Genomic DNA, 144,179 nt, shown 5'->3' with positions numbered 1-144,179 from the left:
CTGTAAAACTGGCCCACAGCCTAATAGGAAGGTGTTGGAAATGATCATTCCTTACGGCCAGGTAGATCCTTCAACTCCTCATGACTTTATCTCATCCATAGGGATGGGGATTATGCCTGGATGGGACAGGGTTTATCCAAGTTTATACAAACAACCTTACTTTGTTGGAGGTATTGACCACTACGAAAGTCTTCTGTCAAGTTGATAAATGAAGTATTATCAATATTGCCATGAAACAAAGTGCTCTCACCTTGTAAATGTACTATGTGTTTCCTAATCTTTATACACAAAGTGATTTGCCATGCAAGATTATCTTAAGAATGTTTTTAAATTAATACTTATTCATTAACTGCATGATGTTTGTGGAAAGGCATGACTATATGGTCTCTCAGATAATATTATTCAACATAAAAATGAACTTTTAAAAAGACCCAATAAAATGTAAATGGAATGTAAATAAAACAGAAAAGCAAAATACTTGGACTTCTGAAATTCCTTTTGGATTGTTTTATGTATTTTATAATGGATTATATTTCTCCTGTGAAATTTTCCTTGCAAAGGAAAAAAGACTGAATTTGCAGGGATCTCAGGCTGCATCGACCCTTTCTTGTAGCTTTCCATTAAATGAAAACCTTCATGACTATAATACTTCGATACCACCTGTCAATGAAGTCCACCGTGAACTTAGACCATGGCAAAAGTGGACTCAAACAAATTTCTACCTGAGGCCTCTCAAAGTCCAAATTTACAACATGGTTGAAGAAAAGGCAGCACAGGATGCTTATGTAGTCAATGGAATTTTTTTGGCAGCGGAATCTAAAAAAGTTACTTGACTTTCATAGCAAAATGTCCAGGTGCAGAGAGAGGAGAGGCTTGAAGTATTTCTGCACGAGTTCTTTGACCCAGGAGAGATCTTTTGAGAAAAACACTATTGGAAATGAATTCTTTTCAAATTCATATCTATGTCTGTGTAAGCCCCAGTGATGGGAGAGAGAATGATGGCTCTTCCCTAGAGAACTCAAGAGCAGCACATCATGTTCAGCATTATGTTCCTCAAAGAAATGTAGAAAATTGGTACTGTAATCTAATGAATTTTAGAGGATGTCTCCAGAAGGGGTAGATTATCATATAGAATGTGTTCTTTTACTATAAACCTGTAATTTTATTTTACTGTTCTACTAATGATGTACAGTGAGCCATGACTGGGGGAGCCCCAAGAAACATAATGATGGTTGTTTATTACAACAGTGCTTAATATATTGCACTATGCAGAAATGTTTTCACTGAGGACAGTGGAAATTCTACTGTAGGGTAGGATAAAAGAGCTGTATATATGCCATGTGCTATGCTAAAATAGACACCATTAACTCCTTCTTGCTTTTTCAAATTCAGCCTCAGCTCAAATAGCTGCTTATCTCCTCAATAGACCAAATAATAATAATAATAAACATACTGTAATGTACTCCCAGGGATTTGACTAGAATACAACTTACTAAAGCACATGTGGAAGTGAGACATTCTTTTTAAGAAACTGCTGGCAAAAAGACTTTCAGTGAGGCTAGTAGTTGGTTGGAGAGGGTTTGATGCTGGAGAACAAGGATATCTCTCAGAGTTGCCTGGTGGCAATGACCCACAGTACCATACAGTCCTTTCAATCTTACAGAGTGAATTGCTCCCAGAGAAGCTCACTCTGTGCCATGATCTGCAGAAATGAGGACATTCTTGAATGATTTCTCTCTCCAGAGTTCTTTATATGGTTTGATGCTGCTCTGCTCAGTCTGAAATTCCCAAGGCCAATCCCACTTGCTGGCAACCGGGGGCGAGAAATGAAATCTGTGATGAAAAAGCTGAAGAGAGGGCCAGCTTGGCCAGGTCATCAACACTGCAGGTCTGCTCTTCCTTCCATCACCTCCAGCTAAGCTCCAGCAGCTGAGCCATAGCAGAGCTCCTGCTGTTACAGCTCTCCTGCGGATGAGGCACTGCCATTGTCAGCCCTTCCAGCCCTTTCCATCTGTCCACCTGCTCCTCCCCTTCCCTATGGACAGCAAAGATTTTGGAATAAGAATCGCTGAACTGAAAGAGTGTTCAGCTTGCAGGAAGGGGATCTGGGTGGGCTGGTGGCAGCCTTTTGAAGGAATGGAAGGACTGTGGGAGAAGGGGTGGTGTTAGAAAGAACAGCAATGGCATGTTGAAGGAAGTAGTGGAGCTGAAGCAGAGTTAGTTAGCAAGAGCTGTTAATAATGATAGCCACCTGTTTCATTAGCCATGGTTTCAAACAGAAAGGATGTGGTATGCAAATTACCATGCAAAGCAGGCTGGCAAAGACCAGATAGGAACAGGGATTTGCCAAAGGCTCTGATAGCAGCTGAAGCAACAGATGTGTTGCACCAAAGAGTGCCAGGGAGGGAACAGAGAAGTGGCCATGGCTGTACTTCCTCCAAGTGAAGAACAACTGGAATCTCTATTTGGCAAAATTTTGGTCAGGTCTTTATATGGGTAGTTGACCCTGATTTGCAAGGCTGATTCATTAGATGTCCTCCAGTTGGCACCTGCCGTATAAGCCAACACCAACATGTCAGCATGAAACCCGGACATAAAAAGTTATCTCAGACAAACTCATCAAAGCAACAGGAACTTGTGGAGCACTACTAACATGATACTTGCAAAAACTGTATCTCATTGCTTTTCATGGCTTACTTACACACAGTATGTTATTGAAGAAGAGAGAGAAAGGGAACTAAAGAAGACTGAATAAATACAGAGAAGCTCCTTTTCCTTCTAGCTGTACCAGAAGAGCAATTGCTTCCCTTTGTCTGGAGGTGTGAGAAGTAAGGATGAGCAGTGGATGAATTTCAAGAATTTCAAAGCCTTGGCTCGATTCAGATATGGCACCCCTCAGCTGTATTGGCCAAGAAAGCTTGTAGCAGCCAGCCTGGCTGAATATCGTATGCCCCTGGAGCTCAGCTCTTAGTGAATGTGAACTGACTGTTGAAGGAATTTAGGATGAGACTTGACTGAACCTCTGCCAAGATTTGTCAGAGGCTGAGATTTGAAGAAAGATAGCCTTTTGAGATTAAGAATAGCTAGGTTGTGTTTCTGGCTCTGCCTCATACTCCTGGGGTGACCCTGGGCAAAGCATTTCATCATGCAAAAAGGAGTACCAGCTGTATCCTTACTTTACAGGGCTGCAGGGGTGTTGAAAGGATAGATTAATTAAAGTTTAGGAGGAGAGACTTGAGCAGAACAATGACAAGCCTCACGTAAATAGCTTGTTGATGGAGCTAATGGGAAGTGCAAGTTGCACTGTGTGAAATTCTGACATTAGAACATTTGTTTACAAGCAGGTTGGTTCAAAACAGAAAATTCTGGCAAAATAAGACCTTTAATCATTTCTAACATGAAATATCAGCATGGTTCATTTTGGTTTATTTCAAGTACTTTCTGGCTTTTGAACTCGATTTCCCGAGATACTCTACTATTCAGTATCTCTTGGGATATATTTTGGCTCTGTAGTTAGAGGAAAAAATACTAGCACATCCTGACAGAGGTAATTTGGCCACATATCCCTGTGGCAATATGCAAAGCTCTGGAACATTACTTTATTCAAATCACCACAAAAGTTCAGGCAGAAATGTGCTGCTTGTGAGATTAATCTAAAATTCAGATTCAATTCAGGAAATCATAATATTTGATTTGAGGTCCACCAGCCTATCTATCTCCTCCAGATTGTTTCATTCCAACTTTCCCTTCTCAGTAAAATCAATGTATTTTTAAGGATGGGTTTTTTTGGAAACCATATGTTGCTGGTACAAGAACACGTTGATGTCATATTGCCTGCTGGCAATATGTGGCATATAGTGACTGCTTCCATTTTCCAATTCATGCTAAAGACTTCTGTACCGATTTATCAGTACATTATAGTAGAAACCCGGTGAGTTCCTTATGAACCTGAGATTATTTGTAATCTCACATAAAAGGTGAATTAGGAGGCTTTTGCTGCTTTCACTATAAACAAGATTAAAACTGTTAATTCAGACAACTCTTCCACCAACACTGCAAATATATACAAAAAATATATATACGAAAAGAAAACAAAACAAAACCCTACTAACAAAACCAAAACCAAATTTTTAAGGCTTTCTTGGGAAAAAAAGCCTTTTTTTTTAATGTACTGTCATCAAAATGCATAATTTCAGGGGAAATGCGAACAGGAAAACTGAAAGAACTGAATGTTTTGAGGGAAGTAAGAGAAAATGTATGAGAATTTTCCCAGATTTTCTCTGAATCCCCATGATCTCCCCCCTCGTTTCTCCATCCATCCTGAGCTTCACATAATAAAGCATCAGGTTTGGGAACAAACGTGTATTAAGCTAATTTCCATCATGGAGGAACAGTGCACTAAATTTTGTGCATAACAGCTGCATCACCACCGCTCCTGCTCTTGAAAAGGGCCAGAAGCTCCCAAAGCAAGAGCAAATCTTTCTTTATGAGATATCACATTGATTATTTTACTGTGCCCACATGCAGATCATTACCCACATGCACATTAAAGGTAGACTGCCATGGTCACTTGTTCTTGATTCTTCTCAAGATGTGCCAAGGCAGATTTTGGTCTTTTTTCTGGGGATGGACTGATGCCTCCTTCTCCTGCTGTACAAGGATGCATGGATCCCATGCACAATGCTGGCAGACAGAAACAAGGTGAGAGCTTGTCCTGCAGCAAGTGCCTGTGCAGAGAGTGCTTCTATTACTGCCAATTTCTCCTGCATTTGCATCTCCTGCAGCTGATGCCACAACATTTCCACTTCCACCTGGCTCCCCCCTTCCAACTCAGGCTTGTCAGGAGAGAAGAGGGAAGGTGCTTGGAAATTCCCTTTGAAATCTTGCCTGTGAGGCACAGATTTATCAAAGCAATGACTGTGCGTGCGTGCACGCATTTGTACCGACCCTGCCATCACATCAAAGGGAAGAACGAGAAGGAGTTTCAAAGGGGTGCCCTTATTCACCCCCTTCCTTATTTCTCTGTGCACACACACATGCATGCGCATGCACACACACATTTGCCTTCCTCAGAAATTAATGGGCTTCTGTTGAGGCCGCTCATTAGAAGCCGTGCTGCTGGGAAGACATGCAAGATCCCTCACTGCGCTCTGAGGTTAACCACAGAAAGTGCCGCACCAATTTCTGCCATCAGCCTGGAGAATAACGAGACAGCCACACAGGGGCTCTGAAACGGCCCCATAAAAGACCAGGATTCCCTGCCACAGCATGGAGCTTCTTGGCCGAAGGACAAGAGGTTGTTGTCTTTAATACGTGCGGCAGCTGATAAATCAGCCTTTCCCATGTGTTCAATAGCAGCAACAAGCTCAGAGCCCCTTTCAACACCTTTATCCTGGCTGTCAGTTATGAAGCCTCCTGACACCGATAAGACATCAGTGAGGACAAATGTTGCCCTGTTTGTTTGTTTGTGAGGGGTGACTTAGCAGCGTATGCAGCAAAGCGGCTCAAAACTAAAGTGACATGACGAACTCACCACACAACTCTGGCAGCTACAGGGAGAGGTAACCTGAGTTTCAGGCTGTAGGGAGGGACAGGGAGGCTCTCGCCTAACTTGGAAGCTTTAAGTTCATCTGAGATTGGGATGAGCTTTTCCTGACACCCAGCCCGACCCTCCCTAACCCTCCATGCCATTCCCTGTGCTCTGATTTTGAAGACTTCTCCCTGTACATAGCGACTTTTAGCACTTTCCTGGGCAAATGTGTAATGCCTACAGTGAATCAGATGTTCATATATTCCTTGTCCCAGTTTTGCTGCAACCCTGAAAGACCTAAATAAAGATGTTATAAGTTGAATTTCAGGGAGAAGTAAAATCAGGAGAGCCATAGAACAAGGCCTACCAGCACTGCAGTTGATGGTGGCTTTTTTCCTGCTAGGGTACCAAACTGTTTCATGACTGATGGCTGATGTGCCTGCAGATGTCTGGACATAGCAAGACTGAAAAGCAGCAGCAAATGGGGTCTCTCACTACTGAGTGACAGCAGGAAAAGCTTCCTCAACTCTGCCCTAGCACTGGTGTTTGAGGTCAAATCTGCTTGCAGATTGAGCTAATTAGGTTCCCAAACTGGGTTCAGTTCAGAGCGATCCCTTTGTACTAAGAAAAGATTTTTAACCAGGAATAAGTGAAAGAAGATCTGGCTCAGCATGAGTAGGGACTAAGGAAGTCTTCCCAGACTAGGAATAAGGAAAGGATCAGGATGAGAGTTTTGGGTAGCAATTCAGCAACAGTCTGCAGATGTTTCCCTTTAGGACCCAATGGTTTCAGACTCTCTGAGGTTCATTGTTGCATCTTACTCTCCTTCTGCCATGCCCATTATCTTCAAAAGACACATCTATATGAGAATGCTGCTCTTCTCCTCAGTCATCATTTGTCTTCCTGGGCGTGGGCATCTTCCCTTAAATTTCAGGTACCTCTACTCAGACTCCAGTTTCCTAACTAAGATGATTTATTGATAGTCTCTTCTTTTTCTTTTCTTTTTTTTCCCCTTTTGGCTCCATGGCCCATCAATTAACTGGAGAGGGTATTGATCGGTAATTGTGTCAGGTTTCCCAAAGCTTTCTGGGAAATGCAGCTGCTGCTGCTGCTGCTTCAGATGATTGCATATGCTCTGTCTTTGATTCACAGAGCACAGCTAGGGAGTATTCTCACTCAATGTGACTTAAACGAGCAATGAGCTCACAATTTACCCTTAGGAGGGTATTATTTGCAGCTCTCACCGGATGGGTGTTTGACATTAACAAGAAAACAGAAAAAGCCAGAACCTAACAATTAATTCCCACTGAGCCAAATGGAAACTTTAAATTGGGAGTCTATGGCAGTCTGACATGTTAGCTTATAGCAATAGGCTACCTGGCTGGAAGGATCTTTGTGTCTGGCAAACTAAACTTACAACAGTAACATGATTTGTACCACAGTCCGATTTCACCCTTTTCCTCTTAAAGGCTCAGTAAATCAAGCTCATGTTGGTGGCTCTCAGTGCTGAAAAACTGCTGCTGTAAGCCCTGCTGGGCCTCCCAGTGTTAGCACAGCTCCTAAATTTGGACATGATTTGCTTAAATGGATCAGCTATTGATTAAGAAGGGATTCTTTTCTGAATCTTCAGATGAATAACTAGCGAGCCATAATTCCAGTGCTACAGGCTTAGGAAGATGATGTTGGCCTGTTATAAGTGTACACGTGCCAGATGCTCATCTCCCTTTCCATGCTGAATACCTATTGATTTCAGCTAAGTATAAAACATTACATTGTCTTTGCTTTTAGGATGGCTTACGTGGCTTCACAACCTACACGACACTTCTGACCTTAGAGACACACTATCATTCTCACTGAGAAATGCCAGTGTGTGCTTCAAGTCAGTTAAGAGTGAATGGGAAAACAGGAAACAGAGACAGCACCATTGACCTATCAACAAATACTACTCCATCCACATTAGCCTGAGGAAGAGTTTCTTTAAGCACCTGAACAAGGCAGATATTTCATATGTGGCTCAGCTATATCATATGGTGATCATCTCCCTCTTGCTCATTGTGTTAGGAAGTCCAGATGCTGGATAGGGTGATACACGAAGCTCCTCCAAAGTGCTACAGGAAAAGATGAACATTGATGGGAGGTCTAGGAATTTGGTGGTCACAGTGGTCACTTGATACAGATGTTGGTTCTCCCAGCTGAGATAGAGATTGTGCTTGCTTTGGCTGGTACATGATGCTTCAGAATCAGGCTAAGGAGAAGATGCAATTTTTGAGGGTTCCAGGCAAGTGGAAGCATTTTCTCAATGCATTCCTATCCAGCCTGACTTCTTCCAGCTGTAGAGCTTCTTTGAGTGTCTCCTGACTCATTTTTCCTTCTAAACATAACCCAAGTTTCCCCAAAGTTGATCAGAAATGGGTGAGAGAGAAATTGTTCCTACTGAATTAGAATGAGACTGCCACATAGCTGCTCATTCTTGGATCATTAGCACCTCAAAAAACTCCAGAGTGGCTATCACCACTTCTGTGAAGTTTCTACCCTAAAGAGTAAGAAAGAGGAAAACAAAAGGAATGGAGGAGGCATTTTGAACATTCACTGTGAAAACAGAGAGGTAGATATGGGACTCAGATACTTTGCTTGCACTACCCCAAACCAGTTCTCCACTCCCACGTGTTTCTGATGTTGCCTCCTAGAGCTGCTGAAGGAAAGTTGATCTCTTTGCTCAGGTCCAAGCTTTATTTCTTACTCCAATGTGAGTAATAAAAAGATTGTCAGATGAAGCTTGTTTTCATAACACCCCCTGCAAGTGTTTGTCCAGCACACATGCAGACATGCACAAAAACACAAAGGCTTTCTCATTATCCGTTACTTTCTACTACCCAGCTTCCACAATTGTTATTTTTCTCTCTATTTGTACATTGAACTGTATTCAGTGCAGCACCCCTGAATGTGTTCTGTTTCTCACAGTAACTGTTGTACCCATGTACTCATGTGGATTAAGAATTCACTAGATCTTCACAATTCCCTTGTTGTGCCTGGCACAAATTCAAATGAGTTGAATTGGAAAGTGATGGCTTTTTCCTCTCTCATCACTGCATGTAAATCTTCATCAGGTTGGTGACTTTCCAGCATATCGCATCCGCTGTTGTGTTTTGTGCTTTGTTTTGTTAATCTATTAACTCAGCAGATGATAAATCAGTCTTAGAAAGAATTAGCGCTTTGAGATGCAGCTCTGGCTCTTAGAGTCTGTTTATTTTATTAAGATTACTAGTATTCCTTCCCATGAAAAGAATCAGCACACAATTTCTAGCCACCAGCAGAGCATCTTCTGTACTACCGCACACTGAGCATCTCCACCACATTAACAGCTTCTGCTTCTCTTGTGCTATGGACTTTCACACTGCTCTAGGAATGCTTCTCATTCCAAAGCTGCCACCTGCTTCCTTGTGAACTGCTCCAAAATCACTTTGGAGCCCACCCGATAGGATGAGTGGTTGTTGTGGGAGATGAACCAACATGCAGAGTTAGAGAAGTTGAGGGTGCCAGCTGAAGTGCATTTTCTTTGCACTTCTCTGTGAAGTTAACCCTTGGTTTTCACACCTGATACCAGATTCACCATTATTTCCAAAAGGCCAGAGCTGCTGTCTATGGGCTAAACAGCAGTTTGAAAAAGAGCATTAAGTTCCAGCAAATTATCTTCAGAAGGTTCATATTGAGCCCACTTAAAAATGTGGACCCTTATTTTAAGATGAAAGCAGAATCACATTAGGAAGCTAATCTGAAGAAGCAGCTTTATTTTCTCCTAGCATCCTTACATATGTGCATTCCTTCCCCATCAAGCATAGTAAAGAGCATATTTGCTTGAAGTAGTTGTGAATGAAAGAGACGCGATGAAATCACCCTCAATGGTCAGGCTGGGATTTCATCAAGATATCTACTGATCCTCTTAAAAACGTATCATTGCCTGTTGAATTGTAGAGCTTAATGGAAGGAAGATTAGTCAACTAAGTCAGTTTTATTTTCCCATAGCTATAGGCTCCATTGTATTTCCAATCCGCTGCTAAACAAAACTGTGTGCCTACCTTTTGCTCAATTCAAAGCACTTAATGACTGCATTTAAAATAAAAAAAAAAAAGGCTGTTGAAATTTATCTCCATAAGTTGCCATCTTTGCCTTATTTTCAATTTTCCTGTGAAGTTATTAAAACATTATGAGATCATAATATATTTACGGGGAAGGAGAAATGAGGTGTGACTCTGACTGAGGCACAGTGATTTGTTAAGAACTGTAAAGCACCAAGTGCCACTAAATTGGATGAGGGAAAATGTGTGATTCTGTGTATTGAGTGGCATTTTGAACGTACATATTTTGTACGTGTTGCGTGGAGTTTCTGCTTTCCAACCTAGATAACTATTAAAGACAATCAAAGGTATCAAACTCTGCTCAACAAGTTGAACTTAGGCTCCCTTCTGCTTTTGATTGCATTTTTCTTTTGGACATTGCACAACAGAGCAAACTTGGTAATGCTTGCTGCTAGCAATCACAGAGCACATTATCATTCCTTGTATCATTATTCATGATAGGGGGTGCAGAGGAGAGGAAAGAAGACTATGAACGGATGTAAGTAGCTTTCCAAGTAGCTTTCTGCTCTGTCATCTGCTTATACTGCACCTTACTGCGGTATCTGAACTGCTGACCTGGTTTGTCAGCTGGATGCAAAGCCAAACTTACTGCTGTAAGTAGGGTGCTGAGCACATAGCTTTGGGTGTGGATTTTTGTTCTGCTCTGTATCTATACAGGACTTCATGCAGGACTCCTTGCCTCAGTCTCAGGTAGATGTGTTAAAAGCCCCTCATATGCATCTTAGAGACCAGACCCTGGGTTTTCTCTCTATAGAAAGAAGCTGTTGCAGCGCCCGAGCTGAACACTGACAGCAGGCAGGTCTGAAAGATCGCCGCAATGAAAAGGGGATTTCTGATATTCTGACGAGAAATACAACCCTGTTTTTGCACCAATGTGGTGCCGTTTGGATGTATTAATCATTTTAAGAAAAAATCAACTCTGATAAAAATCAGAGTAGCCCGTTGTCTTGAGCAGTGATGCTCCAGACTCCAGCGGTCGAGAAAGGGTCCAATCAAACCGACAGCATGTCAATATGAGTGATAGGAGGCGTATGTTTCTGTGTGCTAAAAGCAGCACAACACATTGCAAGGGATAGGGAACTGGAGCGGTTCCGACAGAGTCACATATGGCTTCACATATATAATGTGCAAATTCATCAGTCAAAAATATTGAAACACTTCATAAAAGTAAGGCTCCGCTCCTACAAGGGCTGTGATCCCACAGACTTAAGAGGAGCAGAGTGGAGTCAGTGCCAAGTGTTTGCAAAATCCTCCCACTAAAGTGTTCTCCAGGGTGGTCATGTGAGCAACTTTCATCCTAGGAGACCAGAATTCATGGCTGGCTTCAGTCAGTCCTGAGTGATTTAACCCACTTTCATTTTCCTTATACATAATGTCTTCAGCAGTCCTGGGTGAGGAGAAACTGTCCATGCTCATGCAGATGTGTGACAGCAAAGGAGGTTACACGAGGAGTTCTTATCCTGTATCTGTCAAAAGATGAGGAACTGAGACTTCATTGGAGCTCAGTGGCTTGGTGGGTACAGAATCCTGCCAAGTAGAAGCAAGGACTTTTGACTGGGCACTCCTAAGCTGATGTAAAGGATGCCAAAGGCCGCTGAAAGCAAGCATGAAGTACAGGCAGAGTTACGCCTCGGTGCCAGGAAAGGGCCATTTCAGGTCAGGAATGAAGAGCCTTGGCAGAACTGTGTGGGGAATCCTGCTAGGCATCTGCCCTCAGGATTCCCATCTCCAATCTGTGCTAATATTTGGCTCATTCAGGGCTGCTACAACCACTCATTAAAAAGAAGATGCAAAGAAAGTACATACAGGAATTTTTCCCTGCTATATTCATCCCAGCACCATTAAGTTTTGGATCTGCACATCCAAACTGCTCCCCGGCACCAAGAAAAGCACACCTGAGCTCCCCACAGGTATATGTTTCTCTTTCTGTGATCAGCTTATACCCTGTGCTTTGCAAGGTTTGTTTCGATTACTAATTTTGGCTTGACAAGATGCATGGGGCTTCAGAGTGCAGCTTACTGCACTGAGCTGACAGGACAGATACACAGAGCCATTTGCTGGCACATGGAAGAAAGAACGAGAAACATTATCTACATTAGAACTATTTAGGATAACCCTGAGAGTTCTCCTTGCAGACAGCTCTGTTCCTGCTGGCTCTAACTGTATAATGTTAGAGCAGAAAGCCAGGCCCAGCATGGCTGGTGGAAGAGGGGTTTAATTATTTTCATTCTTGATTTCCATTTCAGGCTTCCCAGTAATTTGTGTTGCCTTTGTTACCAGAACAAGGGAGACAAAAGATATTTGCCTCGTAGATTCCTTCAGAAAGCAGCTCTTGTGCTTAATAATAGCAGCCTGCCTGACAAGCAGCTAAAAACAAATCCCACAGATCCACATAGGTCCAACATGGACAATAGACCCAGCGTGACTCCTCCAGACCACGATCTTCTAAGGGCAGGAAAGGAAAGCAGTCCTCTGTACCAGTCCTTGGGCTTTTAATGCGTTTGCTAACAGCAGGAGTCATCTGGACTACTGACCTCTCTCCTCACTAAGATGATTTTGATGGAGTTGGCTTATGGCCATACTGGTTGGCTTATGACCGTACCAGTATGGAGACAGAAATTGCAAAATGAATACCTCCACTCTGCTACCAAGCCTCAATGCTTGAAAAAACTGCATCAATGTGTCACAAAAGAAAGCAAATCACCACAACAAAGGAGGGAATGGGTTATTACATGACAGTTCCAGACCCCCAAGAGGCCATCATATTTCCCTGTTGTAGTTAAACTGATGGGTGTTGTTCCAGATTACGCACGTGGGAATGCTTTTTGTTCTCACTTCCAGCTCAGAAAACTTGCGCCCACCATTTTCTCACTGGGAAATCACACTGCTTTCTGTACCTGCTCATCATAAAATAAGAGCCTGATTGCACAGTATGCTTCTCATTCTAAACTGCTTACTAAGTTAGAGTAGCAACTGCACCACCACCTGCAAAACGCTATGGTATGTCTACATTCACAACCAGACAGCTTTGTGTCCTTTTTTGCTTGTCCTTTGAGCTGGCCATAAACAAGCAGGCTACTTTCCAGAAAGTCCTATTAACAAAGAACTGTTCCTTTGGAGATGAGTATTACAGCCACCGAGCCTTTCTTTCCACTTCAGTAAGGGCAGGAAAATCAATGGGTCTTTGCCATTAGGTGCCAAAATAGGGACAGAAGGAGAGAGAGGACATAAGAATACACATAGGTAAAATTACCAGTAGCAGAAAAACAAAAAAGAAGAGGCTCTCCATCACAACTATATAGAGATGAATCTGTTTTGTTAGCAAATACTAGGGTTTTAAGACAGAGATTACAGCATGAATCTGTTGCTGGAGACAAAATATGGCTGTATACATTAAATATATTGGATATGGCTGGCTACTGCGGGGATACACACAGCTGATGTAGTCAGAATATATTCATTATCCTGGAAACACAGGCAGATTTTGTGCTTTGCTGCAATTTGCTGATGCTCTGCTTTTCATTCCATTTGAACCTGTTTCCCTTCATGTTAAATATCTTTTGAGTAGAGTTGGCTCTGGTGCTTTTAATGCCCTTAGCAGAGTCTGGAGGTCATTGCAGCAGAGCAACTGGTGGAGACAGCAGAATTCCAGCAGCAATTGAACTGATTCCACGAACTGCTCTTCATTGTGTCCTCTGGACATCTGTTGTGCTTCCTTAATGGGGACTGTTGGCTTTACTCTTCAGGAACTGTGCAAAATATTCTCAAGAGTTCAGAAATACTCTGATGTGGTGAAGTCAGATCTAAACACAGATAACAAAACAAGCAGCAAAATCATTCGTAACGATTTGGAGCCCTCAACAATTAGTGCATACCTATAGCAGTGAAGAGGAAAACCTACTGATTGACTGAAATTCCTTTGCACTCCTTAAACAGACTGAGGTTCATATAATCTTAAATCTTGATACAAGGGAAACACGGAAAGAACACAGCATAGTAATTTTGCCCAGCTCCTTCTGTACATACCCTGAGCCAGGCAGAAGGTGGGTTCTGGGGAAAGGACATTATAGGCAGCGCTTTCTAGAAGTTTCCAGCAGCTCTGAGTGAATGAGTTGGTCTTTCACAGGAATTTTCTGCTTGAAAACGTTACAGCGTTTTTCCTACATGGTGCCGCAGGCTCCTGCATGTTATGTTGTCATACTTGGCAGGAGGACGAGGGGTAAGGAAGTGTTAAGTTATAATGTAAATTGAGTTTATTGCTGTCTGGCAGAATAGTTTGGCAGTCTTTTGTAAGGAAGCCTCTGCCACAAACACTTTCTTGTGTTTGGAACCAGGTCAAACCATTAATCCGAGTGTCTGCAGGGACATGCACAATACTACAGCAGCTCCTACTGACAGAAGATGGATGCATCCCTAGCTTCCCACTGAACGTGCTCACTTCCAACAATGTTATAGTCAATAGATTATGCTAGCAAGAAAGGTTACTGTAGCAGGAGGAAATGAGCAATTCAAAAGTGTCCTTGTTAAACAGCTGCTCAAACCATGATGTTTCCAAGTTCCTCAGGACAAGCACCACATCCTTCTTGAGGCTATCAAAACAGTAGCACAGTTAATTGCTGGTTTGCCAAAATGATAACTTCAGAGTTATGGAGGAAATCTATTCTGTCCAGAGATATGTCCAATAGAATACACATTTGGGATTCTTGTCCCATAAGTTGCTCCTGTGTCTCAGAACATCACAGAAAGCCCTAATAATGCAATAACTGCAGGCACAAAGGAAGGTTGGCCAGAAGGTCTGACAAGAGTAAGGACTCATCCCTTGTATCCTTCTAGAAGGCTTCCCAATTCAACGCATCTTTGTAGCATCACATGAAAGTGTCCATTAGGTTATAATGAGTGTTGCTATAGTGATCCATTCTCTGTCATCTCAGCTGAGGAGAAATGCGAGTGAACTTCACTTCTTTTCTTTCCTTGGTCCCATGATAGGACCAGTTAAAATTAATAGGGCTGTTTAGTTCATGCAAGTGTAGGAAAAGATTTCTTTTTCTCCTGACAGAACTGCAGATGGAAGGGTTAACTAAATCATTAAAGTGGCTTCACAACTCAAGTATTTTCTTGGAAAGCTTTGGAATGCAAAGCCTTTGTAGTTTTTTTTTTAATTAACATTGATCATTGGCTGTACCAATTAATTCAATTACTTGGTGCAAAATAAAGCATCCTATCTGATGTGTATCATACACGAGTCCTCTCAGAGAAACAATTTGGGCAGTGCAGGCTGAAGAAGTGGATTAGCCAAAGAAAATATTTCTGTTAAAATAAATTATCATTTGTTGCAGTTAGATTTGCTGTGTTTGTTTTGGGTTTTTTTTTTAAAAGAAGAAATGATACATTGCCTACATGCAGAGCCATAACCCATTTCCTTTTCAATAGGAACTAAATATGCTTAATCACTAGGCTGTCATATTAACTATCTCTGATTTTTATTTAAAAAAAAAAAAAAAAAAAAAAAAAAGAAAGAAAACACAAGGGAAATAAATGCTAAAATCTAGGAAATTGTCTCAAAACTGAGATCTTCTCACAGGATACAAGGAGGACTTAAAAGTTTCAGTGGTTTTGGATGACAGGGGTTCCATCATGCATTTATGTCTGATTTCTCCAGTTAATTTCAGTGATCAGAGAAGTTCACAGACATTAAGTTAGTCTTCCAGTTCTGCACCCAAAGGATACATTGGGAAAAAAGATGCGGTCTGACCACAACCTCCCTCTGACCTGTAAGCTACATTAATACAGCTGCAGGTGGTGGGATTGTAACCTTGTTTTGTAACCTCAAAAGTGTTAATCCTTTACTTGGAAACTGCCATGTGAAAGACTTGGATGTTCTGAACCAGATCATGCATCTTCCAAAGCTTGTGGGTACCTACATAGACTTGCTGGTGGGAATTTGTTACCATCAAACCCTAAATGAGAGCTTAGTTCTGGATTTGCCTCAGGGACAAACATTTTTCACAGTTCCAATCTGCATCTAAATACCACCACCTTCACCTTTGCCTCTTCATTTATTCTTCTCTTTTATCCTTAAAAGAAGTTCAGACAGATTTGCAGTAGAGATTACACCTCACTTCTTTGTACTTGCATGAGCATCTAAATCCAACATCTCCCACCTGTTCCTTCTTCATGAGGTGGGGAGGGCCATCCTAGAATTCTGCTCTTTCCCAGCCATGTCAGACATATCCTGAGCTTTGGCACAGGGCATAAATAGGTCTGAGGAGCGGTCCTTTTTTCAGGTCATTTCTCTGGGGAGCAAGGCACAGAGGAACTTCTTCCACACATTTGCTTCCAGGAGGAGAGATAGCAGAAGGAGCACAGAAAGGAGGTGGTCTTTGTACTTTGGGTCATTTGCAGGCAGATTAATGGTGCCAGACCTAGAGGACAGAAAATTAGGGCACATGCACAGCAAAGTGACTGCACTACAGCAAACAAATGGCATGGGTTCAGCTGGAAATCTCTGGTGCTGTGAGGAGACTGTGATTCCTACAGTAGCCACCACCTCCAGGACCAGAAAATATGGACTTAAAAAAGACTGGGAGGAATTCAACATGAATCAGACTCCTATGAGGCTTCTTGCAGAGTGCATGAGATCTAGATTAAATAGGTAAGAGCATCCCAGAGTGCCAACCAGGCTGTTACTATGTATGAAATCTGCTCTCCCATTGGTATAAGTTGCAGAAGTACAGGTCAGTGGAGGGGTATGAATGCCACACCCAATACCTGCATCGCCCCATAAGAGAGTTAAAGGGAGGTCTCAACTAACAATACTGTAAACTCTTTCTTCTCAGACACACCAAGGTTCTCTTTCAGCTTCTGCTTTCAGGTGAGGCGATTCCTGAGCATGCTGATCCGAGTTCTTCATCTTAACCCTTCATACCTGCAGCTGGTGGCTAATAAAAACCAGGAGCTTCCCTCTCCATCTTGAAACCTCAACCGCTTGCTTTGAGTGTTACCAGGGCCACTGCTCTTGATGGTTCACAAATTTCTGGCATAAGATTATAGAAATCTGATCATTAGCTACGTTTTTTTCTCCTGTACACGTGCAACCAAGGGCTGAAATAAGCAGGCTGTGAATGAGAGATGGAATAATGAATGCTACCCAGAAGAGGAGGATAATTTCCCCTTTCCCACATGATGGAAGAATAGAACCAATGTGAGCATCTTCCATTGAAACTGTCTTTCTGCAACAAATATTTAACACGTAAATCAGTCTATTCACAAGAAATATATGCTTCTCATGAGAAATGTCAGTTTTCCAGATAGAAAAACACATAAAAATGTCATATGTCAAAATACATCAAAGTTATTTTGGCTGAACTGAAACTGAGGTGGGGCTGTTCACAAAAATTTGAGCAGGGAGAAGTTAGATGTCTCTGACTTCATTAAAGAATAATACTCAGCACTCCTGAAACACACTTCATGCACAGCATGTTTGCAACTGCGTCCTTCCCTTCTTACAGGTAAAAAAGTGAGCTAAGTGAAATCAAGGTAGAAACAAGGATTTGAGGATCCTGGATAAAGTCATTATCATTCTGATTCTGAGGAGCCTTGGCCCCCTCCGAGGGAAGCTCAGAGATGGGCATCAGTGAGAAGAATGCTGAGTTTCTCCAGGAAAGCTGCCAGATTACACAAGAGAACTTACAGACTGCATTCATCCTGACTGTGACGCACTCTCACAGCCGGAAGGATGGAGCTGCTATTTCAGGTAGGCCTTCCTGATAATGTGAAGGGCATCTTGAAAACGCACTTCACATTTAGAAATCAAGGGCTCATTTTCAGCCACAGTGGATCATCTCTTAAGTGGTTTCAGTGTGCCACACACCAACTGGAACTTCAGCCTGTGCACATCGCTCCTGCCATTGCAGATGCAGTGTAGCCACACTGTGGTCAACAGGACTGCTTTCACATACATAGTTTATGACCTGATCCTCACCAATACCAAAACTGTCTACACATTACTGTGCATGAGATTCTCAGTTTAATGCAGGGTAAAGGATGATGCAGTCTGTTCATCAGAGCATGGAAATCCTCCACAAAGCAAGTTGGACTTGACTAGATGACCTTTTATGGCCCCTTCCAACTCAAACAATCCAAGAGTTCTGCCTTTCAAGCAAAAGAAATGAACGTACAGCGAAGCCCCAGTAGTTTGCCTAGAGTTCCCTTCCTACATCTCCACTATATAACACCTGAAAAGACCATCCCGAGTGGCTGCCTACCTAAAAAGAGAGGAAGCAGCAGTGAGTACACACCAACAGCCTCACGGATCGTACCTGGATGCAGCTCTATGGAGTCAAGTAATGGCATCATTTGTAGTTGATGAGAATTTTTTATTATTTTTTTTTTACAGGCAATAAATATTGGATTATGTATTTTGCATTATGAGTGCTTTCTCCTTTCCTCTCTTTTCCTTCCCCCCCTCTCTCCCTCTCTCTGTATGGTAAAGAAAGAACATATGATGAGTTGCTGTATATTATAACTGAATATTAATCTCCTCTATTCAGTCAGTGCATGCATTCATTTATACGCATGATTTGCTAGTTTTGTTTGAATACACAGACACATTTAACAGTGAGGTTTATTATGAAAAATTCCATCAAATTAACTCTTTTAAAAGATGCCAATATTATTGGCAAAAATTGGATTTCATTTTTTCCTTTGTATACGTGCTGCTTCCTTAGACATTCTTTTCTCTGGAAACCCAGTACTTTTCTGAATGCAAAGACATTGGTGATGAGCAACTGTCATTCCCACATTAAAAAGCAAAACCAAGCCTTGATCTTTCTACAGCAGATTAGGGAGCGAGATAAAAATGAGATGAAAGCCTCAAATGTCTGTTCCACTAGGTTCGAGGCATTCTTTTTGTTTTAGTTCCGCACTCTGCCTCTTTAATTCCCGCTGGCTCAAATGCCAATTTTCTGCTATGTTGGCATGACTGCCGAAGAATTGCTTCTGTTAATAAACTGCACAAAATAGCTGAGCAATTAGGCAATTAAACTGTTTTAAATTTAATTTAAAACCCTGGCATTTTGCTAGGAGTACTTTTTTCTCCCCCTTTTATCCCATCTTTTTCTTCTGGTGGGAGGCAAAGGGTGAGTCAGAAGGGAGGAAAGGCAGCGTGGTGAGGGGAAGGGTCTGGTGGGATCACAACACTTTCAAGTCCCACTGTAGACATGCATGAGGGCTGTCTGCTTTGGGGAACCCATTGCAGTCCTTGCCCCTTATTAGAACAAGTAATTTTTTCTCAAACATTTAACACACAAACAAGCTTAATCTGATTTCTGTCCTGATCCCAGATGGGCATCAGGGCTTGTAAACAAATGAATTCAAGAGCTGCCTACCTGCTCTTGGTTGCTAATTCAAAATAAAAAGGAGTGATGGAGAAAACACAGGAATTACTGTGCCTGGAGGTAAGCAATCTGTTCTGTTCATCACTGCGTGTTCCCACTGCATTCAAGGGCACTTCCCTAAGTTACATGGGCCATAGGAAGTCTGTCCTGTGAGCCTACTTGACCGGTACTTACAGAGATACCTTTATTTTTTTTGGTACAGAACATGTTTACCTTTTGATAAAGGCTCTCTCTGATGTGAAACTGGTGATGACATCAATTTACAGTTGCCATTGCCCCACAGGACATTCATCCACAGATCAGCCCACTGCCTCTGCACTGCCATTCATAGTCAACGCTATCTCTGCTCTGACCCACAGTCACCATCCATCCCACTCATAACCCCAAAGATCTCCCCAAAAACAGATCTTCAACTACACAGAAACATCCCATTCCTAAGTTCTGCAGGTGCTCTTTTAATCCCACTGCTTCCTGCCACTTGCCTCCGCTGAGTTACAGCTCAGCCCTGCCTATGTATTTCAGAGCAATCTGTCCTCCCTGGTTCTCAATGCTTTAAATCTCTTTTCTTACCATAATGACTGGAAGAAACTAAACGTTCTCCCCAATGCTCTGCTAAAACTTTCCCCTAATAAAAAACCCCTCAAGTCCTCCAAGCCTTTTTGAACTACCTACATCCACATGAATGATGCCACAGCTGAGCAAAATATAGCACAGCATCATATACCCTGCAGTGCTGACTGTCTTCTCAAGGAAAGCTCATATTTCCATGGTCACAAAGGGCTATTTTTAGTGAACCAGTCATTCCTGTTATTTTCCTAGTCTACAAAATTAAAAATAATAGAAAAAGAATTAAAAGAATTCTTCTAAAGGTTGTAGTAGTCACTTACCATTTGCAAAACCTGAACTGAAACTTCCCCCTCTGAGCTAATTTGGGGATATCAGCGTTAACAATATTGACGTCATCATCGCAATCAGACTCACATTATCATTTCCACTTAATACACCTCTGGGACCAATCCCATGGTGGCAGGGGAAATGTACTATAAGTTAATTCATTATTACTGGTATAACTCTGTGGTTAATCGAGATCTCCTGTTTTGCACAATGAACTCATCTCTTACCCCAAGAATAGCGAAGTCAGCCCCAGGAAGTTCCTCACTGCAGACCTGAATATCTGCACACCTCAGAACTGCAGAGGGGCACTATTTTAAGTTCTCTGTCTTTGTGTTAGCATAGATTGCATTATTACTTTCTGCTTTCCCTCCTGACATTGACTTTCCACCACTAGCCTTTGGCTGTCCAGTCCATTTTGATTGCAAGGTCTTCTAAAGAACATCTCTCTCTCTGTTTATACAGTTTCAAACTCTAAGAGAAACCGATTTATTTATTTATTTATTTGCTGGACCTTTAGCTGTTACTGTAATGCACATAATTATATTACATCCTTAAACTATCTGTCCTGTCTCAGTGCATCTGACAGTCATCTTAATGGGGAAAAAAAAAAGGTGCATATTACGCATATATGAACAAGCTCTAACAAAGCGAGCTGCACATAATTCCAGATCATCCTCTGTACATCACAAAAAACTGAGCTGTCACAGTACTAACATATGGAAGGATGACTAAGGTAATGGGTTAGTCAATGGTTGTACACTGCTTAGCAGCCACTGACAGGATTACTACCCCAGATGATCCTTCAAGCCTCCTTCCGAGTTATTTCTACCAATGTTCAGAATTACCCTGCAGGGACTTACTTTTGTTCAGGGGACCACACTCATGTGGTTCGAGGGCCATATGTTGGACACAAACCACACTTCAGCCATGAACCACACCTTGGTCACCCCGATGTATCACTATGCAGTGACTCAAGGCGGCCCCATGAGTTTAATAACTTTACTGTAGTTCCTCCCAATGCCAGCAGAGGTTGTATTGAAATGTGAGAAAAAACACATATGCAAATAATACATTGACTCCGATCCAGTCATGATGACTTTGCCAATAAATATACAATCTCTCTTTAATACATTACATTTGTATATTTTAAATAATCTAATTGATAGGAGCATGAAAGCATTAAATTGCCATATAGCAAGACAGCCATACCACACTAGATATCTATTAACATACTACATGTCAATCAGTGTTTTACCAATTAATGGCTATCTAATTATCTTGCGATAATGAGCTTGTTAAATGCCAATTAAATGGCAAGATGTTTGAATGCATTAATAAGAATGTAATTACACAGTTATTGGTGACATAATTTTCACATCATTAACTAGTAACTTATCCCTATTGAGTTTAATAAATATATTCTTTTAACTTCCCATTGATCCTGAATTAAGATACAATCACTGGACTGTTAATACCGAAGGAGATGGCTATAATTATCAGAATCATTATTGGAAAAGTTTCATATCTCAAATGCTATAAATAAGGAATTACTGAAGGATGCACTGGAGTAACAACCAACTGAATGTGCAACTACACTCTGCACACTAAATAACATGGAGTAGAGCATCACCTTGCAGACAAAAACGTTTTCTACATATAGGAGTCTAGCTGCCCAACCTAGAAACTGTATCCTGATCAGACAGCAGCTCAGACTTCCCTTATCAAACTTCATTACCTGAGTGTTCTGAGGAGATACCATATCCAGAGCTAACAGAGCTCTCTGGTCCCAGTCATCCTTTAATCTTCCTGCTCAGATTACTAACAGAAGAATACTGAGGAAGGGCACCTAAGGGGGGACAACCTGAGATACTCCAGGAGCTGTCAGGCTGGGATTGTGCTCACCCCTCCTCATCCTAAAGCTAGGAGAGATGGCCCAATCCACCTACCCTCCATTTTCTGAGAACTTTGAGGCTAAAAAGCACTAGTGGTACAGCAGGACCCAAATCCTGAAGCAAGTGGCTGCACAAGCACTGGCAATGACAGCAGCTCGCTGTAAAGCGGACATTAAAGCAAGTCAAAGCTGTCCCCAGGACACTGAGTGGAGACCTTCACTTCCACCATTAGGATGTAATAGCTTGTATAGAAGAAAATAGCTCTTCTTCCATCCCAAATCTTTCATTATGAAAAGGAAATAAATCACCCACTGCATTTCCACACCAGGAAAATCTATTTAACTAAGCGAGCATGCGTGAGCCATGGCAAATGCACAGATAGCTCAGAGTTAATCTCTTCCTTTTCCCTCTCACACCATTTTTCTAAGAGATTGGGCTTACACTATGTCTACTGTATTTACAGTGAAGCAAGAGATTGACTGTCAGTTTCTGAACCAGGCAGCATGCTGAGATACATGTACAACCAGCTCAGCCCCAGCTGCAGCACTGAACCCTGAACCCTAATCCTCCCCTCATTAACCTTTATGAGAGCTGCAAGTCACAGTGCAGCCTGGGACGTATCCTGCACCCCCAGCTGCACACATGCAGTGTGGCTCTGGTAGATTTCTGCCAGAATTTCACAGACATCAGGAGATGAGAAGATATTCTGTGGCCCATCACAGTTTGGCACAGCACTGCAGCCTGCCACAGTGTTTTTCTGAACTGGAATCAGCAGGACTACCTTATTTCTCCCAAGGATGTAACCTAGTCCTCCTAACATTTCTTCATTCTTCTTCCATCCATCTTTCTAACCCCTTCAGCATTTTATTAAGAGACCCAGTGAGGTCTGCTGAATGCCTCTGCCTCCTTGGATGTGTCTAACAGGAATGTGTTTTCCTGTCTTGGACAAGTAAAATGGGCAAAAGCATACACAGACATCACAGTAACATCATCTTCTATTGATCTCCACTGAATCTAGCTACCTTGCAGATGTATTTTGTTGGTTTAAAGTTATTTTTGAGTGGATACTTGTCAGGTGCCTTCTCTCTCTCATTTTCATCTCCTTGTAAGAGAGACAGTTCTGTGTGAAAACACAGACATTCTCCTTTTCCTCAAAAAGAAAAAAGAAACCAAATAAAGAAAAATTTTCCAACCTCTGCACAGCATTTTGGGGGGTTTTCCACTGAAAACAATATCAAATTGCTCTGAGCAGGTACAGACCTAATCAACTATGGGTGGAGTAATGATGCTCCTCCTGCATCAAAGCTCACAACAGCAAAACCATGACCTACACCCCAAAGTCACTAAATACCCACCATACACTTAGGACTGACGTTCATTAGAGGAACAGTCATCTTTCAAGTCTCCACACTTGTATCAAAGGGATGGCACGAGCAGCGTCACGTCGGCCCTCTGCCATTTTGCACCATGTTACATCTCACTGTTTGAATTGAGGAATGTATGGGATTCAAAGCTGGGGATGGGGCAAGCTCACCTGAAGGAGCAGAACTTAGAAGGGCTTTGTAAGCACTCAGCAACGAAGCTGAGACAGGCACGATTCTCAAACTCTGTAAAACCAAATGGTCTAAGGCTCCTCTCAGCATCAACCCATGTGCTGCCATCCACACCCAAGTGTTCCCTTTGCCTTTCAGATAAACAGACTGCCTAAAAAGAAAGCTGCTTTGTCAAGGCTGGGTTATATCAAGATAGTACTGCAATAATTGTATACATAAGCTAACATGGTAACAGCTAAGGTTCCAGTTACTAAATTCAAATCTAAAGGCCTTTGGTATCTACACTGACCATATTTGCCTGGAGCCCTGTTTCAGACCCATCTGTAACAGGATTTATACCTTCTGCCTTTCCTTATTAACAGCTTTTTCCTCATCTTTTTCTTTTTTCCCCCTTCTCTGCTGCTATTTGTTTTTATCATACGTCTTTCAAACTGAAAATGGTAGCTAACAATTAAGAATAATTATTTTTTTGGCATGCTGTCTCTGCAGTGGCACTCACCAAAAGAAAATAATGAGTCAGCAGTGGTAATGCTAAATGATTTATAGGTTACCTTGTTCAGAGAGACACCCGAGCCCTTCTTCACACTGAAACATCCAGCACTGATCACTATTACAGCCAGAGCACTTGCTTGGGTGAACCATTAGTCTATTGTAGCATAGAAATTCCTACAGTGGCTATAAAAAAATATTTATATATCTATAAAACTGGGATGCTTTAGTCTAGTGAAAGCACTTAGATCCTTTGATGAAGAACAACATATAGGAGTTGAATGTATGGTGAAAAGAAAGAAGACATCCTTGCATTTTGAGATCAGTAGTTATTTTCAGCCGTCTGCGAGGAAAGCCCGTCAGTCCGATGATTATCTGAACGTATGTGGAACGTTTGTAAAAAGCTGAGAGAATTCCATTATGTATAAGCTGCTTAGAAAAAGTGGCTCACTTAAGGTTATTACATTGCTGCTTTGGGTTATTTTTGTTTAATTCAAACTCTGCAGTGGGTGAGACTCAATTTCAGTTTAAACAATCACTTCAGTGCCTTATCTTCCTCATCATCTTCTGTACCTACAAAATTTGCAGTGTGGGATTCAGATAAATAAATACATGATTACACACACACTCCCTCGTCATTTTCTCCATGACATTCTGTTTTCTGTGAATAAAGAAAATGTCTTTCAGGGTATCTTTTTCCTCCTTCTTTTAAGTGAATGTTTTCCAATAGGCCTGTCTGTCCTGAACAGATTAACTATCTCACCTTACTCTAAGGTGAAAGCACAGTTTTTAGTGTCAGAGCCTCAATACTGAATCCATGGAAGTTTAAGTTTAGAAATCTAAGAAAACACTTCTAAAGAAGCTTCCTCAACCTGTTCCACCTGAAGTTAAAATAACTGCCCATCGACCCAGGAAGATGCTTTAGAGAAAAAGCCTTGCTTTATGAAATGAATACGATAAACTGTGATTTCGCTCCATAAAATATTTATATTTTATAGAATCATTAAGGCTGGAAAAGACCTCTAAAACCATTTAGTCCAGCCACAGCCCCATCACCAACACACCCACTGACCACATCCCTCACTGCCACACCTCCACAGCTCTTGAACACCTCCATGGATGGTGACTCCACCACCTCCCTGGGCAGCCTCTGCCAGTGCATCACCACCCTGAGAAGAAAAGTTTCCAAGTACCCAACTTGAACCTCCCCCAGCACAGCCCGAGGCCATCATCTCTCATCCTGTCTCCATCAGCCATCAGCAGAGGCTGAACCCCCACCTCACCACAGCCTTCTTTCAGGCAGTTGTAGAGAGCAATGAGGTCTCCCTTGAGCCTCCTCCTCTCCAGACTGAACCATCCCAGTTCTCTCAGCTGCTTCAGACCCCTCAACAGCTTCATTGGCTTTCTCAGGACACATTTCAGGGCTTCAATGTCTTTCTTCTAAGCAAGAGGCCAAGAATGAGCTGATAGTTGATAGCTTTTAAATTACTGTGCTTCACTCAAGTTCCTACTATAAAGTCTCCAAGCTGCTACCACATGTGCAGAATACAAACTCTGGACACCCAAAGGAAATATCATGACCACATCCTTTTAAGAAAAAAAACCTTCCCCTAAAAGATCTGGTCAAACCGTTTCACCTCCCAACCATATAACACCAAAGTAATAGCAATCAAACAGATAAACACAGCTGAAAGCATTCAGAATGAATACTCCTGTAAAAGTAGCAAAAACAGAGTATTAAGAAACATGGAGAAACAGCTGTCCAAGAAGGAAAACTTTTCACTGAGGAACTTACTTCTGGGAACACATTTTAACATCCTATTTTCATATTCTTAAGATTTCCCAAGTCATGTAAGAATAAAGTTACATTCTCTATAGATCTCCTTCAAACAGCAGCTGTCCCATTCATCCTGGGAGCTCTGTCTTTACACAGAAGTGAAACAGCAACCAGAACTCAGCCCAAGCCACTCAGACTCAGGTCCCCTCCAACATCATGGCAAAAGTTTCCAGCCCAAGCGGCATGTGGCTTTGCTCTCATCATGCAGTACCTTCCCATTAGGAGGTGGCAAAGGGCTGGGGTCTGTGAAACAACCCAAGATTGTTCTTTCAGGCATGCTCTTCATTTCCCTAAATTAAAGGGAAGGTGCAAAAATTTAATTGTGCTTCCCTCTGAGCCCCTCCTTGCAGAGCAGTGGATTGGGTTAAATCGTGAATGCACTTTAATTCTGCCTCTTATAAGCTTATCACAAGTCTAGTAGCTCATTACGCCCTCTGTTTTTTCTCCTGAGACTCCATAGAAATACAACAGTGTAACTAACACTTTTCCTCATTTAGAACTGCAGGTGGTGGGAGTACGTGTGATTTCATTGTCTTTACTTGGTAATTACAGGTCTGTGCCTATCCCCACTGTCTCAGCAGGGTGCCTGTGTGGTACAGGTAGTTAAGTCTTTTCAGGTGCTTGCTAGGTGGATTAACAGGAAGCACTGTATCACCACACTGCTGTACCATTCTGGTGTGACTGTGACCACTGTTTGTTGAGGGACGCTGGCACAGACTGCTTGTACTAATGCAGCAGTGCTGTAAAGGTGAGGATAGCTGGGATTTGGGTGGTTCATCTTGCAGAGAGAATCACCACATCCATTAATACAGTTCTTCTGCAAAGGGTGCGAAACACTCTGAGCTACAGCTATTGCCACCCCCTGAGCACACACAGCAATTCATTGCACCAACCTTCCTACTTTCCTCCTCCTTCCCCCAGCTGGAGGTGTCTGAGAATGGGACATGTGATGAGCAACAGCAATGGGATTGACACAGTCTGTGATTTAATGCATGTGACAGGCCCATTTAAAAATGTAAATATTTTAATTCTTTGATTCAGCTTCTGATTCCTCCAGACGTTTGCGGTTGATAAGCCAGGCTCCTTTCAGGTTCTGCCACCTTTTATCAGCATGCATTATGTTTATTAGACATAAATCAATGTACAGTAGGAAGGGACACTGCATATATATCCAACAAACTTGGCGGTATGTTAACTGTATGTTAATACACCACATTCATGAGGAACTTTGAGAAAGAAATATGGTAGCTTGAGCCAACACTGCTGACAGAGCAGATCCCTTCTGAACTTCTCTTTGAATTCTCTTTTTCTATGTGAATCAGGTTATTTGCATGAAGGCCAGAAGCTCTATCTTTCTCCTACTAAAGCACTGGTGATTTTCGCCTTTCCACCATGGGAATGGGCCTGTGAGTTCAAAGACTGAATTCATCTGAGTACATAAGCATACGCTTAAACTGATAGGATTAAATCTCGGGTAAGGCAATTAAGCTTGGAGCACATGTTTATCCTTAAGCACAGGCTCAGATGCTGTGCTGAGTAAGGAGTGCAGAATGTTTGAAGCATCCCAAAGCCTTCCTCCCCCAGAGGCCTCTGACTCCATGGCTGTCTCCTGGTTAATTAAAGACAGCCTCAGCCTGTGCAGCACACAGAGATGTGTCAGGCTGTTAAGATCATAGAATCATTAATGCTGGAAAAGACCTCTATGATAATCAAATCCAACCATTAGCCTATCACCATCATGCACACTAAACCACAAGTAGAAAAAGGCAATGGCAATAACCAGTTCTAAATTACCAACAAATGGGTGATAGTCATAAACCAGTTAAAAAGATTTGCTTACCTTTTTCAAGGATCAGAGCTTGCCAAATCCACCAGAAAGCAGGATCTCCAGATAAGGAACCTTCCCTTATGGCATCCAGACTTTAAATAAGGCTTAGGGAGCCTGGTTCCATCCCCTCTGGGATTCTCCTGTGCTCCCAGGGCAGCTATGTTCCTTCACCAGGTGCTCAGTCACTGATTCAAGCCCTGACTTAGCAATTCCCATTCACCATGTCACTCAATATGGTTTAGTAAATGCCCTGATGTCTTCAGAGAAATCCTGTAGATGCCCAAAGCTCTTCTGAAGCATCAGGAAATGATGAGGACTTCATCTCCGATCTACAGAAAGAGAATAAACCTGGTTGTATAAGTGAAAATGAGACCCAAAAAGGATATGGTTCAAAGATACTCACAGGAAGGACTAAGTATGCAGGATTAAAGGGTTGTCATCTTTCTATTAGCACATTACATATGGCAGATGGTCAAACGTCGGTATCCAAGGCACAGACATCTCATTTCTTTGGGAGTGCTTGAAATTTGAAACTCTGAATATGCTTCTGACACCACCCATGGGCAATTTAATGTTCAGGAGTCACATAGGAAAGAATCAATGGCTGAACTTTTTACCAGTCATTCCCTGCAATCAAAAATAGAGGTGATTTGTAGCTAACACAAAAGTGTCACCTCAACCATGGACAGTAAGAGTTTGTCACTTGTCTCTAGGAATAACTGGCTCTTCTTTCTCTAGAAATCTGAACGCCTTAACAAAAACCTTTAGCGTTGGTCTGAAAAAGTCACCGTTTCCAACCAGTGGCTTAAAATCCAGTGGCAGTACTCCTGCCTCTTCCCATATCTTTTGGTACGGAAAAGCTGGATATGGTATGGATAGCTAACCAGAAAGATGGCTGATAATATATGGTGCACCAGCATCTGCAGTACAAGTTGATAGCAAGCATAAAGCTGGTCATGTTACCACTGTAATGAGGAATTCATGTTCACAAAGCATTGGAAAAACATCTGTAACCATCCATAAGAGAGGAAATAAACCTCTCCTCTTTCTATTTGAGAAGGAGCTGATCTATGAGGATCTCAGTGAGGCACTGGCACAGGCTGCCCAGAGAGGTGGTGGGTGCTCCATCCCTGGAGACAGCCAAGGTCAGGCTGGATGGGCTCTGAGCACCTGATGGTGCTGTGGGTGTCTCTTTCTATTGCAAAGGGGTTGGATCAGATGGCCATTAAGGGTTCCATCCAATTCAAACAATTCTATGATTCTGTATTTGCAATTGCCTTCGTGGACAATCTCACCATAACTGCAGTGCACCATGAGGCTGAGCTCCTGGCCTATGGCAGGGCAAAAGCACATGCATGATCCTTGTAAGAGCTGCTGTCATCCAAACACTTTCATTTGCAGTATTCACCAGGTCCTGCTCCCACTGAAGTCAGGGGAGTATCTGAGAATACATTTTGGCCCTCCACTCACCCATGTTTGTAGTACAGGAGCAAAATGAATAGACCTATTTTTCTCCAAGGGAACACAGGAAATGCTGTACATAATAAAAATCATGTTCTATAGAACTCTCTCTATAAAGAAATAAGTCCAACGTGTCCCAGCCCATCTCATAGCCCCCTCCTTCCCATTTTGCTTCTTTTTTTTTTTTCTATATTTTTTTCTATTTTCTATATTTCTGCTTGTAAATGTTACTATTCAAAACGAGAACACCTGAACGATATTCACCTGATGTCTGAAATTATATTTTTTTATGTTATGAGTATTGGAGAAGGATGCACGAGACATCAGCAGAATGTTGCATGACGGGTTATATATTGCAGCACAGCAGTTGGTGGGTTGCCTATTTCTTTTAATTGCTGATACTGAACTTTCAGACACTGCTGATCTTACGACATTTTTTTTACCTTCTTTTCTGCAATTAAGCAATTAAGCTGACAGTTGTTTGTTTTTTTTTTTAAAGAACACTCAATTGTACAGATAAACACAGGCCTTTATATGTTTTAGTGTGAATACAGACATGCACAAACTCTGTATATCTTACAGGAGTTCTGAAAAGGAAGATTTGCTTCCTCATAAATGGTAAAGCTTTCCTTGTACTACCTGAACACACTAAAACCTCGCTTTCAAAATGAGATTTGGTTTGTGAGGATTTATTTCCCAGTAATTTCTTTTAGTTGAGATGCCCAAATATCCACGTATAAGCAGATTTGGTGACAATTTTTGCGTGTGCATGTACGTGTGCATGCATTGTATTTGCCATCAGTGTACATGTCCCCAATTTCTTCTGAACTCCGAATAAATTGGGCTCTCCTCCAACCATTACAGCTTTAAGGATTATAAGTAATTGCACCATTACCCTTCTCATATGTTTAATTTTTTTCCTACAGCCTCTTCTGTTGGTTTATCATACATGTGGTCTAATTAAAGTTTCCTACAGGACAGTTCATCCAGAATAAGTAATGACATTGCTCAGAAGAGCTCTAGTTGCATTTTTTTTCCTTCCAGCTGTGCTGAAAGGGTGGTTGCTGTCTAAAAAACTGCGTCTGGGCGGAAGAGACAGTTCTGTAATTGCATTTCCAGTCCTCTTTGTATTCTTTTGTGTTATATGCTTGTACAAGGAGAGACTGGACAGGCCGGCTGGATATCAGCCAGGCAGAATTGTCAGAGAGAGAGGCTGGGCTGAAAATGAAATAGGAAAGGGGGAGAGAAATAAAAAATATCAAGAGGGTCTCTCAGAACAACGACTTAAGAAAGTGAAAGTGGAGGAGAAAATAGCAATTTCTCTTTCTGTCTGCGTCCGAGGTTTTGAAAATTGTCTTTTGCTTTCTGCTCATTGTTGGTTGGTTTTCTTATTCTTTTTTTTTTCCTTCTTCTTCTTCTTCTTTCTTTTTATTTTGTTTTATTTTCCCTCAGTTGTGACAGAGAAAAGTCAAAGTATGGGGGATGTGTGTTTCAGAGATGGAACTGGGACAAATGTTTTCCAACTAAAGTCTAAGTGCTGAGAAACCAGGGTGTGTGCAAAGGGGACGGCCAGGGCTTGAGAGCTGAGGATGTGGCAGTCTGGAGGTTGTCTTGAGACTTGGGGTGGGACTGGGCACCCTCCAGATGTCCCACCTGCCCTCAACATTTCAGTGACTCTGCTGAAGGCTATCACAAAAACATCCATCTATGAGCACTAGCTATCTGTACTGTCTGTTCCAGAAAGCCCACAAGTCACAGCCAACCAGCTTTCACAACTGGTAAACAAAGAAATGAAAGAATAAAAGATAGGCAAAAAAAAAACAAAAACCCTTCGAGCTTTGGGATGCGGTTATTTGTACGGGGCAGACTGAGAACAACAGAAATGAGAGGAGAAAAGCAGATGAGAGTCGAAAAGTAGCTGAATGGAGAGCACGTCTCTTCCACACTTCCCTTGAAGGCACGGTGTGTAGATGTACTTTATTCATAATGACAATATGATGTGATTCATAACAATTGCTTCTCCCAGTAAATTATTCTAAGATGTGTTGTTGTGCCACGTTGCAATGGCACAAATGAATGATGTTAAAATACTGAGCAGACAAAATGATAACACCTGTTACAAAGCCACTTATAAACTAGAGTGCACAGAGGCATTTGTACCTGTCTCTATCGCACATCATGAGTTACACATCTTAGGATGCTTTATGAAGGAGAAGGCAATTTCTGTTATTCTGTATTAAAACATTTCTCAGCGTTCCTTTAATTTACAGACATCCTCGCTCTGCTTACTTGACATCAGCTCCTGTTCTCTGGTGGATTGTGTGGGGGGAATATTCACAACCAGCTCAGTGCTCAGATGTCCCTGCTTGGGTCAGGTCTGGGAGGAACAGCATAACAATATCTCCAGATGTATATTGGTACTGTTAATCCTGCCCAGACCTGCTGTAGCACATAACCACTCAGGCTGGAGAGGTTTAGGGAACTGCACCCTTTTTGACTGTGGGTGGCAACATGCGCTGATGGCACTAACTTGTAAAGGTAACAGCACCTGCACAGGAGTCCAGTAGGTCAATGCCATCGAGGGCCTGTTTCCAAAAACTAAGTGATTGTTTCCAATGTCAGTGGGGAAGCTGAATTAGTTAGGACATGCCCTAGGCATGTCACCTGCCTGTCACCAACGTGGTCTCAAAGAACTGACGCCATTCATCACTGAGCACTAAAACAGCTCATGAAGACACATGGCTTTGCTTTAGGAATGACGCCGGTTCCCAGCAAGAGCAAAGATGTTGGGAGGTCCCCTCCTGACACACTGTCCTGACAGCAGTGCGTACAGTTTATCTCTGGTTTCTAGAACCTGGCTTCATCATCCAGCCAGACATCTGCCCTGTCAGCTATCTCCTGTGGAAACTGAGCCCCAGCCCAACTTGTTGTACTGGTGTTTCTTGGCCAGTCTCTAGCCTTACAAGTGAGATATTATGCTTAATTTCTTCTTTTCTGCCTTTTCTATCTCTTTTTTTTTTCTTCTTGGTGCATCGAGTGGGCTTTATTAAGATGCTACCTACAGGATTGTCTCCTAATGCTCACAAGTGACTCTTCCTTCCAGAGGCAGCTGGAGAAATTGCTCCTCTAAGCACCAGACACTTAATTAACAATGAGACGAACTCTCTGGTTTGCTTTCTTTCTCAGTCATTCGTTCTCTCTCACGCTGTCTAGTGCAGCGAGAAAGCATGTAGCAAGGTCTTGACCAAACACTTTGAACTGCAATCATCTTGGGATACCCGAGGAAGCTAATTACCAGCTTTGTTTCTCTCTCCCTTACCCTTCTTCCCTCTGATGACAAGCAGGTGAAGTGGGTACTCAGCTTATCTGCCTGGAGACACAAAGGCCTGCATTTCCCTCTCTCTTTCCCTGCTAAGGGGTCCCCTGTGAGATACGCTCTGTGCCCACCGATGACAGCACTGACGGCTCCTCTTAACTACTCCAGTCCCTTTTGGAAGCACTGGGGAATTAATTTGGCTCCCACTAAACTTTGAAGTTCAGGTTCTTCCAGGAAGCTTTGTCAGCAAGGAGGCAGACGGCAGGGCCCCTGGGTCAGATATCTGCCTTAGCTACAGAGTAAGACTGGGTATGAAGCTTTAAAAGCCAGACTGAGGGCTGACAGAACCACAGATCACGCCAAGGGCAAGAGAGTGCACCTAGAAGACCATGCATTGCCTCTTATATTGTGATGATTTTCAGAGATATTGCTGTTCATCATCAAAGCTGACCCACTTACTTGAGTACTAGCAGGCAAACTGAGTTTCTGAAGCTTTCCTAGGGCTCTGCCTACAAGCCTTCCTAAGTACATCAGCAGCAGCTGCTGTGGGCCCTGCAACCTGGAGAAAGCTTTGGCTGTTGTGACCCAAAGAGTGAAATCCTGAAGAGGCATTTCAAGATCATAGACTTTCCCTACAGAGATAGTAAGAGACAGGTCCAGCTCTGTAACACATCAAGCTCACATCATGTTTGCCAATCTTTGTTTCTTTCCCTTTCCTTTTCCCTTTCCTTTTCCCTTCTCCTCTCCACTCCTCCTTTTTTTACCTGCAGATCATACAGCAGAGAAAAGCCTAGTTAAACCAAGCCCTCAACGTGTTTAAAGCTCTGTGCAAATATTAGCTAATCAATTCTCAAAATCCCTTCCCTGTACTGAGCAAGTAAATGTTGCAGGGCCAGATTCAGCCTCATGGTGCATCACAGCCTCACCAGTCCCAGGTGGGAGTGGGACAAATAGGAGCAAGCAAACACACGGCTGCACCAACTCAGAGACATCCATCTCACTGCCTAAAATGTCTGCTGGCCACAATGTTGCTTTAGACTCATGTGCCTAAGACTGTTTCACCTCTAGGACTGCAATTTCCCTGTAATCCATAATCCAATCTCTGTCTCCTCCAGTGTGCTCAAGACCTGATCCTTTCCTCTCTTAACTTTACTACCATCATCACCTTTCACACTGAATTCCTGTGCTCCTTCATCTCTCTTAATTCTCTGCCTTTAGGCTGTGCCTTCAGCTTGCCCTTTGGATTGAATCACAGACTTGTAGAATCATTAAGGTTGGAAAGACTACAGAGATCATCTAGTCCAACTATCAGCCCATGCCCGTGACTGCTATAGACCATGTCCCTAGTGCCACATCTACTTGAACACCTCCAGAGACAATGATTCCACCGCTTCCCTGGACAGTCTGTTCCAGTACCTCATCACTGAGAATAATTTTTTTCCTATTATCCAACCTGAATTGGCACATCCCTGACTTTCCATGCTTTCTACCCAAGGGATTTGGTTCCTGTCTTAGTTTCCTTTACTCTAGTCCATAGGTCTACAACTTACTTCAGACTAGTTTTATGCAGTAGGGTTCCTTGGCTTCTCAGCTATGCAGCAACACTGAAATATTTGGGTAGGGTCCTGGGACTCAAGCATCCCCTGGAGCTGAATGACAGCTGTACTGGAGTTTGGCTGGTGAAGAAAGTGCTTCTAGTCCTCTCCCTCATGTACTGCCTTCAGTGCCCTGAAAATGTTCAAATCTCATTTTCTGAGAAAACTCACACCCTTTTTCCTTTTATGTGTACTGAAGACTCACATACACTTATGTTAGCATACTGGACCTGCTTCTGCCTTCCTGCCCAGGATAGGTCTACCTTTACTTTGCAATACCGATTTTACCATCATCTTCTTTTGCATGGCTGTTACTGGCCATGTGGCTGTAATCCCATGGCATTATCCCTGCTAGAAGGAAATTTGTGTATTATCAAGTGTGCATTTGCGGCCTCTTCAGTCCTGACGGGCTGGGCTGTTTGTACAGGAGGGAGAGCTTATGGAGATTTCACTATCAAGCTTACATAAACAGCACAGCCCTCGACTTACATGATTTCTCAACAGCAGTGAGCTTTATGCATGGATCTCTTTTGGACTCAATGTTACAAATGCTTTATTGATGCCAGATGTATCAACATCTGGGTTCCTCGCGTGTAATTGATTTGTATGGCCTGGCATCCTTAGGGTTGCCTTCATGGGCCAGAGATCGTTAGCAGCAAGAATCCTTCAAAAGTTGACTGGGCTAATTTGTCTGTCAATGAGGTCTGTCCTGCAATTTAATACAAAGCTGAGGATGTCAAAAGTGAGTGACATACATAATTCCATAGGGATGACCTTTTTGCATCTTCTGCAACTTGCTTTTCAGAACAGCTGTAAGACAGCACACACTGAGGTTGGAATGGAAATGGGACCGTGTCCTATCATCTCCCGAGAGACCATGTCTGTTGAAAATTTAGAAAATCAGTAGTTGGTTGGCTGTTCCCTTGCTATGTGTAGGCTGAGCTGTAGGAAATTATCAGGCTATGAAGCAAACACATGGTTTTCTAGTATCTGAGCACCAGGTACTCCCTTCTCTGCAGAAAATGAAGGTGGCCATGAGCACTGGCCAAGAAAAATTTGCATCAGTGGGTGTTGCAGCTTTGGTTCAGCATTTTATCTCATTTACTCAGCCTCCAGCAGAGCTAGGCAGATACTGCAAAAAGAAGAGGAAAACAAATCTCCCCTCCAGCATCTGCTCATATGCAGAAGTAAATTCATTTTATGCTTTTCTGTTGTTGAAAGCTCAGAGTGAAAGAACAGTGGTGCTGCTGGCTTGGCCATCTGTTTGGGGCTGGGATCTGAGGGTGCTCCCCCATCTTGCCTCAGGTTTCTTGCTTTACCTCAAATTAGACAAATAAACTGTTTGTGTCTCAGCTTGTAAGCTGTAAAATGTCCCCAGACATCATTTGGGAGCTGGTGACTGTGGCCATCTGGGACCTTGAGGAAAAATACTGCTAGAGGAACCCAGCCATTTCAGAATGAAAAGAAATACCCATGGTGGACAACACCTATCCCAGTGTCTTTCCAGATATACTCCCTATAGCTCCATCATTTACCAAGCTGCTTCTATACATGGTCCATAGACTTGTAGAATGTAAAGCAATGACGATGTCCAACAAAACCCAAACAGTTCAGTTTGCATCCTGACTACTTGTGTGTTAAAACAATAAGACTCCTGTCTTGGTGTTTGTTTTAAGCCTTCCTGAACCAAACCTAGCTTTTCTGTTCTTTTTTTTTAATTTTCCTTCTCTTTTTCTTCCCCCAATATTGTGTGTGTTTATTATCAAAATAAATAACCGCATGAAATGCAGAAAAGAAGTAATAGGAAAGGGTTTGGTGTGGGGGGGTGTTCCCCCATGAAGTCTCCATCTCCTCCTACAGAGCCTACATAAAAGTCTCTTGAGGAGGATAATAAAATAACAAGCCAGGCTAGCAAAGTGGGGAACAATCAGGAGTCACGTAAGATGGAAAGCAGGAAAAACAGTAATAATAAAAACAAGAATGAAAATGATATTTCAACAGTACTGGTGCTGAACAGATAACAGTTTTTAAACCAAAATTGTAGTTTGCAGATGGTAATAAAAATAATTAACTTTGTGACCCTTCCTTATTCTTCCACTCCTCGCTCCCACCTACAGAATCTCACAGGATCCTTTGGAACAAAAGCAGATTTTATCATGTAGTGTAGTACATCAGTTTTAAGACCTGGGCTGTGGGTTGGCTGAGAACTCTTGGCTAAGGACTAACCTCTACAGAGATTCTCTTTTCTTTCCATTCTCTTTATCAAAGATGGTGGAAAAATCTCTATTTTGAAGTATAACCATCAGCTAATGGAACACACCGGTGTGTTCCCCAGTCCTCTACTTCTTGGGTGGGATTGTTGCTGTTTGGCCTGAGAAATTAGCCAATAATCTGTCTCTTGAAATCTCTTTCCTTTGAAGGTTTTGACAGTGAAGCCAGGTGTTTCTTTGACAAGTGATTTTACTTCTTTACAGAATGTTTGAAATCCCAGTTCCATAAATGTGGTCAGCATTGAGCAGCTTCCTTACTTACTGTTCCATGCCTGCCTTTTCCAGGAAGTCTATTGCCCCAGAGAGCATCTTCACCACAACCCACATGGGATCCACTCAATTTTTGGTTCTCTCAACTGCCAGATCTCACCCCAAAGCTTTGCCAACTCAGTTGGCCTCCCAAGAATCATAGAATGACTTAAGCTGGAAAGGACCTTAAAGACCATACAGTTCCAACCCCCTGCCATGGGCAGGGTTGCCCCTCACTAGATCAGGCTGCCCAGGGCTCCATCCAGCCTGGCCTTGAGCACCTCCAGGGATGGGGCATCAATAGCTTGTCCGGGAAATGACTGAGCCCACCTCTATAACTTGCAGCAGCTCATACCTTATGCAGTGCCTCCTAATGCTTGAGGTCTCTTGCTTCTCCTAATTGCTGATGACTGTGTGACACATCTGCCAGCCACCTTTGAATGTGGCATATAATTACTCAGCTGAGTGCAGAAACACAGAACCAATGGCTTTACTTGAACAAACAAATTATGAATAGCTTGGTGCTCTTAACACTGCTTTAGCCATGATCCTTAACGCACCACTGCTCTAGCAAACGCCAGCACTTGCTAATGTGTGAGAGTCTGTGCCTTGCACATAGTCTTTGGGGTCTGGGGCAATCTCTTCTTTGCCTGGGAAAAAAAAAGCCTCATTACAAAGACCAAGCTCTGAGCAGACCAGGGAGGGAACAGAGAGGTGGATGGAAGGGGAATTATCTGCTCCCATCCTCCCAGCTTAGCTCAGCAGAGCACGTCCAGGGAGCAGGGCTAGGATTTCACAGCTCAGTGGCAAACACTGTGTAAATCTGGCAGCATCTCCGCTTCTGCTGCACTCAGGTGGAGCTCAGAACACATGCTGCAGTCTGAGGTTGGAGCTTTTTAAATTCTCAAGCACTCCCCTAGGCTCTCTCTTCCAGAATTGATGTTGGTTCTACAGAACCCCAACCCTGTGAACTGGGGCAGTTTGTTGGGAGGTGAGCAGGACAGAGAGCTCATCCTCTTGCCTGCTTTGGTGGTCTGAATGTGATGAAACATGAAAGGATCTGAGACCTGAGCAGCTAATGTGACCCAGGCGTGGGGCTACTTAGCTGGGGAGCTTTCAGAGCTCCATTCCACTGCAAGAACTGAAAAAAGAATGGTAACATTTCAGAATGCAATCATTTCTTGTCTGACTGAACTCCCAGTCAGCACAGGATTACCAGATCCCAACTACAGAAAATACACATCTGGCTTGGCCGTGTTTAAAATCATCACCAGTAATTTGGTACAGCTAGAGGATAGTTGTGTCACTCCCAAAACAAGTTTTTTTTTGCATGACCCTTAAATGCTTTTGCCTGCTATGTTCCCTTTCAAACAGAGAGAGGATTAAAATAAATGTACTTTTCCCAGGGGTGCTATCAGATGCTAATAAAATCTTTAATTAATTCAGATTCGGATGGGCTCACATTTCTCTTGCTAGCTCACAACTTCAATCAAGTTTTTTTCTGTCTGTGACGCTGCTTTCACGCCACTTTTCATTGCATTTCTGATTTATCTGGAATTGTGCTATATGGGCATATTGGCAGGAAAGGCTGGGATAAAAGAGCAGTAGGACGAGAGAAATCATTAGCACGGGATGTATTTTCTGGGGTTTTTTCCTTTTTCAGAAGAAAACCCAAAAGGTCCTATTGCTATTATGAATCCCCTAGGAACTCTTTTAAATTACAGACAATTTGCTTGATTGGACTGCACTGGTCTTAAGCATTAAAGAGAGACAAATCACTCCTAACAAATGTTAAATCAAATAAGATAGACAGAAATCTTGATAATGTGAAATGAATTCTGCAAAATTAAGACATCTGCCGAATGCTTGATCCATAATAAAGTAATAATCTCCCTGAAATGGGGATTGTTTCATTATCAGTTTGAAGACTGGCATGAATGATCTTAACTCATACTGGTTAACTGAAGAGGAGTAAGTGGTACATGTTGTTTTCTGGCCCTGGTAAGTAGGAAGGCATCTGTGTATGGCAGTCTTTCCTTCAAAGATCAGTCTCACCATTAGCTTGCCATCTTTTGGGGTCTTTCATTTCTTTCTTACTTCATTGCCTTGCCAGATTGATCCTAGAAGACAACCTAACCTGGAGTCTCTTTTCCCACTCTCTATTCTTACATGGTCAATCAAAAAGCTCTGGAAGGAGGATCTTTTTTACCCCATCCCCTTGGCACAACTTCCTTCTGAAGAGAGGGATGTAATTGGAAGACAGATGCAATTCTCCCCTGATGCTTTAGGGACCACGATTCTGAACACACACCCACCTGACCTGCTGTGAATTACCACCAGGCGATTTATCCTGCCTGTGTCTTGCGATCTTGCTGCAGATCACAGAGCGCTGCCTACTGCATAAACAAAGTGCCATGGCCTAGGGCAATATTATAATTGAATAGATATAACAGATTATTATCTGTTTGATGTGCAGTACTGAGATGCAGCATTCTGTATCACATTACAGCACACCAAAGTCAGGGACTCTTTCTAAGGCATCCATACAACTGGGGAATGTAAGCAAAAGGCTCTCAAAATAGCAATAATAACACAACATATCTCTAGGGCTGACAAGTGTGTTGAGTACTGCAGTTTCACCCGTAATCTGTCATAAAGTTAGACAGTTCTATCAATGGGAAAATAAACAGCCAGGATAATAAAAGGTGAGTGCTGAATAGCAACCCTTCAGCTCCCTCCAGGCTTTATTAGGATAATTGATTTTGGAACATTAATAAGGATATTGATTAGCTTCAAGGAAATGAAACGCGGGGTGAGGGAGGAGTGAGCCGTTGCTCCTGGCTACAGAACCGTGGTGGGAGCAGGAGCCCTCTTGTGAAGAGTCGATCAGCTGTGCCAAGGGATTAACTTTTATCTTCAGTATGAATTAGGGAAGTGCTTTCTGCAAGCAGGTTATCCACATGATGAGGACCTGTGAAATTACGGAGCAAGAGGGCTTCAGATGCCGCGAGGTTTGTCTTATCATGTGTCACCTCCCGGTTCCCACTCTGTGACTTGGTATTTCCAACAGGCAGGGCACTGAGTTGTCCCCAATGGGTTGGAGGAGGGGAAGTCAAACAGGAGGTCTGTGTGGGGGAGGTTTTCATGCTGCAAAGAACTGATTACATCGGGAGTGTAATCACAAAGTGAGGTTTCACTGATCAGTGAATTTCCAGGCGAAGAGAGAACTCTCATAAATACAGAATTTTTCACTTTCTTTCTTTTCAAGATCAAGAAGTTCATACGATTTTTTTTTTTTCCTTGAAAATTTAAAGCGCTGACTTTCTGATGCATTTTAAAAGAAGACAATTACTTCCAGCCGTCGAGTGAACAAAGTCATTGGCATCATGTTCACTCTTCCAGTAAAATAATAGCTTTGAGTAATCCTGTATTGTCTGGCTAAATAAGAGTGAACTTGCATTTTAGGTACTGCTGTGATTTAACAGAAGTGCCAGATGGCTTCTCAAGGTCTTATGTGATTGACTTAGAGATGAATCTTGACCGGAATGTGGTCACTGGAAATGTTTTCCGTATCAAACTTTGAATTTGCAAATTATTGCACTCCTGGCTCTACACAAACACAGGTACATGTTTCAAGGAGTTCCACATAATGGGAGGGGATGGGGAATGAAACACATGTAGAACTTTCCCTCCCAGGACCAGCTTTATGTCTCCAAGTCAGTTTAAATCCTTGCGCATGCCACAGATCAACGTTAGTGTGTCTCCAGTGATTGCCATACACTAATTTTTCAGTGTGAAGCTTTCAGTAGCTTTGTATTAGGATCATAGAATCATGAAAGTTACAAAAGTCCTCTCAGCCATCCTCTTACCACCAATATTGCCCAATGACCACATCCCTCAGTACCACATCTCCACGCTCCTTTGAACACCTCCAGGGACCAGGACCAGTACTCCACCACTCCTTGTGCAGTCTCTGCCAGTGCCCAGCCATTCTTTTAAAGATTTTTTTCCTAATACCCAACCTGAACATCCACTGGCACAACCTGAGGTTATTCCCTCTCATCCTATCCCTGTTATCTGGGAGAAGAAGACAACCCCCAACTCACTACAACCTCCTACTGACACACAGTTAGATTTTTAGTTCCCAGGTAGGTATCTAATGACCATAACCTACCACCAAAACAGCCATCCTACTAAATTCAGATAAATCTGGGCCCAAGAGGAAATGCTTGATGAATCATGAAATGCAAAGACAGCAAACAGCTGCAGCCAAACTTTCCTGTTTCTATATTAGGCTATTATATTGCCATCTTTTATTCAGATACATCAGGACCACTTGAGATGACTACCCAAACACTTGCTGTGCAAGACAGTCAGATCAAGGATAGGTCTTAATGGGAATTATATACTAACTTCAGTATTTTGGAGAGTAGTTCTTGGATGCTCAGCATTACTTGCTTGTACTCCATCATCAAATGCCCTGCATGAGTAAGGAAGGTGCTATGACCACTGAGAAGGAGTGGGAACTAAGTGCCTTTCCTGCTCTGTCATTCCTTCTATGCTTCTGCAATGGGGAGATGCTTTAAGTCACTTTGATGTGTGTGGACATGGGCACATCCCCACGAGGGCAGCAGGGTTTGTGACACATGGCTCATCTCTCAAACAGCAGCCACGTCCCTGCAGCCATGTTCACACACACAAAGAGTCAATGATGTCCACGTTTCCCTTTGCTTGTCTTATATCTCAGCTCCCAAAAGTAGATAGCGAGTGGATTATTTAGAAGAATGGGGCAGTGGATAGAGATTGTAATAGACAGGTAATTATAATAAAGAAAGAATTATTAGATAACTGGTTAGATAGCGGGATGGATAGATGTGGATAGAGATCTGATAGGTTTTTTTTTTTTTCTCTTTTGCAAAAGCCCTAAAATAAAGGAACTCTTACACAGACATAAATCATCTAGCTCCAGGATAGGAGCAAAGACAAGTTCCCATAGCAACAAGATCTATGCTGTAAAGCTGCGCTGCCCTTTGTTATGTATCTTTGTGATATTTCTCTCAGACATGTCATTGGCAATTACCCACAGAAGAAGAGCTCAAATTGTTCGAGAGACCAGCAGATCCACCTTACATTATTTTCTGTAATTAATGAGATTATTGAATTTCCACGCTAATAAAGCGTGGCAAGGAGTCTGAAAACAACTCATCTCCGAACCAATTCAGGGTGATTCCTCGGTGTTGCACCCCCACCCCTCTGCACACACACCTCTGCACAGACCTTGGTGCGGGAGAAAGAAATAGTGTGAGCCCTCTGCAAAGCTCTCCTGCTCTGCTATGAGTCAGCTCGGCGGAGCAGCGCTGACGTTTCTGTGTTGCCAGGAGGTGAAACCCTGTGTAAATGTTCCTAAAAGCAGTTTTCAAGCTATTCATCTTTGATAACATTGTTTCTTTATGAATGCTTGAGCTTCACTTAGCTGCCTATGTATCACTTTCTGACAGGTCTCCATCTATTCTCCTGCTGCCTGCATGCAAAAAGCTCTTTCCCTTACAAAAGGGCGCTTGCTTGAGTCTGAATTCTTTTTCCGGGAGGGCCCCAGCATGCACGGATCCTCCTGCAGTGGGGCAGGGAAGGAGTGGGATGTGGCAGTGCTGGAGCTGAGCGCTGCACTGACAGAGCCAGCCCAGGTCCACCACAAACCAGGATGCCATTTGTGCACTGATTTTCTATGTGCTGGTCAGGTCTTGGGGAACACACAGAAATAGGATGTTCCCCTCCACCATCCCCACCCCAGCATTTCTCTGGTCTTATTTTTTATCTTAAATTATTATCCCAGGAGGAATAAATATGTGGGTATTTAGCAAATAAACAGGAGGTGACTCATTACAGGAGAGACATGGAACTGCTGTGATAGGACCAGGGGAAATAGTTTGAAGCTATAGAAGATTTAGATTGCATATAAGGAAGACATTTTTTTACAACAGGGCAGTGAGGCACTGGCACAGACTGCCCAGAGAGATGGTGGTGCCCCATCCCTGCAGTCAGCCAAGGTCAGGCTGGATAAGCCGTGAGCACCTGATGAAGCTGTGGGTATCCCTGTTCATTGCAGGGGGGTTGGACCAGATGTCTTTTAAGGGTCCCTTCCAACTTTAACAATTCTGTGATTCTATGATTCTAAGATGAAGAAAATCACAGTGGAGTTGGTTCTTGTGCTGTTGAGCACACGGAGATGTTGACCTTTGCATGTTGTACCACCTGCAGAGGGAGGGGTCAGCATCTCCACCACATCCGCCTGCAAGCACTTCAAGTTCTTTCAACGCAATGCTGATAGATAGGGAGAGGAAACACTGAGGATTTGTGCCAACTTCTTGGAGTACTGAAGAGTCATTACTTCATTTTGCAGCTGGTTTTTCTGCAGTAATGCCGCTGTGGGTCTTTTAGAGATGCTTCCTGCTATTCATCTTCTTCAAAGGTTTCTAACTTGCATCTGCCTCCTCAGCTCCTGGAAACAGTTTGAAATTCTACCCCAACATGTACTTTCTGTAGACAGAATGTCACTAACATCATCGCAACCCCCTTCCCCTGCCTGTTCCCTTCCCTGTGATAGCCATAATTTATTGGGAAGGTGTTTGCTGGGCTCTCAGCACCATGTGGGAGGTGCAGGGAGATGAGGCCCCAAGGAGCTGACATTCTCCACAGACGGCAGCAGTTCAGGTGGAAAGTGCAATGGACGGCTGGGGGAAGATCCGTCTTCCAGCACAGCACCTTGTCTTCTTCCCACAGCTCTCCCTCCAGATGACTTATTGCACTGGGCTTCCTGAGAGCACTTTCACAAAGAAATATTTTGCCTGCTTTGCTGTGGAACCTTCTTGTCTTCTCAATGTGCCCCAATGCCATCATGTGGAACATGATGGGGCCGAGCAGCACATCAGGATCTCTCCATCCTGCTCCTGATGTGAGAACTGGCCCTTTGGGTGCCCATTTTTCTCCTCCTACCATAGCAGCTCTCCTTCTAGAGAAAGCCCTTGCTTCTACTTCTTTTTATTATTTTTTAAGTGCTTTGAGTTCTATCAGAGGAAAGCCCCACAATGCCATTTACACCCACCTTATGTTTAACTATTCTAATTTCTCTCTTGCTTCTGTTCAGATTTCTTTTCCTTTCTCTCTGTCTACCTACCTACCTACCTACCTACCCACCTATCTACTACTAGAGCTGTCTAATCTCTCCAGGGTAATTCTCTGCATGTTTCCAAGACAAAAGTGGTTATATTCTCATGCTCAAATATGTTCTCTGTTCAAACCCAATTGCAAACTTCTTATTTCTCACAGGTTTTTCCAGCTACCTGCACTCCTGATAATGATCAGATAAATATCTGAGCTCCGTGTTTTACCATTCTTGCTGCGGCTTGCAGCCTAATTGAAAAGCACCCTGTTTCTACGTGAATACTCATTGAAGAGCTCAGCTAGCAACCGAGCCAGCAGCAAACTGCTGTATCCACACTTTGGTTAAGGCTGCTTTTCCTGAATTATTGGCAAGTATCAGGATCAGAAGAACCAATGCTGCTTTTTTTTTTTTTTTAAAGCTGAGTGGAAATGTCAAATTCTGGTGCTTAAGAGCTGCACAGTGTTGAATTTCTGCTGATCTGACACAATATCTGGGAAATTGTATCCTGGAGTGTCAAATGTCTGAGGAAAAAAAATCACACTGCTTCCAACGGGAGCACCCATTCACAGGGAGCACCGTCATATGGAACTGGCATGTCGCATACTTTGTTACACCAACTGTTGATAGGATGAGAGGGAATGGCTTCAAGTTGTGCCAGGAGAGGTTCAGGTTGGATACTGGGAAGAATTTCTTCTCAGAAAGAGTGGTGATGCACTGATACAGGCTGCATAGGGAGTGGCGGAGTCAATGTCTCTGGAAGTGTTCAAGAAGTGTGTAGATATGGCACAGAGGGATGTAGTCAGTGGGCAATAAGGGTGGTAGGTGGACAACTGAACTAGATGAGCTCATAGGTCTTTTCTAACTCGAATGATTTTATGAACAGCAGATCTCTGCAAACACTTTGAGGCTCCTTTCTGATTTCTAAGGTTAACTAAAGGCTGTTCTTGCCATCTTGCCACACTTGCATGCCTTTGTCAAACACAAGCTGCAAACAAGTTCTTGCAGACCCCAGGGCAGTGCTTTTCTGGATGAGGAACATATTTACCTGATCATCTCACTGTAATTCTGAGCTCAATACACCTGTGTTAGGAGGAACATGTTCACAACAAGAAGAGTCTGACTATAGATTCAAGGCAGATGAAATGACAATCATATCCCAAAGCAGAAAATGAGATGGATTCTCCATCCCACTGCAGTTACCAGCACCATGCCCAGACTGACCAAACTGTTTCTCCTCAGCACTGAGGTCTGTTAGCTGCTGCCTTTCTACTTGATCTCAATTTCTAAATAAAATGCAAAACATTGAAACAAGAAAGGACCCCAGGAGGGTTCATTGCCATTGAGTTTATGCGGTGGGAAGAACCATTCTAGCCAGGAAGTTTATTACCTCATGCCATTGCAAAATCTCCTTCTGTTGGCCACTGCTGGGATGACACAGTGGGTTAGTTAGACTTCTGTTCTCATCAGTACAACAGACATTAAATTAAACAAAATGTAAATCAAAACTAACCAAGACTTCTAATATAAGAGGGGCTTGAAAACTGAAGAGCTCAGACCTGGCAGCTGCCTCCTCCCACCCTGCTCCACACAGAGACCTTCATGAGACAAATGATGGACGTTATGCTTTGCCTAGAATTGGTTTTCTTTCTTCTCCTTTTTCTTTAATTTTTTTCTTCCAGTCTGGCTTAGAACCAAGTGTGAAAAACCAAATCATTCTTTGCAAGAGAAAACAAACCCTAGGGATTCATTTAGGATTGATTTAAACTTTCTAGATCAGTGGTGTTTGTTTTGATATTCATTGTTATTTTATGGACAACCTATTAAGTCATTTCAATTATAAAAATTGATCTAAATGAAAATTAATTTGGAGAAGAAAAATAAAACTCTGCTATTCCAAATGCTGTTTGCAGTGTTAGCATCCAGCCCCTCTTGTTTCCTTTCCTCTAAAACAAAATTTAGGCACAGCTTGGCATAATTTAGTAACACATTTTGGTTTTGACAAAACTACATCCCCTGATTTTAAGTGGTGTTGTCAAAGTTCTTCCAAACTGTTCCACCTTCAATTTACCTCTGGCCTTTCCTGGTTTACCCCCTCCCTTGGCTCCTGTCAACTATTACTTCAAAAAGAAAACACATACAGATGACAATTTTCTATGAACCTTTCTGTTCAGACCTTCTATTAACCTTTCCCTTTGTACATAAAAACAACAATAAAATAGAATCTCCCCCTGGAATCCTGCAGAGATTTGTTCCTTCTTTGACCTAATAGAGAGGTTTTCACCTGCTTGTGTTTCACTCACTGTTTACCTCTGCTTTCTTTTGTCTCTTCTCATCAAGCTGCTCAAAAAACCTTGAAAATTCATCCAAATTATAAGCACTTTTAGCATGTTTTGCCAATTGTCTGCTAGCCTTTATAGGTTATTGTGCAAAGAAAAGGAAGCAAGATCCTGAGAAAGGAAGACCGTGGTGAATGTTTAACCTGATAATGTGCCCTCCAGGTACTATGAGTGTATAGGCAGCCTTACACACAATGCTTCCCACTTCTTGCTAATAAACTGAGCCTTGCTGAATTCTCACAGTGATGGTGCAGATTTCATGGGTAATCAGGTGGGCAGACCTGTGTCCTCCCAAGGCAGGTGGGTCTGAGAGGACAGAGGAAGGGTCTGTGGTAGAGAAATGGCAGGGATGGACATGGCTGGGGAGAGTCCCATTGACCCATGTGTGCTGGCTTCAGCAAGAGGCAGAGTTCCCCAATGGGATACAATGGGTAAATCATCCTATCTTCAGAAATCAGAATCCATGAAAAAAAGAGAAACAGAAACGAAAAATAAAGCCCCCAACCATTCCCCTTGCAGATGCTTTCAGATGCTCTCTTCCTAAAGGGTCAGCCCATCACCCCCTTAGCCAGGGTTCAGCTGGTCAAGCTGGAGAGCTTATTCCATCACCTGCAACATACATTAAGGGCACTGAGGCACTGGCACAGGCTGCCCGGAGAGGGGTGAGTGCCCCATCCAAGGTCAGGCTGGATGGGCTCTGAGCTCCTGGTGGAGCTGTGGGTGTCCCTGTTCGTGGCAGGGTTGGACCAGATGGCCTTTAAGGGGCCCTTCCAACTCAAATGATCCTATGATTCTACAAACAAGACATAGTTTACAGGGTTTATATCTATCTCAGGAAAAAGTCTTTCTGGATGTGACATCCATACACACCCACAACCCTGCTGGAATAATGAGCATGTTGAATAGTTGAAAGCTGAGAAACACTAACAATTACAGGTTTTTACTGCTTGACACAACACTGAACAATGAAGGGAGCAAACTTTTACTGATAAGCGAAGCAGGCAAGGGGTCTCTTTAATCTCTGATTTTGTTATTTGCCATCTAGTTGAGACGCAGTTCAAACACTGCTACACTGAGCTGCTCTTCTTTTGTGTTAATGGGGAAACTCAAGGTGTGCCATTAAGAGTGGCAGCACTCAACACCATTGCCGTCCTCCTCTTCCTCTTTAAGATGACATGCAAAAAATACAGTGCTTTTAAATGTGGATGTTTGGTTGTTTTTTGTTGGTGGTGGTTTTTTGGTTTTGTTTTTCTGGTTGTTTGGTGGTTTTTCTTTGCTTGTTTGTTTGTTTTTGGTTTTTTTTTGCAACCCATGGAATAGAAGAGTGAGAGTCTATGGTTTGGGAGGTACCATTAGATAATATTCATTGAATTGCAAATGTCTTCCAGCAAGGAATCCACAAATTACTTGTTTCTTGATTACTTTTCTGCTTATGATTCATCTTCTGCAGCTGGCTATCTATGGACTATTGTTTCTTCTCTCTGATGGCCCAGCTAAATAAAGTTGTACTGGAAGAACAGCTAGCTCAGTACTGTGACATATCTAACCTAAACATGATTGTGAGGTGAATTGGGATAAAATACATGAAGCTAACACCCAAGAATTTGCAAACAGCAAATATCCTGATCCCGAGATTTGAAATAAGCCAAATTTAGCCTCTTTCTTTACAAACACAATCATGCACCATGGTGCAAGTGCAGGAGTCCGTTTATTTGATGATGGATTTTTTCTAACCCAAATGGCTACAATCGTTTGAATCCCACAGTTTTGGGTTTGTTTTTTGTTTTTTTTTAACCTTTCTTTCCTTCTCTCTCCTGATCCAACATGGGTCAGAGAAGCTTTCTAAAATGTGAAATGTTTTTTAGCTGTAATTCTTTCCTTACAATTTCATACTTTAGAGATTAAGCCAGCATGTCCAATATGATTTCATCCCAAAGTCTGATTGCCACATTTCTATTCCCAGCGCATTGAGAGGCAGACCTCGTGGTAAATGTGAGCTTTTCATTCAGGACACCTCATCTTTGATCTTCATAGCACAAAGCAAAGAGTGCTGCTCAGATAAGTTCATGGGAAAACTGCTGAGCAGGACAGGGCACATAGGGGAAAAGTGAGCAGTGACACTGAGAGCCCTGCTGTGCAGCCATCTGGACAGGCACTGCTCTTGCTTAGCTTGAGGCTTTGGATGGTGGTGAGGGGGCAGATTTTGAGGCTACTGCATCCAACAGGAGAGGTCATGATGAGCATTGCCTTTTTAGTGTCTCCACAGTCTCCAACTAGTGCAAGTCTTCATGCACTTCTTTCAGGATGTGCCTGAGCTTGATGGAAGAAACCTTTCTCTGGACAAATGATGTCTCAAAGATAACAGAAATGTCTGTGCACTTACATGAGCTTGAATCTGAGTACACAAGGCATTTCAGTTTACATCCCTTGCTCCACTTAGACATAGTCAAGTGCTTCTCAGAGGTGATGTTTGTATCCTTTCCTGTATTTGGCATCATCCTAAAGTCTCTTCCTCATCCCCTTGTGCTATGTCTTTGTCAATACTCAGTCCTAGGAGTAGACAGCATGACTGTAAACACATTTATTACACCCTTAATTCCACGCTTTCCCTCCTCATATCTCCTTTTACTGCATGGCACCTGAGTTTTGTTTTCATTTCCTCAGAACAAGCATGAAAGTCTTAATTTATTTCAAAAAGAGAGGGAGGAGAGCTTTTGATGCTGAGCTCTGAGTTTGCTGGGAGCAGCCATGGAGGGAATGCAGGCAGGCAGTGGAAACACACACACTTAGGGGAAGATCCAACATGGTTTATATGCTAGATTCATAGAATCATTTGAGTTGGAAGGGATCCTTAAAGGCCAACTGGTCCAAAACCCCTGCAACAAACAGGGACACCCACAGCTTCATCAGGTGCTCAGAGCCCATTCAGCCTGACCTTGGCTGTCTGCAGGGATGGGGCACCACCACCTCTCTGAGCAACCTGTGCCAGTGCTTCATAGCTGGATATGGTGCGTTCTCTACCACCAGAAAGGTTGTCATCAGTTCTGGATGGCTTTTATGAAGTGACCCTCCAGGTCTGGGGAACAGAGCCGTTCTTTTTATTCCCCGGGATGGGGACAGAGGGATTCACAGCCTTCTGCTGGAAAGCAGCCAGGATCCCCAAAGTAAAAACAGCTGAAAATCACTGTCTTGTCAAATCATACATTATGGGCTCAACAACACTTGTGTCATACGAACACCTACACTAAAGTGTCTGAATTTCTAAAAAAAAGAGTAATTCATTAATAACTTCAGACACCATAAGTAGTTACAACAAATGCTGATCTTCCATGTGGAAACTATGGACTTCTGTTTTCTTCTGTATTTCTGTCTTGCTTAGCAAATAAAAATAGCATTTCAGTGCAGTTTGACAGCTCCTCTGAAGAGAGTCCTAGAGATTCTGAGGTATTGAAGACAGGCCAGCAAGGAAAACATATCTACAACCTAAATTTCTGTTAAATTTCTTCTATGATGCATCTCTACAGACAAGGGAAGGAGTGGGCTCTGAAGCCATCACCGATTCCAAATTAAGAGCAGAGGCATCCTCATCTTAACACAAGTCTTTGCCATGAAGATGGGTTATTGGGATGTAAGTGGTTAACAGTTCTACTTGGCTATATTCTTGGTCTCCTTTAGCCATACATCTGGTAACCTATTAAAAAATAACTTTTTAGCCAAAAAGTTAGTGCTTCTACAAAGCTTTCCTCCCCCCAGAACCCTTGCACAGCATTTTCCTAGGGAAGGTTTCCATGGAAATGGAAAAGTTACGAAGAAAAATAAAGAAGAACACCTTTGTTCTCTTTGCAGGGAAGCAGATCTGTGTAGAGGATGAGAAGAGCTCTGTTACGAAGCAGCCGATACACCGTGTTTTAGGTGGTGTCAGAGACTGCATCCCTACTGCCATAGCATCTCCCTCCCTGAAGGCTGTGCCAGGCTCAGGAGTGCATGGTCCATCACGTATGTATCCTCCAGGCTGCTTCTCAGGGCTGTTCGTCCCATTGGAGAAGTTCCCCTTTCCGCTCTGTTTCTTCCAATGTCCTCTTGAAGGCACATCAAAGCTCTCACGTCCATGTTCTCACACACGTCTGGTGCCTCAGGAGACCACATGCCTCCTGACAATTGGGATTATGCTAGAGATTTATTTGGCCTAAGAAGATTTTCTCTAATAAGATTAAAGTGTATATGTATCCTTTGAGAAGGACCCAGAGATGCTTAAAGGGTGAGAGTTTTCACCTCTAACGACTGTGGTCATCCCTAAAGGGTGATAGTGGTCACCCTGAGCAAGGAGAGCTTCCACCCTGTTCAGAATTCCTTTCCAGGCTCTGGATAAGAGCCACATTCAACACAGAGTGAGACAAGGGGGCAGTTTATTGCAAAAGCTCACAAGAGCTTCCTCCTACCCTGCTGCAAAGTCATGCCTTGATCAGCTCTGACTTTTAATGAGACAGGCCATCCATCCACATAACCTGCGCCATCCTAAACATTTCTCTAATGTCTCTTAAATGGCAATATTTGCATTGGACTTCTGGGCTCCAAACACACAAACACAGGCCACTTAATTAACTGAATGCCCTGATGACATCTGCAGGACTCATGTGATGGCATCAGGGTATGTTGCAGTATTTTTAAAGGCTGCGGGCTATCACACAGGGCAAGTGACACTGATTGCCAGCAATAGACTCTAGCACACTCAAACAGCTTTACTGTAGCTTTTCCAGTTTCCTAGCAACGAGGCCAGCAAGAAGACCTAGAAGTCTTTCTTAACAAGCTCTGTTTGTCCAGAATAAGCACTTATCACTGCATTGCAAACACTGAATGATCTCCCAGGCCAGCTGATTATTAACAGAGGGGAATGCAATACAGAAACGTATTTCAGGAGGGACCACCTCTGCAAATTTGTTAGGCAATCACATGGAGGGATGTGAATTGTAGGGTCCCATAAGTCCTAATCTGAAAGCTTTTATTTCTCTATGGCACTGGGCTTTCACATGCTCCAGGGTTGGCTCTGTGGGGTTTCCCGGGTCAGCACGTGGGCAGAGGGATGCTGTTCCACCAGGCTGATCCCACTGGGCCTGGGGTAGTGGGAGAATAGCAAGTGAGGCACAGCCTCTGGGCTGAGCACAGGTTGAGGGGAAAGTAGGAGGGGAAAAAAAAAGCCCTCTGAGAACCTGCAGACAGCAGGGTGGGCTGGTCAGTTCTCTGTCAGCACAAATCAGAAGGCCTGTGAGCTCTGGACTTGTGCATTATTAAATACAGACATGAAAGAGCATAGAAGCAGCCTCAGGATTTGAAGCACATCTGAGCGTTAACTCCTTTATTTCTGTACTTATTCTCTCAGAGCTGACTTGCACAACTAATTAGCTTCTTTCCCTCCTCCTTTTTCAGCAGCCCCACTACTATATTTCTCCTCCTGGCAAATGGATGTGCTGAAAGACATCCCACCTTCACATGCAGTATTTTCACTTTACCCACCAAACCATGATGCACACTGGAAAAAGACACATAGCTCTGCCCTCTGAGCAATCATTTCCTTTTATGGCTCTGAAGGGACACAACCAGGTGACACACTGAGAGTTAAAAGCTGAAAGTTTCCAAGACATGATGGAGAAAATGTGCCAACAAGCAAAGACATGTAGAAGGAGAAAAAGAGTAACTTGTGACCATCTGCCAGTATTGGAAAAGAATAAATACAAAGGAGAGATAATTGGAACTTTTTGGGATGCTGCAAGAGGGCACAGGTGGAAGCAGCACAGGGAAAGGAAGAGGCACATACAGGCTGAGGCATGCAAAGATTGAGGTACATATAGGCTGAGGAGTGGGACTTCTGCCTGGCTGCACAAATCCCGAATCCCTGGGCAGGACTGCTGAAGTGTGCAACTCTGCAAGTCAGAAGGGATTAAAGCCATTAGGATTTGCTCACATATGAATATACAGCTTTTGGACAGCAGACAGAGACATATTAGAGAGAGCTGGCTTGTACTGCTTCTGCAATACTTAGCACTGGAATAACTCCTTTGACTTTAATGCACTTATTCCCACTGATTTATTGGGGTACGGAGGAGTCTATCCTGCAGAGCACAAACAGATATTTCAGACCACACCGTTCTGCCAAGAAAAGTGGAAAAATCCCTCATATATATCAGAATTCCAATGCACACATTTGATGTGCATTTATTTTTCCAATTAAGCATACTCATATACTTCTTGGGTGCTCTCTTAGAGAGGAACAGCACTTTGAGTTGCTCTCTACTGACTAAGAGAGTGCATTTGTGCAAAGGTACGGTGCAGATGACTGACTCCCAGATGAACCAAGTGAAGCACGGTGAAGCCTTCCAGTGGTTACACACTCAAGTTTTGTTTCCTAAAAAGCTCACCTGGCTGTGGTTGTGAAAATAGCCAGCAGGTCACAGCAGTGGTAAGGGAAGATGATACAGTGCAGAGCCTTTGCTAGTGACTGAAGCAAGAAAAAGGCATTTCCGTCTTTTCTGAAAAGAGAAGGATGTTCTGATGAAGTTTACATCTCAGAACTAAAGGCTGGGCAGCCGTTGAACAGCAAGAGATGGCAAAGTCAGGATCCAAAGGCAGCTGCATTTTGAGCTTGTCTCAGTACTTCGGAAACATCTGCATTCTTTATCAGCAGTAAATAGATGAAGCAGTATTTCTGCAGCTGTGGTAGATTGATGTAACTCACGTCCGTTTAATTGCATTTCAAGTTTTGGATATCTCCCATGCAGGGTACTAGGGAACGTTACAGATGGTTAACATGCAACAGATACTTGGGGACTGCAGAGTGATGAGAACCACGTGTTTTTCATGCTGTACAAGCTCAGAAGCCATGAAGAAAGAGACTGAGAAAAAGCATAGTTACCCTTTTGCAGTAGGACCTTAACCCTGGGGTTCCCTAATAAAGGCTATGGAGCAGGGCTGTTGTCGCGTGCATGTAAAAGAAGATTTCTTTTTAGATTGCTCAAAATAAGAACCAGTTCAAATATTGTGCTTAAACTTGAACTATGAAAGATGACTGTGAGCAGAAAATATGTGACTGAGCATTAGAGTCTGCTTTATTTTCACGCAGTTGGGTTTTGGCTGTGTATGCTGAAATACTAATAAGAGGGTTTGATCCCATGCTATTTTGTGCCTTGAGGTCTGGGAGATAGCCATACCACATGCTAAGCTCTTCTAAGCCAACAACCTTTTGAAGTTTACCCATGCTGATTTATCACTCAGTCTCAAGAAAGCAAGAAATGCCATTGTACGTGGCATTCCAGTGATGCCCTTGATAAAGATGATCATTTTTTATTTTCCAAAGGCATTTGTTTATGTCTCTGCTAACACAAAGGTGGGATGACCATCTCTATGTCATAGATCGCTTGGACAAGACTTGAAAGGACTTCTCCAAGCTCTCCACATATCAGCCATAACTAATGCTAGTCCAATTCACACAAGCCAGAAAAGTCAACAGCAGCAAGGTTCTCAGGCAAAGAAGGATCCTTTTATCTATAAGTAGCAGTGCTGCTCTGCTGTTGAGTGTGAGGTGGCTTAAGATGTTCTGGTCGCATCCTGCAAGAGGGACAAGCTTTGCACTGGGTGAATTTCCATAGGTCCAGATACAAGCACAGATCCCGTGCCTAAGTGTGTGAGGCTGATCAATGGCTGTGCAGACTGCTGATGAGCCCCTTCATTAGCTGCATGCAGCAACGTTTACCTGGGAGGCAGGCAGCTTACTATGCCGAGCTCTGAGCCCTCCTGACATCTTCTGGTTGTAAATGTGCCCCTTTCATGCTGGGGCGTTAACAGAGCTCTCTGCAGTCCCTCACTCCCACCTGGTCCTGGGAACACAGTGCTGCTTGGAGTATATATATGTGTGCCTATTTGCACTGCTCTGGATGGCAAATCAGGTCTGATGGAGACTCCAATGCACTGCAACTCCTGATAGGACTTGGCACAGTAATACAGAAGCACCTGTGATTCCCCTTGATTGAATTGCAGCCTGACCTCTCTACCTCTTCTCTGGCAAGACTTTTGTTCATCTTTCTCTATTCAGTATTGCCCTCCCCTGATAGCCCCCGTTCCAGTCTGCCAGCAGTATTTATTACCTTTTCCACAGTATGGCTGCTTTCAGTTTTCTTACATTTCCAATTATACTGCACAGTTGCCATTGATCTGTTTTCTGTTAGCATGAAAATCAGAGCTGTGATCTATATAATTTAAGACCCTACCTTCATTAACCTTCCTTTTGTTTTTAAGGCAGACTATTTAAATTGATCTTTATTAAATAAAATTACAAGAGCCATCAATCCTCATGCTTCACAGTGTAAGTTGATCAGTGACTAACTCAGGAAGTAATTGCCAGAGGACCTCTTTGTTAAGATGCTGTACAATTAGATGCATTTCAGAAGTTTAATTCCTCCCGAGGAGTACGTGGCCAGTAGCAGGAACATTGCTGGATCATTGGCTAATTCTGATGTATGAGAGAGCAATTGGAGTGGATGGGCTCTTGCTATGGCAGCTTGTCTCAGTTTCTGAGGCCAACACTTCAGTGCTGATGTATTCCTTTTCAGAAAGAGTGGTAAAGCACTGGCACAGGCTGCACAGGCAATGCTGGAATCACCATCCCCAGAGGTGTTCCAGAACTGTGGAGATGTGGCACCGAGGGATGTGGTCAGTGGACATGGTGGGGGAGGACTCATCTTAGTGGTGATCTTAGTGGTCTTACACAATGTAAATGACTCTATGATTCTATTCTATAATCATGAGCCGATTTATGAAAGCTCCATTCTCAGCTCATTTCTCCTTTTGCAGACTGCTGCTAGTGACTGTCACAGCATTACTTTGGTTTTGCACCAAATCAGACGCCTGTACCACCCCAGGAAACAAGACAGCTCAAGCTGCAGGATGTCTGCATTCTCTAAGATATCTCCTCCCTTGCTGTGGATGTATGTATCCTAGCTTCTTAAATTGACTTTTCACATTGTCTAAACATATTTAAACACAAAATTTCACAATTACAGGAAAGTTGCCTTCAACATCCTCCTACTCTCATTCAGATCCATTCTCTTTCGCTCTCATGTTCTTATCATATTTAAGAATTCTGCGTAAATGAGCATTAATGAACCAATTTAAAATTATTTTTCTATGAGCAATTTCAGCTGCGAGTCGCTTGATTATGTGAATCCAAATGATGTGGGTGGGGGGAGGGAGAGCATAAAACGTGTCTGTGCTGCAGTAACCCGTGACCAATTTAAGCGCTGGAGCAAAGGTACATGCAAAAGGGTTGAGCTGCCACCTGAGCTCTGACTGCACAGCACTGGGTGGGGTGAGATGGTGGAAAGACAGAGAAATACACGCAACCACGTAGAGACAGGAGAGAAAAAAAGCCTCGAGGACAGGGTGGATGGGTGGATTTGTGTCACCGTGCACAACGCACACAGATCCAGGGCCGGAAGAGATTTAGTAGCCATGCCTGCAAGGCACAGCAGCATGCAGGGACTGACAAGACAGTATCTTAAACCCTTGTGTGCAGCAGCAGCTGCGCACACTAATATATTGTTTTCCAGTGCTGGGTACATTCTGTATTTTAGCTCTATAAATTTCAAAGTTAATCCAGAAACAAGTTATTCAGCATTGCAATAAAATGTGACTGCCTCCTGACAGCTTTGTTCTGCTCTTTATTCCTGAGGCACGAGCATAGAAGGGTTGGTGCTGGTGCTCTGCAGAAACCAATAACCACGAGTGAAACCACAAGAGCACTATTGACTTCCACAAGAGGTGGACCAAGAGTTCAGTCATGGAAGTCAATAGGAGTTTTGTGCTATACAAGAAACAAATGGGATCCAACCCAAAGCAGCTGGATGGCTTCAAGGGCAAGAATGAGGCTGAGTCATAGCCTTTGAGGGGGAAGACCTTGGTCTCCTCCCAGGTCTGGAGCCATTTCCATTTTGGGATGACGTTTAGAGTGGCCATCACCTACCTTGGAGCTGGATCGCTCAGCAAAGGGAGGGCTGTCTGGTGGCTGCATGAAAGGCACTGCCTTTAAAACTCCTGCTTCTTTTCCCCAGCTCCGCTATCGACTTTCTCTCTGACCTTGGGCACATCAATTCTTCCACTGAAGTAAGTGGGAACTCAATTGCACTTTATGTTTCTTTATGAGTCAGATTCCTTTCCTGCAAAATGAGGATCATAACACTTAACTACCATTCAGAAGAGCTCTGAGGCCTAACAACAAATTAATGTTTAAGATCCTTGGATTTTTTTTAAAAAAAAAAAGAAAAAAAAAAGAAAAAAAACACCTTTAGAGATATGCGAATTTCAATGAAAAATGTCAATTTGTGGAAACTGAAAAGTTCTGTGATGTTTTCAATGCATTTCTTGGATCAGGAAGAAAAAAAAAGAGAGAGATTGAAAGCATCATTTTGAAATGGTTGAAAAGCCCCGTTTCAACATTTTAGAAGAGAAACATTTTTAGTTTTCAATTTGAAATGACTTTCCATTTATTTTTTTCATTATATTATGTGCTATAAATACGACACAAAATCAAGCCAAGTTGAGGCACGACATCTCTGTTTGTTAAAACTGAACTGTTTTGAATTACCTGAAAGGACATTCTGTGTTTTTTTATTTAATTTCCTCTGCATAGAACTCTGACATCTCCAGGATCTGCTCTGCTGGAGCACCTGGCTCCATTTCAACATCCATTGGGAAATGGCACTTTTATCCTCCTCAGAGCCTCTGAGGGCACAAAGGTTCAGCAACACAGCCCCAAATGTCACACTGTGCTGCCTATTGTGAGGAACTCTTTTGCTAAAGAGAAAACTTCACATCGCAGAGAAGTGAGGGCTTAGGAAGAAGGTGAAAGTCATGGTCTGAATGTGCTCAGTTAGGCATGTTTATGTCCACTAGTCAATGATTTACGTGAAACTGCAGATATTCAAGCATCAGAGCAGGCTACAGAGCTTCTGTCTTGTGAATCTGTGAAATGATGTGAGGCATTTGGAGGAGAGGAACAAGGAAACCTATGACCCCTCATCATGTTGGCTGAGGGATGATGAACACCTTGGGTCTGCTTCAGCCTTTCAGGTCAGTGCTGCAGTCTGTGGGCCACGGTGCTGATACAAGGAGATTCCCTGAGAAGGCATGGACAATGGCGAGGAGAAAGGCAGGAAAAGAAAGAGAGAACTGAGCTTAAAGGGACACGTGAGCAAAAGGGAATTAGGATAAGACAGGAGGTGATGACCTTAAATTGCTCCACAATAGATTCCAGTTGGACACTGGGAAAAATTTCCTCTCTGACAGAGTAGTGACATACTGGTATAGGCTGCCCAGGGAAGCGGAGGAGTCACTGTCCCTGCAGGTGTCCAAGGGTAAATGTGGCACTGAGTAAAATGGTCTGGAGCAGTCACAGGTATAGGCTGTTAGTTGGACAAGGTGATCTTAGAGGTCTTTTCCAACCTTGAAGATTCTATGATGCTATGAATGAGAGGCAAGAGGAGAGATGGATGATATCAGAAAGTTCATCAACCAAGAGAGGAAGCAAGAGAAAACTACAGAGGGTTTCAAATACAAAATCCTAACATCAGAATCAAACTCATCTGAACGATTAGCCCATATGACCCTTGTGTGCTGAACAAAAAGTAGTTTTAATAAGCAATCAACTACTACAAAACACGTTTCTCATCATGAAAAATTCTTCTCGCATCCTTTGCAACTCACCCAGGCCACAACATCTCAGTTCTTGCTTCATTCCCTCATTCACATCCCAAGTGTAGTTTTAATTTGAAGCCCTCTTCTGCATCCCTTTGGTTTCTCTCCCATTCCAGCAGCACAACTCACCCAGCTGCTCATCAGGATGGATCAAACTGGGGCTGTGGCTGCATCCCTCAGATGTGAGTCCCCTGGGAAGAACACGGGGATGCTCAGCACAGCGAGCGGCAGATCCAGCAGAGTTCAGAGGAGCTGGACAAGGACAAAGCTGCAAATCATGCCTCATCTTCTGTGATGCCATCTGCCAAATATCTCAATAGCAAGCAGCCCATTTGATCCTCTATTGTAAGAGATGCAAAACATTGTAGATAAGGAGTTTTCTGATTGCACAGTCATAGAATCACTGAGTTGGAAGAGACTCTTAGAGGCCCTCAAGTCCATCTCCCCTGCAATGAACACGGTCACCCACAGCTCCATCAGGTGCTCAGAGCCTGACCTTGGCTGTCTACAGGGATGGGGCACCACCACCTCTTTGGGCACCCTGTGCCAGTGCCTTACGACTATTAAAATAGGAATCATTTTCCTTATATCCAGTCTAATTCCAACACAGAGACAGCATGCCAACAAGCCAGCAGATCCATAGCCCTCTCACCTCATAGATAGGTCACCTTGGTGTCCTGTCAGCTCCATGACCTTTCTCATAGGACTGTTCTGAAGATCAAATTAAGGGAACATTGAGATCTAAGCTCTATCATTGCTGCCACCCTAGATTCTCACTATTTATCAGGTTCACTTTAAAAGGATTTCAGATTGCATTTCTGTATCTAGCTTACAGAGAATTTCATTTTTTTGACAGGCTGATTCTTTTATCAGATGTTTATAAGGATTTACAATATTAATGCGCTCCGCATGCAGCACTGGATTTCATGCAGGAAACCCACCGAGAAAGAGGCAAGCTGTCCTCAGAGCACAGCTTTCCATTCTCTTTCCCATTCCAGCTTTCATACACTGCACAGAGGCAGGTCAGCAGGACAAAGGCTGCAGTGACACCGAAGTCCCTCCTGAAAATTTTCTGCTGGGATGAGTGATGATGGATGCAGTGTGCATGAGGCTCTTCTCCCCTTGTGGCCATGCTCAGAGGGATGAGGACGCAGGCAGCGTGGAGCCCCTGACAGAGGGGTGAGCGGTGACAGGCAAAAGAGGAGAAGGCGCTGGACCTTGCAGGAGATCAGCAGAGAGGAGACAGATACGGGCTTTGCTTTATAGTGAGAGCAGCAAAATGAATTCCTCCAGGACAGAGCCTGCAGGGCAGGGATTTCTCCTTCTTTTGACAGCATACAGTGAATGACGCACAAAATAGCCTGCTGTCTCTGCAGACAGCAAGGATATTTAGAGATGTCAAACTGCAGTACAGAGGATGCACAAGAGGAATAGAGACCCAGCTAACTACCTCTGAGACTTTTAGTTTCTTATTCCAATCAGGAGATTTTGAAGTCATGCAAGTCTTTCCCTGTGCTTCTGCTGAAATAAAAAACACAGCTTTTCTACTTTTGGATAGAAGAAGGAAATAAAGTTTATTTGTTCTTCATTATCTGCCCTTGTTTCAGATTTAAAGTAGCTTGGATTCAAAGCCTGCCTGTTTCCAGTTCTAGCAAAGGGCAAGGGAATAGCAGCAGACACAACTCGGCATTAAGTGAAGTTTCCCATTTCCATGCTGCATATATAAGCACTTCCTCTGAATCTTCTGGGATTTTGTAAGGACAGGTTATTTCTGCTGTGCAGTTGATGATTTGCTTAATATAGCAATGCAGCTCCAGCCTCATACTGAAATTTGCTTGCTGATTTGACTTTGATTTGACAGCTGCATTTGGTAGTTTACAATGATCAATAACAGGTTAGCTTTGGTAACATAGCTCTTTGATTTTTGAGTTGGTTAAATGAATTGATAAAACCTGCAAAGCATCCATAGGCCCATCAAGCTCAGTTAGGTCCCCCGGAGCAGCTCTTTAAGAAGCCAAACCCAATCTCTGCTCTGCTCCCCATGTAACCAACCACCTGGGGACAAGAGGGTGCATGGTGCCCATTTCCAACTCTGTGCTGTGGGCAGGGCTACCCAGGCCCCCTTCCAGCCTTGCCTTGAATGTCTCCAGGGATGGGGCATCCATAACCTTTCTGTGCAGCTGTACCACTGCCTCACCACTCTCTCAGTGAAAAATTTCCTCCTGACATCTAATTTAAATCTCTCCTCTTTTAGTTTAAAACCATTCCCCCCTATCAGTGCATTAGTTGTGGCAGTTCTTGGGGCAGAATAGCAACAAAGTTATAAGGATTTAGAGAAACAGCTGTAGGATTGCATCATCAAAGGGGACCCTTAAAGATAACCATGATCTGAATATGAAGTGGTATGATGACCCTGCACAAGCTATTTACATGGATCTTCTCATTAAATATTAAGAGCATCATCAGCTGGTTTGCCATCACAGGAGACTACCACTTGAGCAGTGATTGACCACACCAACTCAGCACTTAATGAGGTTAAATCAATTTATTGCCACGCCTTACTTCTATGCTATTTATTTGCCTGTGGATGAGCGTGTTATTCCTTATCTCTCATTGACCTTTAAGGAAGTAGAGGATGCTTTGGACAAGTATAGGAGAGTCTCAGCAAGGTAGAGCTGGGGCAATGGGATGAGAGGAAATGGCCTAAAGCTGTATTGGGAAGGATCAGGTTGGATATTAGGAACGACTTATTTCCAGAAAGAGTGGTGAGGTGTTGGAACAGACCGCCCAGGGAGTGGTGGAGTTACCATCCCTTGAGGTGTTCAAGAGATGAGTAGATGTGGCACTGAGTGACAGGGTCTAAAGCAGTTGCAGGTGTGGGTTGATGACTGGACTAGATAACTATTGGTCTTTCCAAACATAATGATTCTATGACAGGGTGAGATCGTTGAGTACTCGGCCGCAGCAACCCCCAGAGCCAGCACTATTTCAGCAGACCAAATGTTAGATAGGTTGTAGAGTAGGGTCTTGCCTCTGATCTCTGCAGAGAAGAACAAGGCAGAGGGCATTACTGATGCTGCCTGCAGAGAGCCCCTTCTAGCCCTGCAAACTGAGCAAACTTTTGTTCTTGTGATGGAACCCTCTTAGCATCCTGCTCTGTCTGTGCATTTCAAAGCAGATGGGAGAAGAAAAGGGGAAGCAGAGGAAAGGCTTAGTTTGTTTAAGAAGGAACAGCACTGAAAAGGTCTTTAAGAGTTTGTTTTAAACCCACTAACATCTAGAAGCTCGCAGCTGAGCACCAGGCATCCAGCTTGCCAGTGCAGTGAGATAATGCTAGGAGTGATGGCTAGCTGTGAACAGATCCCAGGTGCCTGTCATTTTGCTGCGAATTTCCATCCTTTTCGTAGAGTTTAAATCAGAACTTTAATGGGTTTTTGATGTTGTTTTAGTCTGGTGAATAGTTTGCTGTTGTATCTGCTTATTCAGTGAAATAGCGAGGAAGCGCTGTTACAGTGGAGATGACGAGACCATAGAAGCTGCATTTGCACAGCAGAAGCCTTTAAAAATCACTGCACTATGAAGGAAACATTTCCATATTTCACGGCTATTTTTGCTGGGTGCCTAAAGTTGATGATACAGCAAAAATAAAATGTGAATGAAAGGAGAGGGGAGGAAATGTCCTTCTGCTGCGCCTTATTTCTTGACAATTTACATCTCAGCCATGTTGCTTGGCAAACCCAACAAAGCAAAGTATGTTGTGGCTGTAAAGTGATAAGCACATGATCTACTGAGGACATTTTCTCCCTGCTATTTGGTTAAGGAAATGAGGATTCACTTTGAAGTGGAACAGGAACCTCTTTCTTCCTTTGCTGCTTCTCTCTACCCAAAGAGTATCAGGCCAGCTATGTCTTTTGGGAAGCATTTGGAAGGACTTGGGGACATTGGTTATCAGTCTATGCACCCACTTAAGTATGTAGCTATGGAGTAAATAAACTTCTGCATGCTTAATAGTCATAAAGAAAAAGGTTTTTACACTAAGGGCAGTGAGGCACTGGCATAGGCTGCCCAGAGAAATGGTGGGTGCCCCATCATTGGAGGCAGTCAAGGTCAGGCTGGATGGGCTCTGAGCACCTGATAGAGCTGTGGATGTCCCTGGTCACTGCAGGGGAGTTGGGCCGGATGGCCTTTAAAGATTCCTTCCAAATGAAACAATTCTATGATCATCTTCACTACTACCCTTAGTCAGGCCTGCAAAGACCTATCAGCCCATGGCAGTAAGAAAGGATGCCCAATAATGAGGAAGCGCAATCCTGTGAAGGGCTGCGTGGTGAGTCTGTGGGATTTGGCACTAGATTCAAGAAGTTAAAAAAGAGCACAGGAAAACAGAAATTGAAACTCAAGGAAAGTTTTCCACTGTATTTGTCTGTTGTGTTTTCAGAGAGACTGTTCAGGTCCTTCTGTGATGCTGTGCACAAAATCATCGGTTGCTTTTCAAAGCCCCTAGAGCCTGTTTTCTCTGCTTTTGTATCATTTATGTTAATTGTCATCTGTGACAATTTCTTAAACGCCTTCTATGTGTTTGGCAGCCTTTGTCCCAGTGTGAAAGGCAAAGCGCTCAAAGAAAGGTGTACGTCTCTGCAATTAACTCTGCTCTTATGGCACCGCTGGAGACAAGCTTGGGGTGAGGTAGGGTTTGAAAAGATTTATTGGACTGGGACTAGCAAAAAATCTTGTGGGTGATAGAAATAGATCCCAGCCCTGATGGAGGGTCCCAGTGGTGAGCGTTCAGCCTGTCCTGTGTCTGCCTGATTGCTTGGCATGGAGCTCAGGGGCTTTGCTTTGTGCCCCACAGAGCACACATCACTACAAAAGCTTTCTAACCCAGACACAGAAAAATATCTTGTCCTTGACCTACCTTCAGCAACCATGAAGGGGACAAGGTTTTTCCCTTAGATCAGCAGATAGAATAAAAGCAGAGACCTGCAGTTATCTTTCACTAAAGGATTAAGGCTTCTCTGGTTGGCATTATTACAGTGACCACAGGCAGCACCGAACTGGCTGAGGGGCTGCCAGTGGGGACAGAGGTTTAAACTGCAGGTGGAGGCATCAAATTGAGGGTAGTTGTTTCATCCAAAACTTTGGACTCTGGGCTCAGACGTATCTCACCCACCCTGGGAAGGCACTGAGCCAAGGCCACAGCGCAGGGCTGGCAGACAGAAAACAGAGCAGCTCCTCCCAAGTTGCTGAGCATCTCTATTGCTCGCTCTGTCTATGAAGAAGGATGACAACACACATCTCAGATGGGTGTGTGAAGAGCTGTGGCTGTAAGAAACCTGGCTGTAATACACCAGGCTGAAATACACTAGGCTGACACTCACTGTTGTTACCAGGGAGTAATTCTTTGCCTACAACTGAAACAAACTGAAGGAGATTTAGGAGGGTGGCTCCATGCTGTGCAAGCGATGGCAGCGTTGCCTTGGGATAAGCAAACAGTTTGCAAAGTCAGTCCTCCACCAAAGGCTGAAACAGAGGGAAAAAATTATGTGATTGTTTTTTAATAGTGGGAGGGACCATACAATGATTTTCTTCATGTGCTTTCAGTTCTGGGAGCAGTGAAAGAGCATTAGAAGTACCAGAAACACTGGGAAAGCAAAGAGCAGTACGCGTTAATCTGACCCTTGACAGAACGATGCGAGCAAAGGCCACTTTCATCAGATTTCTGCTATGTTCATGGGAGAACTGGGAGCAATTCTGCAAACAAAATCCAAAATGTGGGATTTGTTGTGGATTGCATCTGCTGAAATAACTGCAGAAGTTAGCAGCAATTCTAGCACATGGAGGTGGGGTCTGTGGAAACAACTAAAACTTTCCAATGACCAAAACCTTCCTGGCTTTGACTCCATTCAGGCCACAATTTGGGGGATTACTGGAGTCTCCCTGGGCTAACAGCAGAAGTCAAGGATTGTAAACCCACATGGAACGTGACTGCAAATTGCCCCTTGTGGGATTGTACCCTAACACAGATGTGCCTAACACGAGAGAATCCAAACCTGAACCCCCTGAACCTTTCCCTTCCCAATTCCTATTTGGTTCAGAGCTCTCCTGAGGCTAAAAGAGGAAAATCTTAAAATTAGGTCAGAGCTCTGAGCTCCCATTAGAGACACTGAGGTCACTGTGGCTGTTACCAGAATAAAATCTTGGGCTGCAATCAGGACGTGCTACACACTCGTTCCCTGGTGCTACAATGAGGATTCACTGGCCCCAGGATGGCTGTGGTATAAGGTTTAATCAGGTTAGGTAGGTTTTCTCTCTTGATTTCACAGCCTCTATTCAGCACGCCAGATTATAAACTTTCAACATGTAATTGAACCTGACTCAAGGAGCCAACTGTAATACAGTGAGCTTTAAAAGGGGGAATGGCAAGGGCTAAAGTTTTCATTCAACGAATGCAATTTCTATGCACAAAAATCAATTCAATTGACATCAGTTGAGCTTTAATGCTGAATTAAAGAGCTGCCAGGTTTCCCCCATGGGGCTTTTACAGTCCGGGTTTTATGAATTCATTAAAATGCACACACAAACTTTTAGGGAAATAGCATTACACTGTAATAAGAGCTACAAATCGACCATATTCCTCGGAGAGATAAGTCTAATTTGAGTTGCCTAGTTGGCAAAATTGTTTTCCATCGTTTTGCATTTATTAGCAGAGGGTGTCATATTTTCCCCTGTTTCCATTTTGCTTTCTTGCTGTTTGCTCAGCAAGGGACAGCATCGTGTTCAGAAATACCAAGGGGAGATGCAATTTTTGGAAAGCAGGTGCCCTCTTGGGAAGATGTTGCATCACACGACTCTCCAAGGCAAGCTGGGATGCTTGGGCTGGAAGTCTGCCGAGCCTCTCAGATGCTTCTAGAACTTCAGGAGTGATGGTCTCTGCCAACTTTAGTTGGAATCATCATCAGATGAAAGAGAAGAGTGGGATATCCTAAATGACACCTGTGGTAAAAGAAGATCCTGGCTTCTTGGGAAGGATTGAAGGCAGCTGAGTGGTGGTATTGGAAATGGCTGGAAAACTGGAGGGGAAACCCCAGAAGCCATGCCCACAGTAAGGATGTTTGTACAGGTCAGTGCCATCTGGTTGCCTCTGTGTTGTACCACTGCACACATAGCAGTGATCTGTCTGATAATGAATGTTCACAGGTTTTTATTAAGTATGCTCTCTAATTGCTTTGATGACCCCGGTGACTGGAGGTCTTGACCTATCCATAAAACAAGAGGAATTCAAAGCCCAACTCCTTTGTGCTGCTTCCTAGCATGGCTTGGCTCTGGCTTCTGATGGATGAGGGAGTCTCTAGGGTGTCTGCAGAGAAGCCACAGTGGATGCCATTTGGGAAGCTGATTTTTTTTTGCGATGGGGACATGCATGCCTGTGCAGGGAGACTCTATAGACAAATCTGACAGGCAGCCAACCCTCTGTTGAGTGGTAATACATAACAGCTGCTGCCAGCTCCCATTTCCAGGCTAACTTAGCGATGTGGAATGACTCCGTATGCTCTTAACAGACCTGATCTCCCACTCAGATGGGTCAGGAGGACCTAAAGAAGCAGAGGAAAGGGGCACAAAGGGATCCACCCACAGCCCTTTGCTCACAAGGATGAAGAGCTTCCAGCACTTCCTCCTTTGTCCTGTACACATGTGGGCCTCCCTCCATGCAAACACAGCCCCTCTGGCCTTAGGGATAGCACACAGCTTGTCCAGTAGCTTAAGGAAACATGGGCTTAGGCAAAAGGTATGTGCATTTGATGGCTTTCCTCCTTTGGTTCTCTTGATGCCAAGGCAGCCAACACATCCCATTGTCACAGCCATGGGAAGGGCAGTGTAATAAGGACTCATTTGTGCCATTTCTTGGGGTATTGCAGGGACTAAGGTTACTGTAGCTTTTCACAGAAGGTTTTGAAAAGGAACCTAGAAGATCAGTTCAACAATTACACTGATGCATTTTGCTGCGAAGCTATTGCTATTAGATAATACATTTTCCTTTTTTTTTTTTTTTTTCTTCTTCTTTTTCCAAATACATTTTCCTTTTCCCCAGCAGAGATTTACAAACCACCAGGAAATAAAGAAAAAGGAATAATTCAGATTTGCTGATGAGTCAGCTAAGATATTAGAAGGAGGGGGGCTCCTCTCCTCCTTCCTTTTCTTTTCAGTGGATCATGCTGAGGCTTTCTAGATGAAAAGAAGACAAGTTATCATCTCTTCACACTTAAAGAGATTCCAGAAGCAAAGGGAGAACAAGAGATAAATAGACTAAGCACTCTTACAGTGAAGCTGAATGGACTGCAAGCCAAGAAGGAAGCACATCCTTTACCTGTATCCCAAACACTGTGAACATCCAAGTGGAAAGTTACACCCAAGCTGTCTGGAGACCCATCAGCAGCAGGAATGGGATCCTTCTTTTTAACCTGTAAATTGACACAAATGGGCAAATTACAGCCCCAGCAGGAGGGATTATGCCTGAGGCAGGCAAGATGCAACTCAGGCAGAAAAAGCAGAGAGAAGGGGAAGGCTCAGTGCCTCTGTTCTTTGCCCAATCCTTCTTTCCCAGGTCAGGAGTCAAAACCCATTTGATGTCATATTTGCCTCAGCAGGGCACAAGCCTTGAATCCTGCCAAGTCCTGTGGACAATGGTAGGAGCTGCATGCTGAATCAGTTTTCCTGAGGCCACCTGGCTCACGAGCCGGGAGCTGCCAGCTCCACATGTAAGGTTTTCAAGCTAGAAAATCTTAGATGCTAAACAGAGTTCTTGCATAAGCAGAAAATGCCTGTTTCTGGGGAGACCTGATAATGGCCTTTCAGTGACTGAAGGGGGGCTATAAGGAAGAAGGGTACAGATTCTTCAGCAGGATCTGTTGCAATAGGTCAAGAGGAAATGGTTTCAGACTAAAAGAGGGGAGACTGAGATTGGATGTAAGGAAGAAGAAGACAGACTGTCAGATGAACCCTAGTAAGAACTGTTCTTGAAACCACATATTCCAATAAGCCAGTCTAAAATTGAGAAATTGAGTGGGTCTGTGAAGGAAAGAAGCAAACCAACCATCTCCTCTTGTTAATATTAACTCCACCCCATTAAAAGACGTTTGAAAACGTCTGTAAGATATCAGAAATGCAAATGTTAGTAATGCAGATCATTGCAAATGCCTGTTTGTCTGATCCTCCTCTCAGTTCTACTCCCACCTCCAGACCTGCTCATGGCTGCACTGGACCGTGGTAATTCCTCTCCTGGGAGACTTTCTCATGGATGGGGAAGGAAAGAACAGGTGGAAAAACTTGGCAGCATCCTAGCTATCAAAAACGCCGTGAAAAAGGGGTTGCGATTCCTGGCCGGCGGCACTTTCTTGTTCCGGAGCGCACACCGGAGAGCACCGTCCCTCTGCCCTGTCGGAGCCCGGCGGTGGGACGCGGGTGACACCGTGTGGCCGCTGTGCCCGGACCGGAGGCTGCAGCCACCCCCGAGGCTTTGGAGGTGGGACCGCAGCCTCTGCCCGGTGCCAATAGCCCTTTTTTGCCCACCCGTCGGTGTTTCACGTGGCTCTGCCCAGCCCGGCGCTGACCGGCTGTGCTTTCAGGAGCTCCGGGCTGGCTAACGCAGCAAAGCAAATATTAACACCCAAGGATATCTTTGCTGGTGAGGTTGCCAGCTGTGCTCGGACAGCTGTGGAGGGCTGAATGGTTTCAGTGAACTCCAGGGAGTCACCTTGAACTTTGCTGAAGCACCACAAAGTGCAGGAGAACCAGTTGGCTTCTAATCCAAACCCAGACTTTTGGAGCTGTCTTATTGTAGCTCATTACATGCAGTGAAACCAGTGTGATTGAGATCCCGGATCATTAATCCAAAGCACTCAAAGGCTCACCAGCAGCCAGACTTGCATGCGGAAGTTTGGATGGAGGTCTCCTTCATCTCAAACCCAAACTCCAACTGTGTCTCACTATGAGTGCATACCTGGATTTATGGCTTCATTATAATCTTTTTTATCACAATGTCATGATGCGATGATATCTTATTCCCTACACAGAGGACACCACTGCTTTAATTCCAAGAGCACGGAGCATCTTGGTTTGCTGTTCAGAGAAGGAATATCTCATACAGGAGGAAGAGAAACCCCACACTGTGATCACATTGTTGCTGTTCTACTTGTCTGGATCAAGTATTGTTTTGTTCAAAATGTCACATTCTGGGTGTCTGTGTTACAGCAATCCAGAGAGGAGTTTGCTTGAAAATCATCCTTCTGTCACTGAATTTCCAAATTACAAGGGAAAAAAAGCAAGTGAGAGGAGCTCTGCCATTAGGTTTGAAAGCTCCTTCCATTTCAGCAGCAGATCACAAGTTTCACTGCCCCCAGCCCAATTAAGTGCCTAGGATTTTAGGCTTTCCTGCAGCAGGAGAATGAAAGTGATGAATCTTTCTGTGAGGGAAGGATGGGAGGAGAGATTGCAGTGTATGTCCATGCAACTGAATCCCCAGACGCTGGGGTCCCTGCATCTCCTACTGCTCTCACTGCTTTGCTATCAATTGATAATTTTAGATTGTTGCATGTCTGTTAATATCCTGAGCAAAAGAAGGTGGGGGGGAAATTTAGATTGCAAATTTGCGTGAATTTGCATACATTTGCATACATCTCCGTACATTCCATTAGACCTACATGCCTTCCCGTTAGGAAGTGGTAGTCCAACAAAACCAGAATGCTACCATCTTCCCGTATTCACCGATGAATGAGGCAGTCCATATCCACAGCCCAGCATCTCAGTAGTGGAGCAGGTTAGCTTGGAACACATCTTCTGAATTAATGTCATATCCCTCTGCTCTTATCTATCATAGAATCATGGAATCATAGAATGGCCTGGATTGAAAGGATTGCAATAATCATCCAGTTTCAATCCCCCTGCTACGTGCAGGGTCACCAGCCACCAGACTAGGCTGCCCAGACCCAAATCCAGCCTGGCTTTGAATGCTTTCAGGGATAGGGCAACAACAGAGCATATCCTAACATAGCAAAAGCAGAGGTCTGCTGTAGGTAGTCCCAGATGAGCACTCATCCTTCTCTGACCAGATCAGTGTCTGCAGATCCATCAGATCTCTATGGGGTTTTCCTGAACTACCACAACTCCACTTCTCATTATTTAAATGTGAAAATATGAACATGAAACTACCAGTTGGAAGCTCCAGTAATCATACGTAAACCCAACCACCCCAATAATGTGACTCTACTGAATTCCGGTGCAATATCTCAATTCAGTCATTATCCAGCTTGAGAGAGATGGTGAAGACAACCGGCACTTCTAGGGTTCAATCCTAAGTTCTGTGCTGATCCTGGAGCATGGCAGATCAGGTTCTCACTTTCTATGGAGTCAGAAGGCCTGTCCTTCCCAACAGAAAATAAACCAACACAGCACCTTTCTAACTCTTTAAGATGTTAAAATTGCCTTCTGAATGTAAATAGCTTCAGTAATTAAGACTGTTGAATATACAGTGCTGGGGAATGTGTGGTTCATGATTTTTTCAATGAGGACGTATTAAATTATGCTTTTTGATATCTCTTTCCGTAATGTGGAATTATCAAATTTTCATGCGCTGGCTGTGTGTGCTGACTCTGTCCATACATAGCAAATGCACTTAAAATAGTAACGTTTCCTCATAATAGCTCAATTGATGAGATTTTGCTTTAAAAAAGGGGGGAGGAGAGGGAAATCAGATAAAAGAAGTTGGCTTGGGGACTTTTGAGAGGAATATTTGTGAGCCTCTATTCACTCAGCTTCCAAATGATCCAGAAAATGATTGAGCGCTTTCTGAGCAATCAAGAAATAAAACTTGTTGCTGTGGGGATGTCTTTCACCTGCTGTAAAGTGCCATAGTTGCAATAACTTGAGTGAAACCGCTGCTTTACAGTAACTGAGATTTCAGCCCTGAAATGCAGGAATAGAGGTAGCAGAGGTCCCCATAATTCCTCTGTGCTCAGCTTCAGATCCTTCAGCCACGAACAGCCAGAGGGAGGCAGGCAGATCTGTACTTTGGAACAGGGGCTGGAAGATGAGCCAAGCCATCCCAAGCATAAATCCAGCACCGCCACGTCTTACCCTGCAGCTATGTGCTGTCTCCCACGTGATGTGAGGCAGCGTTTTCCAATCTACTGTCTGAAATACCGCCATCTAGTAGCACTTAGAACACCGTCCCAATAATAACCCACACAAAACCCCTCTTCCTGCAATTAAGTGTTTCCTTCCACCAAGAGAGCTACCAGGTTGTGGGCACATCTGCTGGCTTGTTTATGCTTTAATGTCATCCAAGTAATAAGAGCGTCAGGAAAAAGAAAACAAAACACAGAAAACCCTCTGTTGGGGTTGGTGCCGCTGTGTGTGCCTATGGAAACTACTGTGAGCATTAAGATGAAACACTCCAAGCATGAATAATAATTAAAAAAATAATAATAAATGCTAGGAGATAGATTAAAGCATCCCAGCACTTTGTAATAGTATTTGTAATGCAGATAAAGCATTGTACTCTAATTTCAGCACCACCAATGAAATAAGTGTGTGCTTGGATTGCATTTTTCTTTCAAAAACGGTTCTAAAAATTATTCATATTGAAGGAAAACAACTTAAACTGGATTTAGAAACACAATGCAAGCAGGAAAGTTAGGTGCTGTTATCAGCATGACAAGTGCAACCTGTTCCTTTGATAAATGGTGCTTGAAGAAAGACACAAAGCTCGTCTGCTCGTGATCATTGTGTTTTAAGTTTAATTAGGTAGGGAAGCAATGTTTGCAAAATGCTTTGAGATCGTTCAGCAGACATTGCTCATACGAGAGCAAACTGCTCTCAGCATGAAATGCATTTGTGGAACTGAATCAACCTGCTCTGGTCTGAGAGTGTGACCTACAGACTGCAGGGGTCTGAGAGAAGCTCCCTGCTGACTTGGAGTGTGTGAGATCAAACCTGCAGGACACAAGTCCTGACCAAGCCAAGTCCCACTGAAGCATACTGGCACACTTCCACACTTGGAGCTAGGCACGTACTTAAGTAGCTTGCTTTAGAGCATGTATTTTCAACTGCAAGTCCATGCGAAGCCTTGCAACCTGTGGACCTGAGGGGTCTGGAGCACAAGTCTTATGGGGAGCAGCTGAGGGAACTGCGATGGTTCAATCTGGAGAAGAGGATGCTCAGGGGAGACCTCATTGTTCACCTGACTGAAAGGAGATTGTGGTGTGGTAGGGGTCAGCCTCTGCTCTTGGTTAAGAGCAATAGGACAAGAGGTGTTGACCTTAAGTTGTGCCAGGACAGGTTCAGGTTGGATATTAAAGAACATTTCTTCTATGAAAGTGATAAGGCACTGGCACAGGCTGCTCAGGGAGTTGATGGTGTCACCACCCCTGGAGATGTTCAAGAACCATGTGGACATGGCACTGAGTGATGTGGTTACTGAGCATGGTGAGGATGGGTTGGGGTTGGATTTGGTGATCCCTGAGATCTTTTCCAACCTTAATGATTCTGTGATTCTGTGAAAGAGCCCTTTACCAGACAGAGGATTTTCTGCATCAGCACTCACTATGTAACATTACAAAGGCTACTTTCATGCTTGGGGGTGGAAGATCACTGCTAGGGATATGAATGAAACTGAAAAGAAAATAACATAGGAATCCCTATGTATTAACTCTAGTACAGAGATTTCTTCTGTGCTCCAAAGTTCTAACAGCATAGGAAGATAAAACCAGTTAAGTGAGGGAAGAGTAAGTCTAGGGACATGACACTGAGCAAGCATCTCCTTTGTTCTGTTTTGTTGCCATTTATTTGCATTGAGAACCTCCTTTTCTGGCCATTCACAGCCCATGCCTTGGCAGCACCTGGCTCCCAGCAGGAGCAGAACAAGGACTGGTTCATGGCAGCAAATCTGGACCCCAGCAAGGCTGAAATTCCACCATATTTCCCAGCCAGCACAGAAGTGATCCATGGAGACATGGACAGTTCTGGGCCTGGCTTGGCTGTAGGGCTCCTACCAGAGGAACATGCAAGCAAAGGAGACAAGAACTGCATTTGGCCCATCATGCTGGCAGGCAGATGAAGCACATTATGGGGACCTGTTGGAAGTGAGGAGCTGGATACAAACTCAAACCTCAAACTGAACACGCTCAGAAAGCCATATGCCGCCAACCCAGGCAGTACAGAGAAGCCGTCTGTTTGCTCAGAGCCCAGTGCAACTCCCACACGTGGCAACAGGGATGCAGCGAGATGGGGCCCTTAGAAAGTAGCTCTTGTTTCTTATTTTATGATCATCTCTGAGTTCTTCTCATAAAGCCTCCAGTTCGAAAGAGCAGAGAGGCAGTGAAGAGCCAGGGGACTGCATAACATCCAACATTCCCGTGTTCAGGATGCAGAGCTGCTCCACATCTCATCAGCAGCATCGCCCAGCCCTAATGCCAGGGCTTCATTTGCTTTCCTGTTGGCTTGGTAACAGCTGCTGTTACTGTTCAGGGTGGCAGGAGGGCAAGAAAGTGCTTATTGCTTCAGAGCTCTTCAGGAAAGCCTTGTGGCGTCTTTGGCAGAGTGTAATAGCAGGCAGGCTCCCCAGGGCAGCCTCCCAGCAATGTGCTTGGGTGATGCTCTCTGTGCCCCTGCCACCTTTGCACAAGGCCAGGGCCAAAGTGCAGGGACCAGGGCCAGGCTACAGTTCAGGCAGCAGCCTCTGGGCACAGACAAACCCTGACACCTTAATTGTACATAGCAGAACAGCAACACGCAGTTCCAACACATCCTGACCTGCAAGCAGTAGAGATGAAGCAGGCATTGCTCCAGCAGTTCCTCTGGGGCTTTTTGCACTCCACTGAGGCAGGTGATAGGAGCCCCATCCCAAGTACTTCTGCCCTCCCTCTCAACTCATCAGCCAAGAGGAATGTCTGGAAGGAAAACTGGGCTCTACCTTCCAATTTCACCAGCAGCTCTGTGTAATGCAGTGTGTAATGCAATTTAGTGCCCACGTTTTAAAAATGTTTTAACATGAGAGATGTGGGTTGTAATAAATCCAGGTCTGAGTCCTGCTTTTACTTAGTTTTGGACTCTTTTTACCTGCAGTTGTCAGTGGTGTAATGAAGAGGGTGGACACAAAACCCTGCTGCAAAGTAGCAGGGCTTCTTGGTTGGGTGTCAGTCCAAACCTCCTTAGACTTTCATGAGGTAAATGTGATGGAAGCTGATGGTTTTGGATGGAGAAGAGCTGGGCAAAGCCCTAGCCCTGAGCAGCACAGTGAAAACTGCAAAATGCAGGTGGCCAGAGCTGCCATGGCACAGATCTCAGTGGCAGATGAGGATGAAGGACAGTTTAGGACACATTATCTTGGAAATGCGACATTAAAACAGCAGGAAAACTAAGATGCTTAGCTATGTTTACCCCCAGGTTTCTAATGGTGATGAGCCACAAAAATGCTTCATGGGATGGAACACCTCTCTACAAGAACAGGCTGGGAGAGCTAGGGCTGTTCTGCTTGAAGGAGAGAAGGCTCCGGAGAGACCTGAGGGCGGCCTTTCAATATCTAGAGGGGGTTGTAAGAAAGAAGGCAACAGGATCTTAAGAAGAGTCTGTTGTGATGGGACAAGGGGAAATTGTTTCCCACTTAAAGGAGAGATTTAGATTGGATATAAGGAAGAAGTTTTCTACAATAACAGAAGTAAGGCTCTGGCACGGGCTGCCTGGAGAGGTGATGGTGCCCCATCCCTGGAGGCAGCCGAGGTTCTGCTGGATGGGCTGTGAGCACCTGATGAAGCTGTGGGTGTCCCTACTCACTGCAGGAGAATTGAACCAGATGGCCTCTAGAGGCCTCTTTCAACTCAAACAATTCCACAATCCTATGATTCTATGGCAGAGCTCACTGTCTTTGAGCTCCTGAACCACTTGGAGCTCCGACAAACCTTTGAGGAGAAGCTCTCTGCATAGAGCACTGTAGGAAAGGAACAGGCAGAAACTCGATGACAAGTTCATAAAGATGCAAGAGCCACTGAATATCACCTTTCTGCCTGTGATAGTAGGAGGAGGTGGAGCTGTATCTTCACCAAATCTGAAAGTCTTGAGCCTCAGCCTTGCAAAACTGCATTAGGTTCAGCTGACGCAAATACTTCAAAAAGAGAAATTTGTTGTTTTGTTTTTTGTTTTTGTTTTTTTCTGAGCAAGGGCTTTTTAACACCCTTTCTGCTTGCTTCCATCAGGACACTGCCAACATTTCCAGACTATTACTTTAAATTCTCTTCTCCCTTCCCTCTGGCTCTCCAGCTCCCTTGACCTGCTACCATGATGCGCTCATGGGGAGAAGCAGTTGTGGGAACTCTCAGCCTCTCTGCATTGTGAAGGACAGGGCTATCTGCGGGCTGCCATTCATTCCATCAGCCACTGCTCGGGGAAAGCACAATTTGCTGCAAGCTGATAGCAGCACGCTGACACTTAGCGGGACGAAAACGTGCTCCAGCCTGACAAGGAACAATCACACATTGCATTAAGGGAAGAAAGGGGACAGGGAGGAGAAGGGAAAAGAGGTAGAGGAGAGAAGGGGGGAACAAGGAAAAAGGAATGGTTAGCTATTCAGGAGATGCCCTGCAATTTGAGTGTCAGTAATAAAACGTTAGGTCAGATGTTTTGATTGGATGTCAGAAGGAATTGTATGCCGAGGAGTCATGCTCCCCACTTTACTGGCAGGGTGAACTAATGGGAAAATATTCCAAAGTGGCTGATTTTGGTGCCGAGACTTTCACTGACGTTTCAAGCACAGGAAATGCCACGGCATGCATAGATGTATTTTACCCATGTATTTAAATAAATAAAAAGTAGACTCAAAATCAGCGAAAAGAACAGCCGAGTACCTGCAACCCACTGGCAAGAGCTGACAAGTCCATAAAGGAAGCAAATCCCTTATGTTTTTTTTAATTCTCCTAGTGAGATCAACTTGATCTTCCCTCCGCAGCCTGTGTGTCTTCAGAAGAACAGCACTGCTAATTTGTTCTCTCACATGACTGGATGTAATACAGTTCTATAACCTTTTAACATTTTGCTGCTTGCATGGCATACCTGTGTCTTACTTATTGTTCATCAAATTATGCAGGGAAATCAGAGCCCTTGCTAAGACGTTTTAAATACGTCTGCATCAAAAATACACTTCCATAATGCAGGCAGCACAAAATCATTATCACAGCCTCATCTGCATATTAGGATTCATTCTGTCAGCTTGAGAAGCTGGGACTGAAATAGCCCAGCATAAAACAGAGGGAGAATTTTCCTCAGGTGGCGTCTTGTAAATCATCAGTTCCTAATTTATGGATCTTTCTTTTTGTTTTTTTTTGTTTTTTTTTTTTTTCCTCTGGATCTCCATCTATTTATTTATTTATTGCTTCCCAGAATACAGAGTAATTAATATTATCTTCTCCTCAGCAGGAAAATAATAGCAATAAAAGAAGATACACTGCTGAAGCTGCACGCTGTGAGTTAGTGCAGATTGGAAGGGCTGTGGAGCAGGATGACCGCGTGGTTAAGGTGTTGGCCAAGGACCTGTGGGCACTGGATACAGCTCCTTCATGATTCAAGATCTCATGAACGCTGCTGGCTGCCAGTGGGACTTATTCCACAGCCTGGGCAATAGGAGCAGGGCTTCTAAGTGTACGTGGTTGGTTTAGAAGGCTTTGCTTTTCACCTCTGAGTTCACTCAGGATATAGACGGTTTTCCTCATCATATGCCTATATGGGGCTTAGGATGACAGGCTTTCCATTAGGGCCAATAAATTACACCGTATAAATAAAAGTAGGAGGCATGCAAGTTCAGAGTTAGGTAGCTGGAAACAAACATTAATTTTTTCTCAACCCACTGGTGTTTTTTAGTGCCTCTACACATGGGTATCCCACCTGAGTCAAGTTAAAGTGACCCAATTTAGAGAGAGTAGATTCTCAGCACTTTCGGTGATGCTAAAGGCCAAAAAATCAGTGGCGGTGGTTGAAAATGTAAGCCAAAGCTTTTTAACTTGCAAATCTCCTGTTCAATTCTGGCTCAGGGAAGCAGGCACTGGAAGTTGTTCCTGTCTGACAGTTGCATGGATGGCATCTGGAAAATGAGCTGCTAACTTTCAGCTTAATTTCTAGTGAATACATTACTAAAAAACCATTCAGTGCAAACATCCTGGTACCTACCAAGCACAATTGCCTATGAATCATCCAGGATGCATTTCTACAAATGAAGCTACAGTAGAAACAAATGGTAGTGATTGAATCATTCTATACTCAGCACTGAAATCAGACACTAAATCTGAAAGGCCATTCTGCTTCTTGAGGCCAAGAGCACAGAAGGAGTGGAAACAGGCCCAAATTTTGGTATCCAGAGCCAGATAGGTTTGGGTAACCTACAAGCTGCTCCTAAACATTGCTGCTAGATGTTTTGTGGGCTGACAGAGAAAATGGCCTCCAGGGAGGGAAAGGAGAGCAAATTAATTACAATGTCAGAGTTATCCTGAAACAAAAGCAAGAGGAAGAGTCACAACTGTGCACCCAATGAACCTCTCTGAAGCAGGAATTTTACAGCAATTAATAGGACTGTGCCCTGATAAAGGTTACCTTGTCACTGCTAACAGTATGTGATTTTCCCCCCATACCATATCTATATTGTTTGTCAGGAATGAACTTTAATAAGATAACGCTGTCAGAACTCATCACCAAAGTGACCACACACAGTAGACGCAGAGCAAAGATCCGCTTTGATTTTGTCCTCTGAGGTACCAACGTTTTTTCAAATGTGTGTTAGAGCATCAGGGGAAGTCCTGCAACATCACACCAGGATGGTCTCTGGGCAGATCAAAGTCAGTAGCTGCAGAGGTGGTTATGGTACTCGCATTGGCATTGTCATAGGTGTAGGCACAGGCATTGGCATGACAAGCCTGCTTTGTTGCTCACTTCTCCTCCACTATAGCCAGATTCTTAGGACCTGTTCCCACCTCCTCCTTCATGCATTCTGAGCTCCTGCAGGGAGGAGAGGACTAGCACTGAGTGCTCAGCACTTCTTGTCACTGAGGTTTTACCAGAATCAGGCACAGAAGCCTCCAAAGGATTTGTGCATTGCAGTGGTGCAGGAAGTGATAACATCTGGATGCAACTTATTTGTTAGCCATTTTGTAATCACAGCACATGCAATTACAATTTGACATGGCAATGCCAGTGTGACCAACATCCAGAAGCATACTGAGGTCTTCAAAATGTATAGTTTCATTTCCATTATTACTTGCTTCTGCTGAGAGTGGCAGTAAACTGTAGTTAATAAAGGAAAGCCAGCTTTTATGGGCAAGGAAGACAGTAAATATATGCAAAATGGTTTGTTGAATATAGCAGTGGGGTGCCATAAGAGGCTTCATAAAGCAGAGATAGAGTTTAGCATCATTCTTCTAGGGCTGGGAGTAATACAAAATAAATCTCTCCTATGTCTACTTACTGACTGGCCCAGTTCAGATCGTGTATATGCAGTCAGTGCCTCTTTCTCTGCAGAGTTCCTGTTAATCACTGTTAATGCCAGTCATCAGATCACTAATCATTTGAAACAAGAAGCTGCAGATATTGCAGAGAGAGATTCAGAATGAGATAAATAGCATGGATTTCCCCAGGGGAGGAAGAAAGGTCTGAGCCCCCTGACCACCAATGCTGGCTGGTACAGCATGAGGCAGTTTGCCTTCCTAATCTTTATAAAGTCAGGAGTTATTCCACCCTGACAAAGATAGGGAGGCAGGAACCTTGAGTATGAGAATTGTAGGTGTTGGAAGGGACCTCTGGAGATCACCTAGACCAACTCCCTGTTAAAGCAGGTTCCCTAGAGTAAGTTACATGGAAAATGTCCAGGTGGGTCTCAACTACTTCCAGAGAATCCTTCATATGGACACAGGGATGGATGTGGCCAGACCCTAACAATGTTCTTCTGCCCCAAATGGGAAGAGCACAATAAATGGGCCTGATGGTCATGCCCTGCCAGACCCAAAGCACATGGGTACCGTGGTAGTTACCACAGCTACAAGTGTCCATAGCTGTACACTGAATCATTTGAGCAACCTGAGTGGGAAACCAGGATTTCTCAAGTCGCTTATCACTCTTCTAGCTCAACATGGTTCTTTCCGCTCACTACACAAACATATGAGCTGAAACAACACCACTTTCTTTTGCCATTGGGAAGGATTTAAGAGCACTGTGGTTCTGCTGATGGTCGGTTCTGTCTCAGTTTATCATTTGCAGCACTGGGAACATGCCCTGAGTTGTCTAAAACAATCCACTTTTTTTGCTCAGAGCAAAGGCAATGAAAAGGTTATGACACTGTGGTACAAGTTTTCCTTGTAAATCTGATCCAGAAGTCAATGCCTGGCAGCCACTTTCTGTGATGTACTTAAGATCCTGAGCCAAGGGCATGTGCCTGCAGATGCCAGAGTGTGGATTTTACACGGCAAACTGGGATGTGGGTCTCTGGCTGAATTTGCATGTACTACCTACGTCAGCTTCATTTTGTCTGACGATGGCATTTGAAATCCTTGGCAAAAGACATTTTACAATAGAGGATGTGCTATCTGAACACAGGCTCACCTGGGTGGTTTGGGAGTGGGGCAGACAACAGCATGATTTCAGTGCCCAGTGACTCTTCAGGGCAGGACTTCACTTGTAACAAGCAACTAAACTGGATGTGCAGGGGAGGAGGGGAAGAAGGAGCACAGAGTCATGGCTTCATCTTGCCTAGAGCTGATTTCAACAGACTCCAAGTAAGCTAGGACTATTCCTTACTTAACAGAGGGAGCTCAGGTAATTGTGAGATTGAATTGTATAGGAGACTATTGCTTGCCAAAGGGAAAGTCAAATAACATCAAAGCAATCAAAGGAATTCTTCAGGAATTACCGAGTGAAATACTCTGGCTCAAGCAGGACTGTAGGCTAGGTTCATTACAATTGGCACATCTAGATCTAACATCCATAAATATCACATATCATGTCAATTTCCATTTTGTCCTTGCTTCCACAGCTTCACCTTAACATCCAGATCTGGCCGAAGTAAAACAAGGAACAAAGAAAGAAGGAAGATCAACATGAAGTGATTGTTAGGAGGGCTGTCAAAAGACAGAGGATGTGAATGTCTTTGAGTTAGGTGAGAGAAAACTAAGTGCTGCTTTTGTTCAGGCAATAAATGGGGACAGAAGCAAGCAGTGATGGGATTGACCCATTAAGCCAAGGTGTAAATAACACTGGAGATATCTGTGTAAAAGGTCTGCCCAGGGAAATTCCTTAGTACAGCTCAGAGACCCAACAGAACCACTAGTGGGTCTGGTTCCAGACCAGCCTCTGCAACACTAACACACTGACATCATTGTAATGAAACACTTATCTCATTGATCGCACAACAACTGAGTTCCTCCTGGGTCTCACCATCAGATTAAGCTCCAAGCAGGAGGCAGTTGAGAAATCCCACAGCACTGCAAGCATTCATTTTTCCTTGTAAGGAAGAAAGGTGGGCCCATCACAGAATCACTGAGGATGGAAAAAAACACTAAGATCATCTAGTCTAACAGTTAACACAGCCATGCCCACTCCTTACAAGATAGCAAGATTCAGATCTTGCCTTGAAGCACCAACCCCTTTTAAGTCCTATCAGAGCTGAGGAATCTCTGTTCTTGTTCCAGGGATCTGTTCGAGCTGTGATGGTAAATGCTTGGTTGGATTGGTAATGATTCAATAAATTGTTTAATGTTCCTCAATCGATTCACGGAGAAAAGAATGAGACAGCTGATTCATTTTTTTCTCTCCTTTATCTCTAAGCGTCTCTAAAAGTCAGCCTCTTCCTCTCTCCAGTCTACTCATCTGCAGAAGCAAGGTGTTAACAGCCTGCATGGTCCTGGTGAAGCTAATATGCACAGCTTGCATGTCTTTAGCTTACTGTGAACATTTTTACAATGAAATCCAAATGCATGCAAATAAGATAATCTGCATTTCTTCATTTCAGAAGGAGAAGGCTGAAGGAAGCTCTCTAAAGCCTCGCTTAGGAGCCTAATGAAGTGGTCTGACTTCCAGGAGGGCTGAGTACCTGGCATGTCTGATGTAAATCAAGAGCTGGAAATCACACTCATTATATAGAGTATGATTCTTATAAGACCTATGAAGAGGATTATTCAGGCTGTCATGGCAATGGTGAAGTCAAATTTGCACTCCAAGCTTTGGCATAATGCTTCCATGTGCCAACATTCACTCATATCAGATCCACAGTTTAGATTTAGCTTTCTTCCAGAATCTACACACAAACATAACATCAGTAGGTAAATAAAGAAACAGTCTGCTGGGAAAACACTTATCATAATTTACTCTTCTAGGAGAGCAAAGAATTTTCCTTCAGCCTGAGCTATTAAAGAATTGGCCTAATGAAACTACTAATTAAGCCAGTCTTCTTTCTCTGAATCATCAGCTGTATTGTAATTGCTACCAGACAAAAGGGTCTTGTGGTTGATCTGGTGAGGCTAGAGAAAGGATACTGCAAATTATTGTTGTGATTTCACAACAGCCTCTATCCTCCATCCTGTTTGACCCCTTCCTTTAGATTCTCCCTGATTCCCTTCTTTCTTCATCTTCTGTTTCACTTATAGATTCAAAGTGTTTCCCATCTTAAAGCTGTTTTCTGAAGAGGAAAAACTATGCTATAAGTAAAACACGACACACAAAACTGAGGAATTATGCATATTAGAATTACCAGCACCATCACTGTAGAGGTTATTACAGTTGGCTAGCATTACATATGTCCTCCTAGCATTTCCCCTCTGATAGAACAAGCAAAGATTCTTTAGGTCCCCCTCTTGGAGACACACGTAGCATATTTATGATGAATGAGCTTTCAAGAGCTCGGATATTTAATTTGCAGCTACCCTGGTTAGTGATGATTAAGTTCCTCTTGTTTTTACAGTGTTTCTTAAATAAAGTGTAAACACATCCTGTCCAATTCTGCTAAACAGTGAGACACATGGGAATGCTGATGGAATTGCTAAGATAATGAAACCGGCCATGCACAGGCATAAATACACACGATCACACACAGATACCGCTATGCATGCAGCTGTACTTGTATATAAGAGAAAAAAAAAGCATGCTTACACAGATATAGATATAGAGAGATTTATATGTATTCCTTTTGTCAGGCGTTGATTGCAAGTAGGCTTAATGCCTAGGGATTTCCACTAAAACACCAGCTTGATTTCCCACCAGGAAACATGGAGAAATTAAATCAACCTGTCTGGGTACTCGGTGAATATAATTCCCTATTCACAATTGATGAATCAAACAGATAGGCCTAACCAAACAGTACTTGCGGAGAAGTCGCAAGAGAGAAGAGGAACTGAATAATAGAGAAGAAGAAACCCCAGTTCACAGATAACCCCTTCCCAACATATCCCCCCAAAGGGCCAGCTGGGTTTGCTCCTCCTGCAATTGCACCGCAGATAACTTCGGTGAGCTCTGTGGGTGCTGTAGTTATATCCCACTGCACTGAGGCTGAAGCAGGAGCTGTCTTTCCATCTCCAGCTGTGAATCCAGCCATTGCCCCACCAGCCACTCCTGTTAGCTGCTTCCCCACCATTTCCATTCCTCAGGAGGAGCTGTGATGATGCTTATCAGAAACCTCAGAAGTTTACTAAAGCTGTGCTTTTCCTCCATCCTCGGCTTACGGCTTCTGTTGCCCAAGTTTGCAAGCTACAGGATCACAGGAAGATTTCCCCAGGCTTTTTATAATGCAACTTTATATTCTGAATTGCCTTCACTGTACAACACGGTTGGTTTTAGCAGAAATTGCCCCAAAACGTTGCAGACCATGAAATGTGAATTCACCCTGTGAAGTTACTTTCTATTCAATCTCCTCTCTTCTCGCCAGACATTAAAGGAATATTTTTACCCTTCTTGTTTTCTGCCCAAGTGCTCTCCAGATGCAGCTGATTTTTTCCTCTAGGCTTCAGTCCACCAGGCAAATATCTATATGTATTTACACACATACCCATATATGTATATACAGTTGTAAGAATTAGCAAATAACTAAATAAACAGAAAAACCTGTTACACGCTACAACTGCTTCATGAATTTATAACATATGGTGGCAAAGCACGATAAAAACTGTAAACTATAAAGAGGGTTACACAGTCCCATTCATTTATCATGTTACAATGAGTAATTTGTGCACCAGGCAAGAAAGAGAAAACCCACACAGTTGGAGAGTGCATATTTCTGTGTGCGTATTTCTGAGGCTCACACTGGAGAGCCTTTTATAAAACATACACATGATTTGAATTCCAAAGCAAAAGCACTGAGAAGCAGTGCACAGGCTAATACTGTTATAATGATGTGCACAGAGCTGAGAGGAAAGGGCACTGGCTGGCATCCTTCAGTGATAAGAGGACTTCCAAACAGGTTGTATTTCTGCCTCTGTCCATTTAGAAGCTGAGTTTATGGTATGTGGATGGGTAGACTAGAGGATCTTAGAGGTCTTCTTAACCTTAATGTTTTGATGCTTCCAGTCTACAGCTATAAAATCTCTCCCTAGTACTGTTACAGAAGGGGCAGAATGCTCTGGTGCCTACAAAAGATCACGTATCTCTCTGTTCTTCTGGTTTCATTCTGTTTTGCCTCCTTCCCTTGTTTGGTGGGGGATGATGCTGACCACATTCCAAGGTGGGTGCATGTTCTTATATTCCCATCTGTGTTACACATAAATCCACATACTACATAGAGATAAAACAAGAACGGTGGATGGCTTATGTTGGAGAGGACCTTAAGATCATCTAGTTCCAACCTTCTTGCCATAAGCTGGGTTGCCAGCCACCAGATCAGGCTGCCCAGGATCCCTTTCAAGGCCAGATTGGATGGGGCCCTGGGCAGGCTGAGCAAGTGCCTGATATAGCAGCTGGCAATCTTGCTGATGGCAGGGGGTTGGAACTAGATGATCTTTAAGGTCCCTTCCAATGTAAGCCACTCTGTGATTTTATGATTTACATGCACTCTGTATTTCTGTATAGGGTTTCTTGCCAGCATAGTGTCTCATAAAACATATTATTAAATCACTTGGATTCTCCTGTTTGCACAAAACCCCATCACTCACAACTACCTGCTCCTGATTTGACTTTCCTTTTTTTTTTTTTTCCCAAGTGACAAAGAGCTTTTATGAAACACATAGCACATGTCTCATGCTCTGTCCTGGAAATGGATTACTTTTCCCAGAGGGGAAAGCGAATGATGTAGGCTGCGTCCTGGTTGTCATGTCCCAGTGCAAATGGTTAAGATCTTCTTTTTGTCTCAGCAAATGCCCCGTGGAATGCTTGAGCTAGGTTTAGGCCCTTGGGTCATTGCTAAGCAGTTTCTCTTTCATCCTTTTTAGCACCAGCAGACGCAGCTTGAAACGTGTATACAAGATGCCGCTTTACAGCATCCCTTATTCACTGGTACCTTGGAGACTCCAGTTCATTGAAAGTAATAAAACCAGATCATCAAAAAGAATTCTTTTGAACAGGCTTTGGGCTCTGCTGTGCTACTTGGTTACGGATATTCATCTTCCTGGAAACTGAGCTGTTTGATACAGCACAGAGGCATGAAAGCATCAGCTGCCTCCCCGGTGCATTAACCCCTCGAGTGTTGAAATCACGGTCCTTGAATAGCAAAATAGCTAGCACTCATAATTGCTTGAGGGAGGAAGCAGATATTATCCTCCCAGCTGCAGGGAAAGCAGCACGCTGGGGTCGGAGGGTTTCCCTGTCCTCATCCCACTCCAGTGTTGGGCAAAGGAGAGGGAGAAATGAGGAGCAACCTCTGCTGGTTACAGCTACAGACAGTCTGCAGGGTGACTCCTGTATTGCAGGGTGCCATAGCAGTTAATCTGAAATGAAAACACAGATGTGCTGAAAGCAGAGGCACTGGGACTCTAACCTTCTGTTATCCTTAGTTATCTTGTTATTCTGTGTATCCTGTAGAGCCCTGATGTTAGGACTTTCACCCATTCCCTTTGACTCGCCAGGGGAGAGCTGTAGCTTGTGTCAGAGTTTGGTGGTTTAAGGTAAGGTTGGTCTCCACAACACTGCCCTAAGATATCTTTGTTTTTTTCCAGCTTCACAGCAGGGCAGCAAACCCAGCATGCTTGCAGCAATGCCCAGTATTAGCAAATATGCCTGTCCCAGGGCTGTGCCTTGAACTGCAGCTTGTCAGCTGCCAGACAGAAGTAACAGAAAAGGCAACCATTCACCTGACTAGACAGATATCTGGTTGGACCTCATACGAACATCCATGTGCTGTCTCACACCTTGCCCTGGTGAAACTCCTGTGCTCATTGATGACAGCTGAAGAGATCATTACCCTCCTAAGAACTTGCGGCATATCCCTTCCCTTCCTCTGACAGCAAGAACACATGCGGTGAATTTTACTCGTGGAAATTAAAGGAAAGAGATCAAAGAAAAGAAAGAGGGAATGACGAAGTACCCCTTTGATTCTCCCTCTCTGTTCCCAGGCCAGGTCTGCCCAGCTCCACGGCCCCACAGGGGCTGTCTCAGACTTTAAACCTGAACTGCACACCAGCAGAGCCCATTCTGCTCCCAGGCTGTGCCAGGAACAGTGTGAGAAGGAAAATGGCTGAAGTCTCAGATCAGCTGAGAAGGAATCAATGCAGAAGCCCCAGGAGGTCATTTTTACAGAATCTCTCTGCACGAGAATGGGAAGCAGAGGAGCAGGAGAGTAGTAAGCCGGCATTGATCACACCTGATTACTTATTAAAGGTTATTAGGAAAGATGGTGGAAGAAGAAAACAGGAGAAGCATCTTTTATCACTCAACTAGAAGGGTTTGGGGGAGGAGGGGGAGGATAATGGTTCAAAATGGGCTCCTACCATATTCTCTTGTGTTAGAACCTCATGTTTTTTCCTTAGATTTCATCATTAACTGAGGAATTCTGGACTAATTTGAATCTACCAGCTGAGAGAGCTCCAAAAAAAGTCAGGATAGAAGGAATAATATTTGTACAGGCATTACATGAAGAGATACTGTAAACAAAAAATGACATTTTATTCAAGTATATTCACACCTTTGTACCTGCACATTTTCTTATAGGCAGATGGATCTTCTCATGTCCCTGAAGACAGTCAGTTGTCTCTGCACATACCATCATGTGTTTGCACATCTACATGGATTTCCCATTTCATTGTATGGATCTGCCTTCATAGGACAGTTTTAGTAACTGCTTGTGTGTTCTGGGGTGCATGTTTTGCCACAGACCAGCCCATTCCACCCACGTGCATGTCCTAACACAGCCTTCAGAGCAGAATGGGTTCATACACAGAGAGCCTGAAGCAAACAGGTCCTCTGCAGAACAGCTCGTAAGCTTCTGCAGTGTTAGTTAAGCCAGTAACATCTCTTTATAAAACCTAAAATAAGCTCTACATCAAAAACAGTACAAAAAAACAACCTCAGAACCCTTTGGCTACCGTGGGATTATGCAGTTGTGAAACATGTTATCCTTGACTATCTGCCTGTGGTCATTCCAGCAGCCCAGACTCTCAACTAAAGAGTGCTAAAAAAGTTGAGCTTGCAGATGTTCCCAGAAAGGCAGCAATGTGGAGGGCCAAGTTCCTCCTGCAGAGAGAAGCTGATGGGATTATATTTGATGCCTTGTTTGCCATAATAATGGCTCAACAGAGAATTGGCTCCCTCAAAAACCACTGTTAGAGGAAGATCTACTGTGTTTGGTGGCAGGAAGAGAAAGAAAGCTAGGAATTACAGGACCCCTGTGGATGAGTCATTGCATTGCCAAAAGGGCACAGGGTTCTGACACCATCCATCAGAGGCCTAGCAGCAGAGAGATTATTCCTAAGCAATAAAAAAGCAAGATACACTAATTTCCAATAGCAGCCTTTGGATGGATTTGCATCCATCCATAGCAGACACATCAAATTCATCCTCTAGTTGCTGTTTCTGGTGAGTCAATCAAGCTGCTAATTGGATCTCCTTTTGGTTGTTATCTCTGGGACTCAGAAGGGCTGAGAGAAGAGGGCCAGGCTGCTCCCTGGCCAGCACTACATTGCCATCACGCATCATCCTGCAATGAGGTCGTGGCAGAGAAGGGCTATGTGCAAAACCTCATCCATAGGATCACCTCTGCAAAGCATGATGTTTGTGCCTCCATCTCCAGGCACCAGCAGACCCAGCCAACCCAATATTCTGCCATATTGGCCTGTTCTTCCTGTCTTTACACATGGGTAATCTTGACTGTCCACCTCCATCCCTATCTTGTATTCTTCTCAGCAAGCCCCGGAAAGGGCTGAGATCACCAGGGAAAATGATGTGAATTACCTTGTCGGCAGCTTAACCAAAGGAGAAGTCAAAGCAAAGCTGTCAGCACAGCTAATTTCACTTCAGTTCGCTGGGCAACTGGGTGCTTCAAGTGCAAGAAAATGGAAGTGTCCCATGGGTCTCAGCAACCAGTCTGGCTGTGTCAGAAGGAGGTTCAAAGTGACAGCATCCTGTGGATCCATCTTATGATAAATCCCAAATTCAAAGAATGAAGGTGTTGTGTTGCCCCCAGCAACCAGTCAGGATCCTCTAGACAGCAAGAGGAAGCACGAGACAAAAATAAAGCATTTTTTCCATGGACAGTAATGATAAGTACAGGGCTAATTTGCCAACCAGAGCAGTCGCTCATACTAGTCAGTGGCTTAGGTGGCCTGCAGCCTCTCCTAGGCCTTGTGTCACTACAAACCTGAAGGCCAATTTCCTTTGCATGTGAACCAAGGAGAGCAACTACTGCTTTTAAAGAACTGATGAAGTCCCTGGCCTTGTACAATATGACTGTCAGTGTTTAGATATCGCTGTTGTTCCTTATGGGGTACAACTGCACATGCTTGTAGTCGTTTTATCCTTCTCTTGCTGGAAACTTACAGGAAAACAGCAGAGTCCGTGCTTATTGAGGAGCAGTGGGAGTGATTCCAGAGCTCAGAAGTTTGTGTTAGCAACACTGTGCCTGTAAGCGAGTGCAGCTGACCACTACGATCCGCCTGTTCTGGTGACCTTGGGTTCAGCCTAACCAACGAGCCAGCTAATAAGTTTGAGCTAACATAAGCAGAGGCAGTGGCAGTAGCAGTCAGAAGAAGAGACATCAGGAAAGAAACCCAAGAAAAGGAATTAGGGTGAGAGAATTCATTAATTTCCTCTTTGCAATGACACGTGCTTTCTACTCACTTTTTTAAAATGACATTTTACTTGCTATTAGTTTACTGTGAGCATCTCCAGCGCTCCCTTCACTCCTCCACAGCCAGTTCCCTCAAGAACAAAATTAAATTTAAGCTACTAAAGTCGGACCTTTCTGAAGCAAAAAGAATCTTTAAAAATGGATTTTTTTAAAGGTCATTTTGAACTTTATCTGAACACACATGGAGACACGGGCCATTCAGCTAAATAATGCCATCTGACCACCTCCTGTCACCGTTATGAGGATAAGAACATCATTTATGTGAGGGGGAGAGATTTTCCACTTGTTCCTTTTATTCTTCCTCTAATTTTTGGAGATTTTAATGGCTTTCATTTTTATGGCTGCTTCTTCACTTCTCAAGTCTCTTGATAATGTACGAGAAAGGGCATGAAGCTGCACTGAATTGGGATGTCCTGCCTGTGACCCCAAACAGGTCAGACCAATTCCTTGCTCCCCAGGGATTAAGCTGCATTTGCCAGGGCTCCTTACCTGTCATGTTAGCAGTTCATCAACAACCCAAAGCAATCTGTCCAGCTCTTAGGCTATCTTTTTCTCCCCCAGTAACCCAGCTTTGCACTGTCAGTCCACAATATGAACAAACAAGGCCACCTAAAGCCACGGATGCTGTCTCCAGTGGCATTAGATTCATTTTCTTGCCACCAGCTGAAGGCATGGGGTTTGCACACAGCTTGCTGTGTGCTGAGCCATGTTGCAGAGCACAGTGCTGTGAAAGCACTGTGTGTTATTTACTGAATCCAGCCTCCTCAGCCATGTCCTAAACTAGGTTGTATTTATTGAAGACAGTCTTAAGAAACGTCCCACAGCATGTTTTGCGTAAGTGGGGACTTTCCTCAGATGAAATTTTAGCACTCCACCTCTTCCCATGACTGCATCTGTGTCCCGGTTCACAGCTGCCCGGTCTCCTTGCACAAGCTTCCCTTGAACAAAGCTCAGATATTTAATTTGCCGAGTGCTGTGGGAATCCCAAAGGTTTGGAAGAACTATCTATTATAAATGACAAAACACGACATTGTGTACTTGATGTCATCAGCCTCTTGCACTTCCCAGGTATTCCAAACATTAAAACACTCAAGTCCTTACAGCATTAAAAAAGACTGCTTTCTCAGTCCTAAGGCCTTCATGTTCAGAGGAAGTGCTTTTAATACTCTGTTATTTAGCTGTGCAGGCGTTCGGATGGAGGCTACTCCCAATCACCCGGATTAGTTCAGGAAATGTTCCCCTGAAACCTAACAACACACTGCCCTCTGCTGCATTTTTCTCTGACATATTAAAAGGGTAGAGGGGGGGGGGGAAAGCCCTGCTGTGCTTTTCAGCCTATCCTCTGGCTCAAATTGAGATAAGCAGATGGTTTGTTAGCACTTATCAATGACTCAGTAGCATCCAAGGTACTACATAAAACACTCTAGCCAGAGAGAAGTCAAAATAACAAAATGGATTCCGTACGATGGAGAGGAATAGCTATTGAAAAACCAAGAAGTGAGTGCAGAAACACTCGCAGCTCCACACCCTTACCTGGATGTCCCTTTGCTCCAAGCAGAGCTTCAAAAGCAATTATTTAAGTTAAATAACTGGTTACTATTGTGCCTCCTTGCTTCATCCTTCCCATTGCCCTTAGCCAATCCACCACAGCCTCCTGTGACTAAACACTTTTAAGAACTACATAAACAGAGCCAACAATATCCAAGATTTTTGCACTGAGAGGGTGGTGAGGCGCTGGCACAGGCTGCCCAGAGAAGCTGTGGGTGCCCCATCCCTGGAGATATTTAAGGCCAGGTTGGATGGGGCCCTGGGCAGCCTGATCTAGTGCCTGATTGAGTGGCTGACAACCCAGCCTGTGGCAGGGAGTTGGAACTGGGTGATCTTTGAGGTGCCTTCCAACCCGAGCCATTCCATGATTCTGTTTAGATGAGCAAGACCAAAGGCATTGGTGCCCACAGAATCCTGATGCTGCCTTACATGCAGTACCTGGAGCTGGCAAGCAAGCGCTGCACAGAGAGAGCAGTGGGCTTGGATGAAATAATTTGTTGTTCTACTCTTCACACTGACTGCAGTGTTAGGTGGTGACATGCAAGAGGACAGAGATTTGTGGATTATTGTAGAAGAGAAGGACAAACACAAGGCAGCCTAGGGAAACTCCAAGGCCAACAGCAGCACTTCAGCAATTCTTACTTTGAGCTACTATCACTTTGGGTTCAGTTAATTAAAATCAATAAACGCATTTGCTCTGATTTGGATTTTAGACCTTCACTGAACAGCATTAAGGTTTTCCTCCACAGATTCACCAATCATAAAGTCAATAATTTAAAATTAGCTAGACAAACTGTGAATATTGTCTCAGCAAAGTAAGGCGCCTCTGAATACAGAGAGTCCAATGAGTGCACTGGCATTAGGATTTTAAAGTAGCACCCTGCTGGTGGCTGAAGCACAAAACGATTTCAGATACTTCAAAAGATAAGATTCAGGTCTGGCACACATCAGAGTTTGGGAATGTTTTATTCTGGTTTCTGGGTTAAGCTGCTAGAAAAACAAGGACAACCTACAAACAGAATCAAGAGTCAATCAGATCACAGACTCTAATGAGCTGAGCGCTGAGCATTGCCACCAAAGCATATAAAAATCATCAGATTGGCTCTAAAACTGTGCCATTAAGAATTCTTTCCATAGTCAGCCTGATCTTTGACATGAACAAACCCATGTTTCCAAGCCATTGTTTGCAACAAAATCTAAAAGGAAGGTTGAATTTCCCTTCCCATCACTGTTTTAAGCAAAACAGAATTTGAGACAAGTGTCTTAAAATGCAGACAATAGTCTGGGTTTGTGTCTAGGTTTTGCTGTTATCTAGCAGAGCCATGAAAACTACTTCTGCAATTAGATTTATTTCATCCTTCTCTGAAATTTGAGCTTCATCAGTCTCTAAATCTTTGGCAAATGCAGGTTCTTCTACCTCTTTTGCTTTCAACAATACTGTGCCTTGTGCTTCCTGCACCTTCCTGGGCCCCACACAAGCCTGGAAGCATCAAATAACCACAAGAAAGATTGCTGTTTGAGATCACCAGCCAGGAGCAGAAAACATTAGGAGCCTCTTGGGCGGGCCTGTATTTGTTGAAGGAACCACCCTTAGCAAAAGTGAAACCTTGAATGGATCAAAACTCAACCACCAGATTGTCCTTGTCAGCATTAGAACCATCTCATTGATTATATATATATGGCAACTTTTTTTACATTAAGGGCAATGAGGCATTGGCAGAGGATGCCCAGGGCGGTGGTGGGAGCCTCACCCATGGAGAAATTCACGGTCAGGTTGGATGGGCTCTGAGCACCTGATGGAGCTGTGGGTGTCCCTGTTCATTGCAGGGGGGTTGGACCAGATGGCCTTTAAGGGTCCCTTCCAACTCAAACAATTCTATGGTTGCACTGAAGCAGTGGAAGTCCTAAAAGGAGGGCTTTCAACAATAATCAACCAGCAACACCCTTCTGATCAGCACATCAGGTACCATATCTGTGAACCAAAGGCCATAAAGGGCAGAGCTCTTTACACTAAGGATTCCAAGGTGTCCAGCCAGCTTGTCCACACACTGGAAGAAAAAAACAACTAGAGAGCAACTGCAAACTGGGTGGGAATCTGGATGCAGAAAGAGATCTTTCTCTGATACAACTGCCACAGAGGTGAAAAAATGGAAGAATCCTTACTCTCTTCTGCACAGTATTTAATTACCTAAAGGAAAAACCATGTAAATAGACTTTAAGAGACACACTTGATAATAAATCTATGACAAAAGGCAATGTAGAAATCTGCGCTTTTGAATTTATTATCTGACCTCCCTGCTGAGCATTCCAGTGCAGCTGCAGGATAAAATAAATTGGTCTAGCTAAAGAGGCTGCAGGAAACATCTGAATATTCCCTGCTCTGAAATATTAACCTCTGATGCTTCTGACCATCCCTCACTCAAGTGCAGGGTAGCACAGTATCAGTGGGCAGTTCTAGATCCCAGATATGGGAGGAATGCAGAGGGGAGTGGATCCCAGGCCAAGATCCTTGCATCGCAAGTGCAAAAGAGCTGCCTTGCTACAGCTGGCTAGAATTAAAAAAGAAAAAAACCTTTCATTATAATACTCTCCTGGGAAATGTGTAGCACGCAACTTCTTACAGGAACTGGTTTTGCTTAGAAACACAGCCAAGTTTCCATATTTCTAAAAGATTAAAGACTTTTCTATCCCTTCTCTCTTCATTTCTTTCCTTTACCTTTTTCTTTTAAGAAGACCTTGTAAGAAATTTGGCACGGAAAGGTGACTTCGGTGCACAGGAGATGGACACCATGCTGTTCATTAAAGCAGGCAAATAAAGGGCGCGTTCTGTAAAGTAGCTGAGCACCGACACTTTCTGTTCGCTCTAGAAGAGCTTTCAGCTTGCAGCATTTAGCACAATTGAATGGTGGAAACCGTTTAGATTCAGGCTGAGTCTTTCTGACTTGATTAAAGCTTCATCCGGGCAAAGGAAGAGCCTGGTCTGCATATATCCTTGGAACGTGACAGCCTCGTTGTTTCCCCTCTTGCTGCAGCCACCCAAGGAAGAAGACCTGGCATTAGCCCTAAAGGTATTTATTATAAAGTATGTAACTCTTCATAAACTGTGCCCTTGTGCCCTATATCTATGGGAGGAGACATTCCCTGAGCCAAACTGCTGGCAATCTAATTATGATGCATTCAGAAAGCCTCATGCTCACCTTAGTACATTATAATAATGATGTTAATTATTATCATTATTAATGATCAATTAATTGTTGTTCAAAGAACACTCCTCTTACACTTTAAGCTGATAGTGATAAGATGTGATACGTTCAGCAGGGCCAAATTCTGAAACACAGGACCACCAACATAACATTTGCAGAAGAGCAGGAGCACAGCCACCTCTCATTTGCAGGCACAAAGCAGCAAATTGTTTGAAAAATGAGGAAAGCAAACGTACAGAACCCAATGTGTCCATTACAGCTTCACAAGAATGAGCATTGGATGGAGCAAAAATATGCGTACATCATTAATGGCTGCAGGTCCCAACACTTCCACCTCAATTATTTCATTTTAACTGCCTTGTTTCAGACATCCCTTGAAAAGGAGCACAAAGGCTTCTCACTGTCTGCTCAAGATCTTGATGAAAAATAATTCCTGGTGTGCCTTGAGCTCCCCCCATTGACTTGCCAATAGCAGTTAACATCCAGACCTCATTTCGATGCTCCACCACTGTCTCCAGGGTGGGATGTTGAATCCCTACAACAATGAAGATGTGATTGCCCTCTGCTGTGTGCAGCCCTCTGTATTTTAGTACTGCCGCTGCTCACAGAAGTTACTGCTATGCCCAGCCCATCTTGGAGAGTGCTGATTCTTGGCTGAAGAGATTATTTTCCTCTTTCTTCAGTGAAGGAAGAATAACCACTCCCCCTCCCTCCCCAGCTGAAGTCTTTTCTGATCCAAAGGCTCTCCTGTCCCAGACTTGAAGAACAGGGTTATTACACAGCCTGTATTTTGTGTACCACCAGCACTCCAACAGGCTGATGGTAACGTGCTTAATGGTGCCAAAATCCATGAATGCGCCAGAAGGCTTTTGACATCATTTGCCATCAACACTAATTCATAAATCCTGAGCTGCAGGCAATCTGCATGTCACCCAAGTGACTGGCTATCAAATCAGGTTTTCAGCAGCCTCCAGCATGGCTCAGTGTCTCCATTGTTGATGTTGACAAAGGGTGGAACCAAGCTCATGGCCAAGGATTTTGGCTGTCTCCTGGCTTAAGACTGACGTCTTTAGTAATGCTTGAAGCTCGGGGCAGATTTGGAGCTCCTTGTGCAAATCAGGAAATGTGGTTCTAAAATACAATATATTTATTCTTCTCCTGGTGCAGAGGGTGAATTCCCAGGAGGTCGGGGAAGGCACTGGCATAATGTGAGAAAGCATTAGGCTGTGGTTTGTGGCTTTTGTCACCTTCTTTATTTTAAGGTGCAGTCTCTATTCATTCTTAGCTCTGTTAGAGCATTCTGGGTATGTAAGAGGGGCAGCAACCTCAGTAAATATCATCCCATGGACAGATTCCCAGTGGAATACGAAGCTGGAGATAGGCCATGATCTTTCCTTTTCTGTCTTGACACATGAGGATTGAATTGGAGAACAAAGAAGTGTGACTGGGAGCTCTCTGTCTATTCTTCACTCCCTTCAGCAGCCTAAAGACTCCTAGCTATTTCAGTGTCCCTGAAGAACAGGAGCAAGCCCAGGTGACACATGAATTTGATTTTAAACAAAAGATTAAGGCCTATCACATTGTTATGTTTCAAATAGTCCCCTGGTTCTTTTCTACCAGCCATTTGTTTCTTCTCCAAATCTCTACTTGCAAACAAGTTCATTTGGAAATGCTTTCAACATCTGCTGTCTTCATCAATTTGTCCTTTCGAGCAGAGGCTCTAACTCCATGTTTTCAAGTATGGTGTGTACATTTACACTTCTAAATATGAGATCAAAGCCTTAGGATGCCAAAAGCTGTCTAGTCCTGTGCAAGAGATGTGGAAATTATATCTCTTCCCTTTCCTTCCCTTCTTAAATCTCTCCTTTGTGCATTTTGCATCAGTATCTTACCATGCTACATCCTTAAGGACTATTTTACAGGGCTTAGCTTTTACTAATCCCCAGACCAAGATGAGTAATTCCATGAGAAGTCTGTCTTAAGTGAGACCAGTTCCTTTTATTCTAATTGTTTATACTAGAAAAGACAGAACAGGGCCTTTCATGTGGAAGGCGAGGAAGTTTACTCTCACTCTTTAGGCTGTTTCTGTAGTTGATGACAGGCCAGCACGGAGCCACAGTTCTCACTGAATAGAATCATTCTCACTTCTGCGTAAAACAATTTTCTGGTTCTTTCCACAGGCCAGTCCCCTCCTTCCTCAGAATCTCCCCTCCCTAACCACTTCATTTAGAAGTGTTTACCTTTCCATTACTTAAACATGTCAGCATGGTCTGCTAGCGAGCATAATGCGTGTCCAAAGCCTGCACGCTAGCCCTACTCTCAGCTCCTAACAGGTACGGCTCCACCTGAAGGGTAAAATCTCGAGGGCTAAATTTTATCTATGATATTCTAAGAAGCAAAGCTGTGCACAAAAGATGGGATCAGCCTGTGATGCTAATAGTAATCGGAGCTACATTGGCTGACACAGAGCAGCATCCCGCCACCAGAGCACGGAGCCACAGCCCGCGCATGCACCGGCTCCTCACTCTCCTCCGGCCTCACTCCATTCCTCCTCTCAGAGGGGACGTGTGTTTTTAAAAGCGCAAGTTTACCCCCCCTTCTATGCCATATTTTGGTAAGCTGTAACTCTCACCACCTCCGATATAACAACAATATGGGTTACGTGATGACGATTCTTAGTCAGTACCTTGAAATAAAGCGCGGAAAGCTCCCTGTCTCTTTGTTCCCTCCTCCGTGCGAATGGTTCGACCCATCCCGTCTCTTTCCCCGTTCCGGAAGGGGCGTAGTCGGGCTGAGGGTCAGATCGGGCGTCGGGCACGCGCCGCCGCTGTTGGCTGAGCGGGGTGCGCGCGGGCGGTTTCACCTCAGTGCCGCTCGCCTCAGCACGGCCCCGCCATGCCGCCACCTGGGCAGACGCAGCTCCCAGACTGGGATGGCCTGAAGCTCCGCGTGCGGACCCTCATCGCCACGCACCGCGTCATGATCTTCAGCAAGAGCTACTGTCCCTATTGCCATCGGGTGAGGAGGCGCCGCGGGGCCTCGCTTCGTCTGGGCCGTACGCTGTAGCTTCCCCTCCTCCCGGGCCGGAGCAGGCCGCTCATGCGGCCCCCGGGCGAGGCGGGAGGCTCCGGCCTAGGGAGTGCACGTGGAAGGGGGACGAGAGCGGGCACTGCGCCGTGCGGGGGGTGGGCCGCGATCTGTGGTGTCGTGTCCTTCCCGCCCATTGGAGCCCATAGTATTGAAGTGATGCGAGGTCCGAGCTGGGTCCTCGGCGATTTTTTCCTCTTCTAAGGTAGATGAGTGCGTGGGAAGCGCTACGTGGTACTTTTGCCTCCGCCGGGCTGCTCTTGGGTTTGTTGGCTGGAGGTCGGGGTGCTGGCTGTGTGTTTGCCTGCTGAGGGCTTGTGTCTAACTTGTGCAGAACTGCTGCTCAGAGGATAGGCTGAGCCTTCTGCTGGTTTTGAAATTGGAGGGAGAAGGCTGACTGTGTTGCAAGAGCATAAGTTCTGAATTCCAGCCATGACTTACGTTCTACTAAAGAAAAGTTCCTAGTGATGAGTTGTGGTGATTGGAGGGAACAGAAATCTTTCTAGCCCTGTTAGGTGTGAATCACACGTAGCTGTATCTGGTGAGCAAAAGGTCTGTAAGAAAGGCAGGATCTTCATTAGAATTCATTCGAAACATCAGGCTTCATTTATACCCCTCACAGAATCTGGGTGTTCGTAGGCACTGTGAATCATGAATGTTTACAAAGACTGTGTTAAGAAATGTTTAAACCTAATAGCACTATGCCTAAAAATGTGATAGGAGGTGTGGGATTGAGTTCTGCTCCACTGAAGACTATCTGACAACCAGGAAAAGGACTCAGAAGCTGCATTTCTGTATGGTTTAGGCTTAGTCACAGAAGCTCTTGGGAGGGAAGGTTATGTTGTGAGTTTGCTGTAGGAGAACATACTGAGCATATTCTATCTCAACTTGTAACTTAGTCAAGCTTTTGGGAGGGGAAGCTTCTGAGTATAAAGTAACAGGACAAACTAATCAATTTCTTCTCGCCATGAATGTTGTGGCAGAAAGCTAGCATAGTAAGCAGCTATTTCCTAATAAAAGTTGTTTATCTTATCAGTGGAAGTTTGTAAAAATGATTAACGGTAGGCTGGTCATCTTGCTCAAGTGCAGAAATGGTATCTTATTTGGAGGGGAACGGCTTGTTGATGACTAAAGTGCTGTTCTTTGAGAAATACTTAAAAGTTGTCCCTGTCTGTATTATTCTTTGTGCTTTCAGTGGTCCTAACCAGTCGACTAGTTGGTTGGCACACATGGTGTTCAGTCCAGTGTTTTTGAGGTCATATAATAGCGTAGTAACTTCTCAAACCTTGCAACCTATTCATAAATCTCTTTTTACCATTGCATTGCGGCTTGACTAACACAAGGAGCTAATGAGAAAAGTAGGCTCATTGCAGTCCAGTAATTAAATTCCAGATGAATGTCCTTTCCTGCATTAGTACAGAGTTTATCCATCAGACTGCTTTAATTGCTTCTAGGACACAATCAGATCTGGGGAATACAGTCTTTCTTGCCACAAAGCAGAGAATATGTATCTGGGGTAGGAGGAGGCCTCTCTCATGGCCTTTCCTAGGCAGGAGTGTTAAAAGACCTTAAGCGAATGTTGAGTCACAGGTGGTAAATTTGGAGGGGCAGGATGTGAAGCAGAAAAGAGCCTTTTACAGGTTTCCTTGGTTTATGTTCCTTTTTTTGAACAGGAGAGAAGGATAATATATGAAGAGAACCAGTAGAAATTGTTTGTATTGCGGAGGGATGATTAGAAGAAAGCTTGTAGGGGGAGAAGCCACAAGAGACATCATTTGGTAAAAGAAATATCTGCAATAATATGAGTATTATCATCTCCTCCCTATGAAAGCTTAGAAAATAGTGAAAGGAATGAGAGAACAATGGGTAATGCAGTGTTCTAATCTGGTCTACGCAATTAATGAAGTGGATATAATTTGGAAGAGTTGTTACAGCTTGGGTATTTAGCCTATAATCACATAGTTTTGAATTCGTAAAGACAGATATTAATACTATGCAGCGTGTCTCACCATAGATGGCTGTTAGCAATGTGGTTTTGGTAGGATTAATTGAAAAACTGATGATGTTTATTGCAAGTTCACAATACATTCGTGTTCTAAAAGATGAGTGGGAAGAATTCTTTCTTTCAAACATCCCATTCCTGGAGGCATTCAAGGCCAGGCTGAAAGGGGCCATGAGCAAACTGAGCTCCTTGGTGGCAACCCTGCCTATGGCAGGGAGTTGGAACCAGATGATCTTTAAGGTCCATTCCAACCCAAGCCATTCTATGATTATTTCAAATGGATGTAGCCATGCTGGAATTTTAAGATCATTCTTCTGTGAGAACTGCAAATAAATCTCTAAATGCATTAATTAGGTAGCTGTGTTTGTTTGGCTTAGCTAGCAGCATGACTGGGCAATTGTGCAGTTCTTCTGGAAGTGTGATTTATTGTTCAGTTGCTTAAGTCAGGCAGTGGTGGGGAGGAGGTGGTACTGGAATGACTTCCTCATCGTAACTTAATTTGATTGTTCTTTAACTTCTTAACTTCTCTGATGAGACTAATGCTAAATAAGACATATAAAGAAAACAAAGGGGTGTTTTTTTAGCATGAAAAATCGCTGGGTCTGAACACTGTGATACATTAGAAATTATTTTAACAGTAGCAACTGTAACTGTATAAAAGCTGCCAGTAATTCCAGTTACGTGTTATGCTATTACTAATAATCACCTGTATCCACAGGAACGTCTGGTCAGTTTGGCTGTGGCTATTAAATACTAGTTGATATTCGAAATGGCAGACGTGTAACATACTATACCAATTTCTAAGCTTTGTGCGATCTATTTCTGTATTTAGCCTGGGAAGGTTTTGTGTTTTGTAACTTCAGTTGTACTACTTGCTCTGGAGAATTCTTAGCATTTACCAGAAAACATTTCCTGTTTGCTTTCTCTAGGCTACTCATGCTTGCTGTTACCTTTCTGTTCTTCCTCTTATTTTCCTTTCCAAAGCAAGATCTTGCCTGTATTGAAGATTTCATAACTTTGAATGTATAGTTGTCACTCTTGTTGCTGCTTCATCACAACAAATGCATAATCTATTCATATAATCTATAATAACTGCTTCTAATTAGGATCCTGATATTTGTCTGGCTCTTTTTCTCTACTCTGTATCTTCAGTAGAGAATAAACATCACCTAAAGGCATTGCTATAAAATTGTTTCTTCTTGAGTGTAATCCTTTCTTGTTCTAAAAATGTTCTCTGTCCTGTCCTCCCTACTGCTGTCTGTTGTTTCACTGTTCTAGATGCATTTGCTTTAATATGTATTTTTTAAAGCCACTAATGAAAACTTGCCTGTTGTGCCCTGCTGTTCTGCTGCAGACTAAAACATCAGCCAAGTAGAAAATTCTGTGACTTCCCTTCAGAGTTGTAGTGCCACTTGATAGCAGCAATCTTTTTTGAGCTTTGCTTTTTTTGATGTTTCATGGCATTCAGCTTAGGCTTTATAACAGCAATTGCAGAGCAGGAACAGTTTTGCTGCCGTTTCCCACTCACTCAGTCCACAGCTGTAGTCTCTCCAGTAAGCAAGCAAGCCTGAGGGTAAGAATGGGTTTAGAAGGAAAGTTTTTAGGGCTGTGTAGATGGTTTTAGAAGCCTGGGACACAGGATGTCTTAGAAAGAGGTTAGTTGGTTCAGCCTTAAGAGGAAGGTAACTACGGATTACATTGCTTAATCACCTACTTGATACCTGATAGGGAGAACAGCCACACTCTTCTCAGTTTTACAATGAAGGAACAAAGGACAATATGCACATTGTTATACAAGGGATATTGTAATAAGATGAAAGGGAAGTTCTTCACTGGGGGTGGGCAAATAAGGGAACAGCCCAGAGATGTGATGTTGTCTGTCCTTGTAGGTGTTCAGAACTAAACTGAACAGTACTTTGCCCAACGTGATCCAACTTCACGTTTGGTCCTGTTTGAGCAGGAAGCTGCATCAGGTGACCTCTGGAAAAGTCCTTTCTGATTTCAATTATATTGTGGGTGCAAAATTATTGCTGTCATATATACAAGCAGGGTTTATTTTGATACATTACTGTTTCAATGTGATGTAAGGAAACTTGTTTCATTAATACCTAATTCAAAAGCTGTATATTTGTCTTACTAAAGTTGAAACTATTAGAAAGCAGAGAGCAGTGAAATACTTGGTGCTTGGCACAATAACTGCATGGATCACAGTGACACAAAAAGCTTTTATCATATTTTACATTTTTAAGCTTATTAAATGTGGTTCGACTTACTCTTAGTGTTGTCAATAAATATGGCATTGATCTGAAAGCTCAGAAAGCTGGTTGTTGGAGTATTTTTTTTCCTTGAATCAACCACAAAGCACACTAAGCTGCCATTGAGAATCCAGGCTGGCAAGGAGCATGCAGAAGTTTAGCTATAGCTTCTTGCTAGAGCTGTTCTTACATCAAGACAGGGTGAAAAGCAGATATTTCACCCAGTGCCTTACAACATCTCTTTGCAGAGGTAAGTCTGCCAAGATGTATTTTGAGAGTAAATAAGCCAGCTGTAACATTACCTGTGTTGTGAGGTATGTCCTTGTCAAAGTGTGAGAACAGTTCACACAATTTCAGTTTTGCCAGTTTTACAAATAGATGCTGCCATAAAAAATCTCATTTCTAAAAGGCTGCTTGATTCGAATCTGGCAGCAGCACTCTGTCCATTCAAAACTAGTATTAGAAGAGCACCCAGAACCCATGGAGGAAAAAAAATCACTCAAGTTGTTGTATCGAGTGTCTTTTTCCTTTTCAGGGCTCATATAAAGAGGTGATTGACTGTTTCCATGCTGGCTCCTGGATACCTGAAAAACTTAAGATGTGAACGATTTAGTAGGGGAAACAAATAAGCAGAAAAGGCAAATAGGTTAGAACTGCTTCTGTCTGGTCCTGGAGGCTGAGGCAGATGTTAAACCAGAAATCCAAAATCAGGAATAAATTCCAGTCTTGTCCCAAGCCTCAGAGTTGGAGACGTCATAGTTAAAACATTTGATGTGCACTTTGAAGTCACTTAATAATCTGGATTGTCTTCCACCTGGGTAATGTGTTTCAGTGTCTTGCTGTCAGGAAAACCTTTTCTTGTGGTCCAATAACGATCTCTTGAAGCAGTTCGATCCCATCAGTTACTGCTTCCACCACTTTTCTTCCTTACGACAGTCAGTTAATTATTTAAACACAGCTGTTTTTCAACATCTTTTCTTCAAGTTAAACTCATCGACTGCTTAGATTAATTGTTCTCCACTTGTTCTAAATCTTTTCTGAAATACAGTGACTAAAACTGAAAGACTGAATACAGGGCTGGTAGGCTTGTGCTGCCCTCGCTGTGTGTGTGCTTAGAGATTACTCTTGTGGCTTTTTATATTGGTTTGGGGTTGTTTTGTTTTCTTTTTTTGCTTAACAGTGTTTTGCAAGTTATCTTCTAATCCCCATTCTCCTTTCTTTCCTTAGTACTCACGAAGTCTGTCTGCTGCATTGTTTTTCTTCATGATATTTTTCTACATAGCAATTATTGTTTTTGCCTATTCACGGGATGTTGAGGTCTGCAGCTAAGCCAGTTGTATAAATAAGGTGTCTCTTAAGATCTGTTAAACTTGTAATAGGAGATTACTCTGCGGTTTACTTTGTCTGAATGATGTTAAGCAGCCTGACTTTAAATGAGGACTGTGCAAAACGTCGAAGTAGTGCCAAACTTGATGGAAGACATCTATGGCTGTACCCTCAAAGAATTATAATTGAGTCTTAAGTCCTTATAAGTTTGTGTAATTGAGAATTAAAAGTCTGCATTTACCCTGAACTGTGTATTGGATCTTGTGAAAGCTTTGCCTTGGCAGCCTGCCTGGGTACAAAAACATTGTGTCCTTTTCTGTTATAGGTAAAAGAGCTCTTCAGCTCACTAGGTGTACAGTACTATGCTTTGGAACTGGATGTAACTGGTAAGTAGCAGAAAGAAAGTATGAGGTGTTGCTTAATGTAAATAAAACTGGGTGAATGCGCATGACTTTAAGCTGACCTAAACTAACTATATTACTTAAGGAATCATGGAAAGGACTCATGAGGATTATTGAGTCTCAACTTTAAGTGTACAAAGGCAAAAAAATAGTTAACTAAAGACTTCCTCTTTCTGTACAAACCATCAACTGATTGTATGCACAGAGGATGTGAGATCTGTTTCTCCTTTGGGAGTCCCATCTTTCAGGAATAAGCCTTTGGTAGTTTTCTCTTACTTCTCTTAAGGCTTTTAGATGAATTGTTAATGTTTGATGTGGTGTAACAGTGACCTTCATAGGGAAGGTTGCTGAGTCATTGGAAATAATGTGAATTCCACAGTCTTGACTGTTATTCATTCGAGTTTTTTTCTAATGCCTAAGCTGCTTTACTTTCAACTACTTATGTAGTGCATTATACATTTGTATATAAAGCCTGTAGTTCTAAGAACAAAGTTTCTAAAATAATTCTCACTAAGTTTTTCATCACACCATTAGTAAACTGTTGATTTAAGTGTCATTGTTTGATTATGTATTTTATTTTTCCTGCGCATAGAAAGAAAATGTAGTTTCTAATCCTTTCTTTTCAAGTGTGTTTAAGCGGTATTTGAGGGGGAAAATGTGTTAGTAATCCAAGTACCTCTTCTGACTTATTTTTTACTTTTTATTAATAAAAGCTGAGATAGTGTAAATTAGATATAGCCCAAGATATACACAGTACAGCTCTCAGTATTTGCTTGATTGATTTCCTGAAATTTCTTGTCATTAAGAATATGTCTCTTGCAGTTGTTACAATCACTGATGGTAAAAGATTTTAAACCAGTGATTACTGTAAAGTCTTCCCACATTTACTACTGTGCAACTGTTGAGAGCTCTAAACTGAGCCTGCCTATTGGTGCTGGTGATTCACATGTCAGGTCAGGCAATGATGGTCTTAAAACAACTTGTCTTAAAAGTTCCCTTCTTGAAAATAGTTGTTTAATGTACCCTTTTTCATTTGTTTTTAGAGGATGGACCCAGTATTCAGCAAGTGTTAGCAGAGCTAACTAATCAGAGGACAGTGCCTAATGTTTTTGTCGATGGAAAACATATAGGTGGCTGTGATGCAACTTACAAGGTAACTTTCTTTAAAAAATAACTAGGAGTAGACAAGAGTGGGGGGTGATGTTAGGTCCAGCCACTTTTCTTGTGCTTTACTGTCTAGCTTGTTGGTGAATTAACTTAGCCTCTGCATTTCTGTTACAAATATGCAAGTGTGTATTTTCTTGTATTTGCTGCAAACAGTCTCTTAGAGAGTTTGTGCAGCACACAATTCATGCTGTAGGACTGAGGAAATAGACCATCAAGGTAAAAACCTTGCATGTTCTGTGGCCTAAAGTCTATTCTGCAAATAAAACATTAATATGTTAGAATCTTTTCCATTGTCATAAACTTAACCAAAAATTTTTGGGGATCCACTTTTCTGAGCAGGCTCAGCTAGATCAGATGCCTTGGAGGAGTCCTTGGCCATACAGACAAGGAAATTCAGGAACAGCTGTGTTTTCTGTTATAATATTGAAGGGGAAGTAATTAGACTGAGTGATCTAGGTCAGAAAAGGCATTGTATTTCAGTTTTTACTTAAAAACATGTGGTGACTTCATTTTACAGGCTTATGAGAATGGAACGCTGCAGAAACTTCTTGGGGATGTCAAAGATGCAGAAACCTATGATTATGACCTCATTGTTATTGGTGGTGGCTCAGGTGGACTCGCTTGTTCCAAGGTATGACATGATAACTTCATCAAAAATAAGTTTCCATATTAATCACAGTAGAATAAAACAATATATATTATGATGATTAGTAGTGTTACTCTTGTTAACGAATCAGTAGCGGTCTTAGTAGTAGTCATTCAATGCATGACAGTCTGTATGGGCCACTTCCTAGACAATGACTACTCAGGTCTTGATCTAATAATAGGTTTTAGGTTCCTAGCTGAGAGTGGAATGTACAGTGTACAGGCACTTGAATGCTTCCAAACAGTAATTTGGAAAACTTGCAGGCTGTTCTTGAAGTACTTCTGCATATTAGGATCCAGGACTACCAGTCATCTAAAATGAAGTGTTTTCTATTGTTATCTGAATTAATTGTTTCACACTTTGTTGTTCCTTCTAGCTACTTTTTCAGAAATAGTAATAGATTGTGCACCTCTCTCACAGTTAGCTGTTTACTCAGAGAGCCTCTGAATCTCAGATGTGGGTTCAGTTTCTACATGAGGGATTTAAACCTGTGTTTCCCGCTTCTCAGCTAGCTATCTTAACCATCAGCTTATGGCTACGGCTTGATGAGGTTGCTCTTGGTAGCCTTGCTGACTGCTATACAGTGATACAGTTAGGCATGCAGCTATAACTACATCAATATAAGAAAGGTAGAGGAGATATGGCATTGTACTTTATTCCAATTTGTGGGAGAAGGTGTGAGTTCTTCCCTTCTGCCAGAATTGTGTATGTATCCTAATAGTCAGTCACAGGTGGTTGATACGGCATGGACTTCAGTGTCCTTGGACTGAAGAGGGCTTCTGAAAGGCTCTTCTATTTCCTGTAGTTACAGTGTAATAAACTGTTAAACATAAATCTCCCTCCACTTTACCCCACAATTGCTTCAGCTGGCTAGTTATATTCAGAATGCTACAGATCTTTCCTCAGTGCCTTCTGGGATGTAAATTGTAAATTTGGTGGTAATTACCAACTTGTTGAGAGTGGAAGAGTTCAGTTATTCAGAAAATAGGAAATAAGTGGGTAATTCTGAACTTGTTTGATCCAGGATCACAGCAACTGTATGCAGGAGCTCTTAAACAGATTGGATCAAACCTTTAGGTGCTTCAGAGCCCTTAAAGTCTAATATAGAGTAGATTGACTCAAGTGCTTGGTTGTTCCGTGGATATAGGGTTATAGGATTATTCAGTTTGGAATGGACATTAGGTAGATATCTAATCAAAGTTCTGGCTTCAATCAGGATGAGATAAGGTTATGCAGGACCTTATTTATTTTGGTCTTGAAAATCTTCAAGATCTTGAGGTACTGCTGTGTCTGGACATCCTGTTTTCCTGCTTAGCTGTTTTCATGAAATGAAGTTTGTTCTGTTTCAACTTAGAGACTTCATCTTTTATCATTCCACCACTTGCCACTGCAGTAAGCATGGCTCCAATACCATAACTCCTGGGTGCTGGAAGGTTGCTGTTATGTAACCTTTTCTTCAGATTGAAGAAGCCCAAGTTTTCTCATCATTCTCATAGGACATGAGTGTTTGGTAGTGGAGAAGGTAGAAGAGCTGCACATGGTAATGGGACTGACTAGCAAAAGAGACTTATATTTGTGCTAAGTATATCATGAGTGCAAATGAACAGTCATGCTTCTTGGTCAAGAAAATGTTCATTAATGCTGGTTTATCTCTATTTTTTTTTTTTTTTACAGGAAGCTGCTACCTTGGGAAAGAAGGTGATGGTATTAGATTATGTTGTGCCAACGCCCCTGGGAACTTCCTGGGGTAAGTATGATGTTTGAGTACCAGTGATAAATGTAGTGATTTATAAGATAGTATGGATTTGTATTCTTCAAAATTATGGCAGAATTCCTGTAATTCTAGAACATATAGCAAAGGAGTTGCTTTACTGACATGCCAGGATGTTTTACTTCCCTTTTGTATATTGCTAGCTCGCTGTTCTTTCATAAATGTTGTTATAATTCAGTTTCAAATTTGTGGCCAAACGTGTGTGTACATATTCACAATCTCTTGCCTGTTTGTTTTTTTTTTTTAAATGCCTTTTAGTTCATCTGGTTTTATTTCATGAATGACTGATCTAGGTTATGTCTAAAACAGCATGACTGCATGGCTATGCATGCATCACCTTTTTATAATTAAGCAGCTACTGTCTGACCTTATTAATGCTATTGGCAATTGAGAATGAGTAAGGAATTTCAGTGGTCAGGCTGAGTCAAAGTGTGAATGTGTTTTCATAGCTTTAAAGCAAGTTCGTATTTCAGATTCCACAGAATAGATAATACTGAAATCTGGGCTTTTTGTCACGCTCTCTTGCTGATCAAAGTCACTTACAAAGCACCCTTTAAATAGCTATCCTGGATCTATGTTGAAGACACCATACAAACTCCTTTTTGGCCAGTTGAGTCAAATGACCTCTTAAACTAAATACAAATTTGTAACCTTGGTGTACTCGTATTTTAAAATGTTAGTTTTGTTGCAATATCATGAACTGATATATGGGTGACTAGACAAAGCATGTAATAGAAGCATAAATATTTTGTTCATGCAAGCAATAACACAGTTCTTCCCATCTTAGGACTTGGTGGTACATGTGTAAATGTAGGTTGTATTCCGAAGAAGCTAATGCATCAAGCGGCTCTTCTTGGGCAGGCACTCAAAGATTCAAGGGCGTATGGCTGGCAGTATGAAGAACAAGGTTAGTGAGAACATAGAGGACAGATAAGACTCTGTACAGATGATTCTGTGATAGTTATGACAGTCCTGTGTACTTCAGACTTAGGTAACTATTGAACTCTGCTTCTGTTTACTAAGTGAATCAGAATGATTCTTCCTCCTTGAGTCATACATAAAAGTCTTTTTAGAAGCTAATTGTGTTTTGTTCTCTGTATCATCTCAAATAAATGGACAGACTTCTCAAATGGGCTTATTTCAGTTAATTACAAGTCACATACATCATGGTGATTTAAGACTCTTAATAGGTATCATCATTACTAATAACAATGATGGCTGCTTAACAAGATGTACAATGAATAAGATTTGAGCTTTTCTTTAACGGTTCATTGTTTTGGTTTCTAAAATATGAAATTAATGGCTTGTTTCAGTTAAACACAACTGGGAGATCATGGTAGAAGCAGTTCAAAACTACATTGGCTCTTTAAACTGGGGCTATCGATTGTCGTTAAGAGAGAAATCTGTGACATACCAGAATTCCTATGGAGAATTTGTTGAACCACACAAAATTAAGGTATGTGGTATGTTTAAAAGATTTTATTTAGTTGGGAGGGAAAACTTGGGCTCTTGAGCTACCTTTTAAATTCCATCAAGGAAAAATCTTCATTCTGACATTGCCTACTTCAGTCAGCCTAAAAAAAGTAGTTCCTGTAATAAGTTACCAATTCAAATTAATGTTTTACTTTATTTCATGTCACGGTGTAAGTTTCTAGATTGGTAAACATAGGAGTAAGGAGGATATTGGTTAAACTGAAGTCTTGCATGTATATGGTGAGGTAGTCTCAGTGGCTACCTTTGCTTAAGGTCAGCTGTCAGAGCCAAAAAAAGAAAGAGCACAGAAAACCTGTAGCAGTAACAATATTCCCCTTGGAAACCCTTCATACTACGATATGTACTGCATACTGCACAGGCTGCAGAAATTAAATTTGGATTAAGCACTTGCATAATAGTGCTAGATAGAACCTTATGCTGTATCAGCATAAGAATTAAACTGTCTTGCAAGACAGAGCATGTGCTGGCAGTCCTGCTGTGAGTGATAGTGGTGTAGCAAGGTTAACTTAGAAGAATTACATTTTGAAGAAAATTATCTGGATCAATGGCTGCAATTGTCTGCTTTCAATATGAGCTTATGGAGGCTGAGATAAATGTCTTTCAAATTAAGATTAGCGCAGAGGAGATGGTATGCTTTACTTGCCTCATCTACCAACTGTTTTAGTGTCTGCATATGCAGGTTATCTTCTTAATAGTGTTCTTTTTCTACAAATAAAGTAAAACAGAAACTTTCAGTAATAGGTTGTACTCACTGAATGTCTGAGACCCCTTCCAACCTAAACTATGTGATAACTCGCTGGGGAGGAAGCTTCTCTTTCTGTGTTGGTAAATAAAGAAGAATGAAGATTGGATTTCAAAAGAGGCGCACTGACAGGACAAAATTCCCCAAGGGCCTTTAGAGATCAAGAAAATAACTAAATTACTTTCAATTCATTTAAAATAGGGTATTAGGCCCTCCTAAAGCATTTAAGTAGATTTTTTTTTTAATTTATATTTTTCTAAATTAGCATAAGAAGTGATTGATGTCATTCTGTAATTAGTTTGTCTTTCCTTGGAAGCAAGGTGTGGAAGAGCACTCTTCATCTGTTGTGAGGTTTTAAAGTTATTGACTACTCATGTATGTTAAATTGTTCATATGAGCAGAATTCAAGAAGTAAATAATTTTAGGTGCTCTAACCTAGAAGAACAAGGGAATAGTCTGTGCTTTACACATGTAGTTCTTCAGTGATCTGTATGGCACTTAGTTCTTAAACAAATCTGCAATGTTTAGGTGAAGATTTTATTTTTATTTTTTACTTCATTGTAAAACCTATTCATATGGTAAAGACTTTTGTGTCTATGTAAACAGGCAACTAATAGAAAAGGACAAGTAACCTATCACACAGCACAGACTTTTGTCCTGGCCACAGGAGAAAGGCCTCGATATCTGGGTATTCCTGGAGATAAAGAATACTGTATTACAAGGTGAGATTAAACAGCATAATGAACTGAATATTCTCTGTTCTAATGCTTGCAAAGACCTTTATTAAAAGATCCATGTAACTTCTTTTCTTTTTAGTGATGACCTCTTCTCCCTGCCTTACTGCCCTGGCAAAACACTAGTTGTGGGTGCTTCCTATGTGGCACTGGAATGTGCAGGATTTCTTGCTGGTTTAGGTCTAGATGTCACAGTAATGGTGCGTTCTATACTCCTCCGAGGCTTTGACCAAGAGATGGCAGAAAAAATAGGTGCCCACATGGAAACACATGGTGTAACATTCATAAGAAAGTTTGTACCTACTCAGGCAAGTGCTTTCTTAGCTTCCTTCTCTTTGCACAACATTGTATTAAAAAACACAAAAATATTAAAAATGCATATGCTTTATACTGCTTAAGATCATTCTAATCTTGCAAATGTTTATGCAGGTAGAAAGGCTGGAGGATGGCACACCAGGAAGATTAAAAGTGACAGCAAAGTCTACCGAGGGTCCAGAAATTTTTGAAGGAGAATATAACACTGTAAGCGTTTCTGGATTTGAAATAAATAAATATAGCCATGCTGTGAAAATGTATTAAAATACCTTAAAAATACTTTAAAAGCTGTTCAGGATAAGGCAAAGGGAAGTCTGTCTTGGTGAATAATTCAAGTAACTTCCTGGCTGGGGGTGGGGGAAGGGAATTGAATACAGATTGAAGATGTTCAGTTGCACCTTGTCAGCAGGAAGAGGTGATACTGAAATGAATGGAATTTAGTTTCTGTGCACAGTGGTGGTGTTCTGTTTGTTCTCTAGCTAATGTTGAGTTTCTGAAAGAAGTTGCTCATGAGGGAGGCAGAGCTGGTGACTCCTCTTCCTAAATTTTTTTTTGAGAAGTCACTTTAATTATGAACGCTTTAAAGCTGTTTCAGAGAAGAGTAAAACCTCATCAGATTTACACTTCTGTAAAGTTACTTTATGTAATTTTTTTTTAGGTTTTGATAGCCATTGGTCGGGATGCATGCACCAGAAATATTGGCTTACAGACAATTGGTGTCAAAATCAATGAGAAGTAAGTATTGCTCAGCTCCTCTAAGCCACTGATTTATTTTAACTTATTTTTAATAATATCTAATGATGCTGATTTAAAGAAGTAAACTTCTCACTTCCTTATGAGTTTTGTTGGTTTTCTCCCTAGAGTCAGTGCAAAACCTGGTACAAGGAAGAGGCAGGATTATATAGATCAGGAGAGAGAAGAATTAGAGTCAGCTTGCAGCAGCTAGAAATTTATTAAACAAGCTTATTCAGGCTCTTCTGTGTAGTGCATAGCGATAGGGCAAGGAGTAGTGGCCTAAAACTTGAACGTAGGAAGTTCTGTACTAACACATGGAAGAACACTGGTAGATGCTTACCTTTGCAGCCTGTTGTAGGGAACCTGCTTTAGCAGGGGGTTGAACTCAATGATCTCTTGAGGTCCCTTGCATTGTAATTCTGGAATTTAAACATGAGAGTGATGCAGCTTTTTCCCCATAGAGGAAAATATAAATTGCAAGCTGTATGGCATTCGAGTAAAAGATCAAATGTCCAAAGATTTCTGACCAACTTCATTGTCATCAGATTTGCATTGAAAACTGACTTCAACCATGTAGAGGCAAAGGTAACTGATGCTTTGAAGAGCTTGCAATTGAAGTAGAAAAGACATGTTCTTATTTTAAGTACTAAGCATGTTTTCTGAGCATCTTTGTGGCAGAACATCTCCCTCTTAGTAGTTTTTGAAGGGCTCTGAGGAAGGCTGTGATATTGAACTCTGTTCTGTTTTCTGTTCTAAAGGAATGGGAAAGTACCTGTAAATGATGAAGAACAAACCAACGTGCCTTATGTTTATGCTATTGGAGATATCTTGGATGGAAAGCTTGAACTTACTCCTGTTGCCATTCAGGCAGGGAAACTCTTGGCCCGCAGGCTCTATGGTGGTAGTTCCACAAAGGTAAATCTGTAAGAACACAATTTTAACTTCAGTACTTTTAGCTTCAAGTGACATGAGGTGATTCGACTGTCAGATTGTGAGCATTTGGTAAACAAAAGGAAAGGCTTATATAAATTTGCTTATGAATTACTGATTGCACAGTGTGAATATATATTCTCTTTTTCAGTGTGACTATATCAACGTACCAACGACAGTGTTTACTCCTCTAGAGTATGGCAGCTGTGGGCTAGCTGAAGAGAAAGCCATTGAAGAATATGGAAAGCAAAATTTGGAGGTGAGATCACTCAGTATTTGATTAACTTGGACCTTGATGGGTTTTTTTGGGTCAATAAAGGTTACCTCAACAGGCCTTTGATCATGAAAGTGTTGTCATATGATGATGAAGTTAGAGGACTCCCTAGAAATTCACAACTGGACTTGATAACATTAGAATTGTGCATTGCTATTTGCATGCTGCTGAGAAGTGTTTGATTTCAGGAGGCCAAAATCAAGTTGCAAAAGCTGTGGGTAGGTTTTTTTATTGTGACAAATACTCTTACTGCTGAAGTAAATCAGACTCTCAGGATTGCCTGTTTTCTGTGTGTTCTTTGTACGTAAATTGGGTATAAATTTCTTCCTGATCTTTTTCTTAGACTTTCAGAGTGTCAGCCACTTGTTTTACCATAATTTCTGGTGGCAGTGATTCTCTGAAGAAGACAGTTCTGTTAAATTCGTTTGCATGCTTTGTATTTAACTCCATATGTCCTTCAAATACACTTTGTGTTATTTAGCATCTGCTTTAATTGTTTTGCACAGTAGGGTTAAACATATAGTAACTAGATATTAAGTTCATACTAACTTAAAAACGTTTCTCACTGCAATTATAATCGCATGCTGTAGCTGTGTTAAATCAAGTATTTAAATTGGAGCATGTGTTTTTAGTCAAGTGTTCCTCTAATAACTTTTGGAAGATGGACTGGGTAGGAGTGTGTAGGTGGTGGAGAGAGAAAGAGAAGAAAGCACTTCATTGTTTAACTAGTAATCAAAATGTAGTGAATTATATGTCAAATCACCTATCTGCAAATACAGTTTGAAAAAGTAAATTTGGATTGAATTTGTCAGACAGTCACGTTCCTGTCTTGTCATTCTCAGGTTTATCACAGCTTGTTCTGGCCACTTGAATGGACAGTACCAGGCAGAGATAACAATACTTGTTATGCAAAGATTATCTGCAACAAGCTTGACAGCGTAAGTAGCGAGCCAGAATGTGTGTGTTCAGTGTATTCATGACAATTTGTTTGGACCAGCTGAAAGTTCAAGTGTTTCACAGGTTTCTGCTAAATACACAAACATTTTGATCCTAGAACCTCAGTGATAAGAAATGTGATTGGTGGGTTTTCTTGAAGAAAATGTACCAGTGCTGTCTAGTATCTGTTTGAAAGCTGTCTGATACAAAGGAAGACTTTGGTGTTTAAAATGACTTTGGAGAAAAGGAATTATATGATGAAATAGCTTATTTCCTCTTATCTTACCCACACTTACTCTTCCTTAGTAACCTACGTATGTCTTTCTCAAAGGTTGCATTTATTGGAGACAAAAAATGCCAAATGAAAACACCAGAGGGGAGACTTGCCTTACAGAACCCCTTTTTTCTAGCATGCTGGGTGGTGGGAACTTGTCATTTCTTGCACTTTATGGTCAGACCTGGACTAGAGCTCCTCTGAAGGCATTGTGGAATATTTTGAGAAAATGTTTTAAGCCAAATTTTGTATTCCTCTTGATAAATCAATTAACCAAGAGAACTGAAACAGGCCACAGTCATTTTTATCTCATTTCTGCAGGCTACTGCCACAAGTGTAGATCTTGCTGCAGAGAAAACTTGCTCAAAATACAAACATAGTGTGCTTTAATTTTCCTTCTTAACGGTTTGGAGGAAGAGAAGAACATCCAGTTAAGCTTTTTGGTATAAGATTTTTTTTTAAGACAACATAAGCAGGTCCTCCATTTGAATTTAATTGTAGCAAAGATGTTTAGATCTGAACATACTGCTTACTTACGAAATAATAGATTCTAATTTTGTCAATTGCTGTTGATTAGCTTTAGTATCTTTTGAGTTAGTGTTGTTCAAGAATTGTCAAACTCATGTTAAAGCTTGTTTTCTTCTGATACGATGATATGGAAGGCTGAAATGAGCCACAGAACTATCTTCTTCAGAGTGGCTTGTGGGTTTTTTTTCTTCCCTCCCAAGACTATGCTATTGACTTGTTTCCATAGCATATACATTTAAGTGTAGAAGGAGTTGATGTGCTGGAGCTGTGTTAAGCATTATGTACTTGACTAATTCTTGTTTTCTTCTCACCTCAAAGAACCGTGTCATAGGATTTCATGTTCTTGGACCTAATGCTGGTGAAGTTACCCAAGGTTTTGCAGCTGCAATAAAATGTGGTCTCACCAAAGAACTCCTTGATGAAACAATTGGTATCCATCCAACCTGTGCAGAGGTAAGGGGCATAAGAACTTCCTTGAAAACCTACTTGTGAAAAATGAATAATGAAGTGTATTTTATGCTGAGTGTTGTTCAGTATTTGCTTAACTTCTGACTACAAGATATTGAGATGTGATAGGAGGAGTTAATTGTGCACTGCAACTTTTTCCATTGTAGCAATTTAAAGAACTCTAGTATTATTATCTCACAAGAAGAATCTGATAGCGATGTGCATTATGATACAGAGCCATAGTAAATAAGCAATCTGTTTTGATCTCTTGCAGGTGTTCACTACAATGGATATTACAAAGTCTTCAGGACAAGACATCACTCAACGGGGCTGCTGAGGTTAAACCTGCTGTCTTACTTGTTTTCATACTTGCACACTTAGTGCTGTGGAAGCCCTTATACATCAAACTATTGTGGGATAAAATAGACATTTGCATCATACCACTGTACGTAGTGCAGTGGGGAGTGGTGCTTTATTAAGGCTTCCTCAGTAAATAGTGTTGCAAATGAAAACAGTAATACAGCAGGGAAATCTTGAATGTTAGATCCTGACTTTGCTTGGAATCAGCACTAATGTGCTTTTTTGACGTTCTGGCTCGGAACCTTACAGTGAGGTGAGCTATAACTGATGGCTGCCATGCAAGGTTGGGAGGTATCTTCATCCAGTCAGATGACTGAACTTCTCCTGAAGGAAATCCTCAAGTTGCACAAATTAAAGCTGACGCTTCTAAGCTCCAGAATCTTTGTCTAAATGCCTGAAGTCGAAGACAGATGTATAACTGAATGGATCTTACCAGCAGTTTAAAGTTATCTTGTTTCACTGATGCATTTTGTTTTATTTAATTGTATATCTAGTTGAGGCAAGATGGGCACAAATTGGATGCAGTGGATGAACAGGGCAGTTGAAGTATTAGTGTCTCCCTTCAACCAGTCTAAAATTTCAAAACTTCTAAGGCATTGCTGCTGTCACATTAATAGTTTGACCTCAGGTGGCATGTCTTTAAGATGAGAAATTGAATTGTAGGAATTGTGTGTGTCAGGGCTAAAGAGCATGAGCGCAGGACCTTGTCAATTTGCTACTGCTGTTTATGGCTGTACTTAGTGCTAATAGTCTAAAATCTAGCTTCAGCTCTAGTATAAAACATCACAGAACCCAGAAACATTACATCCATACTCTTCTGTGCAGTATTGAAGTTTGGAAGAGAAGAATCTCGGGATAATTTGCCCTGTTAATATAGTAGGTGCCTGTCCATGGAGGTGATGTGTATTGCATAGAATGTCTCTTTGGAGCTTGTGTTGCGGCAGAGAACAATGACTTGGTATGCTGTCATACTTTGTGTAGTGTTGTGTACAGTCATTACTCAGAATTTTTCTTCCACCCCTAGCCTTCTACTCTGGGGGAATTACGCTTGAATTTGGCTCATAGTTTTGGTCAAAGAGGTGTTTTGAAAGACAGTTTTGAACACTGTATTATAATAAATGAATAATTTTTAACTATTTAATCTGATGTAATATGGCATTTGAAGTTCAATAAATAACACAGCATTTTGTTGTCTGACCTCATGATTCGCATTAATGCATACATAATAAGTTTTACTGTGCTTAAATGATACTGTTTCATATGTGGTACTGATGCTTGCGTAGACTTGTGCATTCTATGATCTCTTAAATGGAGAAGGAATTTGTCTTGTCAGAGCTAGGGGCTTGCTCCAGGAAACGAACATGCTTCTACTTCTGTATGCAGATTTTGCTATTCAAACTGAGAGGGCAATTTTATATCAGTCTGTATAATCCAGAATGTCTTACTAGTCTTTTTTCACCACACCTTGCAGGTATTCTAGTATTCAGTAACTTTAAGGCTTTGAGGGTTTGCTATGGATGCCTAGCAGTACTCCAGGGTACTTTTACAGGGTACTGGGAACACTTGCTGAACTTCTGCTGTTGCTGTGCTGTAGAACTCAGGGGAGTTGCTTGTTCTTGGCTAGAGCCACCTGCTTGCTGTCATCTGCAGCGTTGCCAGAGCCTTGTGTATCTGAAAGTTTTCTTCTCTTAGTAAGTCAAATACTGTAGTTTGAAATAAAGTAGGCATAATAATGTAGAAGTGACCAAAAGCTCTAAGCCGAAGTGGGTGAACCAGAGGTTCAACTGAGCTATTCAAAAAGTGAGTAGAGATTAAGATGAACTACATCAGGTAATATTTTGTGGACTTTGTGCAGTATAAGTAGCTGAGATGGAACTTGATGAACCGTAAGTCAGTCAGATGGCTTTATGCTGTGAGAAACTGAACTGCAATGGCAAAGCTATACTTGTGTAGCCATGTTACAGAGGAGACTGGAAAAGGAAACAAATTTTAAGGCAAATAATAATGTCTTCCTGGATTTATTATTAGGTAAACAGATACTAATTGAGTTTGATTTCATACTTGGATTTGATTAGCAGGTTCAGATTAATTGATTGATAATTACCACTTGCATATCTGTAACATAAGGAACATCCACAATTAGTATAATGTCAAACTTGCCTGGGCTGTCAGCTCATTCTAAATGATGTGCTTCACACATTGAGACCTCTGGACAGTTAGTCTTTTAAGCTTAAAACTCTCCAGTTATAATATACAAAAATTTATCTAACTCACTACAGAAGCAGTATTTTAAGTGGTGTGAACTTCACTGTGGTGAAGGTGCTCATGTTTCATTAGGCTGGCATGTAAAGTCAAAGGTGCTATGACAAGAGGCATGGGTGAGAGTCAACAAGTTATGCTTGACAGCAGATACTAGAATCTGAGAAGTAAAAATCTAACCAAACTAAACATCTCGAGTGTAGAGGTTGTTTTCTCAGTTGTTTGGGTTTGATTGCAACTGAGTTAAGCAGAACAGCTTCCTGCTTCAGTCTTTTCTAAAGTATCTCTTCAAGGAATCTACTTCTGGAAAGGAACTCTATCAATGCTCAAGTGTCAGTTTGCTCGAGTATTAGAGCTTTGTTGAATTACATTCTCAAAGTGCTCTTTTGCCTGGCACTGTTCAAACCTCTTGTGCTTTGTGAATGCATTACTTAAAAACATAAATAAGTTGTAGGCCCAGTATTAATGGCCAAGTGTGGGGAGAATTCCCTGGCATAGTTGTGAGCAGCCTGTGAGACAGCTCATGCCTCTTTCTTTATGTTGCAATTTCTGTAGTTTCTGCTGGTCTGCCCTCTGACAAGAGGCTTAAGGGGAATTATGTACATTCTAGTGCAATGAAGTGTAACAGCCAGGTTGTTAGCTTGGTAAAGTAATTGTGAAAATCTGACATTAGTTTACACAAGCTGATTAAATGGTTCTCAGTAGGCCAAGTAACTGCAGGTAGTAAGCACTAGCGCTCTGTATATGTTTGCTTTAGTGACAACAGTAGCCACTGAAAGCTAGAGGAGAGTCTTTGATGTTACAGGTAGGGTTTAAATGAATGTCTGCCTATGTTTGTATTCAGTATTCCAACCTGCTTCGATTGATACTTAGCAGTTGCAGTTCTAGCTGGGTTTACAGTGCTTTGACATTGTCTTTCCCCAAGCTAATGAGGAAGCAGATGCCTTGTTCTGAGACTCATTTGCTCCAAATAGTTTAGAAGTTTCGCTAGTACAGACATTCGAGCAGTAACGTGAAGGGCAAAATGGTATGTTTACATTTCTGGTGTCATAAATGTTGGCCAAATTCTAAGGGGGTGTTCCATGTCCTTAAAACACTGATAACATTCTACGGAATGCAGTTGAGGGTATTCAGTTGCTCACTGCATCTGCTGTTAGCTGAAGCAGTGGTTTGTCTGGGTCACTGATAATTATGGTATCCTGTATTGGGACTCTAGCTCTTGAAACAGTGAACAAACAGCAAAGCTATGTGTTTTTTAACTTATTGGTGACATTTATCCTTTCCAGGGCTAGGAGTGGTTATGATTATAGTTATGAAGACACTTAATCATCAAGTTGGAGGATGGCTTTCCACAGAGCACGAATTTTAATTACATTTTGAGCGCTGTAATTGGTCTTAAGTAACTCAAGCAGCCAGTTGGTCTGTGCAAGGATTGTGGGGGCAAGTTGTCAGAGACAAAAGAGGGAGCTGAATATTTTGTAATAAGCCTTGAAAAGCCAGAGTAAGGAAAGAATGGTTTTTCTTTTTTCCCTAACTAATATTTAAGGCTTGAGATTCTTATCGCTCCCTTTGGAGTACACTTGGACAAAGGCTTTGAGGAGTTTGCTATTATTTAGTGTATCTCAGATATCAAAGGAAAAATAAATGGAAACATGGAATATAACATTTTTTTTTGTCATATACTGGAGTTCCTACATGTTTAAATCTTGCACTTGTCAAATGTCCCTGAATACTGGCAGAGGAAAAATTCCCGGATGCACCTTAGGAGTTGGGAATGGCAGAGGAAGTAAAGGTCAAGTATTTTAATTAAAAATAAACAGTGGATCTAATGAAGCAAACAACTTTTTTTGTGGCTATGCAGTACTATATAATCTATTCTCAAGGTTGTAATTCAAGTAAATGAAGAGGCAGTTTAAGAATTCCTTAAATGACCTTTTTTAATTGGCAGTACACTGAATATAGAGTCTAATCCCAGACATCTTCACCTCCATTAAGGTATATGAGCTCACGGTTCGGAGACGACTTGCTCAATTTCCAGTGCTGCATCTAAAAATAGCAACCATCCTTTAAGATAATTTCTTTGCATGGCAAAAACAGGAGCAATCCTGTGCTCAGAAGTGTTATAATGACAAGATGCTTGGCACCACTGATTGCTTATTAGCTGGAAGGCAGGATGGAAAATACTGTTTATTTTGCAGAGCCTGTGACTGCTCTGTTGGCTATTTGTGCTTCCTTTTGGACCATCAAATAGGACAACTGTGTGTGCAGTGTGATGCTCTGCAAGTGGAGAAAAGATCAGATTAGTAAAACAAGCTGCAGGTATGCTAGGAACAGTTGTATTTAGATAGAAAGAATGACTGACTCATACCTTGAGATTCAACTCTAGCAGGGATCATTCTTGTTTGAGCTGTAGCATTTTCAGCTAGCTTGTCTTTGAATAACTTTCCACTCTGCTTACAGTCTGAATGTGATTATAGAAAAGATGAGGAAAAAAAAACTTGCAAGTTTACCTTCAGTTTTTAAACAGAGAAGGATGTCTTGGGTGAGGTAGAGGTGGGATGAACTTCTGGAAGATTTGGTTTTTAACAAAGCAGGTTTGGAATCAGTTTAGCAGTTTTGTGCCTTTGCCCATCAAAAAGACACGAATGCTATTTCTGTGCTAACTTTATAAAAATGATTGAATATTGTTTCTTATTTTTTTTCTGAAATAGGAGAAAGTAGGAGGTTTTCATATATTTGCAATGTTCAGTAAAGAATAAGAGACAAGTTTGTTGTCACTTTTCCCTACTCTACCATACTAACAGTCCCCAGCTGTGATTGATTTGACCTGTTTGTTTCTGCTGATCAGAACAGTGTGCCTGCAGATGGTAAGTATGTGTGAATTAAACATAAAGTTATATTCTCACTTTGTGAGGCCAAGGGTTTCTAGGCAAGAAACTCCATTTAAGTAGTGCTGTTGCTGTTTGCTTTTAACTAAGGCTGGGAGTTGTGGGTAGAAGCTGGCATGTTTCACCACCTTCTTGCCTTGTAAGAAATGTGACTCCTGGATACCTGGCACAGACTTGTTTATGTAATCTTCCTTCTGACTTGCTCTGACTTGGGCTTGCATAGCTTGTGGGCGGAGGGTGATTTAGAGCGCTGATGGAGTCTGAACTATTGCTGGTGGTAACTGAGTGGTAGTCGTGTGCCAGAGTTATGCACTGGCAGCAAGGGAGTCTGTGCTGGCAAAGGTTGGGCAGAAAAGGAAGAATTTGGGGATAGGTAGGGGGAAGACAAGGAAAGTTTGGTTTCGTGTAGGATTTTTCATCAGTCTCTTATGTTTCTTCTTCTCTCCCACCTTTAGCAGGAAGTCAATGGTAGAGCCTCCACCAAGCTGTGGTAAAACCCAGTGCTGTGGCTAAGTTGGCCAAGTTTGTTGCCAGCTGGTGTGTCTGCTCCATCCATTCCATTTGTTTTTGGTTATATGTAGTAAGCAAGTGGTCTGGGAAACAAAGATGTTACTGTGTGTTACTCCATAGGCAGAACTTCCTTCAGTCTGTCCTGATAAAGATTGTCGACCATATGAGGCCTTTCTAATGTCTGTCTACAAAATGTGTCCATACTTAACCTGGAACAAGCATCTCCAAAACTGCCCCAATTCTCTTTTCATTCCTCTGTCATTTTTCCATGCTTTCAATTACAGCTGCCATCTCCTCACTGTATTTCTACTGCTCTTGAAACATTTGTGTTTTTGTTTTTTTTTATCTTTGACAATCCCTGCCCTCCTCTTGGCTGTGGAACGAGTTTTAAATGTATTGTTCCTCTGGAAGTTGATTAAAAGTGCTCCTTGATTGCCAGATCAATGTCTCCATAAAACTCCACGTCTCTGCAGAGCCAGGGATGTGAAGAAGAAATTTTGGGAAACAAGCCAACTGCCTCCCACGTTGGATGAGGGATCACGGAACCAGGCCCTTCCCTTCAAGCTTCTTTGGTAAAGGAGTTGAGTTGCTAAATTAAGAAGCCTAGAATTCTGCTATTGAGATACAGCATGCAGTTTAGTTCAGGCTTCTCAGGAAATGCACATCTTTTGATGTCTTCTACTTAGATTTGGGTTTTTGGGGGCAGTGACAGTAAAGGTTAGAGCTGCTCTGTCATGCATCTGTGCTGTGACTGTCGGTTACTTAACCTCTCTGAGGATAAGCACATATTGCAAGAGCATTGAAGGGATTGAGTACTGTTTGCACAGCGTTTTAAAGTTATAAAACGGGATGTGTTAAGAACAATGTCATTGACAAGGAGCTTTTTGCGGGTCTTTTTCTGGCTGATCACCAGCAGTCGATTCGGTCTTTCTGACAGATGTGGGTTTGTGACTTGCAACAAAAACAGATTTCCACTTTCTTTCTGCACTGCTACAAGTGTATCCAAGTGTTTGCAGTGTGATAAAAATCCAGTGCATTTGAGGCAGTAGGAAACAAGCAATGCATTAACCTATTTCATTATGATTATCTCTTACACATAGCACTTAACTATCGCTTTAGCATGCAAACACTGGTTAAACCTGTCATGGAACAAATTGCTCTCCATGCAAGCTGAAGTTGGGTTATGTATTCTGACCTTTGTACAAGTGCCTTGATTCAGTTCTCTCAGAAAAGACAAAATGTTACGTCTCCAATCTCTGCATCTGTTCGGGGCCTGAGCCTAATGTATTTTATTTCTGCTTAAATCTACTGTAGTACTTCTGGCACGTGATTGAGGAACCCTGAGGATGATTACCTGTTTGGGGATCCATTACGTGCAGCTGAACTGAAAGAATAATTGTTCTAGATAAATATTTGCAGGTGAACTTCTGAACTGAACATCTTCTGCTGAGGTGTGTTTAGAGTTTTGCTAATGCATCAGATTAACGTTAAATGTTTTTGCTTTGGCTGCTTGATTCTGTTTTACAGGAGCAAATGTGAACTTTTCAGGGGAGACCATATTTAAATGAAGCTATTTATTTACACAGTGCATTGGCTTCTATGCAGCGAGGAAGCAAGATTTTCAAGAAAGTACAACAGCATTCGTGTTCCGGTGAAGTTCTGGATGCTAAATAGGTTTTGTGGCTGCTTTTAAGAGTGGAAAGCCCAGTTCAAAAGGCTTCAGTAGGCAGTCTGATTAGGTACAACTACTGGTGGGATCCAAAGTCATCGGATCCTTTCTGGTGCCCTCCATATGAAAGAACAGAGATTAACATGAGGGGGATGCTGATGCTCTTTCACGCAGCTAGCATATACTTCTGTCCAAGATGAAAATGAGATCAATAGAATAGTGCTATGAAACTAATGGTATGTCGATTTCTCTCTTTCTTTCTTTTTTTTGGGAGGGGGGAATAATCCTGTTTTTAAAAAATATACAATGAATTGCTCTGCTATTGACTGGCACTTTTTTTCTTGTATTCTGTGATTTTTTTTGCAAGGCTTAACCCTAAATTAAGCAATTAGTCTTTTCATTGCTGGACCACAGCAATTTTTGTTCACTTTCTAGCCTTTGGACTCTGGCTTAAAGTTTACTAGGCGAAGCTGACGTACAGCAGGAGGTAATAAAATAGCAATCTTTTGTCAAGAAGGAGGTTAATAGCAATGCATAAATGAAGTACGAAATCCAATTTGAGGGGGAATACAGTAAAAGATGTGAAATAGAGTGTGTAGACAGGGTTAGCTGTGCAAATAGAGGAGGCTGCGTGCTCATTTATAGGGCTGTGATTTGGGATTTAGCTGTGTGATTCTCATTCATCATGCTGCTGGTTTTTTTTGCTGTGCTCTCTGAAAAGAGATCATTGCGCACAGGCAGTTTAAATGAAGGTTCAGTAAGACACGTGCAAAATGGAAATGGGCCACGTGCTGAGGAGCTTTAAGATGTTTCAATTTAGCATCCTGATAGTCCCGAATTCTCGTGCGCTCTCCATACAAGAAAACGCTGCGTGCATGACAAGGAAATCTGGGGGCTGAAGTAAAGAGAGCTGAGGGAGGAGCTACGTAAGTAATGAGAAGTGATTATGTAAATAGCTGAATACAGATAGCTCTCCTCTGTTGGTGTTGCAGTAAGGGGGAGTGAGCGTGTTCAGGCACTTAGGTTTGCACTTTTGTCTTGATTTGCTTTTTTTTAATATCAGGTGCAAATAAGTAGTGAATGCTCTTGAGGCTGTTAGAGACTGACACTTTTCCTGTTGTCCCCCTACTGTCCTCAAAACAGTAGGGCAGAGCACTTGGTACCACAGCTTCTGTGCTTTACCCTGGTGTTTCAAGAGATGATACCTGTCATCGGGGATGTAGTTCTAGTGGTATGTGACAGCAAGCATAGATTGCTCCTAAAAGTTGTGGATTGCTGAGCTGTGTGTTACTTTGTCCCAGTAAACTAGGAAGGACAGCTTTATTGGTCTTCTGGTATAGGTGGGCTAACTTAGAGTGCTCACCCTCCTGCTTTTTAATTGCTTCTGTGCTGTAAGTAGATGGTTAATACTCTGAAGACCAAAATCGTTTTTCCAGCTAGCTCTAAAAATAGCAGCATATAGTTAAAACTAAATGATTTGCAAAGTGAAATATTAAAATGTCAGGATAATTCTTATAATAAATTGGTTTTTTTTTTTTTCCATGCTTGCGGTTTCTAAAGTCATCCTTTATTAGAGAAATGATCCTTTAAATGTGTTCATTAAATATTACAACATGGAAGATTATAACCTTTAATTTGAGGAGCTCTTACCTACTTCTTTATCACTGATTTGTGTGACGCTGATTTCAGGATGCCAATGTGGGCTCTGTACAGATCAATGCACAGAGCCTTACATCAGCCTCAGTTGCTGCTTCTTTTTCTTGTTTTCTTAGATGAGATCAAGTAGCCATTAAGAGCTGTATTTCTTCCCAAGGTATTTCTCTTCAGAGGTTCAGCAGTCAGTGCAGACAGTAGAATTACTCTGTTTGAAAGGCCTACGGCTCATCTCTCAGATGTGCAGAACACATCCTGAAGGAACATCCTGCTCTCATGCAGCATGTAGCACGTTTAAACCTTCACGGGATTTGTGCTGAATAAATTACCAATGGTTCTGATTTGTGAAGCCACAGGATATCTCAAAAAGAAAGGCATAGTCTAACTAAGATCGTAAACAGGGCACTGTTTCCTAGTGCCAGTTCCTGAGTCCTGGTTTTACTCAAAGCAAAGCAGGTGTTTACTATCTTCCCTGCTTCCAAATTATGCATTGTCAAACCATATGTCTGCGTGGACTGAAATGAATCATGTGCAAAACCAAAGTGCATCAGCAAACCTTTATCTCACAGGGGTCTGTTTCAGTGACGACCGCAACAGTAATAAATCCATATTAGCATATGTTGTATTCCCAAGCAGATGCAGAAAGGAGGAGTTTGTGAAAACAATTCTAATAATGAAGGTGAGTCCTGATGGAGTACAGACAGGCTTTCCTTTTTTCCATTTCACTTTAGTGATGGTTTCTTTAACCTGGCCGAGACATCTGTTATCTCTCTGAAGATACCACAGTGGGAAAACTTAAGTCTCCTTAATTAAAACAAAAGAGGAGAGGGGGGCAAATTCATCTTCAGATATTTTACTGCTTTTTTGAACGAATCCCTGTGAAAAATGAGGCAAGTTTTCCAAAGCAGAGGAAAAGCTGTATTTTATAAGAGGAGCGGTAGGTAAAATATAATCCTTGGTACTCAGAACACAAGCTTGCCAAAATCCACAAAGTAACACGTTTCAAATCTTTTGATTTCCTAGTTAAAAAAGGGAATGGTTTTCAATGAGCACCAAATGAACAGCGAGATGCGTTATGGTTGAAAAACAGGATGGATATTTTGCACCACGATCACCTGCCTGAACTGCAGTCTCTTTCTGTTACCTGGATTGAGGTGGGTGAGTGGGCAGGGATTCCGTTTCTGTGTTGTGCACTATGGAGGTTAAAATGATTTCTAGGTGGTGGGGAAGCCTATGAATCCAGTAGGTTGGACTGTATTTTCCAACCTGCCGCAGCAGGAAAATGATACCAAATAACTGCAGCCTTTTTGATGAAAGCCTCCAGCTGATTTTGTTGTTAAGGACTAGTAATTGTTTTGGTTCCCAGAGCAATTAACTCGTTCTGCTGCTGTTCTGTTTCTGATCCTATGATGAAGCCTTTCTGTATTTTCATCTCTGCCAAAGCAGAGGCCCATAAAGTGGGCAAGAAGGGGCAATGTGGATTACTTCTCTAAGGAAGAGCAGCGTATTTTGCAACATGACACATCCAAGTTTTCTCACAAAACAGTTCCTTAAAATTTAGTGGAACATAATTAAGTCCTCGTGTTGGAAAAAAATAAGGGTAGCATGAAAGGAAAGGAAGGTCTGCTTGTTTTATTGTGTCTGGGGGTGTGAGAAGCACGATGAAACTGTTTTCTGCACCACTCTGCATGATGGGCTCATCTGGGCCAGTTGCATTGGATCCACTGAATATGTTCAGGAATCACATCTATCTGTCTCTGTGTGATCCTGGCGTGAAAACATCTTTAAACTTTCGTTGTAGCAAGTAAATGGAATTGCTGCTTGGAACACTGCAAATAGGAAATGAACTATCTGCAATGTTAGGCTATTTTGAACTCTCAGTCTAATGTGGGGTATTTTAAAACCACTGTTTTTTAAATGACAGATATGTTGTTCACTCGCACAGATGAGTTTCTACTAAGTGTTGGGCCAAGTTTAAAAAGGCACATTATGTAAGTCTGAAGAGATCTGCTCATTCAAAATCATAGTCACTTGTGTTGATGCTCATTGTGTTCTACCTGGTTATGATCTCATTACAGGAGAAATTAGAGTCATAAATGTAAGAGAACACCGTGCATTCTACTTCCTCAGGCTATCTATGCAGAATCTGGGAGAGTTTTAGAATCAACAGAGGAGTGGAGATGCTTTGTAGATTTTTGCACAGTTTCCAGTCTTGCCTGTCTGTCCTAAAAGCTGTAATCCAGTTCTGATTATAGATCAGCCAGATATGAGAGATTTCTCCTTATCCCACATTGCACTAATAGTCTTTATGCACTAAACAGATAATTCTCAATCTATAGCTATCTTTTTTGGTGCATAAAAATGTCCAGATTTGAAAATTTATTAAAATGCAGCCAAGTTAATTTTATATCTTTTGAATGCTGCCAGTATAGGGAATTCAAGGACTTGCCCTGGAAATTCCTGAGATGTAACTCTTTGAAGCATAGAACGAATGTTTAAAAGCTTTCTGAGAATCATGGATTGGACTCTAGATGATTAGGGCATTTGGTTTCAAAGGCCAAGTAATAATTCTTAGATGCTTTTATGCACCACAGCTATTCTTCATGTTGTCATTTCAGCACATAGCAGTGAGTTCTGAGTTATTCGCTTGGATTTGGGATAAATCACCGATAGAAGAAAGTTCTATTGCTGTTGTAAAAGGGGATCAATAAGACTTTTATAACGCACTTTATGTATTTCACTGTAGCGTGTATGCTAACTGTAATGCAGTAGGAGTACTGCCATCAACTGACACGTCTCTTTGTCAAAAACCAGCCCAAGCATCATAGAAAATAAAAATAAAATTTAAAAAAATCACAGAAATCCAAAAGTTTTTACTGAGTTGGGAACTACCCGGTATTAACCTTGTAGCTCTGGTATTACTTCTAGTCTTTACAAGATGGTGCGGGCAGAGGAGCAGGTGTTGGAACTGGTGATCTTCAGTCATTTGATCTTTTTATTTTCAAAAATAAAGCTCCCAGGGGGTCTATAAACACTTGCAACCAAAACGATGCATGTTATTAACTTTCTGCAAATACGAATTGAATCTGAATGTGGTGCTGAACATCTTCAGCTCCAGCTACAAAGCAAGTCAAATTCTTCACTTTTACAAATTAACATTTGATCTTCCTAAAGCGTTCTTATGAAAGGATGTCCAGGATTCATTGACTGGGACAAACAGCAGATTACCAAGCTTAGCTTATGAAGGTATTTGGCTGTTCAGCAACTGATCTCAGCGTGCCCCAACTCAAACATGTTTGTATTTTTCAATTATTATCTCTACTCCTTATGATAAGGTCTCAGCGCTTTTAATTGCCTGTCATCTCCCATAAACTTACACCTCTCAGAGGTCTGAGTGGAAGTGTCCCTGATAAGTTTATGCTTTGGGCAGCCTAGAATTCATCTCCACTAATAGCAATGAGTATCTGATAGTTACTGTCAAAACCAACATTAAATACTGAAAAAATATTAAGAGTCTTTGATTTTGTTGTGATTATTATCAGGAAAAGGCAAGATCTTTCATTATTTAAAGGAAAAATAAATTGCTACAGTCTTGGACATTTTGAGACTTCTTTACAGATTTAACAGGCCCTCTGGCTAAAAGCCAACATCACCTTCTAATCTTTTTGTCATTACAACAATTCCTTCTTTATCGTGCGATGTGTCTGCTCTCTATTGGTGTTATCAGCAAAACAATTGGAGATGGAAGTATTCTTTATCTCCCTTATGAATTATTCCCAATATTTGAGTAGATTGTATATACTGCATATATATATATTATATTTAAATATATAAAATATATAATGTATATGATATATATACATTATATAGATTATATATGTATAATATAATATATATATTTTATATATATATATATATTATATATATATATTATTCTATATATATATATATATCTATATATGCAGTATCTTAGAATAAAAAGATCTGTTTGCATGTGTCACAGAGTTACCAGGGATCTCACACATCTTCTTTTCCACCCAAATATTTCATTTTTGTTCATCTTTGGATCTTCGAATGGAGCATCAGTAGGCACAGCACAGATACTTTACAAGTGTTGATGTGGAGGTGAAACATTTGGTTGAATTTCAAGGAATTGGATGTGATTCCTTAAGAACAACGTTTCTATATGAGGGGCTCCTTAGAAAATAATTTAGAAGAAAAATTTTACGTACATCCAAAAATGTTTTGCTTAGCAGAGATAGTGGGGAAAAAAAACCCTTAAATGTTTCATATTGTACATGCTGTTAGAACCTGTGGTCTTTCAAGTATATTAGAGCAACTTCATTGCAAAGACTTGAAGTTTGTCCTACACCTGAATTCTATCAGCATTCTTTGGCAGGAATAGGTGTGCAACACCAAAGCTGTATGCCACCCATCATTTAATCAGTACTTCTGCTTTACTTACACCAGAGTCGGGTACAAAGAAAGGCCTGTCCCTTTCAAAGTGTTCCCCTCTCATTTGTGAATATTTGTGCTGGAGATAAGATATATAATAGACTTCTTATTGAGAGTAACAACAACAAAAAGAATGAAGTGCAAAGTATTGTATCATATTTTCAGTGCATCTTCATTGTACTTAAAAAAAAAAAATGCCTTTCTGCAGCATATGTAATCCATGAAATCTGAAAATTGCTTTGAAGCTTTGGTCTTGTACGGAGCTGTACTGCATAATTGGTTTCTTCAAGCAAACTCTGCATCATATGCTTTGTTATAGTCTGTTATAAGTGATTTAATAGGGCATGTCATTTTTAATTACTTTGGAAGAGCGTTCATAAGTCTAAAAATGCAAGTCATGTCCTCTTGGCATTACAGCTTCTAAAAGCGTTTTTATGTAACCTGCAGGAACTAGCATGGTATTTTTTCATCCTCTAAGTGCCTGATAGTTTTACATTTTGGTGATCTGCGGGATGAGCGAAGCACATGATTCAAGGTAAATTAGTCTTAACTGAGTTCTCAGGAAGAAATTGCTGCCAGTTTCTGAGGTTAAATGGCCTAAAATTAGCTCATCCGACTCCCCTATACATCACTGTCTTAGCTGGGCCCTTGTTCCCTCCACCCTTTTAATATCATCTAATACTGTATAATCTCTAACTAACAAGATGGGGAAAATGCCGTACTGCTGTAATCTCCCCATCCGTATCACAGCTGCTGCTGATTCCAGTGGCCATCTGTAGCAAATAATTGATTTTTTTTTTTTACTTTATACCGATATTTTATTCTAGGCAAATCATTAGAATTTAAAAACGATACAAGGACTCCTTTATAGGAGACGGTGGTTTGCTTTGACAAAATGCCAGGTGCGTTTTAACCTGCAGTCTATTGCAACTAATACTAGCTACCTTTTGGTCCTTACTTTATTCATTATATTCTTTGCTGCTTCTGTGCCCTGTTCCTGTGCAGTGAATGAATACTTTGAATGTACCCCATGAAGGAGAATTTTCCACGCTGCTGTTCTGGCTGCAGCCTCCACGTGTTTGAAGAGTTTTACCCAACTCTGGGTTTGTCAGCAATCCAGGCTGCACAACGCGTAAATGAAGCAGTGCCGGGAGCCAACGTGTTTGTGGACTTAATGGGAATTGCAAAACACTGAAACATCCTGTTCCAGAAAGGAGACTAATACAGGTGCGGTTTGGTTAAGCTCTGAAGTCTGGGACGAGGAGTTGGCTTGTCAAAGAAATGAAATGCCTGGGAAAAGGTCTCAGGCAACAAAGCTGTTTCTTGCTGCTCCTAGGAAGCGCGCCATCCAGCAGAGCTGGGGTTGGCCATTGGCCAGATAGACTTGGTCATTTGTCAGCTGCAACATTTTTATCAAGGCTTGAAAGCTTCCAATATTTGATAATGTGCAGAGTGTGTTTTGCTACCCAGTTGAGTGTGACAGCTGAGCAAGCTTGCGGTGTGCACTGAAACATCAAAATAATATTGGAAATAGAGTGTCCCATTCTGTTTTTTTTCCTTAATTTCTTAGCACAGAAGAAAACTAGAAAGACTGATTTCTAGCTGAAACCAGACAAAATGATGGTGTGGGATGAGTATATATACATTCATGAATGTGGGAATAAGATTTAGCTGACTTCAACTGAAAATGATCATGCTTGGAGTATGGTGAGCCAAGTCTCAACAGCTGCTGATGACAGGAAATTCACAGCTTTCCTCTTCCAGTGCTTGAAAAGCCCCTGCTTCTGCCATTGGTTTTTATTTATGTGTTTGATAGGAGCAAGAGGTCAGAAAAAGCCTCTCATGAGAAAGAAGTGATAAGTTTGAAGCTATAAGTGTGGGGCAGAAAGTGAGAAAGAATTGGAATTTCCCAGCTCTTTGGCAGAAAAAGGTGCAGACAAGACATGCAAGAGCTACTTTATCCTACCTGGAACATGTAAGTGTAAATGTAGAGTTAAAGGAGGAGACTGAATGCCTGAAAAGCAAACCAGAGTGGCTTGGTCTGTGCTGCTTCTGTTGGCCTTCCATTTAAGCCCTTGTACTTGTTACCCAAACCTTCTTATTACCAAGTTGAGTGTTGCATCAATTGAGTTCATTAGCATCCCTTTGTTATGAACATCATGTTACAGAAGAAGCTATTCTTTAAAAGCAGCGACTTGGCTATAATGAAAGCTTTGCTGTCATGGCCTCGGTTCCCCTTCCTAATACTAATAAAAATGCACGAGCTTTTGTGTTGATATAAGCTTCCACCTCGCTAACACTGCTTATTCAGCTGGGCTAAATAAGATACAAATTCTCAGTTGTAACCTCTTTTAAGATGGGAGAAACTGTAAAAGTTTTCTTGAGAGTAAGAGCTGGATAATTCATTTTCATTTTAATGTCTGTATTCTGAAAATGCATCAAATTTAAATCCAGCACTTCAAAAGCTCATGCTATATGCAGGGCTGTATTTTCCGTGGAAGCATATGTCTTTTGTCTTGGGAAGTATCCCATCCTCCTGGTGGCATCCTGACAGTTGATTTGTGTATGCAGAGAGGGTTGGCTGTGTATTTGTTTATTTACATGAGTTGCTGTGGGATTTAGAAGCCTTACTAACAGGTCAGAGTCCCTCTGTATTTGTTTACAGTTATGTCAAGAGGAACCAAATGGCAATAAATAACGTGAGGTAATCGCGCTGGTCAGAAATGTACTTGCATTAGCTGCAGTCGCAGGCAGGCTGTAGTCTTACGTGTTAAAAATGCTCAAGCAAACACTTCTTAGTTTTATTTTCATTTTATTTTCAAGATAAATTTTATATGATATCCTTTACAATCAAGTCACATAGAAGGAAATGGGATAGCTTGAGGTTAACCGAAAAATAGGAAAAGCGATACTTAATTCTCCCTAGACGCCTTAAAATATTCTAATTAACAAAGGAAATACTATTTCAGATAATGACTGAATTTTAAAACAGGTAGAATTACTAGTTAGACCATGTTTTTCTGTTTAATAAAGTAATTCCAGTCTTGCTAAACTGTGGCTCCTTTATAATATAATAGTGACTCCAAGATGCTTCCATTTACTTTTCAGTGGAGCTGATTAACAAAGGCTTCTATAATGTGTCCCTGGAGAATCACAGAGCGATACAGACAATTCCAGCATCTCACTTGTACCTCAGAAAGCAACAATATGAAAGAGCTACATTTAAGATGGAAAAGGTAAACCAAATTGCTCCAGCAATTACACACGATGGACTATGGGTCCCGCTTTCTTTGTTGTATTGAAATTTCATCTCTTTTCAACAAAAAAGCTCACTGCATCACTGCTCTAGGTCTGCGTTACTCCTACAGGTGAGCTCAATGAGTTGCAAAATCTCAGCTGCCAGCTTTTCTCTGTAAGCCTTGTACTTGCTACCCAAACCTGTTTATTTATGGTGAATGAAGTGCTGAGATTATCATCAATTGAGTGCTTTAGCATCCCTGTGTTGTGAGCCTTATGTTGTAGAAGCAGCTATTTTATGAAAGCAGCAACATGGTCACAAAGGAAGCTGCATGCTTATAACTTTATGTTCCCATTCCTGCTAGTCACATCAATGCATCTGTTGATAGATGTCATTCATCCACATGGCCAAGGATTAGCCTGGATTAGCCCTCCATTGATGTTTGCCTCCAGTTACTGGGTGTCTTGGCATGCAAGCATTTTGAAGCAGGCAGGAGGACTGAGGACAGTATGGCGACCTGCTCTGCACACAAACCCATGCATCATGCCTCCTCTGCTTAAGGTATCCAACCTAGAGGCCAAGAGATGGAGTTGTCTCTCAAAGTCCAGTTTTCACTTCACAGAACTGTTCTCATCCTTTGGCCAGGTGCACTCAGGAGCAGGAGAGCAGGCTGATGTGTTTGTGGAGGATGTGGCACTTCCTACTGCATCTTCTGTTCCCAAGGAACCAGAGGCAGCCCTCAAACGCACAACTTCTTTTGATTTACCATCAGAGTTAAAGAAACCTGCATCTCTTCCTAGAAGCTGTTGTCAAAGCAAACAGGGACAGGTAGACCTGCTTTCTTGTTCTGATATGGGCTTGTGGGAGACAGAATTCCTGACAAATCCCTTTTCCACAGATTTAGAGCAGGGAATGGAAACAGATGTTTGTAGAAAAAAAACCCTTTACTGGTCGGTACTGTACTTGGTGGTTTTGTCTAAATCTTCCCAAGTATAATTATCTCACTTTCTGGTATATTAACAGAGTTATTAGACTCAGATAGGCAATAAGATGAGGTTTAGACTGAATGTTAGGAATTGGGAAGTCTGATTCGGTTCTTCTCTTGTCTGGCTTTGTAATATCACCCTTTTTCAAGCTGTATTCAATTCATCTACAGCAATGAGGCATATGTAGGTGTCTGATCCAAACTGTTGCTGGGCATGGAGTTGTTGACTAACATTTGAGTGGTAATATTGCCTTAGGAGTGATGTGGCACTAAGAAGCTGAGAGTTGGCTTGGAGCGACACAGTTGAAGCTTTGTTCTGCCTACTTTGGTAAAATAAGTTACAAAGTGTTATTAGTTATGATAAGTGAGATCTGTGCTTAGTTGTCAGTAACTATTTTAATTGATAGCTTTATTAATAAGAAGTCACCCCAGCTGTTTGTCATGCATTGCTAAGGCTGACCAGTACAGCTTGCATCAGGCACTACTGAAGTCCTGCTGAACAAATCCCATGCAGCACTTTGGTCAAGGTGATTCTCTTTCCAATTCACCCATGGCCCTCAGCAATAACTCTGCAACAGCAGCAGTCTCCAAGGGCACGTAAAGGTGTTTCCGAGGGCAGTGGAGCTGGGTACTGCATCTGAAAGCTGCTTAAGGACTGTGGTGATGGGATGTGAGCAATTACCAAATACAAGCTGGATTCTGTAGGAGCTGTATTGCTGCCTATACAAAATGGTTATTAAATCATCTGTTCTCACTAAAAAGATTGTAGAAGTAGATTGCAAGTGTGGGGCAGATCTATTTCATTTTTTTATCGTCTCCTTTTAGTAATGGTTTATTTTAAAATGTGCTGCACAGCCTCTACCTATGAATTTCATCTTCAGACACACCGCTGGTTTAAGTACTTTCTCACAGAAAATGGTGAAGAAGCTACCAGCGTAGCAATAGGAAAACAAAAACAGTCATTCTTCCTCCTTATGCACATGCTCTCAGATAGGCAGCACCCGTGCGCCCAGAGGTGCAATAATCCCTCTTTGTTGACAGAGTTCGTGTGAGAGGAGCCGTGGCCGCAGGCAGAGATTAAGGGGCAAGTGCATTGAATGACTCACCGTGTTATTTAACTTAGCTTTGTGGGGTCTCTGTGGAGCCCTAAGTAATTGTTATCTGACCCTTCCCTCCGCTGGAGCCAGTATTAAATCCAGAATCAATAAAGCAAGTTGCACCGTAGCTCTGAATGAATAATGCAATAGTTTGCAGCACTGTGGAGCTATGGAAGACCAGCAGGTTATGATTCAGTAGGTGAGCAGATATTTGTGCCGTGCGTGTTGTTCTCACGTGCTTGGCTGTGTGCTTAGCTGAAGTTCATGTAAGTTGGTACATCCTCATGACAGGGGCTGTGAAGGTTATTACTCTGCTGACTTACGCTCAGCTCTGGAGGAATGGGTGTGACTACTGGGATCCTAAAGCTACTGGGAGTCGTGTTGTGCAATCTTGTGGGATCACGGCATATCCAAAACTACTTTTATAGTGTTCAGATCAAGAGTTCAGCTTGAACAGCACTGATTTCTACAACAGCAAATGGTTCCTTTCCTGTGCTGAGGACTCCCAAACTTTTCATTGTAGTAGCAGCCTGAGAAGGAAATATGATCTATTGTCACAATTACAGACCTGCCGTTTCCCTGAGCAGTTTATGGAGAGGGAAAATTACTGCACCATACTGAGAAAATAGATACGCAGGAAATGAAGCAACTGCCCAAAAGTTGTTCTGAAGTTTGTGACAGAGCATAAAATTAACACACTGAGGTGGAACTAAGAAGATTTTAACTAGAGTGAGATGAACTTTTTCAACTGAATTAGTAGTCAGTTAGACTCAGACTTGTCACAATTTCCACACCAGCTGTGCTCAAATCTGTGTCAGAAAAAGTTCTGAAGTCCAGGGTGGGTTTTCTTTTAATTTATTTTGTGCTTAGAAACATTTTGCTACTCAAGATTTCATTGAGACAATGTGAAACGCAAGTTCGGGTTTCTGCTCTTTCTCACTCAGACCAAGTGCTTGAATCTGAGTTCCCCCTCCAATCAAATAGAATCATAGAACCATTAAGGTTGGAAAGGACCCTTAAGATCATTCAGTCCAACCATCAACCCATCGTGGCCAAACCCACTAAACCATGTTTCTGAATACTTGGGCGTCTTGGCCTTTTGCTGTTTCTAGTTCTCATCAGCTCTTCTTTTGCAAAGGACAACTGAGTATAAAATAGTATAAATGGGTGAACATCGTCCTTGTTTCACAGATCCTCTTTGTTAGCAACTTGCGCTCCTTTAAATGAATGTTGCTACTTGTGTTAGGAGAAAAATACCTGTGCTTTGATGGCTAGAAGTCATCTGTCATTAAGGCTAAACATACTCATTGCTTATTTATCAAATACATTTGTTCTTGTAAGACTTTCTTTCAGATTTTTCTTTCTGTTGTGCTAACCATGGCAAAGTTGTTTGTTGTTATTAGCAATAATAATATGTAACAATGCTTCATTGAAGATGTGAGAAGGCAGCAGTGAGAAACCAGAAAAGCACATCAAGCCAAACTGTGTTTCAGGCATTTACCAGCCCTGTTTTCCTTCTATGGTTTCTTGCACGTTGCTTTGCATTTGTATACTGGTTTAATTTCTAAGCACTGTGTGTGCTGTTTGTCTGCTGAATCCATTCCCCCTCCACCAACTGCTCTGCCCTGAGGTCTCTGCTGGGGGTTTCCCATTGCCTGCCCTCTCTTTAATCTCTTGGGTTCCAGCCAGCACCTGGAATCACCTGGGTGGTGATTTTCATGGGAAAACAACACCTAACTGGAATTCCCTGCATCTGTGATTCATCTTGGGTCTCCTTGAAATGCACCGAATCCAGAGAGGGAAAGAAGGACTTTTCCCTGAAAACATTCAGCTATTTTGCTCAACAACAGCAATAAAAAAAAAATACACTGTAAAACAGAAGATCTTAAGCTGAAAGACAAACTCATTCCTCACAACTGATTACCTGAAGGATTGTTCCAAAGGTTTTTCTGTACATTTCCCATTTTTCAGCCACACTGCAAAGGCTTCTAGGTGTATGACTGTTTGGGAGAAGGTAAAGCCGAAAAGCAACCACAGCATTTGCCTGAGGTAATGGTAAGCAGCGTATTTTCCTGCTTAATCTTTTCTAGGCAGATTGGAGCTTACTCTGGTTGGAGCCCTGAAGTCCTGTAAGAGCACAAGCTGAGACTTCCAACTCAAATGATCCTGTGATTTGATGACCTCTGTTCTCTAAGACACCAAAAGGTTCCCACTATGAAGGGAGAGGAATTACACCGCTGTCCTCCTAGGACTCTCAGCTGTCCGAAAATACTCAGAAGCACTTCAACTGCAGCAGGAGTTAATGTGAATCCCAACCCCTGGGACTGCTGCTTGAACAGCATTCCCATCCTCAGGAGGGGCTTAAAAGAGATTTCTGAGCAGCTGCCAAGTGCAGGTAATGAATCGTTGTTTAGTGCTTTGGAAATGTACAAAGCAAAGTAAATGCCAAACATGGGGTACATTCTGCTGCCCGAGTCAAGAGACTGCCTAGAGTACTGCCAGTGATAAATGTCCACAATTATAGTATATAAATACCAACAGGAATTATTTAGGGCAGAACAAGGCAGGGCCACCTGGGAGTAATTAGATAGACTTAAGAGAAAACTTCCTTGAGAGAGAACTTTTGAAACACGCAGGTTGGATAGAAATACTGGCTGTACAGGAAGAAAGACTCTGGAATGAAATTGAAATAGGTTACAGTTACTAAACCATTCTTAGAGCCATGGCATCCAACGGCCGTATTATAAAGTGCTTCTCATTGCTAGTAAAATCAGAGATGCGGGCTGTTTCTTGTGTTTTTGCTCTTTACAGTACTTGCTGTAAGTCACTTAAGCATCTGCAGGAAGCTTAGCAGTACCTAAGAAGCAGGAAGGTTCAGTGCGTGCAAACAGAGCCAACTGGGTTTCCAAGCTAGACTTTATACACACTCAGTAGCATCTAAGGTCTGTTAACAAAGAAATACGTTACACCGATTTCTTCCATTAGTCCTGCTTATTATCTTTATTAACAATTCCAGGATATGATGCATCAAACCGATCTCACCATCATTTTGTTTTGCAGGATAAGAGGTAGTTTCATTATAGTAAATCAGCTAAAGACACTGAAAACCTGAGGTTTGATCTCCCTTTGCACCTGGTAAGTGCGTGTACAGTGTATGTACAGAAGTAGTATGGGCTGTAGAAGAAAAATACCACCATCTGAACAGAAGGCATCCCTTCTTGAGTTCCCTTAATTAGCTTGGCATAGAATTAAATTGCCTTCCCTGCAGAAAAAGTTTTCTGCTCATTATTCTTTATTTCCGGAATACTACTGAAGTCACACCATTTATATAAAATGTTTTGTTTTGTTTTGTTTTCCCCAAAGAGCTATGAAGTGCTTAAACTTAATGTAGGATAAGAGACAGGTCAATGAGTTAGGAAATTATTCCCGTGGAGAGGAGAAAATGTTTATGGTCTGTGACAGCACAAACTGCAGCGTGTTTTGTAAGGAGACCTAAAGAGGATTGGAAGTTAAGATTAAAAGGAGAGAACAAAGGGATCGCAATAGGAATGGAAAGGATAAAGAAGGGGATATGTGAGGCAATAGAAATGTGGTGCAGGAGCTGAGAGTGGGAAGCAGAAAATCAACGGGAAGAAAGTTAGACATGCAATCATCCCTTCTCCTTGACAGGACGATAAATTGGCACTGACAAATGGTTACAAAAGAGGCTCTAAATTCTCAATGTGGGATTTCAACAGGGAAGAGGTGACCAGAGCTCTGGAAGTGTGTCCCCATGGGCCCTGCAGGAGACAGAACTGTGTGCCAGTGGAGGCACTCGCAGTCTCTGTTGGGTTGGTTGGCTGCCTGTTATGAAGTCACCCTGAGCCACCTGTAAGTTCTTTGGATGCGACTGACAATTACGGTGACTATTTGCTTTTTGTTCCTGTGGGTTTTGAAACTTGAATCAAAACGACTTTCAGCAGAACCAATTTGCAAAAGTTGAGTTCTTAGGGATTTTTTCGCACCGCTTTTACAATCTGATCAATCTTTAATAATGAGCCAACTGGAAAAAAAAATACAATCTTATATTCAGACAATGCAATTTCATCAGTAATGAATCAGCTTAAGTGAATACGTTGATTTAGATTAAATTTGATGGGAAAATATCAAAACGAATAATTCTACCTTATCTCTGACTGCGTTGAAATATTCTATATTGGCATTTTATTCCTTTCATTTTAACTTTTATGATATTTACATTATTTTGATATTCCTATACTATTGCATATAAGAGTTTCAGTGATTCAGTGTACTTTTTTTGTTGTTTGCACTGAAAAATGTCAACATGTTGGAATTTCCCATGGGATGAGAATTCCACTTTTATTTACAATACTCTGGAGCACAGTATTTCATTCCACGTTGCAAGCCTGACCTTACGACATTCCAGAGCTGAGATGTACTTCAATCTAATATTGAGGACTGTGCAATAAGCTTTCTGAACGATTTATGCCAATCATCTTTTCATTATTTCTTCACCAATATTGGCAGTGGTAATTCCTTGTACGTTAATGCAGTTTTTTTTTTCCCCATCCATTTTAGATGCAACTGATATGAAACAAACCACAAAGGGTCTCTTTAGGCCGCATTTTCCAATTCTAAATATTGCTCAGATATTTTATATTTTTTACTGAATTAGACTCCAATGATGAATAGTGTCTGATTTGTCATGGAATCATTAAGGCTGGAAAAGATTTTTAAGAATATCAAGTCCAACTGTCCAGCTACCACCAACATTCCCCACTAGCACATATCTGTAACTATTGCGTGTTTGGATAATTTAGTACTAACTTCAGTATTTGTTTTTACAAACTGTTTTGTGGTGTTGATGATTTTCAGTCCTTGTGGAGATAATGGCAACTCTCCATATGTGCTTGCTCATAATATATAAACTGAAGGCAATCAACGGTTGGACTGGATCTTTTAGGTCTTTTCCAACCTTGGTGATTCTATGATTCAATCAATTAGAAAGACATCCTTTAAAAAAACAGAACGAGAGATAAAAATATTACAGGAGATGATTTTTTAAGTATATAAACAGTCTTTATGTAAAGGGAGATGTCTTCAGCTTGTATTGAAGAGGTAATTAACACCAGGGCTGAAAGCTCAACTGTTCAAGTGGTGCTTCTACAGGTATAAGAAACTGAATACATTCCTTCTTTGTTGGAATTATGTCCATATTAACAATTTATGATGTCATCTCAAGCTGTGTGAACTCTTCCTGTTGGAAACTCTGTGTGAACTCTCCTGTTTGGAGACAAACTGACGCAAGTCCTGCGCAAAGCTCCCTATGTAACTTTATAGGAAAGACGAACGCAATGATTAAGATGCTTAAATTTGTCTGTCCAAATTCTGGTAAGATTATCCTTGCCTTAAGACATAGGTTCTGGTCTGCTCTCTCAAAACATTAACAGCAGGTCAGGTAAGAGCCTCACGCTTCCTGCTGGGTTCTTCTGCTCATAGGAAGTACTCAGAAACAGACAGCCTTGCAAACATAAGAAGGTTTACACAAAGGAGAGATGGTTACTAACACTTCCATAACATACAGCAGTATTGTGTTGTCTAAACGTAAAGCAGCACACAGAGTAAATTATTTTGTTATCAACAGAATCTGCTGGTGATCTGAAAAACAGGTTTTTATACCTAAGGTCTCAAATATGGGTTTAAGGTGTGTTTGCTTATGCTTGCTGGGGAGCACGTGCCTGGATGAGTGTTTCCAAAGCATCTCATGCATCCTCCTCTCCTGGAATTATTGCAGGAAACCTGTCTGTACAAACCCCGAGGGGTAAATGCCAATTAATGCATGTGAAGTTCTGTCAGAGACCATGAAAATAAAATCAGCATAAGATGGTTTTCTTCTGCCTGATTCATCTACAATAGAGTCAAACCCAAGAATGTTAAGGCTACTCTGAGTAGCCTTAACCTATTTCTGTGTGCAGGCAACTTGCCTGCCTTCAAAGAAACAACAGCTATTGCTCTAAAAGGAAATGTCTTGGGCTCTTCTGGGGGCAGCCTTCGTGTTTTATTTATTTCTTTGTTTATTTTCAGATATTAAAACCCAGAAAGCTCTTCCATTGACCGGGGACACCACAGGAACTCTTTTTGCTTTGAACAGATGCAGTGCCCTTCCTCCTCCTCGCTGCTGTTTCCCACTGAGTGTCTGCTGAGTTGAGCTGGTTGGTGGCCATGGGTAAGTCTGTTGGCCATTTAGTGAAAACCTGCTCATGAAAAGGTGTTTACTAGATTAAATGCACGTTGACTTTGATTGTATGCTGCCTTATGCAATGATTTCATTGTAGAAACACTACAGGAAACTGGGTTGGTTTTGTTGTCAGCTTTTGATGTCTTCTGGAGTGTTTGTTTTTGTATTTACTTTTCTAAGCAGAAAATGGTAACATATGTCACAGCCTTTCATGCAGAGTACTCAAAAATATATATACTTGAAAAAAAACAAAAGCAAAAACATGAGAAAAAATGTTATGCCTCAATACAAGCACGTTTACTTCTCTCAGGTCATTTGCCAAGGAAAACCATCCTATACGTGACATTTCTCTTCTACAGATGATCCATACTGGAACTGGGGATTCTAGAAGCTCAGTTGGGTTCTGTAAACAGACTCAACTAAACTTTTCATTGATTTTTCTTTGTCAATGAGAGTTTAAACCCCATTTCCTGCTGCCCTATGTTCCTCCTAATTACAGCAAATTTGCATTGCCACTGTCATTTCACAGTGGCTGATAGTGGCAGCATTTTATATGATAAAATTCTGAACAAGGCTCAAAGGAAAAGCCCCTTCCCTCTGGAATGTCCTGTATTACCAGATAAATGTAGGTTGGATATACAACCATCCAGACCAATGTTGCGGGGGAGTAATTTGTGGCTTTTCCAGAAAGGATCAGGCTTGTAGAACTGATGGAATTGAAGGCAAAGGGCATGAGGATGCATAATGATGTAAACAAATAACATCTTAGAATCATTAAGGTTGGGAAAGACCATTAAGATCATGTAGTCCAACCCCAGCCCGCCCTAACCATGCCCACTGATAACGTCCCGCAGTGCCACATCTCCATGGTTCTTCAATGCCTCCAGAGATGGTGACTCCACCACTCCCTGTGCAGCCTATGTCAGTGTATCACCACTCATTCTGAGAAGAACTTTTTCCTTGTATCCAACCCAAAATGGCGTATGGATAAATGTAATGGATGATAGCTAGTACACGGGTAGGGAAGAGACACAAAGGTCTGGATTTGCTTTTGAAAATGAGAAAAGGGGAGAAAATAGTGGGTATGATTGCTGTAGAGCTGGTGTTTGGGCAGCGAGTAGGAGAGTAGGATCACTGTACTCTTTGCCGAGTGGCCACTGTGGGTTTGGCAGCGTAGTTGGCAAAAACTGAAACAGCCAAAAGACAGAGAAACTATTGAGACTGAAAGTTTTGAAGGAAAATTAGGTGCATTTTATAGAATTTGGTGGAGGTGTGCATCAACAACAGCAGCGCAGACATGCCAGAAGCACGAATCAGAACTCTCGAGAACATGCGGAGATATGAGCCAAGGTGACAGGATAAATGCTTTATTTTTCTCATGCAGGCTGCCAGAAATAGTAATTACACTTAATTTATGGTTTTCATTTCAAGGTATATTCCATACTTTTCAAAAGGCACTCCTATATCCAAAAGCACATTCCAAAAGCTTCTACCCAGTAGAAATAATTGTCTTCTTTTGTAACTGTTAAAAACATGTTTGGTTTCCTTTAGTATCTGCCTTGGTACACAGGCTTAGCAAATACAGACCTTGTTCTGCTTCTTGTTTTTCAGTGCAGTGAGTTATGATTGCAACATGAGATAAATGCCTTACATTGATAAGCCAGATTTTCTGCAAGTCATTGTGAGGTAACGGGAAGTGTCTGCATAAAAGTTCAAGTGTTCATAGTTGGGTTTTTTTATGGTCTGTAGTTCACAGGAAAGATGAGGTTAAATGAGTTTTGCCAGTCGCCCTGCCAACATTTTCCACTGTTTCCAACCTGTAGTTCAGTGTGGACTAAGTTTCAAAGAATCATAGAACATCCCAAGTTGGAAGGGATCCATAAGGATCAACGAGTCCAGCTGTAGTCAATTTAGTTGACTAAAGATGCAAAGCACTGTTGCAGATCTGTCTGTTATTGCCACCACTCTTCACGTGTTTCATCAGCTCATGTGAGCATTATTGGTGGTGTTCCCAAGCTGGTTTACAAAGATGGAAACCAGCAGTGAGCACACAGAAAGGAGATGCAGCTGGTGAGAAAGCAGAACTGGGCTCAGTGCTTCTTCAGTAGCTCTCATTTACAAGTGAGCAGAGGAGTGAAGTCCAGTACTGAATACACTGTTTCAAGTATGCAAGAACAGAGGCACGCTGTTCAGCTGACATAACAGCATTAATTCCTCTGGTGGCTTCACTGACTATGATAAAACTGGGGAAAAAAAAGGTAACAATCAAGGTTTTAGAGCCTAGTTTCCTCATAATATCTGATCAGATGAAGCAAAGGTCTAATGATCAAAATGGACAGAGATGTATTCAGTATAGCAGGCTGCAAGAATTGGTAATGTTGGTTTAGTGTATCAAAATATTGTAGTTCCAGTAGCCTCTTTTCAGTAAATTCATGCAAATTACTTTCTGGTGTCTGCATTTGTCTGTGCGCTGATTTATCAAGTGTCTCATTTACGAAATTCCCCTTACTGATAACAAACAATTATCACTTCAGGTAATTGATTTAAAACACCGGTGTCAAGCTTTGTCAGCTGACGCTGTGCCAAGAATTATGGTGCATATTAGTACAGACCCGAAGTTGACATGCCTTATTCTTGCTCCACCTGATCAGTATCTGGAGTAAGATGGTGGCATCCACCAGGATTCTACTTAGAACTCATGTTGAATATGAGCACACTTCAAGGCAGGACTGGGCTTCTTTTTCATATCATTTATTGTAACAATTGACTTAGAAGGCACAGAAAGCACTACGATTTTAGGGAGAAGTGTGCAGGGAGAAGCTAAGACTGTCTCTTCTAGAGTTTATTGTAATGTTGTAGATTGGGTCTCTCTAATGTGGGGCAAGCTCAAAACTGTTTAGGAGCCTATAAAGCTCTATTAGTCTAAATGCTACCACGAATTTAACACATCAAGTTTTGTAAGCACAGCCACTGGCAATCTTTCTAGGCAGTCAGAGTCTGAGGCACCTTAAAACAAAGCCCTGATCAGTGCAGAAATGTCTTGCTTCCTGCCAGAACCAGTGTTAAAATGGCCTTGCAGCCCTGGAAACAATTGCTTGGCCTGGAGACAGGAGCTGTAAATATTGTTGTTATCTGAGCTAAAGAAAACTAAGTGAAGTCACTGGAGAAAGGTGAGAACAAAAACATGGTACTTGTGTTAACAGACAAGGGAATGATTGTCCTCTGCCCCCACAGACTGAAAGTGGTGGGCAATGATTTACTGCTGAGAGAGTCATGGTATGACGGGCGTGCTGCTTTTCCAAATCAGATATTCAATATTATTATGTAGGTGTTATTAAATGAATTGTTAGAAGGGTCAAATTAAGGTCTGGAATTTTCTTTCTTAATTACTTAATTTCTATCCTTAGTTACTTCAGTAGCTTTTTACCTGACTGAAATCAGCAGAAAGCTTTGTTGTTTCTGTAGGGTTGTTTCATCCATCCTCTTGAAAGATCTGTAATTTTATCTCAAAATTTGGTATTTTTGCATTGTATGTGCATCATATCCTCCTCCTGAGTTGTTTTTCCTAGTTACAATATTTCCATTTGATGGAGCAACTTCACATTAGGATTTGCTAATTAATATTTTCAACTTTTCCTATATATTTCAAATGAACTGTAAGATTGTTTCTTCCCACCAAACGTGGCTTTATTACAATGGAAGCTAAAAGCAGCAATTGTCATGATGAAGCAATCAGAGAAATGAAAATTGTCACCCAGCAGAATTAAAAGCATGGGAAAGAAATTGCCCAATTGCGCAATGAATTACCAAATTTTTTGACAGGACAAGGCAATGGGCATAAGCTGATACACAAGAAGTTCTTCCTGAATATCAGGAATTATATATATATATATATATATATATATGTGTGTGTGTGTGTGTGTGTGTGTATATGTATATACACATACATATATATATGTATATACACACACATATATATATATAATTATTATTATTTTTACTGTGAGGTTTACTGGAGCACTCTGACACAGGCTGCCCAGAGAGGTGGTGGGATCTCCTCTTTGGAGGTCATTGGAAACCATGTGGATGTGGTCCTGGGCACTGCTCCGGATGTCCCTGCTGGAGCAGGGCTTGGTGCAGTTGACCCAGAGGTCCCTGCCATCTTCAACCATTCTGTAGGTTCAGGCTTCGTTATCTTATGTGCTTCTCACCTCTCATAATAGTATGCCTCAGTCTTTCTCTTAGTTTTCTTTCTGTGTTGCATGTTTTCTCTCCCTCTCTCCTGCTGCAGAGGTGCCCAGAGCTGAGCATCGGTCAATTGGGAGAATAGCACAGGTTGCATCAGTTGATGTAATATGCTTGTAAAATTCTGTGTACACAGAATTTCCCTTCATCAAAACAAAATGAATCTTAGAATCTGTGTCGCCCGGTGTGAAATAACAAGGAACTGTAATATTAGATCTGTATTCCCGAAAGTATTAAACAAATATGGGTCAAATTCAACAGGAGAAATCTGAATCCTTTGGGGAACAGCTAATTAGATCTTTATACTTTTGTAAGGCATCTTATATTTCTGCAAAGGTACGTGGCTACTATCATCTCTCTCAGCAATAGTGTTTACAGGGGAAAAAAAAAGTTCAATTTCCATGTGACTTGCAAGCGCAATGCAAATACTGAATTTTTGAGCAATTTACAGCACACAGCGGGCCAAACAGGCTTCATTTCTGTGATTGACCTACGGAGTGTTTTCTTATAGAGGAAAAAATGGTGTTCTGGTGCTTATTCTGTCAAAAGAAAAAAGAACAAATGGAAAATAAGGCTGCAGGCTCTTGTAGTAAGCTGCAGATAAATGCCTGCCAGACCTGCCTCAAGCTTCTACTTTTGCCACCATGTGATGTGATGGGGCAGTCTGTACATCCAGCTTGCAAAGAGATTTTCATTCAAGCATCAGTTGCTGTGGTAACAGCACGGAGAGCAGATCAAATGGATGCCAGGACCAGACAGGTTTTTCTAAGAACTGCACATATGTGAACGGTTGGTGGTGACCCAATTCTAAAAGGTTATCAAACAGATTTGCACTGCAACTGACTTAATGTTGTCTTCTCTGGGTTCTGGACCTTGCTCTGGTCCCCAGGGTTTCTCATGAATCAGCATCCCTGAGGTTTCATCAGAAGCTCATGGACTGCCCTGAAGGAAATGCTGGCGTCTTAACAGATGCAATAGTCTCATGCTCACGTGTTTAAGCTGTCTCCTCATTGTCGAGGGCTGGGCTGACCGAGCTTTGGGCTCTGTCAAAATCTTGACTAATTAACACATGATAATCACACACTGGAGTTTCTCCCATGCTTAATCTGATTTCTGCGCTGAAGTTGCTCGCAGCTCACTTAAATTCCACCCACGTGTAATTTAACCAACATAACTGATTATATTCAATTTTCCACGCTCAGAGTTATGTTATGTACGAGGTTCACCATCGCAGTTCTGATCTTGACTGAAGATGGCTGGTTCTTCTGCTTCTAAAATTGGTTCACTCGGTTCTTATGAATGGTTGAGTCGATGTCATAGCAATTATCTGCTGCTGCCTGTTTAGCAAAAATCTGAGTTTCCCTTACAGATTTGGAAGGCTTGGTTTTCTGTTTGTTTTTGTTTCCCTGAGAAATGTGTGAAGGGAGTGTGTGTCATGGGTTAGATTCAATTACATGGGTTGGGCCGCTCGGCGTTCCAACTTTATCTAGGAAGGGGAATGGAAGGCAACTCCTTAAACTCCTGATGTCCATTCTTTTCAGCCTCCAGAATACAATGTGACATGCTGATAGGCTTCATAATGATCCAGTCTTGAGTACATTCAGGATTTCAGAGAAATAATGACTTGTCAAAGGCTTTGGTACACTTTGTTGGAGAGGGGACTTGCCTGTTCTGTACAGCCAGTGCTGTAGAGTGTTGGCAGCCCCACGGTTGTGTAATTGGATAGATAAGGTGTGTGCGTCTTGACTTAAAGGCTCAAAGTCTACTACTTAAGCTTATTTGTTATACTTTACAAAAGTGCATCCTCAGTCCATTCACGAAACTGAGGAAAGATTTCTCTTCCACAAAAAATTGCTGCGTATTTGATGTTTGGGGTTCTGCATGAGGCACTTTATGCCTGGCTGTGCCCACGTGGGCATGCCATGTAGGTGTCAAGTTGTCCTCTGCTCTTCAGACCTATTGGTTCGTGGAGTTTCTCTCCAGCCCATGCCAACAGCAGTTTGTTTAGAACTCCTAATATTTTTTTGTCTCCAGTCAGCAAGCACTGCTCTAAAAATGTCACTATCAGGAGACAGGCAATAAGTCTCCATATCAATTATACCCTGTCAGCTTTTTCAACCACTTAAAGCAATTAGAGTTAAGAACACACTGGCTAAATTTACATGGAACAGCCTTTCTTCATGTCCCCTGCTTGCATATTGTGTTGCAGCTGCAGATACAACACGAGTATGATGGGCATCAGAGGACGCATTGTGCCTCCAGCAAGTGCCCTGGGCTGTTGGTGGAGGGCAGCCCTCCCAGTTTCTCTGGTCACGCCAAGCAGATGTCTGTCCGCATTGCTGTGATGAACTATGGAGGGCTGTTTCTCAGCAGAGGCAAGCTGCACGCATCCAAAAAAGAGGAGTTTTGAAAGTGATTAGTTTCTGCATATTTAGCTTTGTGCTTTGAATATGGAGATGAAGAGAAGATACTTGGAAAGAGATAGAAAGCCAGAAGGGAGCAGAACAAAAGAAATAGCAGAGTTCAGGAGAATCTGTGGAGGTGAATGGAGAAGCTCATTTTTATGGGGCAGGTTCAGTGCAAGAGCTGGTAGCGTTGTCCATTTGTGTAGTACGGTCTTTGGGTACAAATTCTTGGGATTGCAGAAGGTTTGGGAGATATTCTTAAACAGAATTCTAACATCCACATGATGTGATGGAAATGGTAGGAGTTCAGATGGAGTTTAGTATTTCCAAAAGGTCAGAGCTCAGTGAAATGTGAATTTTAATCCAATTTTTGGCTTTCTTTTTGCTCAGGATATGACA

The 144,179-nt window shown here is 42.2% G+C and overlaps 1 protein-coding gene and 1 long non-coding RNA gene across 3 annotated transcripts; one reads left to right on the top strand and one right to left on the bottom strand.

Annotated features, from left to right (window-relative positions):
- Positions 1 to 27,572: 27,572 nt before the first annotated feature.
- LOC140257808 (uncharacterized) lies at positions 27,573 to 94,481 on the bottom strand. The gene is made up of 3 exons (XR_011905128.1): positions 94,401 to 94,481; positions 27,958 to 28,181; positions 27,573 to 27,883 (listed from the first exon to the last, which is right to left on the bottom strand). It is a non-coding gene; the product is annotated as an uncharacterized lncRNA (long non-coding RNA).
- On the top strand, positions 94,473 to 113,335 carry TXNRD3 (thioredoxin reductase 3). Of its 2 annotated transcripts, none has more exons than XM_072347427.1 (16): positions 94,473 to 94,732; positions 100,710 to 100,770; positions 101,829 to 101,938; positions 102,470 to 102,583; positions 104,273 to 104,345; positions 105,157 to 105,276; positions 105,683 to 105,825; positions 107,212 to 107,327; positions 107,422 to 107,651; positions 107,773 to 107,861; positions 108,313 to 108,389; positions 109,148 to 109,304; positions 109,471 to 109,578; positions 110,436 to 110,531; positions 111,650 to 111,784; positions 112,053 to 113,335. In XM_072347427.1, exons 1-16 carry the CDS (start codon positions 94,610 to 94,612, stop codon positions 112,113 to 112,115), a joined length of 1,815 nt encoding a protein of 604 aa, XP_072203528.1. In that variant the 5' UTR covers positions 94,473 to 94,609; the 3' UTR covers positions 112,116 to 113,335. The 2 variants fall into 2 exon arrangements, with proteins under 2 accessions (XP_072203528.1, XP_072203527.1); XM_072347426.1 differs by having other exon boundaries at positions 94,474 to 94,732; positions 107,422 to 107,647; positions 107,769 to 107,861.
- The last annotated feature ends 30,844 nt before the right edge of the window (positions 113,336 to 144,179 follow it).

The sequence above is a fragment of the Excalfactoria chinensis genome, chromosome 12, assembly GCF_039878825.1.
Source record: "Excalfactoria chinensis isolate bCotChi1 chromosome 12, bCotChi1.hap2, whole genome shotgun sequence".
Classification (NCBI taxonomy): domain Eukaryota; kingdom Metazoa; phylum Chordata; class Aves; order Galliformes; family Phasianidae; genus Excalfactoria; species Excalfactoria chinensis.
Note: the sequence above shows the minus strand (reverse complement) of the source record. Positions and strands in the feature narration are given on the sequence as shown.

Excerpts from the sequence above, each read along its gene's own strand:
- TXNRD3 (XM_072347427.1), top strand. The coding sequence starts at position 94,610 with ATGCCGCCACCTGGGCAGACGCAGCTCCCAGACTGGGATGGCCTGAAG. Across the intron at positions 100,771-101,828 it reads TTTGGAACTGGATGTAACTG|AGGATGGACCCAGTATTCAG; the intron begins GTAAGTAGCAGA and ends ATTTGTTTTTAG. Across the intron at positions 107,652-107,772 it reads GTTTGTACCTACTCAGGCAA|AAAGGCTGGAGGATGGCACA; the intron begins GTGCTTTCTTAG and ends TTATGCAGGTAG.